Below are 144179 nucleotides of genomic sequence, written 5' to 3'. Positions count from 1 at the left end.
ACAGAACCTAAATACTTGGTAAGTGGTGTAATGCAGTGGTAAAATGATAAAACTCATATTCAGCTAAAATTGTTCTTTACTGCCCTCTTGTTTCTTTTGGCTCACGCAAGAAGAACAAAGAAAAAATGGAAAAGAAAGTCTTAATGAAAATAGAGAATGGTGGTGCCAGACAGAGGATGTGACCTGTCAGAGCACTGATCTCAGGAGATTGCTCTAGGAATCCCAGCCAGGTTGGCAGCTACTGTTCGTAGCTTCTTGCTCTAGCATCGCATAGAAATTCCTAAAGGCAAGCAGTCAGAGATTTTCTTCACTGAATTTTAACTGACGCAATCCTGATTCCTTTAAGAAAAGCATGTTTTCCTCCATTTCCAGACACGATCTTATTTTTTACTACAACATGCACTGCATCAGTGATGAAGACTGAAGGGATTTTGGTTCAATTTAAGTTAAGCAGTGTGTGTCTCTCTTTTATGTATTATTGTACTGATGCCTTAACTGTTTCAAACTGGATTGGGCAAAAGTTTTGAGGAAAACTTTAAAGCCTGGCAGTTGAATTTGGATTTAAGAACTGTTCCAAACTCTAATGAAGCCACAGAGAGTATGTTAGGTTGTTGTTCAGACCCTAAATAGCTAACCTGATCTTGTCTACCATTAGGTGAAGATTTATGAAAGAGAAGAGAGGCAAAGGAGAGAACACTTTCTGAAACATCCATACAGTAAAGAAAAACAGGAACAAGGAAATTTGGGGGGAAGATCTTATCAAAGAGATTTGATATTATTTTGATATTGATATTTTGATTTTATATTATTTTGAGTTATTGATATTATTTTAAAATAATCTCAAAACTGGTTTTCCACATTCAGTTAAGAATATCAAGAGCTGCCTCCTGATAGCTGATAATAACCTAGAAAGTATTGCCTTAGGTGCTGTAGAAAAATGTCCTTGAAATTCTCTTGTATTTCCATACAAGAACACAAGTCTCACAAGAATGGAGATCTTTATGTCTGAATACAAAGCAGCTTAAAAATTGAAAGAGTAATATGCATCTATCTATCCAGTGGCTTTAAAGGAGAACCATTTCCATAGAGGCTAAGGAGCAATAAACTGAACACTGAATGAATATGTATTTTCAAACCTCAGAAGTGGAAATATGATTCATCCAAAAAAAATATGCAACTTTATGGTGGTTTGAATTTAACTATTTTTTTCTTTAGCCTTTCTTTATCTTCTTTAGACTTACCATATATGGACAGGCTCAGGCTTATTAATTCATTGCACATAAAACAGACTGAAACCATACTCACTCATTTCTGACCTGATAAAAATGGACATTATTTAGTTTCAAGAAATGATATGTTTTGATGTGCCTTTTAATGTGTTAAGCATTAAAACAGATCAACATTAATTCTGACTACGGGGGAGAGAGGAGACACCTTAGGCTAACTTAGCTAGAAGCATGCATATGTAGGTGGGAGGTCAACATTTAAGCCTTTGCTTTGGCCCCCACCAATCTACCATGAGCCCTACAACTAAGCTGTCACTTTTCCTTTGTAAAAGAAACCCACTCAGTCTCTTAGCTTTGGAGAGGGGTCCTTTGACCAACCTTGTTTTTTTGATAGATTTTACTCTTTGGGGAGAGGGGAAAAAAAAAAAAAAGTAATTAAATTAGCAAGTTGGCCAGCTACAATGGAAAGGAAATAATGAAGGGCTGTGCCTAAGATAGAACGACACACCTATTTCATCTGCGCCTATTTCTGAACTGTCATTTACTTTGATTTATAGCCATGGTTTTGAAATATTTTAATGTCGAGAATGTAGTTTGCTCCAAGATTTGAAATAACACAGACGTCAAAGCCAATAAATATCACACCTTGAACTTGGACAATAAACCAAATGCATCAAGAAAAGGCCTGCATTTTTAATTAATTAATCACAAAAATGCTGTCCTCTGGCCCATGATGCAGGATGTCACTTAGAAGAAAAACATATGTTTCTGGACCCTGCCAGGAGAGATTCCCTGCTTGGTTTTGACTTGATACATCATATTCAGGTGCACTGTGGTATGCCTTGAAGTTCATACCAAAAACAGTTTCTGGATTTATTGTCCCATACAGTAAATTTAGATACAATGCACCAGTGCCAGATCCACTGTAAGCATCCGAAAGAATCATTTGCTAATTTTTGTTGAGTAAACAGATAACTATCAGTGATCTTTGAAGTCAGGAAAAGACTATAGTACACAGACCTAAGAGACTAAATGTCTTACTTGTCTGGTAAAGGGACTGAATATTTTTCATGCCTAGATCACTGGCTCAGATATATCTAATTCTAACATTACACAAAATTCGCTATCATCTCCCATTGTTTAAAGAGCAGCTGCTATGAAAAAAAATAGGTGATCACTATTTAAACTCTTACCAGACAAATAAACATATGTCGATTAACACTCAAATGGTAAAAAAAGAGAAAGACAACCTGAATAAAATAAGAGCCCAAATACATGCCCCTTTCATTACCACTCTTGAACCAAACCTCTCTTTGTATTACTGGAATGTTTGCATAAGCTTTATTACTTTCCCATTTCCAGACAGCACTCCAACTTGAGCTGAAGAAATACCACAAGAAAATCTGCTCTTACTGAATTTCCAGATGTTTGAAACCGGTTGGCCTAGGAATTGCAATGTATCCGTCAGAACTCTTTCCTCCTTTTCTCTTTACAGTCCTCGTGATCCTGGTAGATCACCACCTTCCAGATGTGGTAAGCAACACAGATATCACCTTTACAACGCTGCACTGTTCTTTGTCTATCACCTAGCATTGGAGAAGGATGGGGCACCCAAGGGCTGTGAGATGCAATAAGATGGTAGATATTGCCCTCTCTTTCATTTACCCCCACAAAAAAAAGTGGTTTCCAGGTTTAAGATTGAGTGGACACAGAGATGTTGCAGAAACAACCAAAGAGTGTGCTGACACACATTAGAGACAAAAAATGTAGCTCCCAGAGGAGGGGTCAGAACAGGTGATTGAAAGCATAGCTTAAACAGCAGGGTGGAATGACTTGTTTTAAGCTGATTAAGACAAGCAGTTTGGGAACCAGCTCTGGCTTCAGAAACCATGTACTTTAGCTCCTCCAGCTCAGTCTGTTTGGGGAAATATCTTTTTCAGAGGAACATTGTGTGATGATAACAAGTATCAGGCAAAAGCCCAGGTCACCGTGCAAGTTTGGTAAAACAGGTGATGAAACAGGGCCAAGGTGAGGTCAGGAAGATAGCCAGCAGGTTCAGGTCAGGAACAAACAGGAGCAAGACTGCAACACAACCCCAGGAAGACCAAGGGTGAGAGAAGCTTGAGAAGTCATCAAGGAAAGTGGTGTCAGCTGTGGCTGAGGGTTTCCCACAGCACAGTGCGGATGAGCTCCCTCAATATATTCAACTTGCTATACAAATATGTGAGAGAAAGCATATTTCATACACGCTGCAGAAAATAGTGGCAGAGTTTGCAGTGGTCTCTAATTTCATATGATAGTGATGGTTTCATGGTTTCTGGTGTCCCCCACCTATCCACCCCTGCCAAGAACCACACCACCTATGGTTCTTCTGCCAAGCATTTTAGCCATCCTCAGAATAGATTTTGAATGCCTGAAAGACAGTGAGCAGGAGCCATTTCAAACATTTCATTTATGTGCTTGATTGAAGTATTTATTTCCATGGTCTGCATTGAGATCCAACCCTGTAACTACCCCAGAGTGTGGGTGGGCAGGATTGTTCCCTGCTCTTTCATTCTTAAATGCTATAATCCTTTACATTCTTCCTGGATATTTTGAAAATATAGGAATTCTGCTCATCAAAGTTCAATGTGGAGCACGCATAATCTATAGAACTTAAAGAAAAGCTGTGTTACACACTTATGGTCAACCTGTGGCTCATTTTTGGTGAGCAACTGTTGCAGAAACCTGATTCCAGCTACACCAAGACAGTTTCAGAGCAAGTAAATCCTCAGGTGGTGCAAATGTCTGCTCTCCTGAAGGCTGCAGTAAAAGCACTTGGGGCCTAACGCAGTCACACTTCACAGCCCTCCCAACTGCACTGAGTCAGTAGAGTGACTCAGAGCAGCCCGGTAAAGTGCCCTAAAACCTATCCTTTGCCCCCCTGCACAGCCTCCTCACGTTGTGTCATGCTTTTACAACCTGTCAACAAGTATTATTTAGAACTGTTGACAAATCACAATAGGAACTGCCTCCTGCCTTTAAAAAGTGATATTCATAAAGCACTTGGCACTTGCTCTGATGTAATTTCAGGAGTTCCACTTCTAGTTCCAACTTAAAACCAGGAAAAGCAGAAGTGGAAATATATTTTTAATAGTTGACCAAGAATTTTCAGACCTTGACATGGCCTCAGATTCAATGTTGCTTGCCAAATTTGGGATGTAATTTTGAACCTGTTTAAAGGTTTCACAGGAATGAAAGGCATCACAGAGTAGTAGTTAGAGTAGGCAATATGAAGTGAATGATCTGAATTATTTTTCAGATATGATTCTGGGATGGTTGTGTACCCACAGAAAAGTTCTGAATCTATCTCTATTTCTAAATAGGTACATGGGAAATAACATCTATAATTATATTTTGCAGAATAAATGTAGTATATTAAAATGATTACATAATACCGTTCCTAATAATACTACTCCAAAAGGCAATGTAAAGGTAATTGAACAACAAACAAAAGGCATGCTAAAGCTAAACTGCAATAAGGCCCAAATCCAGCTAAGCACTTAAACACATGCATAACTTCAAGCAGTAAGTATTAATGTCTCTCACATATATGATGTTCTGCATATGCTTAAGTGTTTAACTGGACTGGAGCCTAAATTCACAAAAGCAACACTAAATCTCAATCCTTAATTTTTGCACCTTTGCTAAATTCTCACTTTAATGCTCCTTATATTCACAATTTTATTTATATTTGCAGGAAAGAAATGTACTTCTGTACAGTATTTATGAGTACATCCATGTGCATGTGCATCTGTATGTCTGTAGTCTAGGCATAATTTTTAGAGTGTTCTCTGTCCTTTCTGATATATTTTCCTACTGATCAGACCAGTAATATGCTACTGTATTTGTTCAAGCAGCACCGAAAGATTTTTTTCATAGAACTTTCCTGCCAAAAGGAGTGCACTGGCACGAATATCACCATTTTATTCATAAGATATGACACAGCCCCACAGTATTTAAGTGACAAAAATAACACTAGTCAGCCTTGATTCAAAAGCTGTGCAAGTTTGTTAATGTGGTGCTGTGTTTTCAGCAGGGCTTATAGTCTTACTCACACATAACACAATCCGTAATGAAACAATCTAACTTTCAAATCACAAAATCACATCTGGATGATATTCAACCTTCTGGGAGTGTACATGGAAAGAAAATAAGTCTTTTGACGAAAGGTCATGGAGACATAGACACAGAGTGGCATTAATATTAGTTAAAACTTCTAAAATTCTTCATGTGAGAGCCATTGTCAGGGCTATTGTACACTGTATGCGTGGCATCTACCCAAACAAATTAAAATCAATTAAAAGAAATGTAATCTAACCTTATTTTCTATTTATTTATTTATTTGGACACAAACATGAAGTCATGTTTATTTACATGGCTTCTTACTTTCAAGGAAGAAATTTCTAAAAATGAAAGTAATGCCACCTTTTACCTGTTTTCTCAAGTTAAATGAAACTATTCCAGAAGTTTCCAATACAGATGGGTGTGTGCCAAATGGCATAGAATTCCAGTTTAATTTCACTCAGGGCACAACTCTTTAAATGTTTATCCAAAGCTCCTCTGAATGAATCAGATCTTCAGACAACCAGATTAAGAAGAATAATTATGCATCTATATTATTGTTGTGTTGGTGTAAAGCAGATGTTTTAGGATTACGGTGGTTAGAAAAGGATTAAATCATATGCTAAAAGGTTAGCTTTGTTCAATATTTTAAATCTGTGTTTCAGTTTCAAGTGTTCCTGTAGCAATAGCTACAGTGATTTGTGTATCCGGGTTAGTTTAAGTGTTGCAACTTGATAAGACCTCAATGGGCTTTGTGGCTCTGTTTTGAAGAATGGTCAGTTTAAGCTTATCCAAAGCTTGTGTGATAGCTCCAGTATTGAGAAATTGGACTGAAGTTTAACTTTGTATAATATGACTTTATATTTTGGGTTGAATCAGAGACAGTATTAACATCTGAACAAAGAAAAGAGTGACGCTCCTAAAAATTGGAGCTAATTTGTATCAACTGAAAGGTTGAACTATTTTGCTTACCATTGACGGTGATAACAACACACTCCCACAAAATGTTGGTATCATTGTATTTATTTTGGAAGGGAACAATGCAAAAATAGTGATTTGAACTAAGTCTGTAAAAAATGCAGTAATGCAAAATGTAGTATATTTGCAGTGTAACTCACATTATCAAAGAAACTGGTAAATGGATTACTCTAAAACAAAAATCCAAGCACAGAGTAATCTGAACCTGCTAAAGGTTGTTATTAGTTAATGCATACAAATACTTGAATTTCTTCATTCAAGCACTTTAACTAAAGATAATGTATAAAAACACTTTTCTTTGAAACAAAGAATATCTTCCTCGTTTTCACTGGCCAAACAGGTAAGCTTAAATGATACTTTATTTATTGAAACATTAGTGTTATTTGGGAACCCAATCATTTTTATTAAGGAGAAGCTCAGTGTGAATTAAGCTGATGTCCAGAATTTAGACAGTAAATAGGGTTTGAAATATCAAAAAGTCGAGACTACAAATGAATGCTGCTCCTGCTTTTCTTCCTTGTTTAAGACATTAAGACATATATTAGCTTCAAGTACCAGATCTTCTGAACAGACTTGGGTTTAAAAGATAAAAAAAAAAAAAAAAAAAAAAAAAAAAAAAGAGAGAAGGAAGAAAAAAAAGGAAAAGATTTAAATCTCCATGGGCAGCAGAGAGAAGCTTATATTCTTCATAATCTACTTCTTCCTTTAAAATAACTCCAGTGCATGCATGAAAATGAAATTTGATAAATTGACTATACCAAGTGGGAACGTCATATAAAACCTTACCTTTAGTTAAAGTAAACTGTTTTTCATAGGATTTATGATCTAACCAGAAATATCCTACAGGCCTGCATTATTGTATATCATAATTTTATGAAGGAAATGTTTACAGAAAAACATACAGATTTTAAAGTAAAGACTCTGTAAAGAACTAAGGTCAGAGGTAACTAACCTTATCTACAGATTTCTAAAATCCATCTGCTCCACCTAGGATGAACGGTCAACAAGACACAACATATAATACACTATTCCCCTTTATATATTGAAAGAGATACTTATGCTGTGTATTTTCTGTACTTTTGTTTGCCCATTCAGAAATGGCAGGAGAGCTGGAAGAGTTTGAGAAAGACCAGTGGGATGACCAAAGGTCCTCACTTCTGCATGGGCTTCATGGCCATGCACTTCTCTGCAATAGAGAAGGATTTGTATTTGTTTCTTTAATGAAGTCCTCCATTTACACATCACCATCACTATGAGTGGTAGCTGTTTATATTATCAGAACGTGTCTAGGGAGACAATATGGACCAGGATGCTTATGTGGCAAGTATCATGTCTATCTGGAATACAATGTAATTGTCAATACAAATGGTCACACTAATTTACAAACTCCTGACATTCCTTCTGGAAGAGAAGTATCTAAAACTGCAACCTCCAGCTCCTGGAAAATGATCATATTTTTAACACTTTCAACCTAAACAAAGCACAGCAGTATATTTCTTGTTCCAGTTTCCAGCTTCTAAGGTTCCTTTCTGTATTATTTGACATGCTGAATTAGCAACCTGGAAATATCTGGGTCTAGATTGACTAGATTGCAAAGTTTTCCTTGCTTTTATGTCTCTGTGTGTAAATAAGGTAACATTTGTAACTGGTTGCAAAACGTAATTTGAGTCCCTTTCAGACCTCTGGCTGAAATCTTCTTTCCTACTTTCTCCACCAGAGCTCTGAAAAGGTGTGTAAAACTACAACCAATAAATTGAAATAAATACATAAATAAATAAATAATAGTTTAAAAATCACTTTTATTTTCATTTGCATGCAGTTGTTTAATTTATATTAAAATGTAACACAATGATTATCCAAGATATGCTTGTGAGTAATCATTAACCTAGGGTTAATTCTTTGCAGTGTTATCAGGAGTACCAAGAAGTGTATATTTAGATATTGGTTCCAGAGCATTCACAGCAATTCTGCTATGCGTTGTTCTCTTGGTAATTGGCTTTAGAGGCACTTCATCCCTATCCATTTGGAGCAATTCTTTTAACTGGCACTAGAAACTTTCATTGCTGTGATTACAGTGAAAAACTTAATTGCCAATTGCTTTTGTTTAGAATTGTGAAACTAAAATTTTGAGTAAACTCCCACAGCATTGAAATAATAGTTTAAAATGCTGTAGGTTTACTAGAGATACATGATTTCCAGCAATAACAAAGGAATGAGTTCACTGACTCTGTCAGTCTTTTCCACTTCTATGTTCCTATATTAGAGACGTACACAATAAAAACAGTGTAGAGATTGTGAATTTAACCTTAGTATTATTATCAGGAATAATATAAGTGGAGAATTTATAAAATGTTACTTTCTCTAGAATGTTTTCCTGTTGTAATCTTTAAACAAAACTTGACTGATTTGAAATGTCCTGAATAGCTTTTGATTGCTTCCATGGTTTAAAAGAAAATAACCTTTAAAGTAAAAGGAAGTCATAAACCTATCACAAGAATTTAAAATATATACTGAGTATTCAAATATATTCAGTTCCATGGTCACATTTGCCCAAGAAATTACCATTACTGCAAGTAAAAACTACTTTACATTTACAAACTGAATTTACATCCAGACCAAGCAACAGCCTACTCAAACTACATGCATAAATGGATTTGAAAATTATTTCTCACATGGAAATACGAAACAATCAATATTTAATATACTTTAGAGATAATGACATGCTTTAAAAGTTTTGTTGTTGTTTTCCCTGTGTTTACTGAAATTCATTAGATTGAATTAAGGAGATAGCAGCCAATGGGTCATGTCCAGTCACGTAAGCTTTTATTTATCCATTGGTTGGCACGGGATAAGAAGTAGCACTGACAGTTAGAATCAATTCAATCACTCGCATTAGAAATCACAGCAAATTCATCACTGAACAGGAGTGAGTCCAAATCATAAGCTATTCTGTTTTTACATATCAATATGGTATTATTGGATTATTAAAATGTTAACTATATGTGTGAGTATATGTGTGTGTATATATATATATATGACGCAGACTTATCAACTGAGGAATGAATTCAAGACTTCAGTACTACTTTGTATTGCAAATGTAGTCTTGGGAAAGCACACTAATTGTTTCCTTCTTTAGCAAGGTTCTGCAGATACTGTTGAGTAACGAAACGTGTTCACTAAAAAAAAAAAAAAAAAGTCGGCTTCAAGATAACATCACATCGAACAAAAGAGTGGTGTGAGGAGATGGGGTGAGGCTGGAATTGGTTGTAGAGTTTAATTTCTTCTGCCTGGGCAACCATCTGTATCATTTGTTCACTTGTCGCATATAGGTTGTGAAAGAATGCAATATGTTGAAAAGTTGTTAACCACAAAGATGCTATCTGAGCAACTGTCAGCGTGCTTTCAAAAGTACTATAATCAACAAAGATTTGTTTTAGAGACTTGATAAGGGTGGGGTTGACTACAGCTTTTTGTTTAAAATGGTTAGAAGATTGCTATGGCAGTGACTAGGGCAACAGCAAAAACAAGGAATCAGCCAATACAGCATACACATATATTACATATACTGCCTCTTTTACATCAGCTGATATGGCAGAGCTTCAACTCCCCTAATAGCTTTTCCATTTGGCCCATAGAAACTTAGAAAACCTTAATTTCAGATGGAGTGAACACCCATTCAAGGCTTCAAGTCAACTACCACAAACAGCCTAATGCAAAGGAGATTTATAATATGTGTAAACTAGAAAATATTTCTGGAGATTCACATTAATGTCTTTAAGTAAATGAGTAATATTTAAGGTTTTTGACTATGATTTTCTGTTCAGCAGGTACCCGGAATTTTACACTTTCTCAGATTCGATCAATGTAGTGAAAAAACTGCTGAACTTCAGAATCTCTCTCTCTCGCCTTCTCCATTTCTTTTATTCCTTTGTTTATTTATCTGTTTTTGATGAAGGAAGCACAAAAGCTTGGAAAATAATTTCTAGAGAATAACAAAAAAATAACCTTTATAGCTGGCTTTTTAATGTTATCTGAATGTCCAACTCTACCAATTGATTTTGGTACTTATCAGACAAGAGTTTATAACTTTTTATTACCTTTTGTTTAGGGATCTAGAATTACATCCCTCTATCTACGTGCATTAGTTCTGAAGAATTATTCTATTATCCATTATTTTGGTGGAAAATAATACTTTCTACACAGTTTCTTTTAGAATGACTGCTTATTTTTGAGAGTTTCTCAGAAGAGAAGAAAAAAATGAATCAGATCACACATGCATTATGCAAAGTTCAGTTAAGTAAACATAAGGTGAGAAAAATGAGATCTGGGCACAGTGAGGACCAATGTCTTTCAAGAGCCTTTAATTTCAGCATATTTGCGTGTTGGCCTGTACATATTTACCAGAATGGATGTCTCTTATCTGGTGACGGGAAAACCTACAAGATAAGATTTGTGACAGATATCTATCCCAGTTTATGAACACGTAAAGAACAGCACTGGCTTTCTACTAACAAAACATAGTGCTATGGGAGAATACAGGGCCAGAAATCTCAAATGCCTTGTGCTTGCATTACTGTAACTGTGAAGTTCAAAGCCAGTATGTATATAGGTTCAGTAAGAAATGGAAATATTTTTCAGGTATCTTCCTTTATTTTTCACAAAAATTAGTAAGTTTGTAATTTGGAAACACTGCTTGCTTTCATCTCTCTACCACCCTTAAATGTAACTTTAAACATTTGTGGAAATGGTCACTGGCTGAAATGTAATGGTTTTGCCAAAGGTAGAAGTCAAAAAAGGAAGACAGATTAAGTGTAAATTCTTGAAAGCTGGCAGAATTAACTAGAATTCTGTTTAACAGCTCAATTCTGAAATTATTAATGATTTCTCCTTGCCAACCTTAAAAAAGTTTGTAACTGTGTATTTCTTCTAAAGCCATATATCTTATTAATTTTAATACATTTTCAGTGTAATCAGTCATAATACAATGGAAAACCCATTGAACATAAATTAATCCATAATATGCTTTTATATGGAGTTCATTTCTTGAAAGAGAAAATTCACAAGGAGGCTGCTCTTTCAAATTAACTATTCCATAAGGGTGAAATCATCAATTTAGAATATGGACAAAAATCAAGGCATGCCTTATTTTACAGACATACATATAGTAACTTGGGTTTAGTCCTTGCACCCACTGAAGTCAACAGTGAATTGTTAGTGACCTCAGCTAGAGCCTAATCAGTGCTTCAGTTTGGGACAATAAATTACAATCTCCTAATTGTCCCTACAGAACAATGGTTCTGGACTTGGACCTTCACCACATATTTTTCCTGGACTGAGATTCTTTGGCTTTGCAAGAACAGTTAACTGTTTAAATAATGCCAGATCTGTATGTTACATCTGAACATCATAAAAATTTGAATAATTAGTTTTGTGTAGGTGTTGACGAGTCTGGCAGCCCAGATCTTCAGATGCATTCAACAACCACAGTTTTTCAAGGGAGTGCTTTTAAGTGAGTATTTTGCACCTGCATTAAATTACTTAAGTACTGTGAATGTCATGAGTTGAGGGAGAATGTTGCCTTTGTATGTCTATGAATCCAGCTGTATCCCAATCTAGCATGCACTTTTCTTTGTGATATACAATTGTGTTTATGTTTTCATATAGCGATTCATCTTATACACATATTTATATAAAAATTCATCTTAGTCATATACACTTTCGGGATCTGAATCTGTAACACGAGGTTTTGTGCTGCACAGGGAACTAAAGAGGAAAGAGTGATACACCAAGTCATGATAATTTGCTATGTACACACTAATATTACTGAAACCTTAAATTACTGATAGCACAGATCAATGTATTTAATCTCATCTAATCAAATCGTTTGGTACCTTTCCCTGTCTAACAATCTACCAGAAGTATAGAGCTGAAGAGTCTCATGCTGGCCATTTAGATGTGGACTTTTTATACCAGTATCATCAAATGTTATTTCTTGACATACATTTTCTCTCAGACCATGCATAAAATAGTAATAAAATCATATAAAATCATAACAGTATAATCTCAAAATCTATGACCTGCATCACAGATTAATTCTAATTATTCAATGACAGTTAACTTTAAATATCTATTGAACTAATATTTTATTTAAAGCTTATAAATATTATTTTATGGCTTGCCTCTATGTTCATTTCTAATCCTGTTGTAATTTTCAAAGCTGTGTATAATTGTTTGAAGTTTAAAATGTTATTTACTAAAATGAGTTTTTCCTCTCAATAATAGCGTATTGTACAAAACAATAATGACCTGGAATGCTTCCTTAATTCAACAGTGTTTCATTAAATTAATAAATCACTGTGGAAAGAAGACTGAATTAATCTTTCTGAACTGAAAGACACTGCAAATGTCACTAGAATGTTTTTACATTCTTTTTCCAAAAGTTCTCTTAGGAAAAAAGTCACATATGAAACACAATTCTTCCAAATATTTTAAAAATGTTTGTTTCCTTGCACCTCATCTATGCTACCATATATAATCACTTCTGAAATGGATATTGTAGGATATTTTGGAATAACTCTTTCCAAAATTTCTTTTTATTACTGTCATTGTTTATGATGTCCAGGCTGTTTTTCCTTTTGTCTTCAGCAATGTTCATTGAAGACTCACTGAGAATGAAAAACTTTTATTATGATAGTATAGTAGTAATGTTGCTTCACTGGAGAATTCTTAACATTGTTTAGTTTAAAACTTGGGAGCCAGAGTGTGTTCTTTCTTAAAGTCATCATTGGCTTCTAACAATGAAAGGTTATAAAATTAAGATGCTTCGAAGAGAAAAGCCTAGGAAAAAAAGAGAAGGGGTAGGGGGATGGGAGGAAGAAAGAGCCAAAGTTCTGCTTTATGTATGAGAATTAATTTAACATTGAAAGTAAAGATAATATGTTAAAATGTGATCCAATAATACTAGATACCTGAAAGAATGATCCATAAAACATTTTTTCATAGGATTTTTTCCTATTCACACAGGTAATCTCTTACTCTTAGGCATTAATCTCTTAATGTTTTAGATAGCTAATTGTAAGAAAATCTAGAAGAAATATAGTTCTATTTTTCAATAGAAAAACTAACAATTATTTTCCTGATTAAAAAGCTGTAAGGACTACTTTTACATATATATAGCTTGAGTTTCTAAAAAAAAAACAACAATCTAACCAATGCTTTTATCTTTTTTTTTTTTTTTTTTTTTTTTTTTTTTGTAATACTTCTGCCATACCACCTGAATGCCAAACGTATCTTTTGCAAGAGCATCCATGCTCTGACTTACTACAAGCTCTTTCCTCTAACTTGGAAGATCTAGAGCCTTACAGAACTGAAGTTATGGGACAGTATGGGTCAAGTTATGGGATTTACAGAATAGGAAGTAGAAAATCAGGGTAGAACTTTGGTTTTATGCTCATATACCTTAGCAAGTGAATGGGTTGCACAAACCACTCAGTTAAGAAGTGAAGGAAGTGTTTCCCTACACAGAGGGAATTGGTTTTATATGGAGAAGTTAAATTATTTTGCAGACAGAAAAAAATGCCCCCTCATTTACATTCTATATGTTATTACTACCATACTTACAAAGCATATGTGATTTCTCTATTCATCCATCCATTGCATTCCCCCATTCACAGGAAGATTTTGGTTGGAAGGAGCCCCTGAAAGCCCCTATACATAGAAGCTAGCCTCTATCTATACTTGGACAGTTCTGAAGTTAGATCATATTGACAAGTTTCAAAGAAAAGTTGAAGATTTCACCACCTCACTGGACCTCTACTTCAGATCTGAACGGCTCATACTGTGAAAAAATTATTTCCTTACATCTGATCTGAATTTCTCAACTATAGCTTGGGACTATTGCTCCTTATGTTTTTAATGCACATTTCTGGGAAGAGTCTGTTTTCTTTTCTATCCTTTCTTCAGGTAGGATCATCACATGACATCAGAGCTTGTATGTTCTTAATCTTCTTAATTCCTAACCCTACTGCAGAAATCCCAAAGAGAATGTGCTCTCATTCTGTACTTTGTCTTTACTCTTCAAGGTCCCAATAGTGTTTTTTTTCCATTCACCTTGTTTTTCCATGCTTATACCTTGCCTCAGTGATTACCCAGCACTGTCCCATTTCAGTTCCAACATACAGTTCCAATAAACACAGGTGAAATTCTGAAGTGAAATCAATCAAAAGATTTTTTTTTCACTAGTTTGTCATCTTGTAACAATTTCAATACATGATTCACCACAGATACACGATCTCTGCTAATAATGGAAATAGAATTAGTCATCCACAGTCATAAATTATAAAGAACTTATTAAGAGTATGAGTACACTTGAGCAATTATTACTTCAAGTAATAAAAATATTACTTTTATTAGATGCATTACAAATGAATTTGTTGTCTGCACTTCTCATGAAGAAACTTTTGAATTTTGTGCATAAGTTGTCTAGCTCATCCAACAGCTAAAGGCAAATAGACCTACTACCCCTCTACATAAAATGTTTGTATGCGTATTAAAATTTCTCACCAAAAGTTTGTACTCCTTCCCGTCAAACATCCATGGACCAAATGACCTTGCAATGTAATAAAAATAAGTTTCTTGAAGTGGAAGGAGAGAGATTTCAGTTCTAGTCTTGGCTTTATTCTCCTCTTGCTGGCGTGAGTTGGGAGAACATCCACTCATCTACAAGGAAAAACAAAAGAAAACACAAAACAAACAAACAAAAAAATTTGAACTCCTGGTTACTGCTCTGGTTTTCTTGAAGTGTGCACTGACAATTATTTTTCTTATCCCAGAGTATTTCTGATGAAGCATAAACAATATTTAACTGGAGATAGGGGACTTTTTTTAGGCTAGTTTTATGGCATCCTAGCCATGAGACATCTCAATCTGGGGTGTGGAAAACAGAGATAAGATATTACATCTGTAATTACAACCAGGCTTTCACTATCACATCAAATGGAGCTTTCCCTGACTTGTTAAACCTATTTTCTTTTATATGAGAAAAACATCCTCACTTTGATCTCTTTCCGTTAGACTTTGCATCTCGATTCTTTTAATATTGGCAATTTCACCCCCTGCCCCCTTCAACCTCTGTGCCTTTACCTACTGTCATATTGTTGTTTCCCCTCTGTTCTCTTGCCCCATCCCAATGCATGCCTTCTATTCCCAATCTCATGCCAAGCCCTGCCGGAGGCAGGGGCAACCTGCTCAGCTCTACCTCTGGGGTAAGCAATGGAAACTGTTTTTCCCTTTGACCTGCCCACCATGCTGCAAGATGTGCTCAGGCAGCTGCAAAATTTGGAGCATGTAGTGAGAAGTGGCAAGGATGAAAGGGAGGTATGTTTTCTAGATAAGTTGTGTGGGATAGGTAGCAAATGGCTTTGTCTCTTTCTTTCTCAGTAAAGAGCCATAAGATTTTTATCCAAAAGGCTGATATCCAATAAAACATCCTACTGAGAAGCTACAAATTAAATATGGCACTGGGTCCAAATTACAGCCCAGGGTGCTACTAGGATTTATGAAGAGTTTTAGGTGCCATGAAAGACAGTGATAGTCACTGGATGTACTATCTAGTGGTTATTATGGGCTTATGAATTTTCCCCATACTGGATGTTATTATTTACATTACTGCTGTTTCTTCTGGTCATTAACATAGACCAGTGTGCTGGGGCTGTACAAATACAACCCCAAAAGATATGAATCAGGCCTTAAAGACTTCCCCTTAAGGAAAGTCATGGAGGAAGGATAAGCCTTGTAAACTTCAGACAATACAGAAAGCAAAACAAAACAAAATGCAGGAGACAATATTCTTTAGCATGGTATAACAATGCTCTCACCTGCTTAACCACTGTTGGTTCCAGGAAAGGATGTAGAATAGAATGGTCTTGCCCTCGTATAAGTACAGACATGATTTGTAAGGGAAGAAAGTATTTCCTGACTGTACCCACAGTGGCATGTATTGACACTGTAGCAGCCAATGTTAACTGAAAACCTAGAGCTCCCCAAATGCCTAGTAAATCTGTTCCCCTTCACTTTTTCAGCCAACATCTATAGCTCATTTTAAAGTGCTAGCTATGAAAACAAAATGTTTACTCAGCATCATCTGCTGCATGCACTTAGACCCCAGTCCAAGCATGAACATAGACATGCACTTCAAGCCAGCATAGCCCAAGTGGCTGACCAGCACAAATCAGCTCCTAGAGGTGATACCACTCTAAATGTGTAGGGTAGAACAGCAATGGCACAAGATTCTTCTCTCAGTTTTGCTTTATTGCAGCAGCAATAAAGAATGTAACTGCAAAATTTAGGGTATTATTGTTCATTTCAGATTTTATATAGAAATAATAATTCAAGCATTTTATGTTACAGAGCTCTATAATAGCTTAACTGTATATATAAGAAAAGCATGGAGCAATGGATACAAAAATATCTTTAATGTGCGTGTGAACACTACACACACACAAAAAAACAACTATGGAAAGTGGAGATCATGTGTATTTTTCCCTCTCCATTTCTTCATATTTTCTTCATATTTTTTAAAATAAAGATTTTTAAACACTTAACCAAGTTGTCTGCTGAAAATATTTATGCTGTTGGAAATTTATTACACATGCTTAATTGTATTTACTTCAAAATCTATTCATGGACTCTCTCCTTGTTTTCTGTTTCATCCTTTTTAAGTTATACCCTCATTTTTTAACTTGTCTGGATTAAGTCCATCCCAATTCCCCTCAGAATTCCAAAACCTCCTTTTATTTTATTTTATTTTATTTTATTTTATTTTATTTTATTTTATTTTATTTTATTTTATTTTATTTTATTATTTTATTTTATTTTATTTTATTTTATTTTATTTTATTTATATATATATTTTTTCCATTTAGCCATCTTCTCCTCTTTGTTGTATTCCTTTGCCTTACAGATCAGGATCCTGTATCTTCTTTTAAAAAAATGTTCATTCCATTTTGCTCAACTCTGTGTTCTGAAAACTCATGGCACATTAAAAAATTAGGATGTGGAGAATCCCTTTTGACTGAAAAGTCAATTTGGAAAGAGAACTGCTGCAAACCACTTAGTCTCATATCAGGGAAAAAGGGAAAACTATTGCTCCTTTCAGTATAGCCTGGGAAAAATCACTGAACAGGTACTGACCTCTCTACTTTTGATTATGCTATTTTCTGGGGAGAATATTAATAATTCAGGTTTCATAGCTACAGATTTCAACAGTGCTGAGACCAAGGCATGTGATAACACATCCCTTCCCTTCCCTTCCCTTCCCTTCCCTTCCCTTCCCTTCCCTTCCCTTCCCTTCCCTTCCCTTCCCTTCCCTTCCCTTCCCTTCCCTTCCCTTCCCTTCCCTTCCCTTCCCTTCCCTTCCCTTCCCTTCCCTTCCCTTCCCTTCCCTTCCCTTCCCTTCCCTTCCCTTCCCTTCCCTTCCCTTCCCTTCCCTTCCCTCCCTCCCTGAAACACAGGTGAGAAAACAGGTTGTTGTGAATCTGTAGATAAATAGAGCTCCAAGAACTAAAATATTTAGTTATCTCTTCTGGAAAAGCCAGTAATTCATTGGCTTCAGAAGTAACAGCCTTTGTGGTACAATGTGGTGAAGTGGATAGGTATCTCTTAAATGCCTTAAAAATATTGGGCCACAACAACAGAAAAATAATGTAAGACAGGATTCATTTAAGTTCAGTATAATTTATTACTGAAACTGTATCTTTGCATTTTTGACAAATATTTAAACTGTCACCTTCAGCTGGATTTTAAATGAGTAAACATCCCTCTTCAGCAGAAAAATTTTACTGCAAAACACACACTACTGCTAACCTACTGCCTCTTGCTCCAAGATAATTTAGAATGACTGTTATATGTGACTGATAGTTGCAAACTACATTGAAAGGGATAAAATTCTGGCATACAGCTTTCTGTTACTGAGCTCAAGTACAACAGAATTTCACCAGCAACCTCAGTTCAGTTCCCAGAAGAACTAGAAAAATATTCATTAGGACTTGTCATGAGAGATTAGATGTGACCCTCTTGTTGGCAAATTAGCAAGGAAGGTTAAAGCTGTAATGGCCAGCATAAATGAAATTCCCTTTCCCCGGCTTCCTGTGTTAGAATAGGAACAATCTAGTACCAAGATCATCACCACTAAGATGCTACTATTATCTGTTTTAAAACTATACTGCAGAATCAAACACACCCGTCTGAATAACATGTTAAAAACAAACAAACAAGCAACACCAAAAGAAACAACAACATGACAAATCATGCAAACAAACAAACAAAAAAGCACATCAAAAAACAAAACCAAAGTGCTATTTGAGAAGTCATATTATATCTTCCACAGTGTAGAATAAAAAGTGAGTTAAATAATAAACAGAAGTATTGATTTCCAGAGATATAATCGCTTCCAGAAAAACTACGTAGTGTCATTCCTGTCATTCATGCAGTATCTTTTGCTACTTCTAAGTGTAGAATTTATGAAATTAAATAAAACTCAAACACAAACTCTTTTGGATTTTATCCTATCTTTATTGTCCCAGAAAATGGGACAATAACACTGATTTCTCAATGTCTGTGATTTCATAAGTTTTATCATTATGTGAGAGAAAGAATAACATATTTTAGAAATTAAAGCTACGTGATTTAGTTATTCCAATATATATTTATTAAAAAACAAACAAACAGACAAAAAAACACAACAACAACATTATGTTATTTACCATATGTGGTTAATACAAGCCCACAGCATAGGAAATTTCAGTGAACTTAGAAAGATTGAATCCATGTAACTTTGATTACTTAAAAAACTTTAGAAGTTTAACATTTTTGTCCATATAACAGAGACTTTTTGACATGACTATGCAACTACTGTCAGATCTTTTCAAAACTTTTATCTGAAAAAAATAATTATTTGAATAAAAATACATTAACAGAATAGAAAAAATCTATAAATAAATCTATAAATATTTCATTGTGGATATCTGCATTGAAATTCACTTTTATAGTCTAATTTCTTCAATGAAATCTGTCTTATTTCAGGAGAAAAATATTAGGGACTGTGTTAATTGGTAACTGTGAGATGACTGTGTCATTGTTAAAAACAGGCTAAAAATGGTTTGTGAGAAAATATAACTTGTCTGGAGAGAAACATTGTCTAGACTGATACGTGACTAATCAGACTTATCCCCACACAACACTGACATAACAGCAAGATGCACTGAGTTTCAGACCTATGTTCATAGTCCTCTGAGGGAGAATATATAAGTAAACTTTAGTCAGAACTTTTATGTTTTCATGTCTTCCTTCCTTCCTTCCTTCCTTCCTTCCTTCCTTCCTTCCTTCCTTCCTTTTCTCTCTCTCTCTCTTTCTCTCTCTTTCTCTCTCTTTTTCTCTCTCTCTTTTATTTAGAGATTGTTATCTGGGTTGTTGGTGTGGAAACATCTCACATCTCTTAGCCTTTTCTACATATACTTTACTAACTAGAGGAAATGGGGTAGAGGAGGGTCTGTAGGTCAAAAAGGGTGACAGGACTCAAGATACAACCAGAAATACTTATTTGGATAAAGCAAATTATTAGAAAGAACGTGTCTTTGTTGCTGTCACAATTGTGAGCCACTTTCAGAACTTGCCTGCTGAGTGACAGCTGCTTCTCCATGCTCTTGTATTTCATCTATGGTCCTCGTTTCTTCCTCTTTGTTCAGTTGTATTTTGGCACAGTGAATACATTGTTGGACATCTTCTGTGCAAATTAATTTTTTACAAAGTCAAATCATATGAGGCATGGCCAAAGACAGTCTGCAGAAACAGCTTGTAAATGTCTTATTTAACACAGTTTGATCAGAAGCATCTTCAAATTTGTATGTCTATTATAAGATCATAGTATCTAACTTTTAACTAGAAATATTTTGAGTAGATGGCAGTCAATACTATCTTTATTAAAATAATTTCTGAAAATCTTTCAATTATAATGGTCTGAAGACCTCTCTGTGGCTTTCTTTGAATGTAAGAAAGCACATATTTATTACATTTGCTATTTTAAGATCTGAATTATTGAAAATCAATGTTACAATAAGAATTTAGAATTACAAGTATCATAATAAGAAAAGGAGAAACTGTTGGATTTCTTGATGTAATGAAGATGATTTTTATTTCAGAAATGGTTATCAAAAACACAATGTCACATTCATTATAATGTTTCAACAAAAACCAATTACAAAAGGAAAAAAATAAAATTAAAATTAAAACCAAAGTTTAGTCCATTGAAAATGAGGACAAAAAAAAAAAAAAAAAAAAAAAAAAGTCTTCAAGATCAAAGAAATGGAACAATAAGCACATGAAGGAGATACTGATTTTTTTTTTATTTATTATTTTTCCCCTCAAATTTTTCTGTCAGCTCAGCATTTGAATTGGATAGAAATTTTAGTACTAACCCAGTATTTATATTGGATTAGAACATTCCTGACTTTTAGAGAGTCCAAGGTAAATATTTTCAACAGAGCCTTATCAGAATCAATTTTCTTGATGGTGTTGTTTGTACTTTTCTGCTGGTCAAAATGCATCTGATTATTTCTAATCCATCCTGGGAGGAACAAACCATTTTTTAAATTTGTGTCAAGGTAAATATTACTTTTTCAAAGACATTTTAGCCTTATTTCCTGTGCTTGTGTGGCAACTTAATTCAGAAGGAACTTCATGTTTAGCTGACTGAGCATGAAAAGAGTCAGGCCTCTTTATTTTGTTAAAGTGAATTGAATTTAGCCATGAATTAATTTCATATGAGTACATTTACACACACACACAAATAAACAAATAGAAGGAAAAAAAAAAAAAAAGACTTGTGAAAAGGGCCAAGCATCTCTTGTTCTCTTGCTGAACACATCTTTACGCTGGGCTGACCACCATTATGGTTGATTCTAGTTAACAATATGCAGAACACAGCAGAAATATTTTCTGAATAATGGTAAAAGCCTGATTTCCATTAAGCTAACTGTTATTATTTTTATTGAAGGAATGACCTCATGGAGGCTTGTGACAGGGGAGCAGACTCACTCTGGTATCCAGGAATGCAGCTTTATGTCTTATCTGAAAGCCTGTGTTGTCTTCCTTTTCTATAGCATATGGGTTATTTGGCAAAAAGTCTCTTTTTTTTAAGGCCCCAAAGGGTGAGCATTTAAAGCAGCTCTGAAATGTACCATTGATCTCCTTACCCAGAGTGTTTCAGAGACTGAAAAATGTTGTTTGGAAATGTTTCAGAAAACAAAGGTAAGCTTTCAGATTCACCAGTTCCACAGAAGGTATACATGATGTAATCCAGATGTGTCTCATATTGGAACTTTTATATGAAAAGCCTTTCTTTCCTTGTCAGAAAGGAAAAATAATTCCCACAGAAATCTGAGAAGTGCTTAGTTCCTCTCCTCTCCTCTCCTCTCCTCTCCTCTCCTCTCCTCTCCTCTCCTCTCCTCTCCTCTCCTCTCCTCTCCTCTCCTCTCCTCTCCTCTCCTCTCCTCTCCTCTCCTCTCCTCTCCTCTCCTCTCCTCTCCTCTCCTCTCCTCTCCTCTCCTCTCCTCTCCTCTCCTCTCCTCTCCTCTCCTCTCCTCTCCTCCCCTCTCCTCCCCTTTCCTCCCCTCTCCTCCCCTCTCCTCCCCTCTCCTCCCTTCCCTTCTCATGAATTTTATTAATAATAATAATAATAATAATAATAATAATAATAATAATAATAATAATAATTTAAACCTCATGTGGTGTAAAGCCAATGTAATGGTTCCCTGTAAATGGGGGAAGACAGAATCACTCCATGTTTCTGAGTAATTTGCATTTATTGGGATCTTCTCATACACTGCAAGATATTATTTTGGTCCTGCCATAAGCATTTTCCTTTAAACAATTTCAAAAGAAGGTGATAGAGAAAAGGCTGAAGAACAGTAATGAAGACAAGTAAGAGGTGAAAATAAACTTCTTGGTCTTTGCCATGGTGAATTCAAACTGGTGGTTTAACATCTGGCATACATATTTTAAGGCAGGGCACAGTACAGAACTAAAGAAGAGGCATGTCTGGAGAGGCAGATTTGTGAGTTACCTGTTTCAAGATGTTATTTGATATATATGGAGAAGAGAGTTTCACCACAAAGAAAATATGTGTGCAAAATCCTTTGTATCTTGAATTTCATCCATGACTCAGTCATATATAGATAAAAACCTTAAATGATTTTTGTATTTTCATTCTAACCAAAAAGCATGTTACTGAAAAAAAAACTTAAAATATAATAAAAATGAAGTTGGTCTACAACTTCAAGTTCGTACAGTCTACTAGAAGGCTATTATTACTATTTTCATATGAATTCTATGTTAATGATTTCATTCTTTTCATACTATAAAATATAAATTTTCCCATCTTTTTTTCTAAAGGCATTTTAATTATCTAACAGTTACTTGCCTTTAAAGCATGAGTACTAAGAAACAAACACACAAGCAACAACAACAAAACAACAACAAAAATAAAAGCAACCTGGCTCTTCATTACTTTGTTTGTTGCATTAAAAAAAATGGACAAAAAGTATTAGTGGTTCAATCTTCTTTCAGCTTGTACTACTATACTTCATTAGAAAATGTACTGACCAGTACATGAGACTTATTGTTTGATAGGGGCTGCCCAAACAGTCTTGTTTGACAATGCACATTCCTATCCTGTGTTATAAATAATTGATACACCATAGTCAGTGAACAGAACAACACTGATCACTCTGTACAAATCTTCTTATAGTCAGAAGTATTTTTACAGAACAGAACTTAACGCTTGGCTGATATCACCTTTCGTGTAGGCCACTTCTTCTCCATTGACTTGGGCAGTTAGACTGGAACAAACTCTTAAATGAGGAGAAATAATGAGGAGAAATACTGACTGAACAGAGAAAGAAGGAAGGTCGTGTTATTACTACTGCAGAAATTCCTCACTTGTAACCACAGCACTGCCCATAGTCCAGTAAAATTATAAAGAGGTGGACTAGATATGAAGGGTTACATAACCAGCTGTCAACTCTCTTTTTTCAACACACGAGGAAATAACACACTTTTTGTGACCTTAGCCATCTTTTTGTAAACAGGTGTATGCAAAGTCTGACATGTTCTAGAATAAACAGTGGGAAGTGTCAAATGAGTGTTACACTAGATTTTTTATTTTTTTTTAATTGAACTAATCTCCTATCCTGCTACATGACATAGAAACAGTCTAATGCATATCGTATTTGGATGTGGGTTTGTCTTTAACATAGATGTAGGCATCAAGCTTGAAAAATGCCAGCTGCCAGGAACTTAATGGAGAGGTTAAGTTCATAGAGGGAGCTAAAATCTTTCCTTAGTTTGAGTGATAGCTGGAAAGAACAGTTGAGTTCTTATGTTTAGAATCACTGGTTTATACAGATATGATGGTATTGGTTCATAAGAAGCTTCTTCATTATATACAACACTGTATGTAAACTACATACTGACACAAAGTTGATTTATAGTGCCTTGTTTTTCTTTTTACACTCTGACTGAAGTTTTTGGAGACTCTGTAAGAGCTGTAGGAGTTAAAATTTGAATGTCATACAAAGAATAATATATGTCTAATACCTCCTCAATAGCAGACTGATATGTCTATAGTATCCTGCCATGCCAAGTATATTTTTAAGTAGTATTCCTGTTGTTGTTTTTTTTTTTCTTTCTGCTAGTTATATCATTAGATGAAAAGTAAAGCACTACTTGACAACAGCATATGTTTTCAAAAGAAATGTATATAAAGATTATCTTCATTTGTACTAGTGCAGACCTAACATAATTATTCACAGAGATACTACTTGGTTATGCTTGCATGACTTTTTTATTTCATTTTAGCAGAACTTTTACTTTCATGTCTTTTGTCAGAGTCTAAAGAATAACCAATCAGTGGCCTGTGAAAAGTAGATTTGATAGACTTAGTTGGTTCCTATATGACAGGAATCAATGTCACAAAAATCATCTTACTTTTGACATTTTGGGCCAAATAATAATAATACCAAATTTTACGTTGATGCATGGATATGGAAAAATAAGTTACAATATATCTCACTGATTGCCTTCCAGAAAGTTTAAAGGTGTGTTTGAAGAAAAATATCATGAGACTTATATAGCTGACTTTCCTCAGTCTTTTCTGGGGAAAAATAATGAATTTTGTCTGTAAAACTGGCACATCTCTTGAGCAGTAATTTGATTTAAAAAAACTCCTAATGTAGATTTTTTCATAATATACAAAAGTTTTATTTTTTCCTTGTCAGAAATTTTCTAACGGAAACTTCCTACTTTCATTTCTCTGTCCTTTTTCTTTACCTACACTATTACACAAAACAATATAGACAACTTTGTGTACAGCTTGCATCACATCCCTTTAGGCTTGCTTTCCCATCATAAATCGTTGAGATTCTCAGTAAAGCAACCCTGTTGGAGGGGAAAAAACGGTCAGCCTAACACTCATAACTGTGGAGACAGAGCAAGAAACCTTACCCAAACTGTTTGTGCACCTTGTAAAGTTTTTGTATGCACTCAAAATGCTTGAAATTCAACATACTCAGTGTAAAGATCAAAATATAACCACAGTAAAGCAGAAGAGATATGAGCATACCCACTTATTCTTAATACTTGAGAGTGTCCATGCTGAGCAGCAGTTGGAAGAGATAAGCTTTATCATTAGTGTTTCCAACACATCCGCTTGATTTTCCTAAATAAATATTGGTTTTGTTTTGCCACTCAAATACCTAATTCAGTATATACAATATATCCAGTAGACACAGTTCTCTTGATTTGTGTCTTTGCAAATAATTCCACTGATTTCCAGGGAAGTGATGCGTATGAGTGATAGAACAAAAATAACTCATCACAGTCTCTAACAGATTTACTTATTTATTTATTTTTAACATTCATTCCTCCTAACTCATTGAAAATTCTTCATTGTTTTTGATAATTTACAACAGAAACAATGTGAATCACCACATTTTCGTTTTTTTCAAAATGTGGTAAATAACATTGCTGAAACAATGTAATAGGACCATTCAAAGACACCCAGGGAGTGTAAGGAAAATAAACCTTCAGCCAGTCTCAAGTCTCACAGCATTCCAGCATGTCTCATGTGGGTACATTACCACTACAATGTCATGCTACATGTGATAGTGCGAGTCAGGGGTTATCCATTATTTCAGCTTGAGCAATAAACCACAACTACCACACCTAATGATAAGTAAATTAACTGAATCACACTGAGAATAGGAGTAATGTTTGAGGCCATAGAGAAAAGGAAATTTTCAGGTTCGTTCAAAACTCGCATTTTGTTAAAGAACTTCACCCAGATGCTCACCACTAATGTGCAGCACTTAACAAATGTGTCTGTGGTTTCTGGGTCTGGTCTGTCTCACGGAAAGACCACACAATCTCTTCCCTCTGAACTTGCTCATGTTTCTGGAGCTGGGCTGATCTTGTGAGGACTAGATGTTGGTCTCTTGTGATGTTGCATAGATTATGCACAGCAGTGACACCCATGTCTGTAACAGCTGCCTATAGTAGCAGTGCCCCTGGCCACAGTGGCTTGAAGGCTGGTATAGGGACAGCTCTGGTAATATTTCTGTAATAATACCATGTGTGAATTGCTCTCAGAAAACATTTGAGGGTGCATCTATTGCCCAGTTACAGGATGATCTGTCAGCCTGTGTGACCACCAGACCTTTTAACATATAACATAAAGAATGACCTACCTGTTGAGCCAAACACCATGTGGATATTCCTTGCACCCAGCATTCTGTGCTCAGCGAAGAGCTTTGAGAACTAAGACATCTAGAAGCAAGGTTTTATTTTTTCCCCACACATTATATTAGAAATTACATTAAATTTGCATTAATTTACATTAAATTATAATAGAGTCACAGAACAGTTCAAGTTGTGGAAGGACCTTGAAAGATCACGTGGGCCAATCTTTCATGGAAAAGGGTGCATGGATGAGATTATCTATCACTTCGCACCTTGTCCAGTCAAGTCTTGAAAAGGACACTTCTGTACTGAAGGTAACCCTTCAAACTGAATTGGAGTGTACACATAGCGAAATAGCAGACCTGCTTTCCCCCATAGTGGTATTTTTAATTACCGAAATACCTCTCATGAGAGAATTCATTGGTAGCACTAATCTTATAATAATAGTATAATTTTTTAGAAAATAATTTAGCTGAAAAGTAGCTGAAAAAAAAAAAAGAAAAAAAAGACACCTCTCAAACACATAAAGCTTTCTTAGATCATTTACTGATTAATTAATTAATTAATTAATATATTTGTAGTTACAGAGGTTAATTACACAGTTAATACATTTTGTCTTCAGATGCCAAGATATTAGCTGTATTAGAGGAATGACATTGTCAAAATCATATTTTATTACAAAAAATAAAAATAAAAATCTTGTATTTGAGAAACGTTTTCTTTTTGCTTTCTAGAAGCTTGCATACTCCTTAATCCCAATACTTTGCTCAAGATCCAGAGCTAAATGTCAGTGATGCTGCACAAATGCAACTATATTATTACCCATTTCTCAATTATTATATTAATTTAGAAGCAGGAATTTGTTGCCCAGGGCTACCCAGAAAGCAAGTCAAATAATATACAGCGGAAAAAAAAAAAAAAAAACAAAAACAAAAATCACGGAGGCATATGCTACAAGCCACAACTAAGTCTAATAATACACAATCCTCTTGTTTAAATAAATAAATAAATAAATAAATGAAGAAATAGAAGAGGAAGAGGAAGAGAAAGAGGAAGAGGAAGCATTAAAAAAGCCATGTTTGCTTGAAGGAAAATGCAGTAACTTTTTAAGGTCATAAAAATAGATATGATCCAAGCTGAGTAAACCAGTGGAAAAGTCTGAAAAACAGACTAGAATGCTTTTAGTGGTATTTCTTTCAACTTTTTCTTTTTGTGAGTGCTGAAAAAGTGAAAGCTTGTTCCATGTGTTACAGTTTAAATGGGGTTACCTGTGATGTCTGGAAAAAAATATTTGGCCATGGAAAATCTATGAGCTGAAAAGGCATATTCGAGCTACCAATGTTAGCATTGGACATGTTATCTCTGATTTCTATCACACCTATTTAAGGTTTTCAAAGGCAGATGTTCAGTTTTTTAAAAGGGCTAGGACCAGAAACCTAATAAAGTAGACCCCAGAAAGGTTGAATTTTTTCTTGAATTCAATTGAGCTAATGTCATGGAGTTCAAAGGGAGCTGACTCAAGTTTTGTAGAATGCTGCATTTTTACAATGTGTAAAAAAAATAATTGTTGCATAACATGGATTTTGAAAAAAACATTAAATCAGGTATAACCTAATATGATAAAGTATCTTTTGACATCTGTCCCTATATTTTTCAATCTAGTTATATTCTAACCTGTCCCAACCTTTTAGTAATCAAGATTGAGATGAGGAGAGTTTTAACAAAAATACAGTTTCAATAGAGACTATGCTGTTAGTAGTTTGGGAATTATTTTGCTCTACAGTTTTAAATCAGTAAAAAAAAATAAAAGTATTATGCAAAGGCCTAATAGAAGAAGCATCCTAGGGATGTCAAAATTAATCACTTTAAAATTCTTCAGTTCTTTCAAACTTTTGGTAACTGAAAGAAAAGCCAATGAAATGAAGGACAAACAAACAAACATGACAAAACCAAACCAAAAGCAAACACAAAACCAAAGCAAAACAACAACAACAAAAAACACCCCACAATTTTTCTTTTGTCTAGACCACCATTGACACATGTAATTCTGAAAAGAAAGATATTTACAGCTTAATTATCTTACTAAAACAACTTTTAACCTACCTGGCAGAGTACTTAAAGATTACTTTTTTTCCTGAAAGTGAGGTTGAGAAAGTTATAACTTGACTAAATTTTTTGAGTCAGCCCTCTTTTCATATGGTATTCCACAATACCTAAAACATCACACTTTATTGCACAGCTTCCCATTCCCATTTCAACTCCACACTGTGTTCTGTTTTGTCCCTGACCTGTTGAATGTGAGTTAAAGTATTCACCCACAACCTATGTTAAACATCTACACTGCAGGTGTGAGGTGGACCATGGCAAATGGGGAAAAGTGAATAATTCTGCAATAGTTTTGCAATATTTGACATATAGTCAATATCTCTATCAAAACGAGATTAATTTCAACTAACAAATATAAAGTTTACTCTACTGAGTATAAAATGAATCCCCAAAGCTGGTTCAGAAATAACTATCTATACTAATAATTAATGTATGAAACGAGGAACTTCAGCCTTGATACTTTTGAGAGTTTGTATTTCATTTTAGAAGGGACCTAGTCAGTCAGTGTGGTGAAAACTGGTTGTCTAGACAAATATTCTAACTGGTCTAGAAACACCTGAGGAAGTAAACAAAGTAAAGAAGCACAAGAAAATAAAAGTTAAAAATAAAAATAAAAATAAAAAAGTTAAAAATAAAATAAAGTTTTTAAAAAAAAAAAAAAAAAAAAAAAAACAAACACCACAAATGAATATATTAGCAACCTTGTTTTGTATTTCTGAATGACCTAGAACATGAAGTGAAAACATACATGCTTGTGTGTATATCAGTGTATAAAGCTGGCACTGGAAAGAGTGGAATAAGAACAGTGAAATCCCTAAATCACTGTGGTTAATATCAGTCATTCCAGTGGATTTGTCAGTATTGCTTGGAATTTTATTAAGAGACACTTACTTATTTTTCAGTACTGGTATATTGCTTCAGCTAGCAAGAGTCATCATGTTCTGCTCTAACTGAAAACTAATACATCTCATACTAAGATGGTTATAAGCATTTTTGTGAGACTACAGGGCACAAGCTACATGTTCGGCGACCTGCATACACATGGTCATACAGAAGTTAAAACACCTCCCTTCTGCTGGTTCAAACCAGCAGAACTCAGGCCTTTTTGAATTTTGAACATTCTGGAAAGAAAAGGATAGCAACAGAGATCTCTGAAACACTTGGAGATTACCTAGGGGAGAGTAGAGATGAGAGAGGAGTGTTTTCATGATATATCTTGTTTGATGCAAGGGCACTATTGTACCCAACCATTCTTTCTCTTTGTACTTCAACTTGACACAGCTCTGACATGGAGACCAGATGGAAAACCTGTTTTATCTCTAGACTTGGGAGATGTTCATCGACAATAATCCTTGCAATGCAAACACTTCCACTCAATGGGTCTTGATTTCATATTAGGCTAAGCAGAGCACTACTGAGCAATTTGTTGCAAGTGGTTACACTGCAATGTCAGACCTATTGTGCTTCTACTCTTGTTTTAATGGCACTGTACCTGAATGTTTTGAACTAGGGAAGAAAAAGGAAGCAAATTAATAAAACATATCCAAAATACTTCTGTCTTTGAGAAGGAAAGTGTTTCTGGAACTAAACTTCTTTGAGGACTTTGTTTGAAAATTACATATGAAAGAATTCAGCAGAACACCCTGGTCTAAGTCCCTTCTTTACAGAAAACCCAATCAGAGCTGTTGTTTAGTTCAGCTATGAAAAGCTGGAGTTAAACCTGTCCATAGACTTTAGGCTTCTGATGATCCCAGTTGCTCATGAGTGCTGGGACTGACACACTGCTGTTTGCACTGTACAGTGAATGCACTATGTCTACAAGTATTTTGGAAGGAGACAGTATTTGCAATTATGTTGTATGTTTGTTGGCATATGCCTATTCTACCCAAGAAGTTTTGAATCTTTTCTTCTTATGGAAAATCTTTTTTTTTTTTTTTCTTAGGAAAACCCCTTGAAGATCTAATGTTCCAAAAATATTTTGTGTAACTGGTGTCAGGGGAGAGGAGAAAATCCTCTCAAGAGAAAGTCTACAGCATCAGATCAACCCTTATTGAGCTGACAAGAGAAAGAGTTGTTACAGATATCCTACTCAATGAAGTCTCTTCAGGTAGAATTTATGACCTATTTGACAACACGAGACAAATCCATGGAAGTCAGGCTCCATTTGCTCCACTGCTAAAGAGATTCCTTGTTCTAATGCCAGCAGTGAGGATTTGGCACTTTGCAACTAGTAACCAGAGACCACAGAGCAAATGCAGTGGCCATTGAGGAAAAACCTGGAAAGTATTAGGAAATGATGAGCTGTACTCCTGAGAAATGGCGATTCCCTACATTCATTGGTATCAAGCTTCTCAATAGCTTGCTAGAAAATTTCCCATCCTCAAATGAGAATATCAAAAGCAAAAATTTCATCTGTAGCTCTTTAAAACCAAGATGTATCATTATATAAATAAATGAGATTCATTTTCACATTTTTTGTTTTTTCATCCTGGACAAAGACTGCAGATATTTATGGGAAACCATGCTCGCTTATATGTTTCATGTAAGAAGTCTAATTTATAGAAGTAATCCTATTGCTCTGTGACTCCTCAAACACACACACACACATATATATATAATAATATCTGAATTATCTTATCATTAGCCTGGAAAAGATAAGACTAAGGGGAGACCTCATTAATGTGTATAAATATCTGAAGGGGGAGGGTGTCAAGAGAATGGAGCCAGTTTCTTTGCAGTTGTGTCCAGCGACAGGATGAGATGCAACGGGCACAAACTGAAGCACATGAGGTTCTGGCTGAATATGAAAGGGCATTTATTTACTGTGATGGTGAGAGAGCACTGGAACAGGTTGCCCTTAGAGGCTGTGGAGTCTCCTCCTCTGGAGATATTCAAAACACGCCTAGATGCCATCCTGCACAATGTGCTCTAGGTGACCATCACTTTTTATAAATGTTAACTCTAGTGATGTCTCCTCTGTTAATAACATTTAACTCAAAGTTTTACTATAAAATGAGTGAAAATTGCTTCCTTCACCTCTGAATTCCAGTACTTTCTGTTAGTGCATTCACCCATGGCATCTCCTGTACAAGTCCAATACTGAGTTTTTATTGTCACAGATATATCTGCTTTTTAAAGGCTACCCCAGACTGTCTCTCAATCTCTGCATTGTCCACCAGTTAGTCCATTAGGCATTTACATAGTTCTAGCCCAGGAAAAAAAAAAAAAAAATCTGGAAAATGTATCAGTGCCTTTTAACATTCACTAGCTCTCTTCTGATATCTCTACTGAATTTATGGTATATTTTTAATAATCTGCAAATGGATCGGCTAGCAATATTCTTCCCGTGTTTGCTGTTACAGCTGCACCTAATTTGAGAATGTAAAGCAAGCCAAAAATCTCAGCAAACCTTGTATAGACATGTAAATGCATCATCATCCTATGCCATTGATCATAGAATCATAGAATCATAGAATATCCTGAGTTGGAAGGGACCCTTAAGGATCATCAAGTCCAACTCTTGACACCGCACAGGTCTACCCAAGTTCAGACCATGTGACTAAGTGCACAGTCCAATCTCTTCTTAAATTCAGTCAGGCTCGGTGCAGTGACCACTTCCCTGGGGAGCCTGTTCCAGTGTGCAACCACTCTCTCTGTGAAGAACCCTTTCCTGATGTCCAGCCTAAACTTCCCCTGCCTCAGCTTAACTCCATTCCCGCGGGTCCTGTCGCTGGTGTTAATGGAGAAAAGGTCTCCTGCCTCTCGACACCCCCTTACGAGGAAGTTGTAGACTGCGATGAGGTCTCCCCTCAGCCTCCTCTTCTCCAGGCTGAACAGGCCCAGTGCCCTCAGCCGTTCCTCGTACGTCTTCCCCTCCAGGCCTTTCACCATCTTCGTAGCCCTCCTCTGGACACTCTCCAACAGTTTCATGTCCTTTTTATACTGTGGTGCCCAGAACTGCACACAGTACTCGAGGTGAGGCCGCACCAGCGCAGAGTAGAGCGGGACAATCACCTCCCTCGACCTACTAGCGATGCCGTGCTTGATGCACCCCAGGACACGGTTGGCCCTCCTGGCTGCCAGGGCACACTGCCGGCTCATATTCAACTTGTTGTCTACCACGACCCCCAGATCCCTCTCTTCTAGGCTGCTCTCCAGCGTCTCATCGCCCAGTCTGTACGTGCAGCCAGGGTTTCCCCGTCCCAGGTGCAGGACCCGGCACTTGCTCTTATTGAACTTCATGCGGTTGGCGATCGCCCAGCTCTCCAACCTATCCAGATCCCTCTGCAAGGCCTTTCCACCCTCATTCGAGTCCACAACTCCTCCAAGTTTGGTGTCATCAGCAAACTTGCTCAAAATGCCTTCTATTCCTACATCCAGATCGTTTATAAAAATATTGAAAAGTACCGGCCCTAAAATGGAGCCTTGAGGGACCCCACTGGTGACCGCCCGCCAGCCTGACGCAGCCCCATTCACCATAACCCTTTGGGCCCTGCCCGTTAGCCAATTGCTCACCCATCGTATGATGTTTTTATTTAGCTGTATGCTGGACATTTTGTCCAGTAGGATCCTATGGGAAACCGTGTCAAAAGCCTTGCTGAAGTCCAAAAAAATCACATCAGCTGGTTTCCCTTGGTCCACCATACGGGTGATCTTATCATAAAAGGAAATCAGGTTAGTTAGGCAGGACCTACCCTTCACAAACCCATGCTGGCTGGGACCAATGACTGCTTTGTCCCCCAGACAAAGCAGAGCTGAATAAAAACAAAGGTAATCTTTAAATCTTCAATGACCAATTTCTCTTGTCAGGGGGAAAAAAAAGGATTTTCTCAGGACAACTAATTGAAAGAAACTTTTTTTTTTTTTTTCCATCTCAGTATATATACGTAATTTTTGTGTTACATTCATAAACACTTAGTATTTGCTCAAACTTATTCTCAATAAGACTGGATAACAGTCTTTCAGGTAACACATATCCACAATACGATGGGGAGATTCACATGGCCAATAATTCCATTCACCCGACTTTTGTGGCCCAGCTGACGTGGTAGAGCTTGGACAACTTGCAACAGAGTCAGACTCTCAGCTTCTACAAGCCTTCCTTATACTGCCAGTCTCTTGAAGGCAACAGACTTACATTAAGGGACTGATTTGAAATAGGCTCCCTTCTGTGCTCTCTCAACAGTCTGCTGAAAACACCCAGCACTGACTGAACCCTCTACAGACATGAGGTATCCTGCAAACTCAGTGCAAATTTCCATCATAAAAAGTTATTGCAGAGGCAAAGGTCTTGCTGACTTCAGTCATTTTTATAATTATCTTCCATCCCGTCATGTATGCAGATGTTTTTCTGACACAAACCTACAAGAGTTGACTAATAATGATGTTCTAGACATGACACTTTTAGCTTTCTCAGCAAACCCTAACAGTCACAACTGATCCTTCCTGTTGTGTCCTGGAGATACTTAAAGGAAATACAAAAATATTAAAAATAAAATAAAAATAAAAATAAAAAATAAAGAAAGAAAAAGTGCAAGGACTATTTATAACAGGATATGCCAGCTTGAGGATATGCCAGCTTGTCTCAAAAAATATTGGGGTTGTATTGAGGTTTCCTACAGTGATCATAGCAAATATATTGTAGTGTTTTTTTATTTCTCTGAAAACAAAAAGTCTTGAAGCAATATAAAAGAATATAAGTTCTACTGGAAATAAACGTATAGAAACATTTCCAGAATACTTTACAAATCTGAATAAATGAGCAATTCCATTGTATCGTGTTGAGGTCTTTGTATTGTGTCTGTGAGTTTATCACTTTGCATTAACCAAGATTCATCTCTCCTAAAAGTGGCACTGAAAGCAGTGTCAAGCCCAAGTTGTTTTTTCTAAGATCCCGTTCAGTAGCCAGTAAGGCTTGAAAAGCATTGCATAATTTACTGTTTTAATGGTAAATATAGGATTATAAGTACCCCAGGATTGTCTCCCCATTGATTATAAAGGGGTGAATGAATTTAGACTGAAGAGATAGCTTTTAGTTAGCAAAGTAAGTTAATGTCAACAATGTTGGAAGAGAGAATTCTTCTATCTTCTTAACAAATGAAGGAATATCACAGAATCACAGAATTGTCTAGGTTGGAAGAGACCTCAAGATCACTGAGTCCAACCTCTGACCTAACACTAACAAGTCCTCCACTAAACCATATCACTACATTCAATATCACTAAGTTCAACGTCTAAACGTCTTTTAAAGACTTCCAGAGATGGTGACTCCACCACTTCCCTGGGCAGCCCATTCCAATGCCTAACAACCCTCTCAGTAAAGTTCTTCCTAATATCCAACCTAAAACACCCCTGGCGCAAATTTAGACCATTCCCCCTCGTCCTGTCACCAGCCATGTGAGAGAATAGACCAACTCCCACCTCTCTACAGCCTCCTTTAATTTTATAAAGAGCGATAAGGTCACCCCTTAGCCTTCTCTTCTCCAGGCTGAACAAACCCAGCTCCCTCAGACGCTCCTCGTAAGACTTGTTCTCCAGACCCCTCACCAGCTTGGTCACCCTTCTCTGGACTCTTTCAAGCACCTCGATGTCCTTCTTGTAGCGAAGGGCCCAAAACTGAATACAGTACTTGAGGTGAATATATAACATGGCATACATGTATATTCTGCCACTTATTATTATCATTATTATTATTATTATTATTATTATTATTATTATTATTATTATTATTATTATCATCATCATCATCATCATCATTATACTAATAATTGATATTAATCACATCATATTAATTATTTTTATTATTTCTGCTCTTTTTTTGGTATCTTAATTTTTAAGTCAAAACTCTGAATCTGTACTCATGATTTTTGGATGCTGGAGGTAACTACAGACAACCATTGCACTTCTGGTACCCACAGGATATGGCTAAAAACCCTAACTGGCAGCAGGATTCCTGTTAGAAACAAAAGAACAGATGTAAATTCATAATCTTTTTATACTAGTATACTCCATGTACAACAAGTGCATTTCACTTCTTAATTAATAGTAAGCAGAGATGGGAAACATAAATACACCTTAGTTTTTCTTTGCCTGTGACAAATGATGTACTATTTCTTAGAACTATGTGCTGTCTTCAAAGCATGTCATCTGTGTTGCTGTACATTGCTCTAACAAAGACTTTACTACTTTTAAATTCTATCACACTCAACAATGTATTTCTGTTTTGGCTACGGCTTTAGATACTTGCTGCCTGCAGCTAGAATTTGCAATAAGGCTGAGCATTTATGTACAAATTTCCTATGTAAATTAAGATCTTCCCCTGGGCCCACAAGAAGATCATTACAAGTGTTAAACACTCCACATAACCCCAACCCACACCAAGGGAGAACCTGATTGGTTAAGTTGTTGCTTAACCTGCTGCCCAGTTGTGAGTGATCTGCAGCTGTATGGGACTGTAAGAGCTAGCACTGCATGCAGGAACTCAAACCCAGGCAATATGGGGTCAGTTCCCTTCACCCGCACGTAACCGGCAGTGAGAACTGGAATAGCCTCACTACTCTCTGTTCACACAGCTGGCTAAACTCACAGGCTGGAGAAGACCACACAGGAAATGTTAGACAAAGAGTTGGACACTGTCACTGGTAGAGTAAGGCTGTTTAACTGTCTCTTGTGGAAGCTATGCCTAAATAGATCCCAAAGCTAGTGGGACTTGGCAAAGAATTAAAAAATGAATAAAAAGTGGTGAGGTTCTTTTGTTTTGTTTTGTTTTAAACGTTTCAAAGGAAAGCTTTGTAATTCTGATCTCTCCCTGATGGTGTGTATGCACATAAGCACAAGCAGGCGATGAAACATGAATCAAAAGGCAATTTTACAGCAAATGCCCTCTTCACTGCATTCATTGGCCATGGTCCTATCATCTGTCCCTTGTATTTTGAAAGGTGATCTGCTTTAAATAGAATAGGCAAGGAACAGGAAGGAAAGAAGATTAAATTGTTCAGGTAGACTTTATTTTAGAAACAACAAATCAAACTAACAGATAATGAAGCCCACCTGCTTAGGCAGAGCTTTCCTGAAGCTCTTTCAGAAAAGGACTAAGAAAAAACATCACATTTTTCTCCAATAACCATGAAGTGTTTGGCTATTCTCTAGTGTCAGCTATCAGCTGACAATGTAAGCTGTCAGCACCTGGGAGAAAAAGCCAGAATCAAATGCAATATACAAATATCAGTTGTGTGGTTTGAATTTGATTCTCAGCAAACAGCTGTGTGTTTGGGAGTTTTCCATGAGAGACAGAGAGGACCTCTTTCTTAAGTGCCAGCATTTCCATTCAGTATGTCACAAGACAGACCATGATGTCACCATTTGAATATTTTTTTAGAGCTTAAACTGTAATTTCATTGCTACACATTGCTTACCTTTAGCTAGGTGATAAGCAGTTATTTCCTCCCATAAAAGTTGATAATAATTTAAGTAATATACAATTCAGTAGAGATTTGCTTTGAAAATATTGACATTTTATTAAGAAAACTGAAAAAGTTCTGACCTGCGAGAATGCAGCTTGGCTGCAAACATCATTGAAAATTTGCCCCTGCTGGAGAAATTAGTCATATAAGTTGTTGGAGACCACTTTGTGCTGTGAGGTTTTTAATTATAGCTACCCATTCAGTATAAAACACAGAGAAATAACATAGTTATTCATTTTCTTGATGTTCTGCAAATACATGCATCCAGGTAATGCCTAGCTAATTACCTGTGGTTTGAACATGAAAAGTGTTCCATTCAAGAGCAAAAATTACTGTTTTCACTGCCAGCTGGGAGGAAAAGAAACTGAAAGGAGACCCTGCAAACAAAACCTGTTATTCACATGACTGAATTTTTAGAGATTTGTGTTCAAAAGATGATAGTGATGAACTGCTCAGGGAACAATCCATTGTTTCCTGAAACTTTTTTTTTTTTTTTTTTTTTTTTTTGGCTAGGACAAGATCTTTATCTTCCACAAGCCAATAGGACAATGACAACATTCATAAGAATATCATGTGAAGAGAATGGATCCTGGTAGTCAGTAAATTTTATCACTGCTAAATTTTATAACACTGCTATCATAGTACAGTTATAGCAGAATAATGGCAATTTGCATGTAGTCTTCTTTATTCTACCATTATAAGGCCTTCAATTACAAGCCTCAAATACTAACCAAGAGGAAAAGAAATGCCTTCTTTAGGCTTATTCCATATGATCAATGTCAGGACATTCCTCATTCCCTTCATCATACCCCTGTGGTCCAGCAATCACTCATGGAAAGAAATGTCCATGAGTTTCACAAGATATAAGACAGCATGCACTCAGCCCTCAGCCCTGCATGTCAGTATAGAACAAGTGGGCAGTTATTGTTAGTGAGAAATCTGGAGAAATGTTTAATCTAGTTTTCAAGGGAATATACATGTTGAAAGTAAGATTTCATTTTAACTTTTTTTTTTTTTCAATTAAAAAAAAAGTTTTTATTACTCTTGATGTATCTCAAATGTGAATATTTTACTTGGTATCTTACGAGATGGAATTTTAAGCTAGTCTTAAATAAAATAACATGATGTATACAGTGAAGACAAATTCAAATTAAATAGATTCATTAGAAGAAAAGAAAAGAAAAGGAAAGAAAAGGAAAGAAAAGGAAAGAAAAGGAAAGAAAAGGAAAGAAAAGGAAAGAAAAGAAAAGAAAAGAAAAGAAAAGAAAAGAAAAGAAAAGAAAAGAAAAGAAAAGAAAAGAAAAGAAAAGAAAAGAAAAGAAAAGAAAAGAAAAGAAAAGAAAAGAAAAGAAAAAAAGAAAAGAAAAGAAAAGAAAAGAAAAGAAAAGAAAAGAAAAGAAAAGAAAAGAAAAGAAAAGAAAAGAAAAGAAAAGAAAAGAAAAGAAAAGAAAAGAAAAGAAAAGAAAAGAAAAGAAAAGAAAAGAAAAGAAAAGAAAAGAAAATGAAAGGGGAAGGGGAAGTGGAAGGGGAAGGGGAAGGGGAAGAAAGAATAATAGTAGAAAAACCTTTCTTTCAAGACATTGCTCGTGACTCAAAAGCTAATGTTTGTTGTTTTTTTTTTTTGTTTGTTTGTTTTTTTGCTAGAGTTAGCCTTTATATTCACCAGCTGTGTACTGCATCATTATTCAGAAGAGCTGCTATCCACAACTTTATTGCAGTCAAAACCAGTTGATGAATACATCTAATATTTACCTGCCATACTTCCTAAAGTGTTCATTTGGTTTTATCTGCAATAATGTCAGAAGAGAGTTCTTCCTGTCACCACTCTAGAGTTTTCTGTTTTTCTTGTAATTTTTAAATGCAAATGAAAGAAATTGACATAGATATTTGCTTCACACTGTACACTCTTAGTTTCACTGCAACAATTATGGTTTTGCAAAAAAAAAAATCTTTTACTTTGTGTGTGTAGATAAACAGCTCACATAGACATGAATTCAGACTGCTTAATAGCTATAGTTTTTTGGATACACCTTCTTCTATCTCCATAATATACAGTGCCTTCATGCAATTTCAGAAATAACAGTAGTGCAAGATTTTAACCACTCAGCCATATGTGATAGATTTAAAAATATATACAGGGCATCTTACACTGAGAGAACATGAAATAAGTTCTAGTAGTTTCACCACCTATAGGTAGAGGAGACATTAGACTTACAAGGTACAGCATCAGAGTCAGGATATGCAACTGACATTATTTAGGAGACATAGGATTTAATTGATTACTCTGACCTGTAATACTTGTCTATGCTCTGAGATTAAATGCCAAGGTTTTTCTCAGTGCTTCTGTTATAGCAAAGCTTTTTTTTTTTTTTTTTCCTAAAAGTAAAGTACAAGAAGTAATTAGAATTTATAAATGTGAAAATAAAGCCATAGAAACAAACAAACAAACAAACAAGTTCTCGCTTTCTTGCTATTTTACTATATAGCAACAGTCATAGTCTTATCAGCTCTCACAATCTTACTGCAAGTTTAATAGTTTTGGTGCCAGTCTTGTATTGTCAAAGAATCATAAAGCAGTTTGGGTTAGAAGATGCCCTTAAAGATCACCTAGTATAACTCCAATATCATGAGCAGGGACATCTTTTACTAGATTAGACTACTCAAAGCCCCAGACAGATTGACTTTCAACTCTTCTAGTGATGGGCCATCTACAACTACTCTGGCTGGCCTGTTCCAGTGTCACTAGACAAATGACAGCGTATATGACAGCATGCACCATAAACCCAAGAGCACTCCAAACAAAATTGTGAATTAAAATGATATGAAGAAAATAATCTTTTTGCCTTCATTAGCGTTTTCAGTTTATGTTGCACTCAATAAAGACAACTAATGATTAACTTGTCCCATTTGAAGAATATTCCTTTAGAAATATTTTGATATTTTCACTGCACTGTAAAACATGTAATTGCGTTTTTCTATAAAATCTGCACAAAATCTAGCCATTGTATAAGACTATGTTTACATTTCCTGGCTTCATTTCTTTGTGTTAAGTGACTTTGGAGAAATTTTTCAAATCAAATTACAGAAAAATATGCATGGCCAATCAAAACCTAAAGGGAAGAAAAAAAAAGAAAGAAAAAAAAAAAAAAGAGAGAGAGAGAGAGAGAGAGAGAGAAATTAAGGGTATTGGTGAATATCAAGAAAAAATTGCAGGTATCAGAATAAATAAATAAATAAATAAAGGTACCTTCCATCTCAAGCCATTCTATCCTAAATTAGTAGGTGTCACTACATCAACAATCGCTATTAATTTTACCTGGCAGTTCTTTTCAGTTGGTTCCAGGAGTTACAGATTGTCTTGTGAGGAAAATGTGTTGTCTTGATAAAAATCAAAAGGAAAATGAGGTTTTGGAAGAAGTTGAAAACTCTGCCATTCCTTTGTGCATATATTGAATATTCCTTCTAATGATGTTGTGATGTCCTTATGTAAGTGGGTATTCCAATTACTCAATATTCCACTGATATGTTCTGAGCACTTGCTTTGCCCCTGCCCCCAGAAACATACACTTAAGCACTTCTTCTACATACACTTAAGCACTACAAAAACAAATCAACTTCTTAATTTGCTTCTGGAATGACAATTATTGCTCTGATTGATAGGCAACATGAACTTATGGGTGTTAGGTGATTTACCAAACAGTTCTCAGGCTTTTTATAACACATTAGCTTTTAAAACTAACAAATCAAAATATAATCTCTGAAGAATGGATGAATGGATGGGTGGTGCTGCGTCTTGAAATTCCTTCAGTCATCCACATGAATCTCAAAACTTTCCTTTTCATCATTATGTTTAAAGTCTTAAGAGACTAGAACAAATACAAGGGATATTTGGTTTCCCAACAAATGAAAAGACCCAAGAGTGTACAAACTTCCATTTGAGAACCAAATACTGACCTTGTTGAATATAATGTTAAAATTCCCATTGATTTAAATGAGATCAGAATTAAGCCCTAGAGGCTTAAAAAAAAAAAAAAAAAAAAAAAAGGAGGGAAGCTTAATCTCTCCTTTCGCTTGGAAGACAAGGTGTTTATACGATTCCACAAAGCACTGATCTAACTGCACCTTATCCCCTTATCCCACAGTAGAGCTTATGTCAGTCAGTGCAGCTGTACAAAGACTTTGAGTCAAATGCCAGGAAGTAGCTGGAAATGAAGTGTCACTCAAGTAACTGTGTCACTTAAAAAAATATTCCAATGCTGTTCACAGAAGGGGAATAATATTTTGCACACGGTTCACATTTTGTTCTCTTCCTTGTCACAACAGCTGAATTTGAATGACTTCTTGTTTAATTGTTCTATGAAATCTCTGAACATCTGAAATTGTTTAGTTCTTGTCCCTATGTATCACTACAGTGAGTTTTAGAGAACAAACAAATATTTGGGTGGAGTCTGTACTGATGTAGTTAAATTTCAAGTAAAGAAAGCATGTTTTCAACCACAATCAATTCCTAACCATCTGGCTTCATTTCACTGTCATCTGTGGTATGCTTTGATACGTTTAACAAGCTGTCTCTGTCATAACCACAATACCTTGGAATATTACAATTTTTATATTTATCAGCACATTGAGCTTAACTCAATATTTTTCCTGTAGGTGTAAGAATGGACATACTTTCTCTACGTAACACAAACAGCTGTCAGCTTGCAGTGCTTCAGAACACTGTGTTTGTTTGTTATAAAAAAAAAAATAATTAAAAAGTAATGATAGGAATTGTGGAAAATGAGCTCAAAGAGGCATTTCATTCATAGAAGATGCTATATGAATTATATGACAATAAAATCTATTTTAATCTAAGGCAGGAAGGCAGGAAGGAAGGCAGGCAGGCAAGCAGGTAGGCAGGAAGGAAAACAAACAAAACCTATGCTTTTAAAACAAGCAAAACCTATGTTGATGCTAGGGGAAGAAGGACAAGAACAATGAGAAGTTAAGGTGCTGAACTAACTTAAAACCAGTTCCACTCATACAACTATCCATAAGATAGGACTGGCATCAACAAGATGTCTAAGGTCCATTTGCTAACAGCCAGGAAGGAAGGAAGGAAGGGAAGGAGGGAGGCAGGAAGGCAGGAAGGCAGGGAGGCAGGAAGGCAGGAAGGCAGGAAGGCAGGAAGGCAGGAAGGAAGGAAGGAAGGAAGGAAGGAAGGAAAAAGAAAAAATACCTATCATTATTTGTATACAAGAGCAATTGAAAATGAGCACCACAGGGCCCAGCAAACTGGGACATATTAAATTGGTCTCCAAACAATTTAAATAATCTGATACTTTGCCTGCTGGACAGCTATCAGTTTTTGAACTGGAACAAAAAGAGAGAAAATCAGAAAAATCTAATTTTCCTCAGTCTAGTCTACTTGCCAATCTTCTGCACTTGCCAAATGTAAATAAAGAAACTCTTCACTCTATTTTTATTTTTTTTATCTCTCTCTCCAGCATACTCCCAAATAGCCATGTAGATGCCTATTGAAATATAATTTATTTGAAAATATTTTAGACCATTGATTCGGAGAATGGTGTCTTGGGTAAACTGACAATGAGTATATAGAGATGCAGAGGACTTGCTCTTTAAGTAATCAAGAGAAGCATATGCTGATGCTTGGAACGTAAGTGTTCTTGCTGTGTGGGAAAGGTGCAAGATGCTTTTACTCAGCAAACATAATAAAACAATGTTAATGATTTTGATTTACTTGCTTTTGATTTTCATTTAGTTTATATTATGCTAGATATAATTCCTGTTATGAAGTATTTAAATTGTAAAACACTATTAATATTTATGTGCTGTCTTTACAGATACTTTTTTTTCCTTTTAATACTGGAATTAGACAGTTTATTGTCTAGAATATTCTGTTAAAATATGCAAACAATATTTCTTCTGTCTTGCCACAGCATCTCCTTGTAGCAATAACACATTGAGTAAATTGTTAAAATAACATTGAGATATTTGTATGTGAAGTTAATTAATTACTATCATAAAATATTTAATTTAGGGGAATGAGAATCCAATTTGAAACAAAAATGGAATCTTTCTATTCAAAAAAAGTTATTAATTTTTTTTTTTTGGGGGGGGGGGCAGTCTCAAGAATTTTCTTTCTTTTTCTTTTTCTTTCAAAATCAGAAGTTTTTTGAAAGCAATCCATTCCTAAAAAGCTTCAGTTTCAACAACTTGCCCTTTTCCAAAGGAAAGTGTTTCATACCAACATTCTCAAACAGTTCTAAACATTTCTCTAGTGTTGGGCCAGCACACATGGGAAGTGTCCATTTCCACTGGCTGTATGAAAAATTGGTTTCAGGACACAGATGTTTGCAGTACAATAAAACTACTAATTTGCATTTGAGTATTAACTTATTTTCAGATATTCCACTGTGGAAAAGTGTGCTTTCTCACATTTTCCATCTTCCCTCTTTATAACAACACTGGTTTACTTACTGGTTTTACTTTTACATTTACTTTACAATAAACTGTCTAATTCCAGTAGAGTTGTAGAGATATTAAGAACCCAAGTTAAACAAATCCTGAGGATTTTTGTTTGTTTGTTTGTTTGTTTTTGAGTTTTATCGAAAAGCCTACTATTTCCATATAGCCAAAAATATAAAATTCATGATTCCATCCATTCAGAAAATTACATTGTACTTTATTAGTACCTGTTAAGGAATAAATTTAAAGAGAAGTTTTATCATAGAACAAGTTAATCCTGCAGTCCATGTAGTTAATAACATTCCTGGGTATTTCACATTTCATTCTACTAATTGCCTGTGTTCTCAGTTATTTAAATAATGATCCCAACTTCAGTAGTAGTTTCTTTATTCTTAGGGAATATGTTGATTTTTTCTTCTCTGTCTCCTGCATGGTGCAGACTTTGAGACTATGATTTAGCATTTCTTTCAATTATTCTTAATGTATTTGAACTGTTTGTTTGTTTTCCTGTTTGTTCTAAATGTCATTCAATTTTGGCATTCAGTGCTTAAAAGTATGTACTTAGGTTGAAACCCTTGATGCACAGATGCCACTAGAAGTTTTGCCACAGATATAGTGAAGTTGGGCAGGTCTCCAGGACTCCCAGGTGGGAGGAAGGGCTTCTTCAATCTGCACTTGGAAGACATCATAGAAGCAGGTAGTTTGTCTAAGCTGAGCAGGGCACCATATGGAAGAGACATTTCTTATTGCTTTTCCCTGGCAAAGAGGTCAAAAAAGGAGCTCAACAGGTGGAAAAGGCTTTCCTCCATTTCCCTCTCTGTTTCTCTACACATGAGAATGGTTATGCATCACAAGGTGAGGGACAGGCATAAATATCCTTTAAAGAAGAAAATTTCATTTTTTCACAACCTTACTATGTGTCCTTCCTAATCTATTGACAGGTAAATTTCCCGTTTCCTTGAGGGATGAAGTTTCATGAAGCTATGCAACTGCTTTTGAACTTCTAATAATTTGAGCTTTTTTTGTTCTTCAAGAACTTTCAAAGAAAAAAATATAACTGAGAATTCTAATTTCTGTGTATTTTTTTTTTTTCTTGTTTGTTTGTTTTCCTAATTTTTCTATAGGGTAGAATATCAGAGGTTCCAAGTGAGTTCAGAAGTCAGGCTTTTTACTCTGGTCTCTCATACAAAGGTAACATTTCATCCACCATCATTTCTGAGGAAGTTCAGTGACTGGAACAGATTTTATTGCTCTGCTGACTTCTCTAAGACCATTTCAGACCCATTTCTGCAGTGAAAAATTCTGATCTTAAGCATAATTTTCAATACGAAAACACCCTTTGGTGTTTTCACAGAACTACCAGTTTCTAGAATATGTCTCTCTGCACCTTACTTATAGGTAGAGAAGGTCTTACAAGGTAGTCCAGTGTCTCACACAGAAAATGCATCAACACTCTCACAATAATTAAACTTTTTGGGAGATTCCTGATTCTGTGAGTTGCTGCAGGATTCATCTCTCTTTCTGACAGATCAAGTCTGTTCAGGTTTTAGGGATAAATCTCAAGCAAAACCAAAATCTCTGCTAGTCAGGCTCAATTAAGTCCTTTCATCAGTGTCAATATGTTTTGCCAGGCATTTTTCTGCCTGCTTCATCATTAACAAATACTGTGGATACTTCCAAGACCAGAAAGTAGAATTTTGGATTATTTAAATTCTGAAAGGGTTTTTGAGCTTTCCCATGCAGTCATAATGCAGCTGAAATTTGTAATCCATCTGAGGAGCTGGATTATTTCTACATTACTTTCAGAGCAAGTCGATGCCAAATTATACAAACACCTCATAGTTTTTTAATACCCTAATTAACATGGAGGAAATCTAATGGTCAAATATTAGAATCTGTGAATGTTCCGCAAAACTGTTCTCAGTGTTTTATAATCACAGAATCACAGAATTTCTAGGTTGGAAGAGACCTCAAGATCATCGAGCCCAACCTCTGACCTAACACTAACAAGTCTTCACTAAACCATATCCCTAAGCTCTACATCTAAACGTCTTTTAAAGACTTCCAGGGATGGTGACTCCACCACTTCCCTGCACAGCCTGTTCCAGTGTCTAACAACCCTTTCGGTAGAGAAATTCTTCCTAACATCTAACCTAAAACTCCCCTGGCGTAACTTTAGCCCATTCCCCCTCGTCCTGTCACCAGGCACATGGGAGAACAGGCCAACCCCCACCTCTCTACAGCCTCCTTTAATGTACTTATACAGAGCAATAAGGTCACCCCTGAGCCTCCTCTTCTCTAGGCTGAACAAGCCCAGCTCTTTCAGCCGCTCCTCATAGGACTTGCTCTCCAGGCCCCTCACCAGCTTCGTCGCCCTTCTTTGGACCCGCTCAAGCACCTCCATGTCCTTCTTGTAGCGAGGGGCCCAAAACTGAACACAGTACTCGAGGTGCGGCCTCACCAGAGCCGAGTACAGGGGGACGATCACCTCCCTAGCCCTGCTGGTCACACTGTTTCTGATACAGGCCAGGTGTCGTGGTTTAACCCGGCCAGTAGCTGGTGGATTGTGCTCCATCTGCAATTGCTTTGTCAATGCCGGCGTCTCGAGCAAGGGATCCCAGCCGCTTGGCTTCCCTGCCGTCTAATTCCACACAATTGGCTCCAGAGTCCCAGCACCGGAGCAGCCAGGTGACAAGCTGCTCACCTATACAGTGACCAAAATCTTTTCGCACATCTCATAGCTCGCGCTCGTTTAGGCTTCGGGTAGTTACTGTTGATTTTTCGGCATCCTCATCTTCCTCCTCCTGAATCCTTGATGGCCCAGCGTCGTCATCATCTTCGTCATCTCTATACCTAGTTTTGGCAGAAGCCTTACCTGGATTGGCAGAAGACTCTCTGCGTTCTAAACGACCTGAATCTCTGTACCATTTTTTCACCTTCTCTACAGGGGCAGCTTGCACTGCTACTGCTCGTTTCTCTGACACAGTCACAGGAGCTGGAGCGGCTGCAGGAGCTGGAGTTGGAGCAGTTGCAGGAGCTGGGACTGGAGCGACTGCAGGAGCTGGGACTGGAGTGACTGCAGGAGCTGGGACTGGAGCGACTGCAGGAGCTGGAACTGGAGCGGCTGCAGGAACCAGAGCTGGAGCGGCTGCAGAATCCACCGTAGGGGTCACAGTGGCCGTTGGATCTGTCACAGGGCTTGGAGTGGCCGCAGGGTCTGTCACTAAGTTGATAGCAGTATCAATGGCAGCTCAATAGGCATGAGCCAGGCCCCAGCACATTACAATGATTTGTGTTACTTTGGAACTGCCAGAATCATGACACCTTTTTTTCAAGCATTCTGCCAGTTTTTGAGGATTTTGCCATTGTTCAGGGGTGAATTTCCAAAACACTGGGGGTGCCAACTGCTCTAGATGCCTGCCCATATCCACCCATACTCCCTGCCACCCACAACTATACTGCCTCCGGGCAGATCTCCGGATGAGCTTCCCAAGTAGTTGTTTAACTTTAAGCAGAATCTGAAGTGCATTCAGGAGGCAGAACAACAAGACTATGGTATTCTGAGTATCCCAAGAATATTCAATATCTTGGAGAGCTATTGTGACAAGCTCAGGGGATAAGAGGGTGGTGAAGGAGGAAGGCAAAGTGATCCAGGAGGATACAGGGGTGGTGAAGGAGAAAGGGAGAGTAATCAAGTAAGAAAAAATATCTTCCCCTTTCCCCTCCACAGATTGACTCTCTAACGGAGAAAAACAATAGGTATAATTGCTAATAGTTCCCAAGATACTGTTTCCAAAGTACAGAGTCCACAATGTTACTGAGTATAAATACCAAGTTAGAGTCATGACCAGATATCTTATCGTCTCATAAGCCATTGATATAACACTCAGTACCATAATGATCTGAAACCAGGGCCCAGAGAGGATAGACAACACGACAGAGAGCAAATACGGAAAATAATGTACTATAATACTCAATTTGGAAAACAGGCGCAGCAGAGTTGAGATTAAAGCAATCAGCATCATGACAAGTGACTATTAAGCAGGTCTAATCTTTACACCAATTTTAGTTTAACACACTCTGGTCAGATCTGCCGTTATCTCAACCTTTCGGGCCCCACATTGGGCGCCAAAAAGACTGTCGTGGTTTAACCCGGCCGGCAGCTAAACACCACGCAGCCGTTCGCTCACCCTCCCCCCTCCCTCTCTGGGACGGGGGAGAGAAATGGAAAGTGAAGCCCGTGAGTTGAGATAAAGACAGTTTAACAAGACAGGAAAATAATAATAACAAAAAAAATAATAACAATAATAATAATAATGATACAATGGTGATAATAGGAAAGTAATAATAATATGTACAAACAAGTGATGCACAATGCAATTGCTCACCACCCGCTGACCAATGCCCAGCCTAACCCCGAGCAGTCCGGCCCCCTCCCCCCGGCTAGCCACCCCTATATATTGTTTAGCATGACGTCAGATGGTATGGAATACCCCTTTGGCTAGTTTGGGTCACCTGTCCTGGGTCTGTCCCCTCCCAGCTCTTACTGCACCCCCAGCCTGCCCATTGGCAGGACAGAGCAAAAGGCTGAGATGTCCTTGGCTTAGTATAAGCACTGCTCTGCAACAATTAAAGCATCGGGGTGTTATCAGCACTCTTCTCATCCTAAGCCAAAACACAGCATTCCACCAGCTACTAGGAAGAAAATTAATTCTGTTCTAACTGAAACCAAGACACCAGGATGCTGTTGGCCTTCTTGGCCACCTGAGCACACTGCTGGCTCATATTCAGCCGACTGTCCACCATCACTCCCAGGTCCTTCTCTGCCTGGCAGCTCTCCAACCACTCGTCTCCCAGCCTGTAACTCTGCTTGGGGTTATTGCGCCCCAGGTGCAGGACCCGGCACTTGGCCTTGTTGAACTTCATGCAGTTGACCTCAGCCCATCGGTGCAGCCTATCCAGATCCTCCTGCAGAACTTTCCCACCCTCAAGCAGATCGACACATGCGCATAGCTTGGTGTCATCTGCAAACTTACTGAGGGTGCACTCAATCCCCTCGTCCAGATCATCGATGAAGATATTAAAGAGGACTGGCCCCAGCACTGAGCCCTGGGGGACGCCACTAGTGACTGGCCTCCAACTGGACTTGACTCCATTTACCACGACTATATAGTGAATCAGCTTAGCAAAAGTTGATTGCTAGATACAAATCTCTTTACCATCAGGCAGAACACAATAGGCAAGATCAATGCTTTCTAATAAAGTGTGTATTTAAATGAGTCACCAAGATTTCTTTGGCAGCCAATAGAAAGAGATAGGAACTTCCAAAAGATGATCCTTGCTATCTGACACATTGTCCTTCAGAAGTGACCATTGACTAGAGTAAAAAAAACAGAAGATAGATTAGATAGCTGAGATTAGATATCCAACTTTGATAACCAAATTCTGAAAAGTCAGTATGTACAATGTTACTTCCTTCTTACATACAGTTGTAAAATAAAGACAACGTCCTGTAGACAAGATTGTTTTTGTCATGTCTGTTATGCATATAGAAATGCATTTTATTCACTTCTGCTTTAAGACCATCTAATTCAACCCCTCCCGCTATGGGATGAGGGCGCTGTGGAGGTGGGGTTGGAATTCTCCAAATGAACCTATAAATATTTCCTGGTGAAACCAGCTACCTGTAGTGGTGTACACATTAGGACTTTAACAGTCATTAACAGAGTGGTAGCTCTGCTGAATTCACTTTAGTGTATACATTTTGATAGAATTTCATCCTCTGCACAGACAGTTTTCCCCAATAAAAGCAGGGAGTTTTACAGTTAACTGTAGAACAGATCTATTTATTCTTAAAGACCAGAACAGTTTCTGTCTGTGAATTTCCATGGGGAAATGACTCTCCAGTTGTTGGGAATTATTCCTGAAAGCTGTAGCTGTAATTACTTCAGAATGGTATTGAGAACATATAAAATAATCCTGACGTTTAAGCTGTAGTGAGAAATCATAAGAACAAATTAGAAAATTTTCTAAGAGATATGCAATGTAGGGCAAATTTTCCTTCTTAAGTCTTCTGCACACATTCCATTATTGTTGAAGGAGGCAATTTTCCCTTGCATTTCAAGGACACAAAGAAATCCCAGATGGAAATAAGCTAATTGTAAATGAAATCCAAATATAAACTGGTGGGAAAGCTGCAATCACAAAACAATCAGACATGATTCCATTACAATCCCTCAGTTAATGCTTCACTGATTCATCACATCCTGACTAGGGATATTTCCACAGATGTTTTGAACAACGGAGAAAACTCCCCTGAGACTCAATGGGCTAATGGCCCAGGGTATGGGGTTGGCGGGAGTTATAGCAGTGCCGTGTTGACACCTCCAACGTATGGGTGGTTATTCAGAGGCTTTATCCCCCTCCCTGTTATTTTGGCCACTTCATCTACTCATTTGTGAACTTCTTTCCACTTTTGCTCCCTACAGTTCTACCATTATTAACAGAAGCTTTTGTACCATTTTGAAAAAAATAAAAATAAAAAATAAAAAAACTTTTAAAGGTTCTGAATTATTGGTTTTAGTTAGTTTGTTTGATTGTTTAAATTCATTTTGTTTTGTTTTGCTTTGCTTATAGGTCATGTAAAATAAGTTCTCACACCATTGTAAAAGATGGTAAGTCTCTGAAGTGATGATCACCATTGGTCTTGTTACATTGTAGAACCTGTATGTATCTTTACTTTTACAAACAGTAATTTCTGTTGACTGCTTTTACAGATGAATTATAATCCTTAATTCTAATCGCATTCCATGTAGTCATCACAGATCTAAATTGGTCCCATTCAGCTTTTCCAAACATTGACTCTAATACACAACGGTTCTTTTCCAACTCACAGTACTTATGAATCATCTAATGAAATTACTGTAAATAAAAATATATATATATATTTCTTATAAAAAGTTATTTCCAAAAGTCTTTGTCCAGGGCATCTATAAAAGATTTAGAAGATATTGTTATTATTAGATACATATATATCTTTTTCATATGCCAGATCTTACCATCACCACTCACATGGGTCTTTGTCTGTTAAAAGCCATACTAAACACCATAGGTTCTTTAGAAAATGTCCTGAAGCATCAACTTCTTTCAAATTGGCTGTGAAAGTTAATACATTATTTAACTCCAGTCCTCAGATTTAATGTGAATTACTGAAAATTCATAATCTCTCATGCTCTGTCACCTGTTAAGTAGGACTTTAACAGCATTCCAGACATTTTAATTGAAATACCTCTCTTGAATGTCTGATTTTCTCTGTTACATTTTTCTGCTTTAAAATATTTGACTTTTCCAAGATCAATCTGGTAGTGAGAACTAGACAACTGTTCAGATATAAATTAACAATATGCTTTCATGTCATATAGATTTTACAATCAATGACAAAAAATATAGATTTATAGATATTTATAATAGATATTATCTATAGAATTATAGATACTATTTATCTCAAACCAAACAAACAAATAATGAAAAGAAAAACACCAGAACACTATAAAAAAAATGTGGCAAATGCTGAAAAAATAAGCAGAGCTCATCGTGTTCAAATATCCTATTGGGAAGTGGTTTAGTTCTATAATTCAATAAAAGAACATTATAAATCCATATACACATGAATGTGCAAATAACTTCTAACTATACAGTCTGTTTCATCTGTCGTGCATTTATCTTCTAATACAGTAATGACTAGATTCATAAAGGCATTAGACACTGAGGCTTCATTTTTAGTGAAATGGGTATGAAATGTTAACTCACCAAATAAGAAACACCCTCCCTATGCACCAACTAAGTACCATACTTCCCAATATATGCAGTAAACTGAGAGTTAATTTCAGGTTACTTCTTATTTTCTTATTAAAAAAAATCTTGAGTATATTGTCCCTTTACATCACCTTCGTGAAACCTGGTCACTGAAAAATAGTTTAAAAAATAAATAAGGAAAAAGAAAACTTATAGCTAGCCAGATATGCTTACACTTTCCAGTTCATTATCCATGGATATTTTTTGTTGTTGCATACAAATCTCTAATAGAAAACAGACAGATATATTGTTAAAGCTTTTCACATGCTAACAAACATAACTCAAGCTGCCATTACATCACTTCCCAACAATATAAACATTTCTTATTTCAAGGATTAGATTCTGGCACACTTTTTACACTAAATAATACTGATTCTGCTAGTGAGCTCATTCAGTTAATGCAGTAAGATATAAATCAGAATTAGTAGTGTCTGAATCAGTACCTGAGTGACATGGGCTTAAGACTGACAATGTTGTTTAAAAGGTAAACTATTCTGCTGTAAAGTTTTGTCTAATAGGTCTACTTCTGGACAACATCTAAGCAAAAGTTTGCATGACACTTGAAAAAAAATCCTGAGTCTTTGCAGAACAGGTAGGTTCCTTGGGAAATCACCACCTGAGAAGAGAGAAAGGCTTTGCAGACTCAAAATATATAGAAAACCACATTTGTTTGGGGATTGCCTATTGATTCAGTCAAACTACTGCAATAGATGGCCTATGAATAATTCACCCCATCTAAACACAGAAAATGAGACATGGATCATAATCATTCTTCAACAGCAGCTTTCATCCACCAGTGGGAATGGCTACTGTATGTTTGACAGAAGGCCAGCCCATGTCAAACTGCTAGAGCAGGCTTTTACGCTGGCAGTCCAGTATTATAATAGGAACCTTGTGATTTATTTATTTTTTATCCAATAAAAATGAAATCAGCAATTTTGTGACCACTGAAACTCTTCACAAATTCATATCTAATTTGGTAATAAGCTCTAAATAATTGTAAGTGAAGGAAAGAAGGGTTTCACTGCTTGTTTCCAATTGGGGTATTGAGAACACATGTAATTTGTTTAATTTTAAAATATTATTAGAAGTTTAAAAGAAAAAAAAAAAAAGGCCAAATGAACAATTTCATTTCAGCCAAAGAGTATGTTTCATTAAGCTGGAACAAAAGTGTTGAGGTCTCTGCTTTCAAAAGTAATTGGAAACTTTTTCATTCTGGATCAGCATAAATTACATGCTGTATGTATGGGTTTATGCACCTACTTGAAAAATCTGTTTGCACAGCTGTATACTAGGAGGTCTGAAAGAGCTCTAGGCCAATTCAAAGGGAGTCTCTACACCCTTCATCCTGCACCATTTCTTACGTCTCTGCCACTGAGACATCAGTCTTTGTTCAAAATCTAGGTCTTGCTGTAGGTTGTTGCATTTGAGCTACACCTAAATATTGCAAATCCTTTCTGCCCGTGTGAATTCTGAGTGGAGACTTTCTTTATCCTCTAAAACACTGAGTTGTTCTTGCTCTTGATCATCATTGTTCTTGAAGAGCTCTCTTGGTTATCCCAAATACTCCATGAACGGAGTTCTGAAAATCCGTAGTGTCAGAAAGTTTTTCTCAGTTTTCTTCCCAAATGGAAGCAAATTCCACCAAGTCAGTTTGACTTTGCCTCAAGGGAACATGCAAATGAGTACACAGAAGCATAGTAAGTGTCGATGAATAACAATACAGGGATGGTCTTGTAGCACTAAGAGAATTTAAATTTAAGAAACTAAAATTAACTAAGAAAATTTATATATTGATGTTAAAAATACAGAAATTCTATGGATATGTTAAACATTAAATAATATTAAAGAAAAATAACAATAAATTAATATTAACAAAATCAATATTAATTAATTATTAATATTAATTAATATTAATAATAGATTAATATTAAAGAAAGTTTCCTATATGTAGAAATGCCCCTCTGAGATGCCCATGGTTAGGCTCTGATAGGGATGTATGATTTATGAAGCCACATACAAGAATAATAGAAAAGCTAAACAACCAATCTCAGGTCTGACTGGAAATTAATTTTCAGGTTGTTATTTCTGCATTATAAGAGAAAATTAGGCAGAAGCTAAACAGTTGATTTATTCCTCCAGAGAAACCAGTGATTATAAAATGCATAGATCAAACAATGTTATCCTTACCAAGGCAGACAAAAATTTATTACAAACCCATATGGTCCATATGAGAGCAAATAATGGTAATGTGATTCTGGTAATGTGTATTCTTCTAAAATTACATTTTGATAAGAGTTCAGACTACAAATATTCTAGAGTAAACCCAAGAAAGTAAGAAAAATAAATCAGTAAACAGATTTATTTTGAATTCATTTAACACTACCAAGAAAAGAAAACAGATTAACTCTGTCAACTTAAATCCTCCATCCTCATGCATTAAGGCAGTCACACATCCAAATTCCTGACACTTAAAGCAGTCATTGACATCAGAATTGTATATATGCATGAAATCAGAAAGGTACACACCACTCAGAATATTTTAGCTCTGCTTATAACACTGCCCAAGAGTCCACCTTGTTTTGATCGTGGATTGTAAATTTGAGGTATGATCAAGTACGAAAACAGAAAAATCTAGATAAATTTTGATTTAAGGGATTAAAGGGTATGAAGTCACAAACTTCTGTAAGTAAAAATCACTTAACACTTTGCTGACTGGACATCTCTAAAATCACTAATTCTTCATATCTACTTACCATGAGGAAAGAAAAAGGCAGTAGAAAATGTAAAATGGTAATCTAAGATACTGTAATCTATCAGTTTTACGAAATCAAGAAGTTAAATCTTCTCAATCACTTATTTCAGCAGCTACTAATTTGCCATGAGGTACAGTGGATATTAATCTATCAATTTCTCTTCCTATACTGAAGAAGGAGAATATGCATTTACTTACTCCAACTGACTTTGGGTGAGACAAGCCTCTGAACTATTTTCTGTCTTTTTCTTCATTGGTCAGGTTAAGACAACTTTCAGGAAGGAAAAGTATTGTAAAAATAGAATTTCACTGGATTTTACAAAAGGTCTAGTAATATGATTTTTCCCATTATTCCCTCATAACACTGCTGAGTATTTTTGTATAAGAAAATGTGCAGTACCATGGACTTAAGTCAGTAAAAGACAAATTAATCTCTACCATAAAAAAGTGTATAATCTTAAAGCACAGTCTCTGTGGTTTCTGAAATATGAGTATGTGCTTGCATACCTGGTTGGACTGCTGAGTCAGGGCTTTTGGGAGCATTGTGATGTAATGTAATGTGCATAATTACAGGACTACCCTGGTTTATCTCACTGGTTTCAAGTATCTACTAGTAATGTTTTGTTGTAGTGCTTGGAAAAGATAAGTAACCTAAGAGTGAAAAGGCAGAAATCAATATGGAACTGGAAAATACTACTTCTTTCTAATCCACACTTAAAATGCAAAAGCCAGACTATCCAACAAACAAATAACAAATCTTTTAAGAAATGTTTTTGTTCATCAATTATGAAGGATCAGTTAGAGTCAAATATATAAACAGATTTTTTTTATCATTATTGACAATAAATGTTTATATATATATGTGTGTGTGTATGTGTATATATTCAATTTATAATTTGTTTATTTATTTTTCTCAAAATACTTAAATCATGAGGATGAATGACTGGTAATTGTTTTGAAAGTCAGATTCTAGTGATAACTGAAATACCTAGTCATTGTATTTAAAAAGTGATCTTAGTTTCTATGGATAGGTTTTGAAATACAGAAAAAAAGCAAAAGTGGGAGAAACAGATGTTTACACATATTGATATCTGAATGCATGTAAGAGGCCATTACCATTCAATGTTGCCTTTCCTTCCCTTGGTCTGAAGTCACAAACATACAGCAAATACCAGATAACCTAAATTTCTAACGTATCTCCATCAAAACTTGCTTCTTATATCTTGCAAAAATTAACTTATCAAATTAATCACAGTCTCAAAAACACTCAAAAAATTAATGTTTCAACACAGTATTTTTCATCTTACTCAACTATTGTATTCTTATTAGCCCCACTGCATGTGGGTTTGCTGACAGCTAACTTAATATTGTCAGTTCTGTTTCTGTACAATCTATTAACCTCATCTACTGAAAACATTCAGATAAAAAATTTCCCAGGCATTCCCTGAAGATCTAATGTTGATTATTACAGTTAACAAGAAGACCAGTAAGCCACTTTGCATTAAATTCTCTTCTTGGTAACATAACATCCTTATGAATAAATGTATTAGAAATACACTGACAAACATTTTGCAATCATTTTGCAGGACCATAAGGAGGTAATGAGGCTGTGCAGGAACACAATTAGAAAGGCCAGAGCTCAACTGGAGCTCAATCTGGCTACTGCCATTAAAGTCAACAAAAAATCTTTTTACAAATACATCAACGCAAAATGGAGGACTAAGGAGAATCTCCATCCTTTACTGGATGCGGGGGGAAACCTTGTTACAAAAGATGAGGAAAAGGAGGAGGTGCTTAACGCCTTCTTTGTCTCAGTCTTTAGCGGCAATACCGGTTGTTCTCTGGATACCCAGTACCCTGAGCTGGCAGAAGGGGATGGGGAGCAGAATGTGACCCTCACTATCCACGAAGAACTGGTTGGCGACCTGCTACAGCACTTGGATGTGCGCAAGTTGATGGGGCCAGATGGGATCCACCTGAGGGTACTGAGAGAACTGGCAGAGGAGCTGGCCAAGCTGCTTTCCATCACTTATCAGCAGTCCTGGCTATCGGGGGCGGTCCCAGTTGACTGGCGGCTAGCAAACGTGACACCCATCTACAAGAAGGGCAGACCCGGGGAACTATAGTCCTGTCAGTCTGACCTCAGTGCCAGGGAAGCTCATGGAGAAGATTATCTTGAGAGTCATCACATGGCACTTGCAGGGCAAGCAGGTGATCAGGCCCAGTCAGCATGGGTTTATGAAAGGCAGGTCCTGCTTGATGAACCTGATCTCCTTCTATGACAAAGTGAAGCGCTTGGTGGATGAGGAAAAGGCTCTGGATGTGGTCTACCTTGACTTCAGCAAGGCTTTTGACACCGTTTCCCACAGCATTCTCCTCAAGAAACTGGCTGCTCTTGGCTTGGACTGGCACACACTTCATTGGGTTAGAAACTGGTTGGATAGCCGGGCCCAAAGAGTTGTGGTAAATGGAGTCAAATACAGTTGGAGGCCAGTTACTAGTGGCGTTCCCCAGGGCTCAGCACTGGGGCCGGTCCTCTTTAATATCTTTATTGATGATCTGGATGAGGGGATTGAGTGCACCCTCAGTAAGTTTGCAGATGACACCAAGCTAGGTACGTGTGTCAATCTGTTCGAGGGTAGGAAGGCTCTGCAAGAGGATTTGGATAGGCTGGACTTATGGGCTGAGGTCAGCTGTATGAAGTTCAGTGAGGCCAAGTGCCAGGTCCTACACCTGGGGCACAACAACCCCAAGCAGAGCTATAGGCTGGGAGAGGAGTGGTTGGAAATCTACCTGGCAGAGAAGGACCTGGGAGGGATGGTTGATAGTCAGCTGAATATGAGCCAGCAGTGTGCTCAGGTGGCCAAGAAGGCCAACAGCATCCTGGCTTGCATAAGAAGCAGTGTGGCCAGCAGGGCTAGGGAGGTGATCATCCCCCTGTACTCGGCTCTGGTGAGGCCGCACCTCGAGTACTGTGTTCAGTTTTGGGCCCCTCGCTACAAGAAGGACATGGAGGTGCTTGAGAGAGTCCAGAGAAGGTCAATGAAGCTGGCGAGGGCTCTGGAGAACAAGTCCTACGAGGAGCGGCTGAGGGAGCTGGGCTTGTTCAGACTGGAGAAAAGGAGGCTCAGGGGCGACCTTATTGCTCTTTACAGATACCTTAAAGGAGGCTGTAGTGAGGTGGGGGTTGGTCTGTTCTCCCACATGCCTGGTGACAGGATGAGGGGAAATGGGCTAAAGTTGCGCCAGGGGAGTTTTAGGTTGGATATTAGGAAGAACTTCTTTACCGAAAGGGTTGTTAGGCATTGGAATGGGCTGCTCAGGGAAGTGGTGGAGTCTCCATCCCTGGAAGTCTTTAAAAGACGTTTAGATGTAGAGCTTAGGGATATGGTTTAGTGAAGACTTGTTAGTGTTAGGTCAGAGGTTGGACTCGATGGTCTTGAAGTCTCTTCCAACCTAGAAATTCTGTGAAATTCTGTGATTCTGTGATTTTCTCCTCAATAAGGGTCCTCAAATGTTCCTTACCCTACTTGGGAGACAAACACTTAAAGAAATGGTTACTGAGATGTCATTCTCTGAGAGCAACAATATGTCTAAAAAGAGATCTTACCAGCCAGTAACCTGAACATTTATTTATGAGACAGTACATACGTAATATCATAGTCCACTGTTCTATACACCAATTTTCTAAGGGTTTTGATTTAGTTTTTATTCTTCTAAACACAAAGCTGGTTTAAAAGAATCAAAATTTGGCTACATATATGCAGATCATATGATCCAGAAATTTTTTGGAATGTGGGAAGCAAGTGGTCCAAGGATGGAATGGACGCTGAGGGGCTTCCTGGGGGATGATTTTCCAACACGAGGATGTAGCAGCTCTTAGCTGTGAAAGAAGCAACTAAATGACCCCCTAAACAGACTTGTAAAACTCTCCAAGCTTTGATGCAATATGTCTTCCATACTTGGTATTTTGAAACATTTGTTTCAGTTTCTAGCTTTGAGGTCTGTACACCAAATATCACTCTGTGCTCTGGAAAATATAAAATGTAAAAGCATTAAGAATAATTGGATAAGTAAGTTACTGGAAGATTCTGAATGTGGAAAAAGAGACAATATGTATGTAATTGTCTCGAAGTACTATGTAATTAGAGTACACTGAGTAGCTGTAATTACTTGTCAGTGCAAAGTAGAAACATTTTCTATAATGCTGTCTGCTTTTCAAAACAAGGAACTTATTTCAGCAAGAGCAACTTTTCCGAAGTGCAAATTTCTGAATTATAGAAAACGAACAAACAAACAAAAGGATTAGATATCTGCATTTTAATTAGCCATTTTCCATGATTTTTTTCTAATTGGCTATCTTCAAGTTAAGAACAAATAAATGTTTAATTTTTACACTAAAATGGTCACTTCAGATACAATACTGGAATGTTTCACTTCAGGTGAACTAAAGGAAATGTTCCTTATTCTTGCGCTTAACTTAAAATATTGCCTCAGGAAGGTAAAGCAACTTCTTACTGAGAACCAGTAGACACCTACTTCTATGTGATTTTTTTGTTTGTTTTTATTTAGGAAAAAAAAAAAAAGTGTTTTTCAGTTAGCAACAAAGCACAAAGAGACTGAGTAGAATTGAGTCTAGATGTCTGTAGCTGGAAGCAATCACAAATTTCCCTAGGTCAACAAGAACAAAAAATGTGTCAAAATACTGTTTTTCTCCATTATTCTTGCTAGTATCTTGGGCCTGCAGGACTGGAAATTCCTTTAACTGTGAAATGGAGAAAATTTATATTAGCTTTAAAGTATACAAAAACTAAGTAAAAGATAAAACAAGGACCTGTGGAAGATGAAACAGAAGAAACTTCAAAAGTAGAATATTAAACGAAATGTACACAAAGACTGGGTTGCAGAAAGCTTTTTCTTGTGTGAGGTGAGTCCAGACAGGGTTTTGCATGCATCCTAAAAGCCACAAAGTACCATTTTCAAAATGAACTGCTACAAGTCAAGACAAGCAGGTGTGCCAAAAACTCCAACATAAGAGACAATGCTGGAGTCCTTGCTGGAAAATTTTAAGAACAGCTGAATTTGACCTAATAACACCATAACACAGAGCATCCAGTTGTGAAATGTTTACCAATACATATACTCTAAAACTAATCAAAAGAGTTTTTTGATAATACCATTTTTAACAATGAGCATTTCCAGAATACATGATGTACCCATAAGAGCATAGTTAAGACCCTGTCCCATTCAAGTTTCATTCCAGAGCACAGATGTGGGATGGGCTGTTGTCATAAGGCATCAGACTGAGGCTTGAACTTGAAAGGAAATACATGATATGTATAGTCTATTCTGCCAGACTCTACAAAAGGAATGTTCTTAATTCAGTACTGAAGGATTATCCAGTTCTAAAAGCTAATATATATTAATTAGAATTTTCTTGCCAACATATTTTCCCTATCACCAATTTTATCTTACTTGAGAAAAAATGCAAATCTTTGGGGAAAATGTATGAGCCTGAGAATATTGGGACTGTTTGTTTACATTACTTTGTTGGAAACCATTGGGATATATTTTGCCATTTTTTTATTGTTTCAAGATGGGGTAGTATCATATGGTTTGTGAGCAGCAAGCTTTGTACATTTATTGAAAAGGCCTGTATTCATAACTCATCATGGGATATCAGGTTTAGAGACAATTTTTTCAAGAAATAAGTAAATATTAGGAGACAGAAGAGGTTAAAAACATGGTTTTATTGGAGATAAAACACATAATAACATATTGATGTCTTTCTTTTGATGAAAACCAACTTAATTAAAAAAAAGGCAATAATATAGATATTTATCTGGACTACTATAAAGCATCTGATATGGTTTAATATGACAATTTATTAATTAAACTGGATATTATTAGGTTATCTGGTGAAAAATGGACTAATGAGGGGAACATGAAATGAGCTGAATACAAGACCTGAGCACAAGAGTAACGGAAATTGAATTAAATGGCATTGCAAACAAGGAAGGTTAATGTAATAAAGAGAAAATTTTAATTTCTCCTGTAAATAAAATGAACATAAACTGAAGGCAAATATTCTTGAAAACTGAACAAGGACCTGGCAGTACTGGCTGCATAGTGAGAAAAGCTTTTAACTGATGCTATAGCACAACTGCAGATGGGAAACCAGCAAGAGCACAGATTCATTGCCACAGGAATACACCTTCTAACAAAGCTGTTTTACTATTTTACCATGACCAAGTATTTGTCTAACTTTTCATAGGTCAGTCAGCAACTTGTTCTCCTAATCTGTACAGACTCATTTTTAATACACAACTATCTATTTCTAGCTAAGGAAAGTTAAAATAACTGCTACTCAAAATCAAGCTAACTTTCTGAACTTTGCCTATGAAATGTCACTGTTCTTCATTGTTGGTTATCTTAATGTCATCAACATGAAAAAAAAAAAAAAAAAAAAAAAAAGCCAAATTAATACCGTATTGTTCAAAAATTTACTAACACTGACAAAATATTATGCTTTTTTAAGGTTATGCTACCGATTATGCCAAAGCAAAGTAAATAAAAGGATAAATCTATGTTGTGTAAGTGTTGAAATAAGGAAACTCAGAAGTCATTAGCTTACATAGTCTGTCAGAACAAAGGCTAAGTATGGTATGATTCCTCTCTGCAGACTTTTGGGGAAAGACAGGAATGTGACACAGCAGTAAAAAGATGTTGCAAAAAAGGCAACTAGAGCATGTAGTCAGGCATTAGCAATGAAGGCATTTCCACCACAAATTAGGAGTGTCATTTTCCATAAGCACAGTTCTGAAACAACTTTCCAGTGTCTGTAGTAGAGATAGGAAACCTAATTTGTTTTAAAGATGAAACTCCTTAAATTTTTGAAAGGAACTACTGGAAAATTTTGTCTGCAATTATAGAGAGCATATGATTTGATATGTGGTGTCTGATAGCTTTTTGCTCTTGTATTGCTTGTTAAATGTATTTTAAATTCAAGTTTTTTGCCTCTGTTTAGACTTGTAGGAAACAGGGTTTACTGAAGACAATAGAGGTCAGAGATCACACTGAACAGCATGACAAGCATGGTGTGTGGGGATGTTTGTGTGTGTACAGAAAAAAAAGAAATCTGGATATATGCACAAGTTATGATTTAAGCACCATTACTTGGCTTAAATCAATTATTTCTGTATTTATACTAATACGAACTTGGCAAATTAAATGATACTAAGAACATGTCTTATTCTTTCACTGTGGTATTTCTGGGTATAAGAACTATTATCCATGATATAAAGTGCCTTATACTTCTGTTACTCACATAGATACCAGGTTCAATGGCTACAGAGTTGTCTGGGCATCAAATCCAGTAGCATGTTTGTTGTGTTACTAAACTATGGGAAACCATTGGGCACATAAACATATAATTATAGATGAAAGATTTCTTAGGTCATCTTGTCCCATCCTGGCCAATGTATGACTCTTCCTTATAATATATCCCTCAATATTTAAATGGGGTGAAATTTTACATTAAGTAATGGGTCTTCTACTACTTCCCTTAAAAGATTGTTCTATATTTTTTATGTCAATGTGAAGTTTAAACCATATATTTGAAAGCAAAAGTATTTTGTATAGTTAACTGTTTTCCAATTACTGGGATGTTGGTATTCCTCATTCTGTTACAGAATATTTCTGGCTGTGCAGACTAAGTAATACTAAACGATACACAAATGAGAAAAGCAGAGGAAAACAAAACAAAACAAAACAAAACAAAAAAATGTTACTTATTTAGACATATTGATTCTGAAGAACCTTGGATTTTAAGCCCAATCCCCTGTAATCAAGGGCAACCAGGCATGTCAATGTTCAGTTCCTGAAAGCCACCCCATAGTTCTGCATTTTTCTATATACACCCTAAGCCTCAATACATGTCTCTGCAGACTACAACAATTTTACAGGCTGCAATGAAAGCACTATGAATAAATGCTGAATGAATGATTAAATGCTACAACAAGTGACAGGTGTGACAAGGATATCCTCGGTGTCCTAGGTTATAGTAGTAAGCATTATGTTAACAGAAATTCACAGGTCTCATAAATTAGACCTGTTCTCATGCAGCAAATAGGGTAGACTCCAGTACTCTCTTCCACAATTCTCAATGATTTTTTCCAGTCTAGTGAAAGGAAAAAAATAACTCCTGACCCTAAATTTAATAAGCACTTTAACCATGCAAATGCATCCAAGATTGTCCAGCTAAGTCTAGTAGAGGTTTTCAATGCCGGTAAAATAGCATGACCTCTCTACCTATTGTGATTACACTGGCACAGAGGACAGAAAAGGCAGAACAACCCAGAATCAAAGTATGTAAGAGGATCTGGAAGGAAGCCTGCCTGTGCACTTCTCAATTTCAGTGGTAGCCCCAAAGAACAGCATCTAGAAAGTACAAAAATATATTTCAATTGCATTTCAATTCTCCATCAATTTATCAGTCCTCCAGTTCTGTTATATAAATCCTTTCCCAAAACTTATTAAATTCCATATTAAGAGTATCTTTGTTCCTTGCCCCCAGAACAGGAGTCCAGGCCCTCTTCAGAAGCTGGAAACCTGCCACTAATTTCCAGGATAAATGTGGTAATGATCCATATAGAATTTTTTAGTGGCATTCCTGCCACTAAGTCCATCTAATACCTCTACATTTGATTGAAACTGTTGGCTTTCTCAGAACAGTGTTAGCTGCAACATCCACACTTGTTTTCTGCACACACCTTGCTACTTTTTCCTTTTCCCAGAGGGAAATCAAATCCTCAAAAGTGATGGAAGCACATACTTCCTTAGAAAAGAGGACCAAGAAATTTGGTCAAACAGGAAGTATCTGAACAAAAGACATCCTAGGAAAAGATCCTATCCTGCACCAGCATGGTGGAGAGGGGGAAGGTTTGTTTGCATCACTTTCTATTTTTTCTCTACCTCTTGAACATTTGAATTGTCTGATTTTAAAATAATTTCTGGTCATCTTTGAATTTTGAGTTATAATAAGCTTTAGAAGTGAAAGGCTGTTGGGTTTAGCATGTTCATTTATACATGAATAGTCAGTGCAATTATACTTAAAAACTCTGGTCTGTTCAGGATCCTGTCACGCTTTGGGTGATGAAAATTTGTCTTTCTAAATTTCCCAGCCTTAATAATAAAAGTTTCTTATGGTGTTACATGGAGGAGATCAGATCATGATCACCTTATCCAGATCAAACTTCTATGATACTTTTTTTCTATTTTTTTTTTTTCTTCAGAAACAGTGCTCTTCATCAGTGCTAGGTCCTAAGTAGCATCATCTTTTGACTTTAGAAAAGTCACCTATACATATTATTATTATCTTTTTCTCTTTTAATTACCACAAAGATACATCATCATCCCTACATTTTTTTTTGATTCCTTATAATTTTTATTCACCTTTCCACTCTGTTGAGGTAGCACATTTTCTTCAGGACTTCAGCCTAAAGAAAAGACAGGTATATAGACATCACAGTTGCAAACATTTTGGGAAATGACTGTTAAATCACTTGGTTATATCAACTCTAGGACAGCTGGACATACTTAACCATAGGATGGCTTACCAATGTTTTTAATACGTGTTCCAATCTGAGAACTAGAAGGCATCAAAAAAGATTATCTGGAAAATACTCAAAAGAAAAACATTCTACTTTAAATAATACATAGTTTAAACATGTAACTTTTTACCACAGAACTTTTAAAATGCTTTAAGTTTATGTGTGTTCAAAAAGTAAGTGAGTGGAAGACATACATAAGACAACTAACAATCTTTCCTAGCTTAACGAGTCCTACTGCTGCAAATCACTTCAACAGCTTGACAAATAGAAGTCTGAATACTGGATAATGGAACAGGTTGCCCAGAAAAGTTGTGGATGTACCATCCCTGGAAGTGTGGCCCACCATGCTGAGGGAGGTGATTCTCAACCTCCCTTTGAGGGAGGGATCACAGCCAGGCTGGATGTGGTTTTGAGCAACCTGGTGTAATGTACAGTGTCCCTGCCCATGACAAGGAGGTTGGAACTTGGTGGTCTTTAAAGTCCAACCCAAATCATTCAGTGATTTTATGATTCTATGGATAAGCTGTACAGAAAGCTGAAATCTACAGATATAGGAATCAACTTAAAAACTGAAACTAGCAAGAAGATTAATCAGTATGTTCATAAATGATTTCTGAATAGACAGACAGACATACCAATGATTAGTCGGTGTTTACTTCTTAATAACAACAGCACTTAAATCAGTCCAGGAGAACTTTCTCAGTAGAAGACAAGTCTGATAGATATTAATGCTCAGAGAATCTCTTCTCTATACAGAACACAATAAGAATTCACAGAACTGTGTACAAAGTAAGTGGTACCATTATCTGTGTGCAGTAAATGTTTATCTTGACAAAAAAGGAAGAGGTTCTTGAATTGTTTACATCGTGTTTATCTAGACAGTCTAACTTGTCCAAGTAAAGACTGAGCACTGGGTGAGTAAACCTCTTGGTCTGAGATGATATTGTTATGTTCTTACTAGTATAAGAATTAATCTTTAATTTGCTTAGGACTTCCATGAAGTTGTTCCAAAGATACTAAAATTCTACCTGTGAATAGAAGTGCACTGAGTAAGAAGTAAATGGGAAGATTACCAGCAAGTGATTGGTCTACCCTTTAGGACTTCAGTAGTGTGTATGTTTAAATATTGTGCAGATAGGAATCCAGTGTGGTTTCCAATTCACTAATAAAAGTAATAGACAATTCTACACCTCTTTTTAGAGGTTGTTTTGCTACAGTCACCCTCTTTCATCATAGTCACAGTAATTTCCCCAGAAGTGAGGTGGTATTCCTACACTGCATGTGATTGATAGGACTTGTTCTACATTGTCTGCCAGACTCCTGAGATAAAGTATTTCTTTCTTTTTTCCTGATACAGGCAGTCTTTGTAACTATCTCAAAGTTGAATCAACATTTAAGGAAAAGGACTTCCCGTGTCCTGCAAAGGAATGGTGTTTCCTGGCCATTCTGTGAGGCAGCAGAGCATGTGTTATCCAGCACACATCAAAAAAAAAAAAAAAAAAAAAAAAAAAGGACATCAATTAGAGTGAGCAGTTAGCTAAGCTCCTGGGGATGTTCCAAATGTAATGTGAATAGTGAGTGATTTCACAGAACATTTTGGTAAGAACTAAGTGCACTGGTGGACCAGTTTATGGAATCTTGTATTGCCATTATTGTGACTATAATTTCTGGTGGTTCAAAAAATGCTGGTTGGGTACAGTTCTTTAACCCTATGAACTCTTTAACTTTCACAGGAAAGTCAGTATTTCAATGGACATAAAACCTCTTCAAAGTTAATGACACTATGTAATGCAGGGACGATGATTTATTTTATAAAATGATTCATGTTTATTAATTTTATATTAATATTTATTATTATATTAGAAAGAATCCCCAAAATGCAGTAGATTCTACCGCTTCAGTTCCAAATTAATAATGATTTGCTTATAATTTTATCATCAAAATCATGTATTATTAATGAATGTCTTAGGTGCTCATAGTAAGCTGAAAGTCAATCACTGTTATAAAGAAGTTCAGGTAAGCACATTTTCCAGGAATTCAAGAGACCTCACATTTCCCATGGCAGATCGAAGCTGTAAAGTTCATTAAGCCAGAGTTCCATGGGAATGTGTGTGGTTGTGTGTGTCTGCTGGCACTGGCAATTCTAGCTTGACATGCTTCTGACTTTGACAGAAGAGTCTCAAGTTGATACATTGACTTTTTTCTAATATAGAGCCAAATCAAAACTACATCAAGCTTTGTGGGAGCGATACAAGTCTAGCATTCCATTGCAGGCTTCTGTGCAATCACTCACCCTGAACTATATACCGTCTCGAGTAATTAAAATATAATTTTCATACCCATAGCCACTGTGGTCTTCGTATTACTTAATTACAAAAGTCCAGCCAGACCCATGCCATGATTAATGGAGCTTCTTAAGCACCACACATTTCAGAGGGAACCAGACAGAAAGGTCATGCTGGTCTTCTCTCTTCTTCCATTCTCTCAGACCTTGTGAGAACCAGCAAGACAAATCTTCTGCCCCCCAGCCCCTTGTATTAAATGTGGACCTCCTGGTGGAAAATCCTAAATGCTGATAAACAAAGCAGCCTTCAGCACGTCACAACTGTATTAGAGAAAAAATATAAACAAACAAATAAATAACTATATGCCATATATTATCAAATGCAGTATACTCAGGCCTAGCAATAAATATAAGCATTAGGAATAATTTAAAGCAATTATGAGTATGAAGCAGACCTTAACATTTTGAACCTACACTTTTTATAACTACAAAATGTGGAGCAATAAAGAGAACGAGTAGTTGTCACACAAAAATCACAGGGTGTCATATATATACATATATATATATACTACAATCTAAAAAGAGCAATTTCCATCTTGGAACTTAGACCAACAAAACAGAGCCCAATAAACACTTTGAGTCCTTTCAGACAGTTCATGATGTGCTAGATCCTGCTGAGATGAGCACTGAAGGCACAGTCAGTAGTGCAAACTTGTTTATTATGACAAGGAGGATGCCTGCTAGATACATGCAATATGAAAACTTGGAGCGGGGGAGAGGGGGTGGTCAGCACTTACATAGTGTTTCAGGAGCGACCAGAGCAGCTCATATTTTAAGTACAATGAATTTCTAAAATGAGATTAGCTTCAGGCAGATTACTTGGATTACTGAATGTTAACTCAGTGATAGCACTGAGCATGTTTAATGGTAGGATGCAGTCGTTTAACTCGGTGTTGGGATGTATAGACAGAATATAATGATTATGTTGTTTTACCACATGAAAAAGAATTGAAGATGTGGAAGGGAGTGGTCTTCACCCTTCTTAGTTTCAAGGGCCTAATTTAGGATTTAATCACCTTAGATTCTTTGGTCAAAAGGAAGACACAGATTCAGAGTTAGGTTAAGAGATGTGCTGTGGAGTATCTCCTTCACATGCATAATGGAGGGAGTTTCTAGAGTCTAGCTTCCAATCTTTAGTGTAATCACAGATGGCATTTTGGAAAAAGTAATTGGCTTATGATTCTTACCAGACAAATGTAAGCTCCTGAGTGGATGCAGCAGCACAGACATCCTGGGACAGTGGAACAGGAGAGGGGGAGCCTGTGCCACAGTGCTGAACTTGCACCTGAGGTGGCAGCCCCTGTGATAGTATGTCTACTCTCAGAACCATAGTTCAAGAAGGATATTTTCACATTTTCGCAAGTACAAAGAGCTTGAGAAAGGCACATAAATGATGACAAGCAGGTGCCTTTGGCCTGAAAACAGCTATTTGGTTGTAACTAAAAGTTACTGATATTGAAGTTGGACAGACTAAACAGTGAAACTTTAGAGAAGTGTCATAAGAATGACTAAATTACTGAATAATGTTCCTTCCAAGGAAAGAAAAAATGATATTACGCCTTCTAGTCAAGGGATTCTGAAAGCATATTTATTCCAATTGCCATCAAACATTAGGAATTGATTTGATCACAGCCTGTAAAAAAACACCTCCAAGGCAGCAAAATTTCAACAATGAGCTTGGTCATCAGCCTAGCAGACAAAAGTATAGCTAAATCCAATAGCTGGAAGATGATGCATGACTAATTCAGACAAAAAAGAAGGCACATATTTTTAACAGTGAAATATTTTTTTTCACTGGAACAAATTACCTCAATTTGCCATGGATTATATCTCTCTCTGCCAGTTTCAAAATAAAGATTGAATTTTGAGTGAGAGGAGGGCAGAGAGAAAGGGAGAGACACAGATACACTTCAGTTTAATCACACTTTATTTTAGAGAAACTTTATGGTGTGTATTATAAAGAAGATCAAACAAGATGTTATCAAATATTTACTTGTAGCTTCAGGACCTAGGGCTTTATGAAGTAGACAAATTATGAATTATTATTTTTCTTATTAGAATTTAAAAAAAAATCCATTGAAAATATAACAATGAATTCTTCGTACACTGAATGAATTGTAACATCAATTCTGCATTATGCAGATAGCTAATTTTGCCAAAATAGTCTTTTCATAATAATAAATTTTTGCAAGTACAAAGAGCTTGAGAAAGGCACATAAATGATGACAAGCAGGTGCCTTTGGCCTGAAAACAGCTATTTTGGTTGTAACTAAAAGTTACTGATATTGAAGTTGGACAGACTAAATATTTTGCTACTGCAAAATCAGACAAAAATAAATAAATAAATAAATAAATAAATAAATAAATAAATAAATAACTTTTAAAGGAAAGAAAAGCCTTCACAGGCATACTAGTGGTCCGGAACACTTTTTAAGCAGTTATGTTCTTGACACATTAGAGCTGACAGAGATTTCTGTTTCATGTACGCTACATTTTCACCATTTTTTTACACCTCATGAAGATATTCATTACTAATGATATGGAAAATTGTCAGAAGGAAGATGTTCACAGAAAGAGATGGCCTTTGTGGTTAAATGGACCACAGTAGGTGTGCATGTGCACATATGTATGGAAGAACTCCCAGAGTTATTTCCTGGGCAGCAAGGCCCAGGAAAGCACTTCACACAGGTAATTATTGGGTACCCATTCCACTTTTGTGGGAATGAATTAGGTTCATCTCTGATGCCCTAACTTCATGCCTTGCTGATCACAGCTAAACTTACCTGCTAACCTAGATGAAGTTCAGAGGCACCCTCTCTGGTGGTGATCCCTTGCCTTGCACTGAACTCAGAGGCATCTGATAGATATTTCCCAGGTGATGCTCAGCCACCAAGGTAGCAAACTCCTCCCCTTTTTTTCCAGAGAAAAGCCCTGGCATTTATTCCCTCATTTTTCCTATACTAGAGGTTTTTTAAAATTATTTAATTTAATTGAATTTAATTTTATTTTCCCTCCTCCAAAGTGTACTACAAGGCATTTTCTGTTCTGGAGCATGAGTTATTTCAGAACTAGAAATATTTGGTCTGTCCCAACAGATATCTAGATTCCCAGCTTTGCAGCAAGAAGTACCAATGTTTATCCCAGGAAAACTGCAAAGTACGAGTGTTTAATACCACAAAATAAAATTTTGTATGTGATGTGAGAGGTGGGGGAGGGAAGTGGAGAGAAAGGGGAGGGAAACAGAAGCCAGAATTTAGAGGGAGAAGAATTCTGGAAAATAAAACCAACACAAATTTAAAACCCTACAGTGTGTTCTGAAATATCTCTAAAATAGAGTCTAATGTAAATACATGATAGGCCATGTTGTAAAAAAGGTTTTATTATATTCATAACAAGGTGCTGCTAAGCACATTTTTGGCACTATATAAATAATAAATAGTGATAACAACGCACATTCATGACTTCACCACATGTGAGTAATGGACCCAATGCAACCTAATGCCAATAAAATCTTTATATCTCCACATGCCATCATGTATTCTTTCTACATATTATGTCAACATTTTTAAACTACTACTAAAACATTGATCAGATCACTATACAACTGGATGTTTTTAAATCTCTGACATCTGGAAAATTTAAGTTCCTAAGAAAAGAGATCTTTAAAAGGCTCCAGAAAGTCAGAGGGAACTTTCTTACTGAAAAGATGGTCTGGAAAAGGATAGACAGAAAGCACAGGGTGTCAGTGGAAAGTAAAATGATTTCACTTGGTTTAATGTGAAAACCATAGAGAAAGCACTTAGGTTTCTTAAAAAAATGGGAATTCTGTGATCACATTGAAAAAATTTGCAAACAGTAGGCAAAGGACAAAACCCACATGATTTTAATTTTGTAAATTATACAATGACTCAGTCAAATAATGTTCATTAGACTTATAACAGCTTCTGTTACTCTCTTGCTTTCCCTCATCTTTTCTATGTTCTTGCCTTCCAGGAAAGAGCTGAGGTATTTTAATCTATCCAAAACCAAGAGCTCTTTAGAAAATGAAAGCTGTTGGCTTTCTGTATCCTCTATTTTTCAGAGCACTTATAATATTGTTTCAGGTTTTAGATTTCAGATTTCTCTGTCTTTAGCAGATACTTTCTGTGGTCTGGGTTAGATTGATGAAATGTCCTGTTTTCTTCAGGCTTTGCTAGCTCTTGCCAGCTGAAAGTATTACCATATATGATGGCACTTTCCAAAGCAGAGTTTCTTCTCCACCTGCTAAGCATATCTTAAAAGACAGTAGCAGGTTAGAAGTATTGCTAACAAAGCAGCAGCACCACTTTCTTTGATTTCTATTCTAGCCTCATTGACAAGGAAATGCACAGCCATGTTCTCCATTGTACGTTTCAGTGATAACAGATCAGCTGGTTGAACAAACTATTTCTGAAGGAAGAAAAGAAGGGAAATTAAACATGGGGTTGAAATGGGACAATCCACAAGTTCAAATAATATCCTTCAAAATATTACCTAAGGATAAAGAATTTATTAAACAAGACTAGATAAGCTTCCATTATGTCTGGAACTAGGCCTCTGACGTTAGCTAATATTTGCTACTTAGTGGAAGAGAAAAATCCTCATTGAAGAACCTCTTTCCTTCAGGCTGACTCATCTGTGGTTTACCCATGCTTACAGACTGTAGGGTCTTCAAAGCATCTTTGCCAACTAAGTGCTGGACTTGTAATAACTGGGCAAAATTATTGCATAATTTTTGCAGCAAAGAATAGTTCTCCATTAGATATGCAGGATGCTATAACATCACTGCTCTCCCAAATATCCAACCCTGTTAGAAATTTCTATCACTTTGCCAACAATTCCTCTGATAAGCAAAGGAAATTAGCACTTCATCTGGCACCTGGCTTCTAAAGACAAACAACCTGATTTTGCTCAGAAAGGAACCTCTTCCCTTTGTGTACCCAATGCTGATTTTTATGAAGAATTTTACAGAAAAAAAAAAAAAAAAGGCTATGAGGGTTGTACGTAAAAACTAAACCTATCTAGGGAGTGTTACTGGGCTGTGAAACACAGACTTCTGATCTGTTAAAACAGCCCCTGGCATGGGGCCAGTTCGCATTCTCCCCAGTCCTTATGATGTGGGGATTGCCCTTGGTATTGCCAAGTTTGGATGCAGCCACCCAATTTTGAATTTGAAGAGTTTTCCTGTAAGGATGTGGCCAGACTGTGTCACTTGGCCACAAGGCCAGAGAACATTTCCCAACACTATTCAATTTACTGGCATGGACACCATTAAGGTAAGATTTTAAAGAGATATAAGGGCTAGTAACACAATTGTCTGAGCACTTCAAAATGCTAATGGTACTAAACTCCCACTGAAACCAGTGGTAAATGGCTAATTTGCTCAGTCCAGGAATCATGTGTACAGCTTTAAGCATATGCTCAAATCTCATAAATTCAGATCAAATGTGAGCATAAATGCATTTTCAGTAGTAGATTAGAGCTGTATAAGTTATTTCCCTATAGTTACTTTTAATATACTAGGTGACAAACACCAAGAGCATATTCACTATTCTTTCTTCACCTGCTTTCAGTTACTTTTTATCTTTGCAAACATCAGCCATTCTGGTAAAAGAAGATGCAGGCTTCCAGCTAGACCAGCTGTGAGTGTTAATTTTCTTGCTTCTAACCTAAGTGCTTGTCCAAAAAATGCCAAAGTCAATCATTTATCTAGATAGAAAACACTGTCTAAAAGTGAAAACAAATAAATGTGTGACACATCCCCCTAAAGATAAACTTTAAGCTTTATCAGTATCTCCAGGGTGTTTCTGTGGTGAAGGGCACTTGTCCTTCTTTCTAATTCTGGACCATCTTGGTTCAAGTCTTCAGAGGTTCCAAACTCTTCATGGTTCTGGTGAATCTCTGAACGTGGCCCAGTGTTTGCATTGTTATTCAATAGATGTTGCATCTCCCAGCTGCAGTATTCAGTTTCCGGGGTAGTATGCTTAATGGAATAATAAAACAAACTATCACCAGTTCGGTTTTGTCTTGCAGATTACAAAACTTGCTTATCTCATGAGGAAACCTGGCTCACTCACACGCTGCAGTCATGAAAATTACAGGCACTCCATTTACTTTGTTCTCAATAAGTCATAAATGAGTTAATTACCAAAGAGATGTAAGTGTTTTTGCCATCTCCTGTCAACAGGATATAGAAATATTTAGTACATATGCCATACGTAGTTAGATGTGTGATTCCTTCTTGTTTGTTTTTCTTAACAGCCAGAAGATTTTTTATTTTTTGTTTGTCTGTTTGTTTCTTATGTTCTCCCTTAATCCTGTAGTGTGTGCAACTGTCATGGTCAGAAGAGAAAAAATCTCAGATAGAAGGGATTTATTTATGTATTTATTTAATGGTTCTAGAGCTTACAGAGCCAGGGAGAGAGATGAAGAATTTTCAGAGAAACAAAGCTAGGGATTGCTTGTACCATTAGTGAGCCATCTTAATTGTAGAAAGAGTTGCAATATATCCATAAAGAGTTGAGGTATTGTCACTATCTTGTCTTATTGTTTTTTATTATGTGCTTACTTTTCCAGCAGCATGGCTTACAGATCATATACAAGATAAAATAGTAAAATTTCTTTAAATAGCTCTAATGAAACTGCCAACATCTATTTTATGTATACGGATTTAGGAAGAAAAATAGGGTAGATATTAACTTGCTGTGTTGCAGGAGTGTGTTGTCTATCAGGATAATGAAAAACAAAACTTTTCTGTTGTGCAATTAAGTTCTTTTATACTGGGTATGAGTTAATTATTCCTTTGCATGCTAATTTATGTAATGAGTGCTAAGGCATCTTAAAAAATAAAAAATAAAAATTAAAAAAAATAAAAGGGCCAAGAAAATAACTTCTAAAATGTGTAAAATGTGGGTAATATATATTTACTGGGGAAAATTAACTGCAAATCAGTTAATTGTGTGTATCTCTTTTTTTTTTTTCTTTTTTTTACTGTTAACCTGCTAAAAGAGACAAACCTAGCACAGTTAATGAAAAAGATATCAAACTTCTCAAATTCCCAACATGAAAAAAGTTGAAAATTTACCTTGAAAATTTAAGTATTATATTTTAGTTGAGGTTAAATTTTAGAAGCAGGTACTGATCATGATTAGAAAATAGATTTTTCATGAAAAACAAACAACAAAGAAAAACTAATATCAAAATATTAGAGAAAAAGTCCTCATCTAGAGATGAGCTACATATGAAAGCGTCTTAAGGATGAAAGCCATTAATCATGGCCACTCAAAAGCAAAGCAAGGAGAGGGGAAAGATAATGGGAGTAGTACACAGGCAGAAGACAACATAATATTAGAAATTTATATGAACCAAATGTCTGAATTAGATTTGGTGAGCTATTTTATTTTATTTTCTTTGGCTAATTTTCATACATTTATATCTGAATGTCAACCTTTCTAAGTGTTTTCAGACTACATTATTATACAAAAACATTTTGAATTGGAACATTAGAACATATTCTTTAAAAAGGTCAAAATAGTCTGACAGCTTGTAATATATACTGAGTGTCAAAATTAACCTTTCTGCATGTTTCTGTTTCAAGTAAGTCATGTTTTCTCAGGTCAAAAACAAAACAAAACAAACAGACAAAAAAAAAATGTATAAGGCACATTTAAGTACTCTGAATAATTCTTGCCCAGTTAGTGCTGTGCCTATACGAAATACCAGATAAAAATCCACATCTAAATCTGATTTAGCCAAATGTCTTGACCATGAATATATACACATATATATATACGTGTATGTATATATATACGTGTATATATATATGTACATATATATATATATATATATATATATACGTATATATATATGTGTGTGTGTATATATATATATATATATATATATATATAAGTGGATGTCACAGGCTATTAGTCCTGCAGACACCCTCTCAGAAAGGTGACGGGGGCACTCTGGACATCCCATGGCTCAGTTGCAGGCCAGCACTCAGCAGCCCACTGAGCCAGTTTGCTTCTTCCTCTGCTGGAGATTTGTAGACCAGGCCCCAGGCCCCAGGGAGGTAAGGGAAGGGTGCAGCCCCTGCTAGTGTCTTGGGGTGTGTGTGTGGGGGAGGAGGTGCAGCGCTTAGCCCCCACGCCTCTGTGTGCTTGGGTGAATTACCAGCCCATCATTGGACCACTGTACCTTCTTGTCGTTAAAACCATAGTTCACATAGTTCACAGAGTTTTTTGCTGATTTATGTTACCTGTCTTCTTTTAAAAATTACTAGAAAAAGGATGCCAGAGAGTAACAGCAAAAGGTAGTCACTTTATACATATCTTTCTCCCCTCTCTTTCTCTTTTCTGTAGATTTCTTCCATTTTTTTCCAACTCTTCACTCTCTTTTCTGAGTCCACAATCAAACTCTTCCAACCCCCCTTCCTTTACTGAAACAGCTTTCTTTAGCTTTTTCTCTGGATAGAGGTTAAATGCTACTGTGGAGAAAGGTTGATTGGATTTCTGAAAAAAAAGGCTGGTTAAGGTATGCCTATTTTCCATTCCCTTCTCCTTCAGTCTATAATTGCCTCGTCCCCAATATGTTTTTATTTTCTCCACCTCTCAATAATGCACTTAATCAAGTTTCATTGTATTATTCTCTGTATTCCCTATATCACTGGGCAGAATATGTATATGATCCTTTCCGATATATCTTTCTTTAGAGATCATAAGTAGTTTGAGCCCTGGGTGATCGTCCTTGGGAGTTGGCATGTCACATGGACAGAAAGCCCTTTGCTATTTGAGTGGTATGCCAAGTAACCATGTATTCCTGATCAGTATGTCTACAGTCATTACTAGGCTATAAAAGTCAGCTTTCCCCACGGTGCAGTATGCCTTTGGAAACAGCCAGCCCTGCAAACCCAAGCATAGATTAGGTGCACACTTCAAGACATATGGGTGGAAAACTTGACACTGCACTCTATACATACATATAATGTGTGTGATATTATTTATGTATGTAGGAAATACATATACATACATAAGCCAGAAAGAGAAGAAACCTGGCAAAAACACTAGGGGTCCTTCTCAGCAGCAAAGCTTTCAGAGTGTTGAAAAGAATGGAGCCAATTTCTGAGACAATTTTAGCTTTTACTGGAAATGCCTTCTCTTAGAAGGGGGAAGGAATGGAAAAAAGGGGGGTAAAGGGATAATTTATGGCTTGCTGTTTAAAACCTTCCTGGACCAAATTCACTTTTGCACTTTTTGTCACCTTTCAGCTCTGAAATGGATCCTGGCCTAAGCAGTGTTAGGGCTCATCTATCCTCTCTTGAACTTCACTGCTGAATTTGCAGTCATCAGCAGAAAAGAACCCAAATACAGCTTGAACCCGGACCTTAGAGGGGGGTGGGGACTTGCCAAGCCTGAACTCAGTGCTCAGGCTTCAAGAGCCCTGCAAGAATGTGGTAAAGAAAAGGCAAGGAGATTCATTCCTAATGAATGTGGCTTGAAATATATACTTCAAAACTTAAATGAATAGGTTTTTAGTTACAGTGTGGTGCAGAGAAAAGTAGATGTGGAACAACTGCTTACACAGACATAAAACAGTCTCTCATTCTCTCACTCTCTGGGTCCCTTAGGATGTGGTTGGGCAGATGGATACACACATGTGCAAAAGAATCCTCAAAAACAAAACAAAACAAAAATATCTAGGAAGACAGAGGGAAGGCTCTTATGTAACATAAATGTAATGAAGTCCTCTGTTAATGAGGCTGAGATTGTGACTGAACTTCTGCTGGGCACATCATTTACAATTAAAGGTTTGTAGTTTAAAAAAATATATATTTTTTTCAGGGACTTCTTTCTAGCTGTATTCTTACAGCAATTAGTAGGTTTATCATTTTATACAAAATTAGCTAGGAGTAAAATGCTAAAGGCTTTTAAATTCATTTTAAATGCAGTAAATCTCATTAAGTTTGCAGCAGATTGTTTTCAAAGAAAGCATTTGGCAGCAACTATTGTGACAACTTTTTTCCAGTACTCTTACCATTACACTCTGTATGTTGTGTTTCCCATAAATGTTTGTGACAAAAGAAACAAACAGCTAAGAAATACTATACTAGATAGCAGTTTATGGTCTTCACAGAATACACAGGATCTATGCAGTGAAATGATACTGTGTTTGCAACTATAAAACATCGTATACAAGGCTATAAAAAGCTAAGATTATTGCATTTTCTTCTTGAGGTAAGTTAAATGCTTGTCATTTTTCCAGTGGTTTTAAATGGGAATCAGGAGTCTAGTTCCTTTCAGTATTTTAGGAAATTTAATCTAAGAGACATTTAGTGAGTTTAGTTATGAACTGTGTCACAGTTATGCTGCATCTGATTAGGTTTCCTAATGAGAAAAAGGTACCATATATGAGTACCATATATTTTGCATAAGGTCTCTGAAATCTCAGTAAATTCCCACTAACAGGCCTGGACTACCAACTGTCACGATTGTCTCAAGTCTCCTGGCATATCCATTTTCTCTCATTTCTATGATTCTGAGGTATCAATAGATCAGGAGGGAAGCAAAGACACCTGAACCTCCCTCACTGTGTGGTGGCATCAAAAACTTGCATTTATCACAGTTCTGTTTCCACCTAGAGATGCTATTGACTGGGTAAAACAAACATGAAATTCATAAATTTGGCCTTTTGCTGGGGAATAGTAGACATTTGGCTCCTTGAGACACAGCACACATGCAAAGAATCTATGCTTATAGTACATTTCAAACCAGTCATATAAGTGTTATGTGTGGGTACATCTTACTACACCTATGCAGCTTGTGTAACAAATCTGCACACTCTGCATCTGCTCAGCAAAAGCACATGGTCCATGTGTATCCTGGATACAGCAGATGCATAATCAGTATTCATGCACACTAATTGCATGTATCGAGGCTATGCAAGACTGACTGAGCACTCTGCTCAGATCACTCTGCAGCTCCAGCAGATGTGTGGCATATCTGCTGCACTGGACACTGAGGCTACATCTATGCTAATAAATTAAATATGCTATTCTCTGGCACCATGACAACTGATATGGAGTGGCCCACATCCATATTGCTAAACTATCTTATCATCCCAAATAAAGCAGTGGCATCCAAAGTAATCAGTGGGAACAGTGCATGTCCAACTCATCGCCAGGTCCTGAACCGTGTCTGGGAGTTATTGGGAGATGGTTAATTCCACTGAATCAATCCATAACAAGGATTTTTCCAATATTTAACCAATATAGATGAACGAGTTCCCATGTCCTTGGTTCTTTTTAATTTATGGTACAGTCTAAATATACTAAATGGTGTGCATGCATACATGTGTATGTTTTGGAAATCCCTCAAAATAACCTGACAGTTAATAAAGATGAATTAACATAGCAATAACAAATCCCAATAATCTCCAGAAGTACATGGTGGGCAGCAGCTAAACTAAGAATTAACAGCTGCAGAAATAAGGTCCAAATCTCCCTTTTTAACCTGTAGATGACATAACCCTTTAGCTCTCCCCGTCTTCTTAGATGAATGTGAAAATCAAGATTCATTTCGATCTCATGTTATTCAGAGTTACAGTAATTAAGAAAGAGGCCAGGTAATCCCCCTTAATATTGTGCCTGAACAAAATGCAGTTTCTTAAATGTTTTTTAAGTAAAAAGCATACTGAAAATTAACAGCTACTCAGACAAATATTCCCTGTTGTCCTTCAATTTGGCCTCAAAAAATATCGCAATGGGCTACTACAAAGAGAATGACACACAGCTGAACACCTGATTTTGGTAATCGGCCACTAAATTCACCCTTCCAAAAGCGATCCTTGGAAATGGAACTATAGGTAAATTAATGTTTTCATATTGGACTGTGGATAGATTTCAACTCCATGTGGAAAATGCTGAAATATCCTACAAGTGGATTATGCCAACTCAGATGTATGCATACAGACTGCTACCAACCAGAGCAAACATTGTGAAGTATAGAGGTGTTTACAAAACTGAGGCTCTCTGTGGAATTGTTTACAAAGAATTGTTTACAAAGAGACTTCAAATCAGTAAGATCCATACAGAAAACCTACTTTTTTATTATTATCTATTTATTTAGTCTGCTGATTATTCATGTGTCTGACTATGTCCATCTATCTGCAAAATTTTTGAGTTGGTGGGCCATCACTGAATACATTTGAAATAGATTTCAGAAGCAATTGAATATTTCAAATATTTGATGCTGGGAAATGAAAAACTGCAATCTGTGGTTTGCCGTAATGCATTTGTTTAGCAGCAGTTGACTGGCCAATGGTTATGCATGCTGTGGCCAATGTAAGGACTACTGAGCAGCTACAGTATGTTCTGTCTCTCTTCCTTCTCTTTCTTATGATTCTGACCCAAATAATATTTTTTATATATATTTATTTATTTATATTATATAACATTATACTGCCCACCCACGCTGGGGACTCATGGAGCACAACAAGGCCATAGGTGTGAAGCAGCAACTGACTTGCTGTATGGATTGTAGTCTGACAGAAATAGCCACAACCTGCCTCATGTAGGCAAGAAGCAGCACTTAGGCAGAGGCGCTCTGACTTCAAAGATGGTACACTGGCTTTTACCTGGAGGACCAGGCAGGACCAGGCAGGACACACCTGCGCTGCTGTCGTAGCACCTGTACCAGGAGACATAACCTTGAACAAGATGACATGCTGGAAAACACCCTTTGCCTTGCCTGAGCAGGGCCTTATTAGTAGTCTGCTTCTATGCATCATAGAGCAGGACCTAGAAGGATAGAACATAACTTCAGCTGTCAGTTTCTGGGGCTGCAGTCACCATCATGAGATACCATTTATCAAATGAGTCAACATCCGGAGTTATCACTTAGGCCCTGAGGAGACTTTAACATTAAAAAGATTTATTCCAGAGAACATATGATTTGGTTTACAATACACTGTTTTATCTGATAATAATGAGTGCAGAGAAGTTGCCAAGGAAAGAGCAACAAGGAGCAAAAACAATGCAACAGCACTGCTTTCATTTAGCTCACCTTTCAGTCTGTTAAATATCTGGAAAGAATTCCCACATACATTTATCCCAAGCATGTAAAATCCTCCTTTGTCAACACTACAGAGCCCTTACAGGATTTACCCTGGGTTTCTTAGAGTGCTTTTCTGTCCATGAAATGTCAAGACTTCAAGTTCTTCTAAAAAGTTTTGAATTCCAAACAATTAACTGAACAACGAAGCCATCTCTAATCTCATTTGTTCATGTTGTAACTCAACCAAGGAGAGTAAAATACAGTCATATTTCTAAGCCAAGCCGTCTGTGAGATATCACAGAGCAAAGCATCAGAAGATTTTTTTGGGGAAAAAAAAAAAAAAAAGTTGAAAACTCCTTTATATTTAAGATCATATTTTAAGACAAAAGGACTTCCTGAATAAATTTAACATATTAAATAGAGAGAGAGTTTCAACTTCAACTATTGAAAGAATATAACTTTTCTGCTTGCATTTTGGACAAATAACCAAAAGGAGATACAAATCTCCCTTAGGAGTTGATCAATATGAAAAGAAAAGACACCCTGCTTGCAGCAGGAAATTTCCCAGCTGAGAACAGCTGAAGTGAGCATGCCTATGTGAACCATGAATGTAGCAATTACTGACTAATACAGATTGTCAACAGCTGACAGTGATAATGCTATTCAAAGGTTTTATTTATAATTCCTGCATCTGATATTGACCAGTGTTCTCCCAACAACAATAAGGAGAGGTTTTGTAAACAGCTGCACTAGCAATTAATGTTCTACTGCAATGGTTTATTTTCCTTGCTTTTTGTTTCTGATCCATTTTCTACAGTTTTATTTCATTTCCTCTTTAAGAATATGCCCTTCTCAAAGAAAATCCTATAGAAAAGAGAAATCTCATTAACTTACTATCAGTTGCTGTTTACAGCTCACATGGACTAACATGAAAGTTAGTTTGCCTCTGGCATGTATGCTGCCAATAAAAAGTAAGGCATTGGTATAGATGTAATATGTCCATTATTCTTAAAATTTTTGGCTTAATGTAAAATATTTTTCCAGATTTGCACATCACATGGCACATGAAACTAAAACTTATGACTGCTGCATTCATTATTCTGTAGGGTTAGAACTGAGTAAAATATGAATCATTTCCCCTAACAGATGCTGTTTTGAAGTTAATTTAATAGAATTAATGATTATAAAACCTTATGTTATAATTAATGGTTATATAAGTTCCTGCATCATAAAATAGGAAAATACAACGGTCTGGTCCTGGTTTGTCACATTGTAAAGAAGCAGTAAAGTTCAGATTTACGTTAAGTATGAATTGCTATAATAGGTTTCCAAATCTAGTTATCTATTTGAGCTTCTCCATTTGGAACACTATAAATCAGGCCTGTTTGCAGAGAACATTTCTGTTATTTTTTTTCTTCTAAGGAATCAGAATCCATAAGCAGTCATTAGCATAGATTATTGCAGTGAAGTGAAAATTCATTTAATTAAATCACTGAATTGCCTGTGTTAAAATGCAGGTAATAATAATATCAGAGAGTATCAGAAAAGTACATAGGAAGCTACTGAAATTTGGATGTAAGCAAAGACCTGAGATACATGAATGTATGCCTGAAAAACGGAGAGCAAAGAAATAAAGGAATAGGATCAGATCAATATAGTCCAGAACATTACGGATGACAAATTTTATGGTGAATATTACATTTTTGGACCATGTCAATAGAAAAATGTATTTAGGCCGGAACAGCACACAGAGATAATTATAAATTTTGGAGTATGGGACAAATGTTGAAATTGTTCACAATAGAGACTAGTGCAGAAAATTTAACATTTATGCAAACAGTTCACCAAATTAACAAGTTCACCAAAATTCACTACTTGGGCAGGCTTTGGAGTCCTAGCTTTGCATTGCCACAAATGCACTTACACAGAAGTATGTTGATAAAAGTGGACTGTTTCACAGACAGCAGTATGAGTCCAGAACTTCAAGGACAATTGTCCCACCTTCTCTGTAAGCTTAGCATACCAAAGCCACCAAAAGTATTTGCAGTCTCTAGAATGAAAAAAAAGAAATCTTTTCAAAAATAAAGCACTTAAATCTACTGAGTGAAACAGATTAAAATCAAATGTTTGAAAACAAAGCCCTCCTCTAACCCAGCATATTTTCGCAGCATGATTCCTTTCCATCAGCTTTGCTATCCAGTCCAGCAACTTTCCATAGCTTCTTCCATTGCCACAACTTTTGCAGGAGCTCCCTGGGAGTTCTGGGTGGGCTCCCTCATGCAAGCTGGCATGCAGCTGCCCCAAGGAATACTGTGGGCTTTGGCAGTGCTGCAGACTTGCTGCCTGCTGTGCCCCCGCTTTTGCAGCTTGGACTCTGGACGTCTCCCTCAGCTCTCTGTTCATTGTCAGAAAAGAGGCAATTGCCCCGTTTCTCATGCCCGGTGAATTATGCATGAAGCCCTCTGCATCATAAGCAGATAGACTTATATGGCAGTCCAAAGTCATGTTACTTTATCAAAATACAGTAAACTGTGAGCAGACAAATAAAGCAACCCATCCATGAGAATCAGATTTACAACACAGTTTTTTTGTTTGTTTGTTTGTTTTTTTCTGTGCACAAGTAGTAAATCTGATGTGCACAGGAGGCATATAACTTCAGATGCATGTGCAGGCCACATGAGCAGAAGATGTTCAAGGAGTTTAGCCAATGTTTCCTGGTACCTGGGCAGTCGCACAGTGCTGGGCTGGCTGTGTAGGGCCACCATAGTGCATGCAGTTGCCTGGAGTCTTGAACGTATGACTAATAGTACATCTAGTGTCTCCACATGAACTGATAAATGTCTCCACATGTCTGATAAAATCATCTGCCCTACATAAGCTACCAGTCAGCCTAGACATGTATTACCTTTCCTCAAACCGCACCTTTAGAAAAATCCAAGGTGAAAAATATATGTACCTGGGAAAACCTAGAGACGTGGTAGGCATGCCCAAGCTGAGTTCTGTGGTATCACATCTCTGTTGTGAGCAGTACCCAGGTTAGCTCACTGAAATCTTAGAGCCATGTCTACGTGAGGTTCAAACACAGGAATGACTGCAGTGTAGAGAGACATTTGATAAATGCTATGCAAGGAACAATAGAAATTGGTGTGTTCCCAAACACAGTTTTCAGTTGTAAAGGGAAATTATGGAAACATGAGGTAAAATATTGTTTTTGGATATTGGCAATGCAGCGTATGGATTTTTGGGGGTATTCATTTGTATTTTTTTGGCAGCTTGTTTAATTAGGACAGATAGCATTTGGCTTTTGCTTGTATTTTTTCTTATCACATTTTTTGGCTTTCAAACATAAAGCAGCAAGAAAATACAATTAGCAGGGAAAAATATTTCTGTATTCTAAGTATTCTTTGCTTCTTACTTCTCTACCTTTCATCCTAAAATATTGCAGCATACCTGGATTAAAAGCTCAGCTCTATTTGTGAAAGAAAAATCTCTGTCATGTCTCTTCTGTCTGCACAGGACAGAATATCATTTGGATATAATTTCTGTCTCTTTTTGGATACATAGGAAGAAGATGAATGACATGATGAACTTCAAAAGAAAACCTTCAAAAAAAATGACTGAACAGAAGAAAAAAGGAAATAAAGAAAAAAAATAAAGAAAAACAACAACAACAAACAGTTTCTCTGGGGCTTGCTGCTGTGCCTCTGGTGCCTGAAGAACCTTCCAGGGTGATAATCATCCCATTCCTCCAGGGGACCCAAACAGGCCAGTAAAATGAGTGCTACAAATCTGTAGTACTAGCTGTATATCAGATGCTTAACTTCAAATCCAGGCTCTGAAATGGATCGTCATGGTGCATATGAACAAGGATCTCTTTCTCTGAAAAACAAAAGTCAAGCTGTATGAGTAGTTAACATGCTCTGAAAATAAATAAATAAATAAATACTATGCTTTTCACAACACTTTTCTGCTTATTTCTCCAAGAAAGTGATTCCTGGTCTCTGTTTTGTAAAGCAGGGTAAAATTTGTACCCTCAAAATTACTGTATCTGGTACTGGAGAAGAAAATAACTTGTTTTTCTCTTAGAATATAGATTGTGACCATATGTAGTGCAGCTCTTTCTGTTGTTCCTGCTTTGATTTCTGTCCTCTAGAAAGTTCCCATACTGGAGAGCTCCTGGAAATCATTTTGGAGTCAGAAATTCTTTCTGTGTAAAAAATTTGAGACTTCCTGCAGCTGTGGGATATGAGCCAGCAGACAGGAGATTTGACCTTTCTTGCCAACTCCTGCACAGTGCATGGCAGCAGAAAGACCCATAATACCATCAAAGCTTGATGTGGAGCTTTTCCACTTGAGAAACAAGTCAGCAATGAGTGTTAACCACAAGAACAGAAAGAGGAATAAAAATATCATCTGGCTATTCAGAACAGCTACGTACATAGATTTTTCACACTAATTTCCATGAAGAGGAAACGGTATCAGACATGGCACCAAGCCCACTTACTCCTCAGTCTGGCACATCTCTTCTCCTTAAGCACCACGTAGCTTGGATCTGGACCACGCATAAGGGCTTCATCATACTGGTGGTACCAGATGAGCATCCCAAGCCTTTGTTCCAGACACAAGGGAGAGGTGGTCCTAGAATGGCTCCTCCCAGAACAACTTCACAGAAAGATTCTCTGTTCTAGAGATGGAAAAATATGCTAACTGGGTCATAATGGGATACCACTTTTGCCAGCAAGACAGGAATAAAACAAACTTGTTATAATGAGTGAAATTCTGTCCCTGGGAAAAGTCAAGAAGAGGTTGTCATTAGCTTTAGTACTGACAGGATTTAATTTAGTATCTTTATTGTCAATTTTAAAATCTTTTCAGGTAAATACACTAAAAGCATTACAGAGAGAATATGAGCCATTTGAATCCAAATAATCTCTCATACAAGTTATGAACATTTACTCTTCAGTTTCTGAAATACTAATTTAAAGGTTGGGAAACCTGCATTTCTGTTGCTAGAACTCCCCTTAGCAGACAACCATGAACTGAAAAATTGGCACCATGCTATTCTGCTTCATCTGGAAATCTTATCTGGTCATTGTTAGTTCAGGTATCTCTTCACTATACGTTGCTTTACGGTAGGAGACACATTCTAGTTTTCCCTAAGATGTAGATCTTAAATACCATTTAAAATACAGATCCAAATTGGACAAAGCCAAGGTCAAGAGTAGTGGTATCCAAGTTGGGCATATGTGGAAAGCAAGTGTATGAGGAGAAGAGCATTTATGATTTACAAGTACAAAAAGATCCATGTACAAGGAAAACAAATCATTATTTACTGGTTTGATCGTGGACTTCTGACTATAGACCTCAGTGCAGGGCTATAGTAAGGTAAGGAAGGACTAAATTTCAGTGTCAGGCTGGATTGGACAAGCAGCTGGACCTTTTCGTTCCTTTAATGGGACCTGCTCCAGCCACACTACACCACAGCTCTTCCGTGCTGTTGCTGTGCCACGTCCCACTCAGCCTACCAAATTCCGTGACAGCAACAAGCAGAAGCAAACATAAATATTTGTTCTTTGCCTCCTAACAAATTTACAGTGTTTAGCTAAGGTTAAAATGCTTAGCCATATGTTTGTCTTTTTTTTTTTTTTTTTTTTTTTTTTTTTTAACTGTGGCTTTGTTTTGTCATAAATAATGTCTTTGCCCAGCTAGAAATTTAGAAGTTGATTAAGGGAAGGAAGGAGGGAAAAAAGGCAGCTCGTAAGGGACAAACTTCACAGTTCTTCAAGGAAGGAGAAAATGCACTGAAATAATAAAATTCCTTGCTTTATAGTACAGAAGCTACCACAGGATGGGCCTGCTGGGTATCAGAAGTACCAGTGAGTCTTAGCTCTTAATATTTAGCCCTTACTTAAGCACTTTCCTAATACATCCTGTTCAGCACACTGCTTTCTGAAGTGAGGTGGGTGCTAACCAAACTAGCATCCAAAGACAGCACAAGAATGTTTTAGTTAATAGCTGTCTACTGTTTTCTACATCTACTCAACATGTTCTACTCCTTGTTGTGTTTAGATATAGTCAACAGTGGTCTAGTCAATACAATCAATAAGGTTTTCTTCTGCTGCCACAGAAAGGCTTTTTCATTCGATATGTCCTGTGGCATTCAAGGGATCTACATGGGGTTGGCAAATACATCACAGGACCTGCAAGGACCTTACTGGAGCAGCCACTGGAAGCCAGACAGCATACCTGGGAGCATTAAATGCCCATGCATATGCAGGTGTATGGATATTGATGGAGTCTACAGATATTCAGCTGACCATTGCGAAGTACCTGCAGTAGTGCCAAATCAATGGGGCGATATTGGCCCCCTTGACTTTATTATTCAGTGTGTCAGTGAGTCCTCAGACACCAGTTCACGTACTGACACCTGAACAAAGCTGGAGCTGAAGCCCACCCTCATACAGAATGATTTACTTAGATCTTTCTTGATTTTAGCCATGCTGTAGTGCCAGGAGGAAAGCATATCCTCTCTTCTAAAAATAGAAAGAAAAGAAAAAAAAAAAAAAGCAATATTTCAGTTTTGCAGTCCTGCACTTTTGGACGCTTCAATATTGAGTATCTGAGTATTTGTTTGCACTTTAGAATGACTAAAAGCAGAGCTAGCCTTAATGCCAAATGCCAGATCCAACCTCTTTCATTTGGCACATGTCAGGTCTCTAAATAGCCACAACTGCTCTGTGCACATGCCCACAGACTCCATGCCCACATGCCACAGGCTGGATTCCTCCAGCCAGGACATTTGCCCAGGCTGTGCATGCAAGCTCAGCACATCTTTGCCGAGGGAATGCTGACTGCCATGTCCAAACCTCTGCTCCAGTCCCGCTTGTTGTCTGAGCTATATCCTGACATCTTCTTGTATGTAATTAACTTTCTCAGCTACAGTGTTAGCCAGCTGCAGGATTCTTACCCAATGACATATTTACTCTCTCTCCTGCCAAAAAGGCTTTTTTTTTTCCTTTTTTTTTTATTGTTGTTTTGTTTTGTTTCTGTGTAACAAAGACAGCCAAACACGTTAGCCTTTCTCTAGGGATTCCTGTACTCCGGGTAACTGTACCATCTGCAGATCTTTCTCAGAAGGAATTCTCAAGACCCAGCTATCTCAATTACACACGTTTTTGCTTCATAGATGGGCAAGGCAAATTTTGAAGCTTTTGATGTTACTGGACCATGGCCATGGTCCACATATTTCTAAAAGTGCTCTCCTAAGCCGTGGGTCATACAGCTAGTTTAGATGGGCTCACACTTCCCCTGCCACAGGCAATTTCCCCAGCATTGTTTAAAAAGCTCCCTAGCATAGACATTAATAATGCAAACAGCTGGGAATCAAATGCATAGTTTTACAGAGAAGCATCAAGGCATATGATCCTATTGGCAGAGCTGTGCAGCACTCTCTTTTTATTTAGATTTCAGGCTTCAGTTGCCTCAGATGAACTAACTGCTAGTCAGTTCATCCCCCAAAGTGACATGTATGTATGAACAAAGCAGTCTAAGGTACTTCAGTGTATTGTTCTTTGAGAGATGCTGATACACACACAGGTAGGCAGAGAAGCAAGGACCTATAAGTGGGACCTGTGATGAAACCAGGTCTGATGAACAAGGAAGCTGTGCTCACTGTCCTCCATGGCATCTTTCACGTGGAACACACCCACAGGTAAAATTTGTCAAAAGGCTCTGACTTCAAACCTGCAAAATACTCAGTTACAAATATTTGATACAAACACCATTTTCCAAAGAACATTTTAAAATTAAATATAATATCTCATTAGAGAAGATACATGTTCACTCTTCTGTTCTTTGCCAGCTACTTGCAAGATAAACCTACACAACATGTGCAGCATTTAAAAATACCAGTTGTACTTTAGTGATTTCTGGTATCTTGCATATATATTGCAAACCATAAAAATAGAAAACTCCAAGAAAAAGGCATAGTGTACATGACAGAATTTTTGCAGTGTCGGGAGGATAGAACTTCTATGACCAAAAGCAATTTGTTTAGCCTGTAACAACAAGCATTTCAAAGGAAACATAATGTGTCCTAGAATGTTTCTTTCACAGGAATTAGAACCAGAAAAAGGCGCAACATAGCAGAAATGTGGTACAATTTTGAATATGGAAATTCCTGTTGTGAATCTGAAGGGTGGCAGATCCAAATGTAGGCTTCTTCAGTTCTTTCACATGGAGCAGTCTCTGTGGGTGAAATCATCAAAAGTTTTTAGCAGCTCTGAGCATTTCACACACACCAGGACAGAACATTTTTGAGACAGGGTATTTTTGCTGTCGTCATTATTGCATGTTTGTTTGTTTTATTGTCTTCAAGGGCCAATACAGAGATTCTGAAATGACAGAGATAGCTGCACTTTACATGATGAAACTTGATTTATTCCTGAAGTCATTTTTTCCCCCTACAACCTCTACAAGAGGCTATCACTGATTGGCAATTATGCGCTGTGATTTAACACAGCACATAATTGACTGTACTGTTGGGCACTACAACATTCTTTCTGTTTTTGCAGACTTGCCAGGAAAAAGTATTTTAAAATTGTCTGACAATTCATCTTTTACTCTGAAGTTCAACCATGTAAGTTTTCTACTCATTAGATCTACTCTTTCCCTCTAGAATCTGATGTCTCTACTCATTAGATATCCTCTTTCCCTCTTAGAATCTGATGTCCTAAGCTCATTGCTTAAAAAAATAAAATAAAAATACAAAAATAAAAATTAAAAAGTTTCTTTTCTCTGTTCCTGCCCATGCTATACATTCTCTTCAGTAGGATTTCACCTGAATTGTGATTCCAGAATCTTTACTGCTAAACCTGGAGCCTGAAAGATCCTGGTCAGTCTTTTAGATTTTGTGATGAGTTTTCCAAGGATCTTAGCTAGTTAGGAGACACCCTTCTACTTGTGATCTGAAAAGATTTCATCTGGAACTCATGAAAGACAATAAACACATCTACAATTTAGAGGCTCTCAAACAGAATATTCAATCAATTCTAAAGTCCTGCTGCTAAAAAATTCTTAATCATTCTGGAAGGACATGTCTGGTCATTTAATGGACATGCAGAACCTTTGTCAGGATATAACACTATCTTTTCCCTGATGAATATTAAAAAAAAAAAAAAAAAAAAGTATGAAACCCGCAATACACTTAACCTTTCTTTACTTGAAATGACATTTGGTGTTACAATGTCAGAGAATGCTTATAGTATTCATGTAATCACCTCTGTGAAGTTAGCAGCAGTCCTGATCAAAAGGCATAAGATAGCTTAATGTTCCTTCAGAAAATTTATACATCTGAATAAATCTGGTCACCCAGATTATAGTCTAGTAGAGTTAATGCAATTTACCCACATATTTCCAAAGTTCCTAGTATGTCTTTATTAAGACCTCCCCAGGCTTGTCTCTCTTCTAGCCTTTCATTTTGAACTTTCAAGCCCCAGCTATTTTTAGAAGACTCTCAGTGGAATGTGGCTTTCTTTTCGTTATTTAGAAGGCCTTATTTACATGGCTTCCCTCTTACAGAATTGATAATTCTCAGTCTTAATGCAGTGCAGAGATAATAACTGAGGAGATAATATTCTGTTGATAGATTTATGGTAACTGAAGAAAACCATACATTGTCCACTGCAAAGCCACCCACACAACTCCAGATGCTTAATCCTTTCTTTAGAACAACAAAGGAAAGCCAGGTGAACTGATGTTTTTCTCAAGCAGTTCATCTGCTTTTTAACATCTCTAAGGGGAAAGCCACCCTGGTAGAATGGGTTATATACATCAGGCCTATACAATACTTAGTCCGGTTTAAGTCTCATATGTGGGAACATAAGTAACTCCCTAGTTGTTGCACGTTTCTTGTGTAGTCCATGTGCACACAGAGTATAATTCCTTCCTAGTGACTAAATCAAATCCTTTTTAAGACACTCCTCTTTTTCATAACCATGCTACAGCCTATAAGACTAAGTAGGAAAATTATGACTATTAGAGAGATTGCCCAAAGCCAATTAAGTCCCGGGGCCTAACCTACTTACTTATCCCTTTTGGTAATGATGAATAAATACCCTTGCACAGTGGCACAATGACTTACACCAGCTGGGCTTCCCCCAGCTTACTTTAGTACCACAAAGCAAAACTAGCACAGTCGCTTTTCCATGATGCTGCAAAGAGGTGAATTATCCTATAGTATCCTCTCTGACACACTGATCCCCACATTTTGGGACCCAGATTACTCACCTTGTTAAAAGCAGTCTGGGAGGTCCATGCAGCTCACTCTAATTTGTTAGGTAAGGCTGATGGTGCTGGCAGAGACAAGGAGCTGTGGAACAGTGTTAAGGAACAATTGTTCTGCAGTGCAACCCTAATTTCACATTTAATTCACACTCCACTCCAAATTCAAGAAAAACTATAGTATCACAGTCATAGTATCATAGGATCATAGAATCATTAAGGTTGGAAAAGACCTCCAAGATCATCAGGTCTAACCGTCCCCCTTCCACCAATGTCACCCACTAAACCATGTCCCTAAGCACTAGGTCCAACCTTTACTTGAACACCCCCAGGGACGGTGACTCCATCACCTCCCTGGGCAACCCATTCCAATGCCTGACCACTCTTTCTGCAAAGAAATTTCTCCTAATTTCCAACCTAAACCTTCCCTGGCACAACTTGAGGCCATTCCCTCTAGTGTTATCACTAGCTACCTGCGAGAAGAGGCTGACCCCCAGCTCCCCACACCTTCCTTTCAGGCAGTTGTAGAGAGCAATAAGGACTCCCCTGAGCCTCCTCTTCTCCAGACTAAACAGCCCCAGTTCCCTTAGCTGCTTTTCATAGAACTTTTGTTCCAGGCCCTTCACCAACTTCGTAGTCATCAGATGTAAGGAATAATTATGGATTATAGACAAGGATATCTGCCCTAATTGAGGAAAAAATAAATCCCAGGGTAGATGCTATTGTTTTTTTGTTTTGTTTTGTTTTTCTTGTTCTGAAATTCATGGTTCCACCCTATGCCTGATCCATTTACACCACGTTATTTCAGGCTTCAGACAAGCTCTTCTTCCTCTCCTTTTTCAGTTTTACCTGGTTTAGAAATTGTGCTTATTCTATATAAAGGCATAGGAGCAGTCACTATTAGTAAAATCACTCTAGACCCTAATCATCACTACATCACGAAGAACTGTGTAATGCCATCAAAAAGCAAAGCAATAATGCACAGAAAGAGAAGAATGAGTTCATCAGACAGGAGGACCTAGTTCTTCTATCACTGTTGCATAAACTTAGTCAGACTTGAACAAATTTTTCATTTGAGTCTTCATGGCCAAGGAAACTTTGATAGATCATTTTGACCTAGACAAAACATTAACAGAATTGTCTGAACTATAAATATTCTTGTTTTTTTTTTCAGCCTTGGCTTGCATTTCTTTTTCTTCTACTTAAGCAATATCATTTCATTCTGAAGAGTTCAAAGGGAATGAATTAAAAAATTAGTAAATAAAACAAATATAAGATAGATACATAACAGAACCCTATTATGGTTTATCTAACTCTCACTAGTCATGAGAAAAAAGTTTTCGAGTCTTACAAAGGTTATACTCCCTGGGTAGATTTCCAAAGATTATGAAAATTGAGACTAGTCAGCCTTGACATGAATTCAAGGATAGTGTTGTGCAATCCTCTTGCATTATGATGTGTTTGTATGCTTTTGAAGCAACTTGGGAGGTTACTGAGTAAAAGTGCATAATACGTTCTCCACATAATTTTAATCCCCTTGAGACAAGAAGATGATGCAAAAACGCTCTCAGCATGCCCCAATAAATGATAGCAGAGATTTTTAAAGGAGGATAACATACTGCTCCAGGGCTACCCAGAAACCCAGACATGCCATTCTTCTCTACCCAGTGCTGAAGATTAGTTAAGTTACAAGACGTATCTACAGAAGGTAGACATTCCCCTCATTTCCAGAAAGTTTGTTAAATACTTCTGTAGTGGTTGCTCCAGCTGTCAAATCCTCAAGGGCATCTTCTTGTGATAACCCTCAGTCTAGCTATCCAAGTCTTACTGCTCTTGGAAGCAAGTCTGGTTTCATGATCAAGCTCTCCAAGAGCTAACTTCTGCTCTGGTGCAGAAGAGAATACCTCAGGCTAAACACTATAGAGTAAGCAAGGTGATTTTTCAATTGATAAGAAAATGAGACCTAGGCTAAAAAGTATGCTAAATCCAACCATAGATCTATGTCAAACAACCATTTTCCTGTCTGTGTGGTATAGAACACAGCTTAAACTGTGTATATAAACTCAAAAGTATCATTTATTTGTACTACATCTGTTGCTGTTGTGTTTTTATACACCTTCTCAGAAACTTAATTAACCTGTGGAGAACGTTGAGCAAACTACATTGATTCCAATATATATATGCATATATATATGTATATATATCCATATATACACTTCCAGTGTCCTAACTTCTATACACATTCTCTTAACTTAAATAATTTAAAATTGCACTAATTTTTATGGAATGTGATAAAATAACATGGGTACATCTATGTGTATGTGTCCCAGAAAGTTCATGAATGTATGAAATACCTGAAAATACATCTATTGGTATGAAAATTAAAACCATGTGTGGCTGTGCATCTGTAATTTTTGCAAGCATGTGTAACTGACTCCACTTTCCATTTAAACTTAACTTTATTTGAATAAATAAAAACCATGGTGTTTTTTCCCCAATCTGTGACATATGGGCATCTAGAAAAATATTTAAAATATTTTCTAATTACTATTATTCATATATTTCACTCCCCAGAGGAGGACCACAAAGGGATCAGAGGGCTGGAGCACCTGTCCTATAAAGACAGGCTGAGATAGTTGGGCTTGTTCAGCCTGGGGAAGAGAAGGCTCCAGGGAGACCTTACACTGGCCTTTCCAGTGCTTAAAGGGGGCCAACAAGGAAGATGGAATGAGAATTTTTATCATGGATAAAGTATAGCAATAAGACAAAAGGTAATAGTTTTAAATTAAAGGAAGGTAGATTTAGATTAGACATTAGGTAGAAATTCTCAACCTTGAGGGTGGTGAGGCCCTGGAACAAGCTGCCCAGAGAAGTTGCAGACGTCCCTTCCTGGAAGTGCTCAAGACCAAGTTGGATGAGGCTTTGAGCAACCTGGTCTGGTGGGAGATGTCTCTGCCCATGGCAGAGGGCTTGGAACTAGATAATATTCAAGGTCTTTTCCAGCTCAAACCATCCTGTGATTCAATGATTCTGATTTCTAAATGTTATAAAAAAAACTACACATAGCAGATATTTGATTACGTTTTTCTCTAATTTCTCCTGTTATCCTTGTTAGGCTTATTCCCCTAACTAATTCTTCAGTCCCTATAACCACAACTCCACCCCGACGTGCAAAGCTCTGTAGTTACAAATTTATCATCTAAGGCCATGCTATTTATCTGCCAATGCTCATGTTAAGCACTTTTTCTTGCCATATTAAAAGGAAACTATAAGCAATGAGGTTGAAAAACCATGTTAAACTGCAAGTATCATTGATAAGTGGTGACTGGCTCACAGAGATTAGTCATGGCAAAAGTCTCCCATGCCACATTCTACAAGATCATTCACTTAATATGTATTAATTTAACAATGTAAATATATGCCTTCAAAATTAACCATATTTTGCACTGGGAAGAACCTATTACAAATATGCTGGACACCATGGTGGGAACACTGTTCCACACCTGCACTCATTTTCTGGGTAGTCCTTGTTTCACACGCAAGCCTTTGAAAGGATAAGCAGGGGTGCAGAGTGGTGCCTCCATTCATGCAAACATAGCAGAAGGAATGAGATTTTATTTCCAAACTCACACCAGTAAGCACAGAGATGACTGACATGCAAATGGGAAAACATTTTTATGACTTCATCAAAAATAAAACTGGTGTTTCTTCTTGACAGAACTGCTTACAAGGAAAGGATGAAGTCTCCACCAGAGCAGCCTGTGTCTGTCATTATCATAACATGCCTGTAAAAGCTGAAGACCATTTGTAGTGGGATATCAGCAAAGCTGAAGTTTCATTTAAAAACAGCCTGCCCCAGTTTACCCCCCAGCAAAGAAGTAGCTGAAATTCATGCAGTAGGACAATTGCTGTCCTGCTAGAAGGCAAAGTGTGGTATTGGATCAGTACAGGGAAAAAGGCAGCTCAAGAGAACAGATACAGCTTCTGGCTCTAGTTCCTATGCGGGATTATGCATCTGATTCTGGTTTCTAATAAAATAAGCACGAATACATTTTTAACTGACTGCTATGGTTTACAGCATTCACAGAAATCTTCCACATGGTCTTTGCAGCTCTAAACAACCTGGCGCAATACTGTTTACATGTTACTCTGGAAGACCACCAAACTCATAACCTGGTATGAACCACAGAGTATCTAAAATCTTAGGAGGGATTGAGCCCTGCCAAGACCAGAGAAATCTGGCCAGCAGGAGCTGCTGCAAGGGAAGAGAAGGAAAATGCCTAACAGGAGCTACACCCCTGCCCTTGGGGCTGCTGCAGCTGAGGCTTCTACCCTCGGCCATGCTGGTAAGATTTTATTACCAGAAGGCATAAGGACATGATAAATACTGGTGACTGTGGAGCAACTGAAGGCTGATTACCTAAATCCTCTGTGCTAATACACAATGCTTTTCCTGTCAAAATGCAGAACATTCTTCAGTTCACCACACAAACACACACACAAACCAACAACATAACACCAGAAGGAAACCAACCCCCCACCTTCACAATTTAAAAAAAAAATAAAAAAAAAAAATAAAAAAGGAAAAAGGGCAGTGGTCAATTGCAAGTAATCTCTAGGTTTGCTAGAGATTAAAAGGAGAACCAGGAAAATCTGCTCTTTTTTAATGATGTGTCTTTTGAGTGTTTCACATGTAACTTTTGTTTGCTTAACATCATAATAACTTTCAAAATCACCATACAGTCAGAGAGAAGTTGAATATCTCAACCAAAATCATTAGGACTGCAAGACAATTATGAATTTTATAGTGCAGGACTTAGCTTTCAAATAGTGTCACTTTTCTGAATAAATCTATTTCAGCAGATTTTGAGGAGAGTATCATTAAAAACAAACAAACAAACAAAAAATCCGTTTCATCATGTTGCACAACAGCTTAGATAATAGTAAAAATGAAAGTAATGCATTGCATATAGTGGCATTGTTTATGGGATGTAGGACACTGAAAGTAATTCCATTATCATAACTATGGTCTTAGTAAAGGTTTGCTGTGTATTGGAAAAACAAAAACAGTCAATCAAACCACCACCAACAGCAAAAACCACAAAACACAAAGCATTCAATATCAACATACATCCAGAAAGAACACTCATCTTAAAGCATTGTTTACTATAGGTAAATTTGACACATAATTTGTTTTTTCAGACTTCTGGGCCAGGATTTCTGAAGCTACTTTTTGTCTGCTTTTAAAGTGAGATTTAAGAATATGGACCATCCTTTCTGCTAGGCTCCCCTGTTTCTCAAGACCTCATCACCTTACACTTGTACATAGTACAGCTGTTTAGCTGTGGCAGTAGGTGGTCTAATGAAATATTACCATGCTATTTCTTCAAGGACTCCTTTGGCTCCTTGTGTCATTTATCCCTCTCAAAATCACGGTGTTTACTTTGGACTGTTTTGCTGGAATTGCTCCTTGGTGCCTGATTGATTTGATGAAAAGAAGGACAGGCCGCCAGTGCCCCTTGGCCCCCTTTAATAACAGAAATGCTTCTCAGAGGGCTGGCAGCATGCACTCGCTCTAGGCATTGCTCCAGGTTTCCTCTGAGGAGCCGCTCTTTGATGACACATTGCCTGCTTGGAGGAGCCATGTTGACATCACCAGAGTTGGCTTCCCCTGCATGCTGGCGGTAGGAGATGCAATTCAAGGAGACATGAAAGGCACGGGAGGATGGGGGAAGGAGTCGTCTTCCACGAGTTGCAGATCAAATGCCTGGTTTGTCTTCCAGAGTCAGAAACAGATTTTGCTGATGCCAAGCTTGGAAATTGAAGCTGTCGGCCCAAGCACAGCTGGAATGCCAGCTGAGCTGCTATTGTTTGTTTAGTGACAACAGTTCTCAATGAGAACCTCCAGAAAACAGCACGGGTCTGAAGAGGAAGGATGTTGCCACTGCTGTGAAGTACCAACTATCAGCATCTCCCTGCTCCGACTGAAGCAGTTGCTGAGAGCTCTCAGCACTTTGTAGGCAGTGATCATCACCTCATGATTAGGCCAGTGGGCAATTAAGGCTTTCAGATATTCCCACACAGAACTGATGAAGGTTTACAAACATGAGGTTCTGATTCTCACTACTGCTATGAAGTATGACTACTGAAACATTTATTTTCACTTCAAGTATTTGTTCATATGTGTACTCCACTGTTGGTATGCATACACAGTATGGGGCTGAAATCTAAACCCTTTGGCTAGCAGTCCACTGGGGACATTCCTGCTTTTTGCACTTTCACCTGCTTTGATGCTGTAAGTATAAAGGGCTGTTCAGGTATAATAGGGCAATTTCTGCTCAGCATTCACGTTCTCCCACTAGAATAACATATGGCATAGTCAGTATATGCAGTAGTGTTAGCTTGACAGTGTTGATTAGGTAGTTGTTTCCTTGATTTTATTTTTTTTAATCAGTTTATAGGTAGATAGTGAATGAGCTTCCTTCTTTGTGATAAACTGTCCCACACTGGGATTGCTGGATTGAAACACAGCTCATCTTTTAAGACAGCACTACTGTACTGCATTTACTACTTAAATAAAGTACTTCTTTAGAAAGAAGGATGTCAAACTAGAACAAGTATCTAAAGATGTCATTTTACTATTTATTTTCCTACACTCTTCTCTATTCAGCATCATTTGAAACTCCATTTGAAAACCCATAGTTCAGAGTTCTTCTTAACTGTGTATTCTCAGTCCTCAGCCTCACTACTGCTGCTTCAGCAAGCTCTAGTCACACTAATTCTTTTTATCCTGCAGAGAATATTGCTTTTGAAGGGTGCGTTTTTTAGCACAGCAGTAATTGCACGTGCAGCATATGTGAAACATCTCTTTAGGCAACTTTTGTTAAAGAGATATAATTAGTTTATTCACTCTTGAAGCAAAGGGACTCTGCAAGCAGAAGCACGGACTTCATGAAGTGGAGACCCAGTCAGCATCTGTAGTCATGTCCTTACCTAATTATCCCTGTGGAGACTGGAATAACTTCTACCATTGTTTTCAGAGACCAGAGGCTTTCTTTAGTTCAGTAATAGAGAGGGTATCAACACTGTGCACATTTCCATCATTAACTGAATCCATGCTTGTCCAAAATGAAATCCACAGCACTGAGTAACTGAAAAGGAAGTATAAAGGTTTAGGCCAGGTGTAATCTACATTTCAGATGGGTAAATTTAATTTCTGTTCCCTCCTCCACTCCCCCCGTTTATTTACCAGAATATCATCTGTCTCACACATCTGGAAACACAGCATTTCTTACAGCTACAGCTGCAACTGGGACATTGTGATATACAGACCAAATACTCAATCTTTTATGACGAGTTTTCCTTTGGAAACTGTGATTTAACCATTGCCCTCAGCTAACCATTAAAGCTAACCATTAACAATATCAAATCATTTCTGTTTCCATCTTTAAGAGGCCTTGGTATTTCTCAGGTAAGAACATAGATCAGTGGTCTTGTTCTGTTCTGACAGGATGAAGAAAACAGAAAAAAGAAAAATCCCCAAACAAAAAATATGCTACCTCTGTAAGCTTATTCTGAGGAACCTAACTTCTATATTTTATGCATATGTCTAGTTCTTGAGCCTGCCTTTGCACAACTGAAGCAGGAATTTGGCTCCCTGGTTTTATCATCTATTTAAGAACAAATACACTACAACGAAGTCTAGCAGCTGGCTTCTGATGTAGACAGCACAGCAGCTCCCCAAGGGGGCCTGACAGGCATCTTAAGTGGTTCAGATACTGGCTGATGATCTCTGCAGACTAAATCCCACATTTCTGCAAACACCGATTATAACTCTGAGTTGAGTATTTTTCTCCTGCTGCCCACCTCTTTTGTGTGGTTTGTAAATTGCTGTAAAATTTTGTGCAATTTTACTGCTGTTGCTCTCCCTCTACTCATTCCTCTAAGCCACATCTGGTATGTTACATGTCTCCATCTGAGAGATTCCTGCTGGCTTTCCAATAGCTCCAGCAAAGCAATATTGCCATAGGTTGTTTAAAGAAGTGGAGGCCCCTTTGCAGCACAAATCATCACAATGTGTCTTTATCTGCCACTGAGCCAATAAATTTAGTACCGATATTTTTGTCTACGACTGTTTCAAATCAGCAGATATACTTTTGTTAACAGGAATTGTGCAATTGTTTTTATTTGTTTGTTTGTTTCCACTCCCCATTTTGATTTGCACGCAAGCACCTGTGAGTATGAGCTTTTACTTTTTATCTATCTATATACAGATTTGTCTACATGCAAATGTATTTGAAAAGGTATATGGGCACAAATGCTTTGTGATTGACCCTGGGTGAGAAAAATTAATATTGTTGACCCAGTTATCACAGAAAACCTATGTTAATATATTTTGTTAATAGAATTCCCCAGGCATTTGTGCCTCACAGCTGAGCCACAAATTGAGATACGTCCACACTTCCTACCTCCCCAATATTTCTATCTCATCACAAGCATCCAATTTCCCCTTCCTCCTATGGCAGCATCTCCAGCACCTGCAAGGCTCCTTGCCTGCAGCTGGCAAGGAGGCAGGGCACGGTGCACCTGGCCGGGGTGAGAAGTATGGCCTCCAGCTCATTCACAGTGGCTGAGCACTGCTGACTGCTACAGAGCTCCCCAATGAGGCTGATGGAAGAGAAAGAAAACAAACAAACCTTAGATAGATGAGGTGACAAATGCATCTGGCATTCATAGTTACTTATTAGACAAGTTTAAAAAATCCCTTTGGCTTAATACATTTCAGAAAATTAATACTGAGTTTGAAGAAAAAGTCACTCTTCAAGAGCTGCCTTTTTGGTATTGTGTCCAAGCAAATAACTGTACAGATTCCTCCTATTGGCCTTTTTGTCTCCATTCTTCTGTTTCCTTCTCAGCAGCTGCTCTTCTGTGATGCTGGGAGGCTCTGCTTCACACCACCTTGGCATTGTTGTGCATGGCTGAGTGCTATGGGGGATAAAAATGGGAAGATTTTCTATCCTTCCTATAGGTTATTCCTGGAAGAGGTAGAACAACTTTTCACATGATAAGGACACCACAGTGCAGAGCATAAACACATGTCAAAGCCCCACCTGATGGGGAACAAAAGTATGGATATAGCAGGAAATTAAAATGTTCTGTGATTGTTTCCTTTCGAACAAACAAATCTTTCCACAGCTTTTTTTTTTTTCTTTTTTTTTTTTTTTTTTCCTAATGCAAAACACTTGCAGCATAACAAGTGTCAGGCTTTTTGCTAAAAGATTGTCTACCAAAATTAGGAATGTGTGTATGAAAAAATGGTAGTCCTTAATAAGGCAAGCTGACAACATTGGCTTATCACATCTATGCAGAGTAATGATTGAGCAATAGAAGAGGAAAAGATGTCTCAGATAACTTGCCATTTCTAATTTTACTTAATAATCACTTCACAGTGAAGTGTTTACAGTTTCTTATAAAAATAATCTTTCTTCTTGAAAAATATCAGTTCTGTATCTTGAGTTATTTAGACATCACAGGTTTCATTTTCACATTACCTTTTAGTGTTAAAACCTGCCTAGAACATTACAGGAAAGGTGTACAAAAAGTATGTTCATAAAATCTTTTCCATTGACATTTGTGAGTGTCAACTTAAAATTCACACTGAATCTTGAATCAAAACTGGACTGAAAAGGAAACATCCTATTTATAAGAAGTCCATATGTGTACAGGGAGCATTAATTTCATTTGAAGCTGTAGAAATTAATACATATAGTTTTCCAAGCAATTCTTTGTTTTTGAAAATATAGTACTGAAAAAACTAGTGTCTTAACTCTGTTTTGGGAATTAGACAGGACCTAATCGAGGATATGAAGTAGTAGGTGGTATGAAATAGCCTGTGATTTACCAGTAACATTGTTAAATCACAATATTTCATGCTGTATTAGGAGAAATGGTACAGAGAAGAAGGTATGTATATAATACATGGAGCTAAACAGTGAGTCCATTTTGAGAAACAGCAGCCACCACACTGTGAATATGTTCTGGACAAGAATGAAGAGACAGAAACACCAGTCCTTTGCAGTATTACTACACCATGGTGGTTGCATGGAACATTTTTAAAGAATCCTTTCAAAACATTATTTCATTTTCTGGGGCATTATTAATCTCTAGTCCATAGAGGAAAACAAAGCAAACAAACAAACAAACAAAAACACTGACACAAATATTCCATAAACAAGTATGTAAAACTGACTATTTTTTGTCTATATGCTTCATTAAGGAAAGGAAAACAACACAAAACAAAACAAACAAACAAAAAGAACAATCTTAAGCACAACATTTAGGTGCTAAGTCTGGAACTATGCTGTAGACATATATATGTGGAGAGGGGAAAGCATTCAAAGTACAGGCAGAATAGCAGCCATAGAGCTGATCTGCAAACCTCAGTGTTTTAAGTAACTCTGTGGGCTGAACACGTTCCCTTTCTCCTCTGTAGGGGACTAAGCATGAGGATAGCTGCTTGCGGAATTTCTTACCTTGACCATTTCTTTGGCTGTTGAGAGGGTCAAGTGGAATCATACCACAGGTGCCATCTCCTGCTTTATGCAACTTAGATGTAATTTTCTCTCATCAGAAGGCTGTCAATCAATGCCTGCTGGTGGAGAACAATTTTTCCTCTCTGCAGAGGAGAAAAATAGTTCTGGTAGAACTTTCTTTCCCAAGACACAGGTTTTCAGAAAAAAATGTAACAAGGCATCAGGATTTTCTGCAAGGTTAAGCATGATTGCAACTGTTAATAACAAAAATCAGCTTCTCATTTTTATTCACAAAAAGTTACCAAAAAAAAAAAAAAAAGCTGAAAACATTTTACAAGGAATCACTGGAGAAAAGTGGAAATTATCCACCCATCTTCAAGTATAATATAGTAAATACTTCCTCTCTTTTGAAAATATTCCTATACATTTTTTTCAATTAATAATCCCCAATTATTTATTAAAGATGTGGGTCATTTGTTAAAATAACCATTAGTTTTTCTACGCTGAAAACTGGAGATATGTTTGAAAGTCTGGACCTTCCAGTGGCCAAATATAAAGTTTTAGAAGACTGTTTCATCTGCCTCTCCTGTGTAGTGTCCCATGGTTGAATGAATAATCAGATTTTTCAGATGATAATAAGGGAACCAAGAAGCATTTAAACAAGATGAATTTTGTGATTGTCTGTCATCAATTCACTTAAAGAGAGATGAACTAATTGTTACAGGAAGGCCTGAACATGAAACAACAGGAGCTGAATTTCTCATGTTATTGCATTACTGACTTGTGCCTGTTTATTTTGAAAAGGACGGTTTTGTGGTAAAGACACTGAGTGAGTGCTCAGGAGTCTTCTGCTCCTTTTTTGTTCAGCCACAGCTTCCCTCTGTCTCATGTCTCAGAAGGAGAGGATAATATCTTCTCTCATCACAGAGAAGGCCGATACTAGGCATGAGAACAATAGTTTCTTGATTTTGCAGTGATGGAAGACATAGTCCCTGTCTTTCTTCTGCACTTAAAGCTAAGAATTTCCCTTCTGTTTTGATGTGGTTTCTGCCAATTCACTGCCTCTGGATGTTCCATTTTTCTGAAAATTTTGGAAATCTTAAAAACTTGAACAAGTAACAATGTTCTGTTTTCCTCCCTGCTCCTGGTCTCCTTTGTAAAGGCATAGGCACTTCAGTCTTTAAATGGAGAGGTGCTGTGGTCTAGAACAGAGATCACCAATGTCTTTGTAACTGAGTCGCTCTTGAGAAAGCAAGAGATCTGCCATGCATCACTGTGTTCAGCTCTAGACATTTCCCCACTTCCTCAGCATCAAAGCTGAGCTACTGAGTATGGTTAAACCCACTGGATTAGATCCACCACCAGCTGGGTGGTCCACTACTTCTGACTGCAAAATTGCGGAGCAGATATTGCAGCTGAATCTTCAGTACTCAGGAAACGTTAATTTGCTTGGTCTCCATGCTTCAGCTCTACCATACTTACATCTCACCAGCAAGAAATGTCTTAATAACTGATAGCCACTGTTCTTGAATATTGTTTTCCTGAATACTGTGATTGGTTTTGCCATAATTTGAATCATTGTTCATTTATCATAGGCAGATCCTTCCCTAAACGTCTTTTCAATTTTCAAGTGGGCAGCAGCAGAGACTCTAGGAAGAGAACTAGACTGAACGATTAGAAGACATTATCTGAGAAAATCATGCCTTGCATGAAACTAAAAATTCTGGCTTTCATTTTCTTCATATATATAAAAAGGCATTTGCTGAAAATTATCCAATGCAGCAGCTGACAGTGCTTGTAGCTTTCCACCCTCTCTCTTCTTTTCATCAACATGATTTAAAGAAAGGAAATCAGATCACAAAGACAGTGTCAGCACTATATCTTATAAAAGTTACTGAATGACTACGTAATCTCAATGACTAAAAACAATTTCCAAGTTATCTTATTACAGATGTTGCTAAGATTTAAAGAGTGATTTGCAATGCATGCCTCCAGCAGCTAGAGGTTGGTGTATTCAGCAGTGCTGAAAGGAGTCCAGAAATGCTCAGCTGTCTTCTGAAAAGGAATTCACTTCCTTCTAAAGGAAGTACATGTTCATGTCTAGCTCTACAAATATCAAGATGACTGGATAATTACCAATGATCATTGACAGGTTAAAAGGTTTTAAAATGTCAGATCAAAGATCCAACTCACTCATTTGCCTGATTCCAGTGGTGGCCAGCAGCAGATGGCTAGGAAAAGCACTAAAACAAGACAAGCACAGAATGACACTTACCCTTTGCAAATATTTATATATATATATATATATATATATATATAACTTGTCTACACAAGAGCTAGACAAGAGAGACATGAAGGAGGTCACCTGAACAGAATTACAACACAGCAGCTCACATTTTCAGCAAGCAGAAGAAATTTTACCTTTGATGAACTGCATAATCCCATTACAAACACATGCACACAGACAGAGCAAAGCAGAATATTGTGTTGCTTTTTTCCTGACATCCAGATTTTTAATGAAAAGTATGCTTTTCACTCTTTCCCAAAGTCTGTGAGAATAGACTGGCAATGAAATTAAACAGTAACAGAGCTGAAAGTGGTAAAAGGAAACTTACGTGTATATCTTGTGTAATCAGCCTTGGGAACTCACAATAGATTTTACTAAGGTTAAGAAGTGGGATTAAAAAAAAAAGAAAAAAGTATGAATAACAAGAACATTTGCAGTTATAATATTATAAAATAAACCATACAGGCATGAGGGCAGAAACCACTTATTAACTGCCTGGGGGTAGGAACAATGTTTTCACTCTAGGCATGTTGATGTCTAATTTTTAATGATAAGGATTTTACACCTTCCTCTGGCACGTTTGGTACTGACTCCTTTCAAAAAGCAAGACAAGGGGTTAGACAGACCTTTGGTTTAATCAGTCCCAGGTTTCTTTTGCTTCAAAGTCCCCCTTCCTGATCTACAAGGGTGGTCTTCTCCACATTGGGAACAAGGCTGTGCCAAGTTATTACATAGTTATTTATTTTTCAAATCGCTTTAGAGAGCAGATGTTCCCATGCAACCATTAGACCTCTCTCTATGGAAGTCTGCAGCACAAGCCGAACCCTGAATCTCATCCAGATACTACTCAAGTCTAGTTTCTGTAGGAAAACTCCCATATCCCAAGATGAGGATTTGGCCCACTGTCTGCGACAGTCTGTTCGGCTTCTGCCTCCACTGCACAGCGAGCAAGCAGTAGACACAGATGTTAGCATTCATGATGCTAATATTTAGGCTGCCTGACATGAGAAATCACAGGTATAATCATTAGGCGGATTTTTCCCTTCCTTTCTGGAAGAAACCATTGTGTTATTATTATTATTATTATTATTATTATTATTATTATTATTATTATTATTACAATGGAGTATTAATAGTTTAGCTTTACTTTTCAGACTTCAGAGGCTTATCCAAAGCTTATCTGAAAAACTCATGTTTTAAAAGTGGACAAGAAGTCTCGTCAGAAGTGTATCTGAGGGGAGTTTCAGGATTTCAGTATTTCCTGTTCTTTTGGCTGACCCAGAAACAATGAGATACATAAAACTTATCAAAAGGATCTTAAAGGGGAGGAAATTTGATCATTGACTTTTAGTAGATGGAAGCCTGATGCTCAGGGAAATGAATAAAAAATCTGCCTAGTATCACACAGAAGTCAGTAACAGAACTGGAGTCCAGGTCTCTCAGTGTCTCTCATTGCAAGAAACCCAGCCTCCCTCCTGTGATTCCAGGCCTTCTTTCATACGAGTCACTCTGGGAACAAGAAGATCAGAGGCTGCCAACATTTTTAAATATGTATTTTTCACAAATTAGCCAAATGTTTTTGAACATTCTCAAAACCTTTTAGTAAGATCCATGGAAAGAGGTCAGAGGACATACTGTTTTATGTGAACTCGCCCATTCACAGTAGTATCTGTTTTTTCGTCCTTCCTTCTCTGTTTTTCTTAAAGACCCTGTACTACTATGGCAGCACTGTTTGTTATGGTTTCACTTGTTTCTAATGGTTTTATCTCCCTGCATCCGTTTTGCAGGGTTTTGTTTGGTTGCCACAAAGGGCATTTTTTTTTTTTTTTCCTTTGTTCTTTCCAAATCATTATGAAGTGTCTATGCTCAAAACTGTCCTCATGACAGCCTTTTCTCACAGATCCACACCAGACATTTAAAAGGTACTCTTGGAAACATGGATAACAAGATCTTGATCACTCTATTACCTGAACAATGTCAATCATTTCCATCCCTACAAAATAAATAAGACCCATCTCTCAATAAGCCTGGATATTTGTATTGGTTTAAAGGATTCATCAAGAGTTGACGCTGAGGAGTATGCGGCTTTCTGGTACAGTAGTCTGAGTACTCTGGCTCTGTCACACTGGAACCACCAAAGCCAAAGAAAGCAAGTAACTGGGGTGCTGGTCAGGCCAAGGAAAGTGAATAGTTGGGATATTTACAAGTGAGTATGACTTGAGTTCATACCTCAAAATCGGCATTTTGGCATGCTGGAAATTCTGACTTCCGTAATCCAATTCAAATTCCCCTGCCTGGGAACAGTTTATATTGGTGGCAAAGATCTCTCATGCTAATACTTTTTTCTTGTATCTTAATCCATTTGAATCAACACTAATCACTCATTCCTGAAACTCTCCAGCAGGAAGGCAATCCTTGCACACACAAACATATACCAACAACTGAATCGGGACTCACAGCAGAAGTGGTTGCAGAACACGATTGTGTATGTGTTGAAACACGTTGGCCAAGATCCAATACAGAGTATGTTTATACATGTCCAGGAAAAAAGAGAGAAGCAGGACCAACATTTCTCAGTCAGAATACCATAAATAAAACTTTGGCTAGTTTGCCCAGTAGTAAGGCTTTATATGGAATGATGTCATGTATAAGTCTCAATAAGTCTCAATGAGGCTAGAAAACCTGTCATTTACAACCTTAGAAGAAAGGCTGTGATTTGTAGCCTGGCAACAAATTTGTTGGTTTGTTTGAAATGCAAGGCAAGAAGTTTTTAAATTGAGGGCTTTTGGGAATGGAATATTACCTTCAAGAAACATTTTAACTATAAAAAAGGTAAAGAGAATTTTTTTTTATAAAACCTTTTTACAGTTTATTTCCTATCAATAATTTCTTAAAATATATATATATATATATATAAATGAGGATCTGACTAAATGAATGAGGACGTTAAATGATAAAGTTCCGTCCATGTAAACAAATAAATAATTATTTACAATTTTTGGCAAAACAATGTGAAATTTCATTGATCTCACTCTCTCACACACACACTTGCAAGGAAAAAAAAATGAGAAAAATAAAAAAAAAACATCATAAATAATTTACATAGAATAGGAAAATTATGATACAGTTCAAATATTAACATCTTCATCCCTACACTGATGTCTCTCTTCAACAAAACAAAAAACCCTACACAGCCATTACAATCATTACATTTAATGAAGTAACCCTCCCTTCTGCTTGGGACTTGGGGATACAATTTGAAACATCAAAAGAAAGAAACTGAAACACACTTAAAAACCTCATGAAGAGGATTTGGAAAAAAAAAAAAAAAAAGAAACAAAAACAAATAAACAAAAAAAAAAAGAATTGATAATATGACCAATATAAAATGTGCAATAAAGCCAGCAAATGTGGATTTCTTTCTATTGAATATAGCAATGAAATCTATTTCAAGGGAGAAAAAGTTGATTCAACATTTATCTCACTGTGCCCTGTAAGAAGGCAGAAATACTGTATTATTCCATTAGTAAACCCATCTATGAGTAAAATTATACCAGCAAGTGTTCTTTTCGTGAACAAAGCTCATACAACTTAAAGAAAACAAAAACGAAATGTTAAACATGTTTATACTATTGTATATCTGAATAACTGTTGTATCTGTTTAGAATAAACACTGGTATCCCTTCAGCATTATTTTAAGAAGTTCTATATACAGCAGACATAGGTAAAATACAAAATATTAAAGATAGGGTAACTGGATATATATATTAAGGTTCCATTTATAAATTCCTTATTATTATTTATTTAACTTTAAAGCATACTTGAATATAACCCTTACTTAAGTGTACACAATGGTTTGACAATATCTACATATCGTGATATGCTTTAAAAATAGCTTTAAAATATCATCCTTTGTAAATGTATTACTGATGCATTATATGACATGCTTTAAAATAAATAATCAGAGAAGGTAGCTTGGTGTGATAATCATAATAAATATTAACAAAATATTTATAAGTGGAACCTTAAGCTCTTACATTACCAAATTAAGTAATAGTGGCGTTGCCACCTTTTCAAAAACCCAGATCAGGATTCAAGATGTCAAAGTGCTTTTTGCAGCAGAGGTGGGAAAGTGGTTCAGGTTCATTTTGCTCCACATGTTCATGGAATATTTTTTAATATGAGGGAATGCAAAACATAATGGAAATGGAAAAACTAGCAAACATTTTATGAGTCAGATAATGGTGATAGTTTTGGACTTTTAAATTAATCACTCTTCCCTTTCCCATGGGAGTTTCTAGTTCAATTCTGTTTGGCCTGAATTAACTCTCTGATGTTAGTCAATGCTTTAGGTTGCAAATTTGACATTTCTACCAACTTTAATTTTAATGGGCATTATTAAGAGCATTCTCATCAGCAATAGGACATCTTTTTGGATCAAGAAATCTTCATAACTGACCTTCATTTTATTCTCCAAAAGCTTTTCCATTGTTAGTATAAACACTGTTGGTGTGGCCCTCTGTTACTTTGCTATGGTTGGACCCAGAGGTTTTGTCACTGAAATCCAGACCTGATCAGAGCAAGGAAGCATCAACCATACACCTAAAAAGTTATTTAAGCACTTTTTCCTCATTTGAAGATAATGACTAATAATCATTATCTCCCCCCTTTTTCCATATATATATATAAATACATTAAGTAATTACATTTTTGTATGTAAACGTCATTCCTTAAGAAAAGGCAAATAAACAAACAAATGCGGTTTGCTAAGTTTTCACTCTACAAAAGTGTTCTAATGTATCAATCTGCTTTTGCTTCAGTGGTGGGTCAGACGCTCGTGTTTAGGTTTCGTTAGTGCTGGCTGTGAGAAGGCACTTTGGTGGAGGGATGGCTGAGCCACTCCTGGCAGCAGGGAGGTACCTGGTCAGTGGAGCCCGTGGACAGAGAAGGAGGTACACAAAAACAGAAAATGGGAGTACCAGGATGTACTGAGGTGTCTAGGTTGCATTGCATTTACAGTACTTTGCTGGTAATGCAGCAACCATTGCTCAAGCATCTGAAAGAAATGGGGAAAAAATACGTTAATTGTTGTGGTTGATTTATTGGTTTAGAATTCAATCAGAATTGAATGATACACACACAAGGTTGCAGAGCTTCCCATTCTGTATTTTCCTACACGTGTAAACATTTACATAAAAATACATCTACCTATATGTGCACATGAATAAGCACTTATGTTTATACGAATATAAAAAAATCACATACAGGAAAACCTGGGAAAGCATTTTCTGTATTTCAAAACATTTTGGAAGCGGTACAATACACAGTCATGCTCATTAAGAATGTCTACTCTCTCCTTCATGTCTCCTGGAAAGAGGGGTGATCCCGAAGTAGCCCTCTTCCCGCAGGACACACTAAAATAGCCTACAAAGGAAAGCGGATATGCAGAGAGAATTCTAAGCGCATATCTCACTCAGATTTCTATCTCATTTTTTCCAGGTGGGTAATATTGAACATCTGGGTTTTATTATTCAAATTGAGATTACTATAGGGGCAAAGAGCATTCATGGTATTTCAACAAATCAAGGTTCACAACATGCTATGAGATTACAGATTGTTTTCAGTAACAAGAGGATACTCTGCATTTCCATATTTCATGCTTGCTCCATAGGTTACACCAAAGGCATCAGCATTTTCCAGACATTTTCTGTAACTAACCTCTGCATTCATATTTGAGATCAGAGAAATAAACCATCTCTTGAGAGAAGACAAAAAGACCCAATCGTCCACCAGCAAAGGTTGTATCATAGATTGGTCCAGAATCCACCATGACTTGCTTCCCTTCATAAACTAAAACTCTGTAAAGAACATAATATAAATTAGAAAAGGAGGATGATGGAGTGTCCAGTGCTAAGGGCTAGTAACAGCTTCCAAGAAGTGAATCAGAATTCATTTTAACAAGTCACCAGATAACACAGCTTCATTGTAAGGATCACTCCTCAACTCTCTCTCACACCCACATGGCTGGCAGCCATAATACATTAATCAAAAGTAGTGGAGCTGTTCTATAAGTAATTTTATGCACACCATCTGCAAAAGATTTCCCAATTCTTTATTTAGAACAGTCAAGTCTCCTGGAATGAACTATGTCATGTACTATCATTCATTGATAAGACTCTGTCCCTGTGAACTCAGAGGTTAACACAAGACCTAGCCACATAGCTTTGCAAAGTCTTCTGTATAGCCGTGTGAATGGCTGATTTACTTATCTCTAGGTGCAAGGGCCAAAATCAGAAACTGGAAAAACTTTCCCTTTAGATTCTAACAAAACATTCATTGGAAACATGCTAAATTTCAGTTTCAGACGGCTTAAGCTCCTAATGAAAGCTGGAAGGATTTGGACACAAACAACTAGATTTATAAACTAGAAAAGAAAGAGTTGGTTGGTTTTTTTTTTCTTTTTTCTTTTTTTTCCCTTGAGTGTCTCATGCTCCCACCCTGGAGCCAACAGACCTCTTCATTTTTCTTTTCTACCAGACAAGTTGCAGTTCCTTGCTCATAGATTCTCCACTTCTCATGGGAGACCTTACAACAGGAACTTTAAGAACCTAAGGTTCTTAGGCTCTCAGACTCTAAAAATAGCCAAATGTGAAGTGAGTCTACAGTCTTTTGATTACAGCAGAGACAAAATAACATAGTTCCATAACTATACTATTAAAATAATTGCTTTTGTTTCTTTATTTCCTTTTAAAACACCCTAAAGAATGAAGGAATCTAATGTCCCAGACCATAGTATTTGTCACAGTAGACTAATCTAACACGTTACCATATGAAATATGTTTTGTCTGATACTAAGTACCTTCTGCAAAGGAAAAGTTACAGGCAACAGCAACATGAATGAAAAACTTGTTTCTTTTTGACCTGTATCAGCCAGTGCCTTGCAATGCAATCCTTTGATGCATAAAGACTTATAACATACACAGAAACTTTTTTTTTCCCCAAAAGACAGACCAACTAGTTTAACCAAATTTGTCCTTTCGCCTTTCACAGCCAAACTCCCCTACTCTTACTAAACACTTACTAAACACAAACTAGCAAGACCTTAAGATGTCAGACTGCCCCATGAAAAACATACTTACCATACTTACAGTAGTTAGTACAAGATAAAATTGACATAAACAGTTAATGCTTATTCTTTTGAATATCAGATAAACAGCTGGGCTTTAAGGAAAATAATATGCCATAGCTCCTCCCTATGTGCATTGCAGATGTGCTTGTGGCTACTTCTGCAATATCTTGTATAAGCCACTATTGGAGACAGGATGCTGAAGCAGACAGGAGGCTGGCCTACTTCCCTGTGGCAATTTTGATGTTTCTAATTAATTTCATTCATTCATTCAAATTCCAGAGGCTATGGAAGAATCTCATGTTCTAATCTTGCTTTGAGTTTTGCTTAGGAATTTTTGGTCCCTTTACAGAAGAGCTATTGAGAAAGATTTTTTTTTAAATTTAAGAATATTTAACTGATGTAAATACTGAACCATCCCTACTAAATTAAATACACCTGAGTCATTCTAAATATAACAAAGTGATTCCCTAAATATTGAAACAAACTGTAATGTAAGTATGACCATTATGAAAACTAACAAAGAAACTGATGAAATAGCTGTTATATCAACAGTAACTGAAGTTATATTAATTCTAATATAGAGGCACAGAAATGTTTCTTACTTTATTAGTCCTGTTTTAGGCCTATGAACCAAATGCCACCTGTATGCAGTATAATCTTTCCAGCCAATGTTCTTGGGATCATGCCACAAAGTACGCACCTACGGTAGGAATACAAATGCTGTATTAGAAACACTGCTTCAGAAGTGTACATCCACTACAGTAACTGTACATGCAGCCGCAGATCATTTGCTGCAGAGCAGGAAACCAAAACCAGTGTTTAACAAATGATGAAACCAAAACCAGTGTTTAACATATGATCAGCATACTATTTCTTCACTCTGTTCCTTTCTAGGGAGAGTAATGAAAATTCCTGTCTGTAACTATAGATCAGTTACGTATTTGTCACTGAAGGCCATTACAGCATTGAATCTGACTTCCCTTATGCAGTCCTGCCCCTATTTGCATGTAGACACCCACGCTGAAAGATCTGATGCTGCTTTTCCTATCTGTATGAGTGGCTTCATTGAGTGAAAGGGACTGCAGCTTGCACAGATGTTACTACCTCTGGCTTATTCTTTGAAAACTCTTGCACTCAGTTGAGGCCTCACTCCTGCAAGAACTCCAAAGTGTGAAATTCCTATTTACGCACAAAGCCTCAATAACGCACTTTCCAAAAGGCACAAGATTCTTCTGTGGCTGGGCCCTACTTGGAACAGAATTGATTTTTTCTCTTTGTTTTCATTTCTTTTCTCTTTGGCTGTCACTGGTTGCTGAGGTCTAAACCAAGCATAATTCAAACAAGCTGGAATGCTGAAGGAATAAGTGCCAGTACAGAGGTCACAAAGGATTTGTGCAGAACTAAGATCTCTTACTCTTTTTTGGACCACACCACACCTTCCCTTTTATACATGTAATTTTTTCCATTCATGATTTTTATATGTGTAATGTTTTCTTTGAAACACAAGGCTACATTAATAATATGTGAACTGAAGAAAAGCTTGTAGTCTTCTGCAACAATTAAGGTGTGAAAGAAAACTCATTTCCAGACACCTCACTTCTTGTTAAAAGATTAATCAGACATCATCATGGCCCTGAAGTTTTAAATTTCTCACCTGTCCAGGGGTGTTTCCTGTATGCCAGAGAGCATTTCTCAAGTGTTCACCGGTACCAGTTGTTGAATTCACTACCTTGAGTGACACACCAGAATAGCCATAAGCCCTGGTGGGTTTGTCTTCCCAGTAGGTCTGAGTGACCTGCTTCCACATCAGAACATAAAACCTACTGCTGGACTGGTAGCCAAACACAAAGCCGGCATAGTCATCATCACGGTCTGTGTTAACATAAAACGTGCCACTGAAGTCAACAGAGCTGAACTCATCATAACCTGGGAGAGGATAAAAGACATAAACCACTGAATTACAGTGCTGGATCCAGCCACCAACACCCAAAAGCCCCAACTTTAATCTAAAACTTTGCTTTTTCAATTTCTTCACCTATAAGAACAGAGGTAATTACACTTGCCTACCTAACCTATCCTATGGATGTTTCTAGGGAGAAACATGTTATTTACGACTGGTAAAAGACAGCAGGCACTACACCTATGTAAGGTTCTTCTACAGAATATTTCACGTGTGTTACAGCCAGCGACAAACTGAATGGTCAACAAAGGCAAACAGCATTGAGCTATTTTTTGGGCATATAAAACCAGTGTTTCAGTCCCAACCTTGGAGCACCAAAAAGACACGTTTATCTACTTTTTTTTTTTTTTTCCCCTCTATCACTAGATCACAGGTTGTTTATGTAAAGATGCAGGCTAACATTTGATATTTACCTACGGCTATTCCAGGATCAGAGTTGGCAGTCTGCACCAGTTCCTTGCCTTGGTGGCGAATAACCCAATTGGGATCAATCTGAGCAGTTCCCTTGGGGTCCAGAGGGACCATCTGGAATTTTCTGAAATCAGTTTCACTGATGGCATTGTTTTCAGGGCATACATCATAAATATCCGGGACATTGTCATTGTCAAAGTCATCTTTGCAAATATCACCTCTGCCATCACCTATAAGCAATAGGAATAAGTGAATACAACTGTTAGCAAATTATTCATGCTACCTAATGGCTCTTGCACGAGTGGAAGAAATTTATGATGCATATGAGTACGTTATTTCTTGTTCCTCAAAGAATGCTCCAAATAAAGCTTCATTCTCTGAAAGTTCATTTGAAATGAACATTTGAAATGTTTTTAATAATGACTGGAAGAAACTATCAACTTAGATCAGGGCCAAAATTAATGCTAATAAAACTAACCAGTCAGTGTTTTATGACAGTCATCAATCTGACCCTTAGTCTATATGCTTCTTTAGAAACAGTGCTGGGGGACTTGGAAGTTTCCTATGCCGATGTAATTCACTAATGTTTGTATTAAATTTTCAGTATGATTTGTCCCAGATGTGGATATAAGGCCACATTTTAATACGTGCAGTGTAAATTAATTCAAGCAGTGTTAAAATCTTTACCCTACTGCAAATGACCAAATCCCTATATGCTATTGAAGATACTCAATGTTTGGTGGTTGTTTTGTTGGTGGTTGTTTTTTTTTAAGACCCTATCTGTGTCTCAAGATTCCTTCAGCAACGATCCATGCAGGGTGCTTTAGATTGCAGAAATGTCACCACTATGTCAAAAGAAAGTGGGGACAATATTATTGTAAAATATGTATACATGCTTGGTTATTCTTTCATTTGTGGGTAAAACAATTTGTCTTAAGATAAAACACAGCACTTCAAAACACGTAAGAAAATGGAAGAAAGGCTCTGATTTTTACAACAGAAGCCACTGGATACTATACTGGGTACTAATAATGTAAAAACAGACCCACCAGTTAATTTGTTTCTAACTTCACGTAACTGAGCATCTCCTTTTTAAAACTTGTTTGTGACTGTTCTAATAACATGGGAATTAACAAAATGGGAAATAGCAATGATCTAACTAATTAATTATTGAGCTACTACTAGATGTTTCAGACAAATGCAAAGCTATGTTACCATGCCTAACTGGCACAGAATTTTTCAGGAATAAAGCTTTCATAAATGGAGCATAAAAAGCAGAATGAGTCTTAGGCAACAACCAAAAAGGACAGTTAGAGTAAGCTAATGCATCTAATAACTCAAAGGCTTTAAAACGTTCAGCTATAGGTTGCCCAGAGAAGTTGTGGAGTCTCCTTCTGCGGAGATATTCAAAACCCGCCTGGAGATGATCCTGTGCAACGTGCTCTAAGTGAACCTGCCCAACCAGAGAGGTTGGACTAGAAGATCTCTAGAGGTCTCTTCCACTCTGAACCACTCTGACTGTGACTGTAAAGTAGTCCTATTTTGCTATCTGGCAATTGGCCACGGAAAACTCCAAATCCTGATCAGCTCTGTGTGCTCCTGCAACTGTTTATCTTAGCATTTAGAAGAAGAAAGTGAATTTCCAATTTTATTCCCCTTGCCAACACTGAAGAGGCAATATTCAAGTCATAGGAGAACTTAAGTTATCCACTGAAAGTCTTGATGACGTTCACTTGGTACTGAGCTGTTGCTGACAATGTTGACTCTGTGTCAAGAAAAGTTAGAAAGCATTTGTTTACCCAGCCATGTCCAACAGCTCTCTCAAGGGCCTCATCATTAAATACTATAGCTCACATCTTTAAGAGCGTGGGAGCATCTTTTGGCTTTATTTATCATTTTTCCACGATTTCTCTTGGGCCTGCCGCTGATGACAGTGATGAGCTGGCTAATTTTTTTTTTAAATTTACTCTTTCTGTGAATGCTTTCTCCATACATAACAGTACTCTCACTCACAAAATCCAGGTTACAGATGACTATACCTCAGTTTGGGGGCACCCTTATTTTGGAGTATTTCTGAAATTAAGAGGCTATTCTAGAGATTGACAAGTACAAAGACATTACCATTATATCATTGGACTTAAAGGTAAAGTACTACTACCAATCAGAAACTTCCTACAGCAGTTGTCTCACCAGGAAACAAGTTAGGTCTCTGGATTTTGTCTTTCTAAAAGTACATAAAACCATATTATGTAGGTATTAAATTCTGCTTTCAATTTCACCAACATAACCATGGAATGACTCCAGCAAGTTGTATAACTCGGAACAGAAATTGCTCACGTATTTATTGCAAGGGCCATTATTGTAGACATATTGTGTTGGTTTTCAAAGGATCAAATGTTTCTAAATTACATTTATGACTATGAAACTATCACTATTTCACTACTGAAATACAGCCAAACACAAAGAAGGATTGTTTGAGAGTGCCCAGCAGTATTTCAGGACAGGAACTGGAAAAAATAAGAATTACGTATCCATTTCTTAAAACATGACAGGTGCATTATCAAAATATATTTAAAGTTACTAACCTATAAAACAAATTTGAGAAAAGATGCTCAAAAATACTTTTTAGAAAAATAATTTAAAATCAAAAATGATTTTAGACTTAAGAGCTGCATAAATAGTCTCACTTTCAAAAGGAATCAGAGCAGTAAGCTGTATTTTCTCCATTTTAATTTTCAGAAGACATCTTGCCTGAAAACAAAAGCAAGTCATTTTTTCATTTAAGATGTGAAATTCAATCTGAAATATTTTCCCATTTTTTTTATATTTCAAAATTAAAACCAGAAATATATGTATTTTTAATTTCTGAAAGGTGTTTCTCTACAAATAATCATGTGTTTGTTTGAGCCCCTCTCAGAGGGGTTTCTTAATGCTCTAATTGTGGTCCAAATTGGCTAGAGCACTTCCACTGAAGTCCATGCTGCCTCAAATATAATACACAGCTCAGTTTGATTTCGAGAATATTTCTCTTCATCATATGCTTCTATTCCAAGATCAGAATTAGATACTAAGAACTAAGTTAAATTCAAGTCACATTGCTCTTACCATCAGAATCCTCCTGGTCAGGGTTGTATCTGAGGCGACAATTATCCCTGTCATCTGGAATACCATCATTGTCATCATCAGGATCACAGGCATCCCCTTTACCATCTTTATCATGGTCAGCTTGGTTAGCATTGGGGATGTAAGGGCAGTTATCTTGGTTGTTCTGGTGGCCATCTTCATCTATGTCTTCATTGTTGTCACACTGGTCACCAACAAGGTCATTATCTGCATCAGTCTACAAAAAAATAAAAAAATAAAAAATTTTTACTGAGCACAAAAATACTGATAGCCTGGTACTTAAATTTCTTAATATTTTTCCTCAGGAACTCCTCTGCAGGCAAGTGATATTGTGATGAAAAACATCCTTAATGCAGGAACATGATTTCAAAATAGGATAGGTACTTATGCAGTTGTCAGTGCATCAGACCTGGTCAGAATTTGTTTGGCAACAAAATATGTCAGGTTATCCAAGAGCACAGCTACAAACTCTTTTAAGTGATGTCATCCATTATGGTAGGGGCACACACATGAGATATTGGGTGCACATATGCAGTGCAGTTCCCTCAATATTATGCAATTGCAAGAGAAATAGCACCAGCTTCCTCATATGTTTTCCTACTTTTCTCTTCCTTTGTCATTAATGAAACTGTGCCTAACATTTACCTGGTCTGGATTATGCATCAATGGACAATTATCACACTGATCACCAACTCCATCACCATCTGTATCGCTCTGGTCTGTGTTATAGACGTAAGGACAATTATCTCGTTCATTAAAAATGTCTAGAAGGAAAGAAGAAAAAAAGACTGAAGAAATCAAAATGATATGTCATTCAGCACAGACGATCATAGACTGTAAGAGTCACCAGTAAAGAGGCAGCACTCATAAGGTGTTCATAGGCTGATTGATATATCATGAAGCAGTGACTAGTAGAAAAATAATAATAATGCAGTATCAATCCCACTTTTCTTGCTATGATAGACACTTCTATATGTACTTTCCTAAGAGATTTTCCTAAAGTAAGGGTTGATTAAGTCTTGTGTTTCTACCCTTTATGCACAGATTCTACATTTTTTTTTTAAAAATAGATGAAGAGGTGGGGTATTTTTAAATCATTTGATCTGTTCTTTCTTCACAGATGCTATATGGAATGGCATAGAATGCACAGATACATCATGGTGAAATGTCTGAATTGTTTTGTATAGAAATAACTGCATTAATGTGCAGCTGCCTCAGCAGCAAATGATTTCATTTTACCAGAACATATGTCATTTATTGTACAGCATGCCAAATTTCAAACAGAAATTGCTCCCCCCTCAGGAAAGTTCATTATGCAATGGACAACCTCCTTCAAAAAATATAATATGTAGAAAAGAAACAATCAATACATGTTAGCATAGCTGTCTGGAAAGGACAAAAGGACCCTTTCCTACATCATACAGTCCCTGGATATTTGTGCAATTTTTAAGCCAATATATTTTATTTTTTTTTCAAACATATGCAGACTCCCATGAGTACTACTAAGAACCTGATGATTTGAAGGACAAAAGGACTCAAAACATTTAGAAGTTTAATTCAGATAAGCATCCTGAAGTTTCTACATTTACTGAAGGAAATCCAAAATCAGATTTCTTCAACTAATACTTCTGGATTCACATAAATTTGAAATACTACAGAAGTAAGATTTTTGAGAGACATGTAACTGATTTTTCCCTCCTTATTCAGATCAAATCTGGGTCATATAGACATGTACAAGTAGATAAAATAAGCACCTTTAATAAAATTGTAAGACAAAAAAAATGTGTATTTGGATTATTATGGGCATTGCAGTGCTTTCATAAAAAAAAAAAGCACATTAATTTACTGCAGATATTGTCTTAATTACATGGATGTTCTGATGGTCTTTTCCCTCCCTAAACTTTAAAAAGGAGAAAAGAAGTCAACAACATTGTTACATTAGACACTGATTACTTTGGAACACAGAGGAAGGAAAGAATTTTTTCTAAGATTACACTAACAAAAGATCTGCTGTGATTTATTCTCCAACAGTATCCATTGTATTTACTTAGGGACATTATGGACAAGTTTACTACACAGGACAGATAGACCTCAGTCTTCTCTTTCTTCTGTTGCATTTTTGTGCAGATAAACTTGATTTTATTCCATGTATAAAAGCAGGTATTCCATCTTACTGGCCATAACTCATAGTGTAATTACAGCACAGCACCTAATACTCAAGACTGAAAACATACCGTCTCCATCAATATCCACAGCACACGAGTCACCCTCCCCATTATTATCTGTGTCAATCTGAGCAGGGTTGTGCACATAGGGGCAATTATCACAGCGGTCACCAACTTCATCTTTGTCATAATCAAACTGACGAGGGTTGAACAAAAGAGGGCAATTGTCCTAGTGAGAAGAAATAGAGATTTAAGAATATAAATCACAGCTTGAGCTGAGGTCATGAGACCATACTATGAAGTGGTCACTCTTCCTATTCATCTTGGATGGAGGCCAAAATCAAGACATGAATACATTATTTTTCCATTGGACAAACTGTGCCTAAACTGAAGATCTTGGTTGTAACAGCATTGCTTGGCTCACTGTGTATTTTACGTTTTTGTACAAGGTATGTAAAGCATATAGTATATCTCACTATGAGAGCAATAGACATTTTAAATTGGATCTGTACTCAGAAATATCAACAGAAGTGCAACCCACTGGTACCTGTGTTTTGTCAAAACCAGAATATGTTGTAAAATCTGTCCAATCTCAGCACATATTATTTTTTTTGGAACAAGCTGGAATCAATACTCTGATTTCTTTGGAACAAACTAGTATCAGTATTCTCACTTTTAAATCAAATATTTTCATTTTTCATTTTAAACAAGGACTGACTTTTTATGGGTTGTGTTATATTGCACATGATAATAAAGCACAAAAGATTTTAAAAATCAAAATTAATATGAAATACTCCCATTGACCCAACATATTTTTGCCCAAAACTGTTCCCTTTACTGGAACTTTTAGAAATTCATCTAATTCAATCCCTAGTCTGAAAGACTGTCAAAATAAAATTTCTTACACTTTATGCATCCCCAAATTACACAGGGACTTTTGTACAGGCATGAGAAAGTATTCTGTGTGGAAAGCAAAGAACCACCAAACCAAATCAAAGCAGTAGGAGTGAGGGGCAGATCAGCATTGTGGAATCTGAAGGGCGTAATTTGAAAATATTTTTAAATTAGTTTTCCTCTGCAAAAGCAAAAAAACATTCTTTACTAGGAAATGATTTTTAGCTTCACATTTTAGATTCCTCACATATACATTTTAAAGACATGATATAGGGCAAGTTAAAATTTTATACTGTACATAAAACTGAGCTACAATTTTTCCATATATATGTAGTAAGCCATATTATGTTATCAAGTGATTCTTTGACTTTTTAAATATGCCATACAGAAGCTTCATGAATACATTTCTAACTCAGTTTTAACCAGCTAAAGCTCTAGAGAATCTAGGCTCCCTGTGAAGGGAACAAAGAGGAACAGTAATCTTAAACTCATGCATCCTAAATATGTCCAGAAAAGGCAGAATGAATTCCACTCTTGATGATTCCACCTTTTGCTGACTGCAAAGGAATAACGTATTTAGACTAACTGCCTATCTTAAGTTCTTCCAGTTTATGAATCTCATTCTTGCAGGCAAATCTAAAAGAGCAAAGTATGAAACAGGCTAGTAACTTTCCTGCTGTCATTTCCCCTTGATGCTGTCTACATTTATAGTTACTATCACAATTTGCTTCTACCATACCTCAGATATAATGTCTATCAGATTTTAAAATACAATGGAACAATCATTCTCCCATTGCAAAATACAAAACTCAATCAAATTGTTTCCATGCACGCAACAGAACCCGGAACTGATATGGAGAACTTAGTTTAGCCCTGGACTCCGCAGGCTGTTTTGCTCTTCCCAGCGCTACTCTCATTTGATCCAACACAACTTTACACTGCAGCAGGCATCATTCATGGAAAGTAACTCAGAGTAACTCAGCTGAAGTTTTGAACAATAAAGCTCTCATCTGTTGTAATGGTCTTCCTTAAAAACAAATGTTTAGGTCAAATGTAATGGTAACAGAGAAATGCGTCTTACTTTGTCATCCTCAACACCGTCATTGTCATCATCCTCATCACAGGCATCTCCTTTGCCATCTTTATCAAAGTCCTCTTGGCCAGAGTTAGGCAAAAGGGGGCAGTTATCCTGGTGAAAAGCAAGAATTGAGGCATTAGGTTTACATTACATGTCAGAATGACTTGCCTGGGTAGAAGAACAGATATGTTGTACTGGAGGCTATAAAACAAGAAAATCATCCACAAATACTTTTTAAAGAGTCTGTGTTTGTTTGTTGCCAAAGATAGTAGTTCATTTGCTGCTTTCATATTGTACAGTAAGTGAAATGCATCTGCAAATCATTCTATTTCTCAGCTTTTCTTCTGGTAAAGGGATGTTTCCAGTAAATTTAAATGAAACTATATAGCAAAGAACAAACACACCACACGCACACATGCTTGCTTACATCAACTTCTTATAGACAGCTCATGAAGTATGTTTGAAGATTACATATAAAATGTCCAAGTTTTGTTGCCAAAAACATATACAAGCCAGGAGATATCTTCAGAAACAGTTGTTCATATGGAAATTTACTGCAATGAGGTAGTAGTACACAGCAGTAAGGGGAACCCTGTATGCAAGGGTTTTGAAAAATGGGCCTTTATACTGTTCTGCTGCACCTTTGCTCTCTCACAGCTCTGAAAATGAAAGGTGAATCTTATCTGTTTATTATGTTAGCAAAGCTTTGTAAAGAATGATTAAAGCTTAGATTAGACTGAAAAAGTAAAAGAAAAGTTCAAAGCTTTAACATGTATTCCCTTTTAAAGAAAGTACTAAAATCAGTTGAAAAAATGGGTTGCAATTCTACCACTTGCTAAGAATAAATACACCTACAAAAGAACACTTCGTTATTCTCACTTTTTCTCCCATGCCATATCTACCTCAGACCAAAACTGAAACTGCCAATGGACTGCAGAATTTTTTTATTTTTTTTTTTAGCATCTACCCTAAAAAAATAATATTCCAGTAATATTCCCAGCCCTTTTTTTAACCTCAGCAGTTCCAGTATTGACATTTTAAGAAAGAGAGAACTGGAAAACTTGTGATAAGTATCAAAACCATAATGTAACTGCAAACTCTTTACGGCACATTTTTACAAAATACTTGTGAACAGCCTTTATTCTCCAATTCTGTATTGCCTACCAGTGTTACAAAATAATTTTGTGTTTTAATTTTGTTGTTGTTGTTTTGTTTTTGTTTTTGTTTTTACAATTAAAAAGAAATAGTCAAAGCTTACTCAATCATTTTGTATGTTTGCAACTGTATGTTTGTCTGTATTCTCTATAGATTTTAGTCCAATTTCATACAAACCCAGTAGCGAGGCAGCCGTTTCGTATAAGCTCCCTCAAGGGCAGCCAGTTCCCATAAGCTTTACAAAAAGTAAAGAATGAAGACGAGATAGATCTAACGAGTGTACTCAAAAAACTTTTTATTAGGTATTAGAAAAAAGACTTACATAGAGTCATAGAACAATTTAGGATGGAAAATAACTTTAAGATCATGAACTACAAACACTAACCTAGCACTGCCAAGTCTACCATTCAGCCACGTCCCTGAGCACCATCTACACGTCTTTTAAATATCATCATGGATGATGACTCAACCACTTCCCTGAGCAGCCAGTTCCAATGCCGAAATTCCAGAAATCTTTCCTGATATCCAACTTAACACACACCCCCGGGGTTTGTTTTGCTTCTGGTATTGTTAAGGTGTTTTTCTTTCTTTCCTCTCAAATGAAATACTTGTGTCTGTTAGACTAACACGTATCTTATAGAAAGCATGAATCAATCCTCGGAAACAGTTGGTTTTTTTTTTGAATAGGTACAGCATGTTAGGATTTTAGTGAAAACTAATCATTTGTCTAACATCTTGGGTCAACATGTTGCAGATCCTGATGATGGGAACCAAAAATGAATATATGAACTGCAACTGTTGAACTGCCTGGAACCACAATGAACACACATCAGATAGAGTGAAGAAATTGGTATCTGAGAGGCTCTGAAACTCTCTTGTGCTGATAAAGCCTAGATTCACAACTTCAACTGGATTACACCTGGGTAACTTCTGATTCTCTCAAACTGCCTTATTTGAAGCTTTCCTAGCTTCTTGATCTGTATTCCTTTTTTATAACAACATCGAAACAGGTCCCAGGGAACACACCATGGGAAGCAATCACTGGTAAACCAATATACAGCCACTTTTAGGCTCCCTGATGCTTACTTCCCTCCTTTGTGTAGTGATCTTTCATTTTTCACTACGATGGCTCAGCCACAGCAGCAAGGGTAAACAGTCCCATGCCAGGTCTAGAGCCAATGTGGCAGGCAGGTCATTCCATCTGGTAGAGGCAGTAAGAGCTGTGACTCCACATTCTGAAAGGTAAGAGAGGCTGCACTTCCCATCTTCTCCCACCAAGTGTTATAAGGACAACTCTGTCTGATTACTCATATTCATCTCTGTTTCCCATTGCTAGAAATTTTCCCAGGCTCTGAATCCAGTTTCACAGTGTAACTCTTTAAAAGGAAAGGATAGTCCACAAAAGATTCAGAACTATAGACCTTACTTGACCACTATGGTCTGGTTACAGGCCTTACGGGTGAGATTTCCTACTCAGCTGCACCCAGAGATGCTGTTTAGTTCTAACTAGCTGTGCGCTCTACACATGCTTTAGGTAGCTCCTATTCAGTACGCTACCTCTGCCTTCAACATATGTCGAGCAGAAAGAAATCCAAAGCAGAGGGCTCTGGATTTCATTTTGAGAATCCTTACTGAATCTAGTGTTAAGTGAATACACATTCAATGGAATCTCCCAGAAAATAAGAATGCTACAAACATTCAAAGCTTAAATGAAAGCAAACGCCAGCTTGATGTTGAAAAAAATTACTTACAACTGTTTGTGAAAAAAAAAAGGAGAGAAAATCTGGTTATGGTGTAACTTTTTATCAACAGTATTTTACCTACCTTCACACAGTGGTATGTAGCATTAGCAGCACAGACCAAGTTGTTATTTGGCCAGCCATCCAAATCAGAATCCTCACCACAAATGCGTCCATCACCAGCATAACCTGTCCTACATTCACATTTGTACATAGGATCACTGAAATGGCCTAGATAGATGCACTCCGCAGACTTATGGCAGCTGTGTGTCTTGTCCTTGCATGGATTCTCAGGTTCACAGACCTGTAACAAATAAAGTATACTCACTGAAGCATGCCAATCATCACAGCCAGATGTGTGTGCCTTAACTTGGTCAAAAGCAGGCCAGTTATTTAGATGCCTAAAGACAGGAACTTCGTTTTAATTGTGGTTAGTAAGCCACATTGCTCTGTCAGTTCACATCTCTAGAAAATGTGTACAATGAAAATAATTAAAACAACTTTAGACATATGTCTGATGATATCCACATTCAGCAATATACTTATATGGATAACTATACTAATCCTTCAGTTCCCAATCCTCTGAGTTGGTATATACACCCAAAAGAAATAATTGCAAACTAAGGGAATGCCTACTTCTTGCATTTTACATTCATTTGGTCCTAGGCAGATGCCTAGAGAAAATATAAACCTTTAAAAGAAACCAATAAATTCATTTTTTTTGTCACTCAAACCAAAAACCACCCTGGAGCAGCAGTTATCCATTTCAAGTTATCTTTGTTTTGCACCCAAGTTTATCACGTTTTCATCCACAGACACTTTCAGTGAGAATTACTCTGAGACATCAAATTCTCTTCAACATCACTTACTTGCTTCTCTGTTTTGGCAACTTCCAGTCCTACCCCATAGGGCTGACTTCCTTTATAGCGTGGAGGACATGGTAAGCAGTGGAAACCCGGGTTCGTGTTCACACAGCGATGAACCTGATTCACCTTAAAGCAAACATCTGACACAGCTATACACTGTAGGAAAGGAAAGAAAGAAACCAATTAGATGGCCACATAATTCCCAAATAATGAAAACTTCACAGTAATTTCCTGATGTTAACGAAAATGAAGTCAATACCTCATCAAGATCTTCACAGACTGTACCATTGCCAAGGAAACCTGCTGGACATGGCCCGCATGACCAAGACCCATCTGGGTAGCTGTTGCATTCTGCTCCAGGAAAGCAGGGGTTTGACAAACACCCATCTGGAAAAGACACATAAAAGCATCTATTAAGTTATGAGCATGAATGGCACATAAGACCATTTAAAAAACAGCTATTCTCTGTTCATAAGCATAGGTCACATCTGATACAACCAAGTCTCATAAAAACCTTCAAAATTAGGGTTATTAAGTGTATTTAACATTGATTAACTATTGTTTTAATATGAAACTATTACAGGTTGCTAAATCCAGTTGAATACCTTACAGTATTTTAGGCCCTGATTGAGAAGGGCATCTCTTTTCAGGAAGAGTCAGTATCAAGAAAATATATAAAATCCCAGTGATCTAATCAGCACCCAAAAAAAAAGTTAAAAGTGCTTTTCTGTAACCAAGGTGTCATTAGCAGATTTCTGTAGTGTCAATTCCAATTTTTTTCCATTAAAGAAACAAAAGCAAAAATAACTACACAAACAGAATAACGAATGATTAAATACCAACCAATTGGGCAATCCTTCTTATTGCACATATCATGTTGTTTGGTGTCTCCCACACACGGCTTTCCTCCGTACTGTGGCTCTGGACTGTTACAGAGGCGAGACCTCTCACGGATTCCTCCTCCACAGGTAACAGTACAAGCAGACCATGGAGACCAAGGACCCCACTGGCCATTCACTAAAATATGCAGGAAAGAAGGGAAAAGAAATGTACCGGGGACAACATTTCGTGCCAGTTACAACAATCATTTGCTTAGATCCCTGACAGTTTTTCACTACACACACAGAGGAAGAAAGACGCTGGCAAAGCCTTCTACTGAGATAGCAATATTTCAGAAACAAACAAGCATATAAAAAATACCCAACTGCTTTATGGGCCTTTTTGGCCAATAATTCAAAATAACATGCAGTGCCCACTGGCTTGGTGCGTTTCCACTTAAACTGACCAGAGCAAGTAGGGCAGCTTCAAAGCTCCCTGCTAAGATTCCATTTCATACAGACAGCAGCAGGTAACTACAGGATACAAAATTCTGCTGAGCCAGACCTGTGCTCAGACCTGTGGATTTTGAGGTTAACAGTGTGTTCAGCATTTATATTTTGTTGAAGCTAGTTCTCTTGTTTGTTAATCTATTCACCAGTTTATCTTCAATGGCATTGCTTAACTCAGAATAAATGACTTATTTGAATGATTCTTCAGCATAATTTATATTGGTACAATCCCACCAATTCTGTTGTCATCATTCCTGATTTTTCATGAAATATAAACGTCTTTGAACCAAACTGTTTGTTCTTAGTGCTGTAAAAAACAAAAGGGCAATAGTGTGTGTCCATAAATAAATCATCTTTGTCAATGTTGCTAACTTTGCGTGCACAAGCAGGTAAAAAAAATAGCTCTTTAAGTAATATTGGGTTAATATTAGCATGAAATTCAAGCTCATATCCCATAAGTAGAATGGAAAGCATGGAAAGAGGAGGGAGTGAAGAAATACATTCAAAGTGGAAAAAAGTGGAAAAAATCATATGAAAGGAAAGAAAAAGATAGGCATGAAAAGCAATCTCTAAAGAGGTTAGAACATGAGGAACAAAGAATTGTAATATGAAATAAATCTGTTGCATACATATAAAAATGCATTTGAATGCATGCATTCAAAGAAACCTGGCTACTGGGTATTATATGTCTATTCCTAATATGTACAGTATGAGCTTCCTTTGAGATAGAAAACATTTATACTTTTGTTATGCATCAATAAATTAATAAACTATTAAAAGAACTCAAACTGTTACTGTTTAAAGCCAAATAATAACTTGGGAGGCTTATAAAACCTCAGACTGCATTGCTGTGTTCACTCTAAAAACATTGTGAGGCAGATTAATAAAATGGTAACTACAGCCGTGGAGAACTGTTGTGAGTATCAAGAGGTTAAACAGCAAGTCAGTGGCAAGCCTGTAACAGTAATCTCCACTTCTTGACTCCTGATTCCTCCAGAACCTCTGTGACCACTGCCTCCTGAAAATGATGTTAAAACTCAAAACTCAGAGCAAATAAAAGTTATTTCACCCCTAAACTACATATTTTATTATCTGTCATAGAAATTCACTATAATCTAGAACTGTATTAAGAGAAGAATTCCAACTTCTTGAACAACACTATTGAGTCATCTTTGATTTAAGGCCACAGACTTACCTGGGCATGGAACCTTCTCACATTTCTCTGTTTCACGCCCATTACCCACACAGTTTTTCCCACCCATCTGAGGAATAGGGGAATTGCAGAGGCGGATGCGGGTGATATTTCCTACTCCACAGGTAACTGAACAGGAAGACCAGGGTGACCAGTGACTCCAGCCACCATCTTGACGTACTGCCAGAGAAAAGATCAAAATTCAAGGATATAGCCCACCTGCAGCAGTAACGCAAACTCACTTGTAAACTTAACCTCCTAACAAGCCCCTCACCACATCTGATGCTCCTGTCTCTTTCCTACCACTGTCGCTTACAAAGTCCAGTATTTCAGATTGGTCATTCATGTACAGCTTTCTTAAGAGTCCCAGTGACCAGTATAGCATTAAAGAGAATGCTAAACATTTTACCTAAAAATAAACTTGTTCTAATGGAACAAATATTTAAAATGCATATTTGAACAATTAGCTGCTTCAGCAACAGCCTCAGGTACTCTAGTAGCTTGGATAAACTACAGTTCTGGGGAAAGAGTATGATCCTTTTAATACTGAATTCCTAAACAGTGCAAAGCTATTGAATGGGCCAATAATCATGAATGAATGGCAGATCAAACCTAGGACCCCAGGTATTGCAAATATGAACTGAGTGCTATCTCCACTTCAAAGAAGAGACTCCAGTTTATAATGTGTAAGAAAAGATGATGTACTATCTTTTTAATTAATAGAATGCCCAGAATGCACTTAGATACTACATTGATAGTAAAAGAAGGAATATTTGAAAGGGGAGAGATAAAGAATCTAACGATAGCTACTTTAATTATGCATATGAGTGTTCATATGCCAACTGTGAATAAGTGTTCACAGAAAATCCAGGCTAAGCTTATTTTTCCTTAGAGAAGTCAAAAGAAGCTTTAAAAAAAAGGGAGAAATTTTATTACTTACTGCGATGGTCGCATTTCTTGAAGCTACACATCCTTGTTTGGATGTGTGGACCTGTACAAGCACTCCTGGTGACATCACACGATCTTCCTCGCATCTGAGTCCCAGAGCCGCAGGTAACCGAGCACTTTGTCCAGTCTGACCAGGGTGACCAGCCTTCCTCACTGTCATCAGCTGGCAAGCAAAAGATACAAAAAAGTACTTAGCATGACATGTTGCTTCTATTATCTTACTGGAAAGATTTTCACTTCCCTTTCTCTGTATAATATATGCTTTCTCCTTTAGATCTCTCTTTCTAATTTGAGCTACCATTGAAGTTAGGGAAATGTGATTTAGGAAAATGAGTGGTTAGCCCAGATTAGATCCTGAACCTCCCTGTGTGCGGTGTGCTTGCACAAGGCACTGACCCCTGAAGGAAGAAGGAAATCTTACCTCTAGAATGCACTGAGACACTCAATTCCCATATACCTTTGAGCATATATATCAGTATGATGACACATGGCCCCACCTCTGAACACAACATTACCATGAACATTATCAAGAGCACATTGCAAGAATGTGCTCTGTGCTCTGAACAGGTAAAAACACTGAGTTTATTCCAATGCATTTTTATTTAGAACATCTAAGCAACTGAAGTAGAGCTGTTTCCTTCTGTAATAGATCTGGTCTGTACAGAGTGAAGAGTACTTAACTGAGTGTTAAGTACTCTTAACTGAAGTCCTTACAAAAAAGTGAAGTCCTTAGCAAAAGACTTAGTAAAGATATAGTAAGTAAAGAAGACTTAGTAAAATTACCAGAACTATCACTCCAAAGCCTAGGCCACAGCCTGCAATTCTGTCTTAAATTAACATGTCAACCTGTTCCATGTAAGAAAAGCAGGCAAAAAGATGTCCTAACTTATGCTAGTCTGTTTTAATTAGGCAGAATGGAATAGGAACAACACTGCATACTGTTGCAAACAAATAAGAAGCAGAATGTCTAGCCTTTGAAAATATGACTGGGGAGGGGTATGCATCTAACCTTTAGCATCCAACTTAGCTATGCAAGTTACCAGCTTACTTCTAAGCAACCAATTTAATTAATGAAGAAAGCACAACTCTTCCAGAAGGTAACTTTGAGCTGCAAAGTTATTTCATGTGATCCTTTCACACAAATATTTATTTTTTTTAATTTATTCTTACTTGTTTTACTTCTTGTTTTGACCTCTCCAAACACTACTAGTGGCTTTGAAAACCACTCTTTCTTTTTCTTTGGCTAAATACTTACAGTGTGAGCAGACCGGACAGCATTCACCTTCTATAAAAGATGGATCAGCACATGAGACTGCTGGGCAGGTTATTTGATGGCATACAATTTTAGAATCCTACAGGCGAAGAAAACAACATACTGACTTACATTCACATAGAGAAGCAAATAAAGGTGCTTGTTTTTTTTTTTTTTCTGGAGAAGGTTTTGTGTATAGAAATTCTTTGATTTGTTCTGAATGCCACGAACATTGGGACTTTTTTTCTTTAAAAAGTTTCATAAGTCTAGGTCAAGGTCTCTGTAAATGTGACTAGACCTGGACAGTCGATATGGATTAAACCTGCTGTTTGTTTCTGCAGAGAATATCCCCAAAACCATACCTGGCAGGTGCACTTCGTGCAACTATCTACAATCCAGCTTTCATTATCTGCAAAGACACGGCCATCCTGCCAGCAAACAGACTGGTTCTTGAGTGTTTTGTTAGGCCCAATCAATTCCCACATAATTTGGTTCTCTTCAGACTAGAAGATGAAGCAAATGAAAAAGTTAATGCATTTTCAAGCAAATAATTTTAAACAAGGCAAAACTGAGAATCACTACTGGATTTAAATTTTCCAGTAAAAAATTTACACTTTTACATATGTACATGAAGATGATGACCTCGTGTACTGCAATACTGTGTATTAATTCTTCACTAATAGCACAACTACACTCATCCAGTACCAAGGGAAAGCGGTTCTTAGGAGTTTTTCTTCCTTTACGTGGGAAGATTTTACTCTTGAGACATACAGAATATTAATAAACTTCCTTCAGAAAAGATCAATTTATCCAGAACAAGATTTGAACACTTCAGTAAAACATTACCAGCCCACTTACTACATATATCTCATATACTTACAGTTTTGGTACCTTGTGCATACTTGCTGATGCATTCAGAAATGTATAAGCATGGTAACATTGCTTTAACGGTATACAGGTAAGGTATAGTTTGCTAGCTTTCAATTTCCAAACTTGCAGTATCTTCTAAAGGTTTGATTTCTTCTGTGTGTGAGTGCATGTGCATGTGTTCTTTTAAACCCAGTCAGTGAAAACCAAGCCTTCATTAAAGAGCCATACTCAAGAACTACCTTACCAGTCACTTTGAAAATGTGGGTCACAGAAACCTCTATTAGCCTTGTCATCTATCAACCAAAGTGCCACGGAGAAGAGAAAGGAAAGAGCCCCAAACAGCAGACCTCTTCCAGTTCTTCAGGCTTGGAGGTACTTACCACTTTTTGGAGGTTATCAGCTAAGTTATTCACCACAATGCGCAGGCCAGTGAGCTCAGTGAACATTGTTCCCAGCTCTTCACAGGAGCGGTCACAGAACTCAGCCTTCTTCTCTGGTTTTTCACCCACATACTCGGTTGTGACAGCAGGGCTTAAGTGAAGTATTTCAGTGCTCTCGTTGATGGTGTTCACTTCAGCTGGTAGCAAGAGAGGGAAAAAGAAGAGTTGTATATAACAAGCTCTTCCACAGATTACAGATTCCTGCTGAAATCACAGATTGGCACCCATAGGTAGAGTTTAAACACAGCTCTTTTGGAACAGCTTCATGTTATATTATACCCTGAATAAGAGAAGGGTGGGATGTCAGCTGGTTCCAATAATAGTCTTTCCCTTTTCAAAATTAAGAGCCAGGCTCTGTCTCACACAGTGCTCACTTTAAAACACTGTGGGCACTGCACCACATTTATTTATGAAGAAATCAAAAAGGACATAGTAACAGAAAATCAAACCTATTTCATCCACTCAGAGCCATGAAAGATTTTTCTTTTTTTTTTTTTCATGACCTATTGTGTTTTCTCAATGATGGAAAAAGACACAAGAAAAGACTCCTCACAGAAGCTCATTGGCATTGTTCTGCCCACATATCCCATGTTTACTTGAACCAATATGCAATATATAACCAACTTCTGGGGTGCTCTGTGTTGCACTGCCTGGTGTCAAACTCAGAGGAGCTGTTATATTGTTAGTTTAATTCTGAACTGAAACGGAGATCAAGCTAAGATGAGATTGATTTGTCACTCCAGCCACTCCTCCATCAGGCAAACCGTAATTAAAACGGAACTTCACATGCATTAGAGAGGGAGAACTGAACATGTTCTAATATCAGAGTTTAAAAGACCTCCCTGTCTATAGCAAACTCTTGAAAATGAATGTAACAGAAAGCATCAGCAGTAATTAAAAAATAAAAGAAATAAAACACTCACAACTAAATAAAACAATCTGTCTTCTATTAAGCATTTAAATCTTCACCAGGTAAATATTCTATGGCTTCCATGTATAGGCTTTCCGTCAGGACTCAATGGCATGTTCAACTTCATTACCAGTTATATAGAAATCCATACTGTCCCATCATTCAATAAAGATTTGTTTACCAGATAAAGAAATGCTGTAATAACTTGAGGTTACCAAGCAAAAGAGAGAAGTAAAGGATATAGAAATTTAAAAAGAAGAAATTAGCAGAGGAATGTGAGTTGTAAAACATATCCTTCTGAACACCCCAATACCATTCACTGTTGACAAGCCACGGAAGGTGGCAATGCTAAAAAATAGTTATGGCTTGATTTCATGCTTGATCGTATATGAAGTACTAGGGGTAAACGTACAGGCAATGAAAATGGGAGCAGCATTATTCTCTATTCATTTAGAAGTCTAAAAAAAAAAAGAACAAAGAACCAACCCAAAAGATGACATTAAATAATTGCTTCTCAACTGTATTTAAGATGTTTGGTTTGATGTGATTTTCTATTACTAGCTATGGAGTATCTGCTGCTAGCCACTGTCTACAATAAATTATTTGCAGTGTTCCAGCATTTATATAATTGTCTATCTTCACTTACAGGATGGAAGAAAACTGATATACCACATAACGGATCAGACTTCTCTGTGTCATAACTGTTTACTTCAACTGCTTTTTGATTCCCTGGAAAGAATGCAATTTTCCTACCACACTGAAACACCAGGTTTCTCAGATTCCCCCATAGCACTTCTCAGGTCATTAATTTCATATTTTTCAAGCCAACATGGAGTGTGCCTTGACCGGAACATTCTAAGGACATTAATAAAGCTGCAATCTCAGCAGGAAACATAAACCAAAACTATGTTAGAAGAGCTAAATCCACACTTCCTACTGGTACTTGGCAGCAACTGAAAGAAGATGCCTGGGGATCACTGCAAAATCAGTTCTCTGCTGCTGGCTTCCTGCTAATTTCCTAAGGAGCACATGATTATCTTAAAATGAGAAACCAGAACAGCAGAATGTGCATCCCTTCACATATGCAAATCTCATTCTGTTGATCTAGCTGGAGAAAGGATTTTACTGATGTGTCTATTTAGGCATGTTTTTGTCATCTCTCCTACTCAGCACTGTGCGTAAGAACTGCTTAAAATATTTGCAGCCACCATACTACAGAGATACTTTCCTACCCTCAATTCAACTGCAGTCTCAAGCTACCCTTTCATTATACCTCACCTTCTCATTCTGCAGTAAGATACATAAGGGAAACACAGTCCTGGTTCTGAAAAAAGCAGCAGGATTTTTGTGCCCTCATTGCTGAGGGCAATTCGCTGATAATGTCTGCCATGTGGAACACTCTCATTGGCATCTTAGCACCTGTACCTCAGCTCAATAGGCGGGTGAGGAAAATGGGAAAATATTTATATATTCTGTGCTCAGTAGCATATCACCCATGGCTTTTCATCTCTGGTAATTAAGCTGGATAGGCAATGCCAGAAAATCTCAGTCATGCATGTAAGAAACTTCTCAAACTTCTCAAGTCATTCTGATGGCCTCAAACCACAGCATGCCATTAGAGCTCTTCTGCCATTAGACAAGTAATTTCCATCTTGCAGTGTTCTCTCGGTATTGTAAAACAAAAGTGAAAATACTGTGTGTGAAATTATTTGCTAAGTATTTCCCAGGAAGGATAAAACCAATACCTGTATAATTTATCAGACCTGAGAATTTGGAAGGTCACAAACATGATAAAATATGCATTAAAAAATGCTGCTGGATATGGTGGCTAAGGTAGGTACATAACAGTATGCAAAACTCAGTTATCCCGTTAGGCTCCCATTGGCTTCCTCTTTATAGAAGAAATACTGTACTAAAATATTCCATTTTTACTTGGTGATATTTCAAAACATTTGGTCCAACTACTTTCCATTGTGGTAATCAACCAATAGTAATATAAATGATGTGAAGACACCATCTTTCATTTGTTTTGCTGGTTAAATACATTTACACCTAGGAAGCCCAGCATCTTGAATAATGACACAGTTCTGCCTCTGACCGCTGAATATGCCTTCTGCATTCTACCTCAGTTACTAGGAATATTGCTTCCCCTGGCAAATGAAGCAGGGTAGCTGAACTGAATCCTTCCTGAAACCATCTCTTATTTAGATTACAGTTGGACCGAAATAAATGTTCTATTCTCCCACAACAGATCAGATCTCAAGCATTTTCTTCCACCAACAAGGCTGAAAACCCGTAATCAGTAGTTCTGTGCAGTTTGTAGTTTCTGAGTACAGAAAACAGCGTGGCTGGGATAGATGATAACCAACAAATGAGGGCTTGTTTTCTTCCTTGTGCCATCTAAGGCCACTTCCATGGTAGCCCACAAGACACATTTCTAACACATCATCACACTTGTGCCTGAGGTCGCACAGCAAGGCGCCTGAGGTCCCACAGAAAGGCACAGCTCTGGAATGTACGGAATAACCAAACAATATGTTTTATCAAGATTTAAAAAACAACTAGCAAGCTCAGGTAATTTTTGAACACATACATACATATATACATGCATATTTATACGTCTTAGAGACTTCTCATTGCAAAATCTCAGAACTCTGTCTCCCTTTGAAGAAGTTAAGACCTGCTACTGCTTAACTTTCAGGGTATGTACAAGCAAGGAAAAAAGTAGAGCATAGTCTGCTTAACTGACTTGCTCAGTGTCGTATGTCTTGGCAAAATGACAGAAATAATGGCATTTCAGATGATAAGAGTTTCAAATAAAATCCCAAGTCCTGACTGCCTTGTGCAAACACCGTGTTCTTATGGAATCAATTGTCTTTGAGTCTTGACTGAGCTCCTGCCAGTTACAAACGCTGGAAAGTAAAATAGCACCTCCCATGAGCTCTACTGCAAAACCTTAGTGCATACTTGACAAATTTTCATTACTCTGTCATGAGGAATCCAATCTACTCCCACGCACAGAGGGCTCCCCTCCTGGTGAGGTCAGCACGTACAGGACTAACAAGAATACATGGCAGCCTTTTACACACATGCCTTCCATAGTTTCTTATTTTGCTTTCGTTGTTTTGGTTAACACCCTTCTGGGATTCAAACCCAAAGCCTATTTCATTTGAGAAACTCATTGTTGAATAACTCAGTGTCTTAAAAACGGATGCTTGAGACTTGCTCATGGACCCATTGAGAATCAGGAGCAGAATTCAGAAAATGTTCTTAGTCTTGTGCTCAAGGCATCAGAGAGGTATCTATCTTCTCATGGAAGAAGATAGATACTTTCATACATATGCATTTTTCCTTCTATTTCTATTTTTTTTTTCTTCACAGCTTTTCTCCCGACTTCAAAACAGAGACTCAGAGTTATAAACCAATGCAGAATGAACTAAAGTTGTAGGCTGGAGAGAAGGAAGATAACTAACAAGCATGTTCCTTTCACCACCAAAAAGCAACTTGCTTTCTTTTTCATCATCAAATAAGAATCAAATAAGAATCCTCTAAAATTTCAAAGAGATCTGTTGTACAGTTTTAATATAATAAGTCAGTATTGGCGATTCTCATTTTCAAAGTCAACGGAATATAAATAGGGAAAAAAAAAAAGCCTTACTTGACTGGCTCCTCTGGCATCCTTTTTTACGCAGAACATCCTCTACTGAAGTATCAAAGATTAACTGAATATTTTGCAAAAGACCCTGTAGTAATAATAAAGAAAATTAAATATATATATATATATAATCAGTTAGATCGACTTGGGATTAACCAATAACTAATCTGTCTCAACCATTTGCTACTGACTGGATGTAGCTGACTGGTTAATATGAAAATAAAACAATCTACAAGGCATTAAAAAAAATATTGATGGTTCTTTTATATATAATTTCAATACTTTAAGCAACAAAATTAGCCATTTTCTGAAATAGGTCATAATAAAACAGTAATAGGTTGTAGTTCTATGATGCATTGGCCATGAGGTCAAAGCCAGCTTTGAAAGCTCCTGTCCCGTCACACCTCCATCCTTAGCCAGCCATTCCCATGCACTCTCTTCAATTGTGCTGACACTACCCTGAGATGACACTATAAAAATAGACCAGTATATTTCATTTAATCTATTTTTAAACTAATTCCTTTCTTTTTTGAGACTACTTGTTATTTCAGTGGTCCACTGAACTGTACAGTTCCAGAACTAGTTCCATCAGCACAACTTAGTCATGGAGGCAGGAATGGAGAGGCTGTGAGCAACAACTTCTGACCCTCCTGCCAAAACTACTCAACACATGGAACCACTCTCCAGCATGTCATGCTCTGACTGACTACTAGATGGCATAATAGGATGGGAAAATAAAGGGCTTTACAAATTTTTGAAGCCACAAGTTCAAGTTTGATTTCAACTGTAAGTGAAAAGAAGCTATCCTTAGAGTACATGGACCAAATCACATCATTTTATGGACAGGAAGTCATTTTCATTTCATAGGAAATTGTAATTGCTTTGTTTTAAAACAAAAGAGAAGCAAAATGCTTTCCACAAGAAAGAAAAAAAAATCTTTAACAGGACTGATCAAAACATTTTGTTCTGATTTTTTTTTTTTAATTGAAATGAAAGGTTACTTATTCAAATTGGCAAATCAAGATATTCTGTTAGGGTATGGTCCACCACCACACCCTTCAACTCCATTAAAAATTATTTTCTTCCTCTATCTTTTTCAAATAAAATTGAACAAATATCAACAGGTTCTATGAACTGAACAGAAATACTTCAACCAAAAAATAGGTCTTCAAGCTATTTCCAAAGAGTTCTGCAAAATCAACACAAAAAAAAATGTGACATTCAGAAGTCTTACATTTGGAAAACAAAGAGGATTTGTGTGCTCATCTCCTGGCCTTAGACTTTATCAGTCCTTTTCAAGAACTCCCAAATTCATGCAATGTGTATCCACCAATGCAGTTACGTAACTGCAATTGCAGTTACCATACCTCACCAGAGACCTCCAGGTTACCTACCCTGAAGTGATTCTCCCGAATGGACCCTTTTGCCACATACATTCTGCTGTTCTCTGCTTTCAGCTGTTCATAGAAAGGCTCCTCCAGAATGAAACTGTCAATAAGGTCACAGCCAACATAGAGGTTGTAGTTCTCCCCTGTTATTTGCACAGTGAGGTTCTTCCACTGCGAGTCAGCAAGGTCCACGTCTTCCAGGGAAATCACGTTCTGGAAGCCATCCACCCAATAGATGAGGTCCAGGGTGTTGGCTCGGCCATTGGAAATTATCTCAAACTGCCTCTCACTGATGCCAGGACCCTCTAAGGCAAGGATGGTGCCTCTAGATTGCCTGTCCTGTCTCAGGGTGGCTGAAAGGATAAAGCCCTCATTTTGCCGTATGAGTTTGACAATCTTTTTTAACTTCTCTGGTTTAAATGGAGGTATATGGTCAAACCGAATGAAACGGTATGCTGGGATAGTGGGATCTGGACCCCGAAACAATTTTGCTCCGACTGTCTTTCGGTTTATGTTACTGATTTGAAGTAAATCAAAGGTATTCTCCTCTTCCTTGTCACCATCTGAAAAAGTGTGTGACAATGTTACTACAAAAAGTGTCTTAAGAAACAATTCTGCACACTATACTTAGTAACTGCAATTACAGGATGCACATGAAGATCAGCAGAGCAGATTTGGTACTCTCCTACCTCCACAAACATAGTTGCTTTACTACTATGCAAGTGAATAGTATTTTCTATCTGTCAGTTTCATTTACATGACACCTCTGTTCTTTTATGTCTGTAGGTATCAGTATTCCATCATATAACTAAACATATGACTATACAATTTATATCACTATATAATACACAATTGTACATAATGTTCATGAACTGTATGTTCATGTATGTGTCTATGCATAGATGCATGTAATGATGTAATCAGTAGATATTTTTACATATATGAACAGATAAGGAAGCTGAGACAATTTCTATATTTTGACTATCAGCTAACAAAAATCAAATGATGAGAAGTCATGTGGCCATGTGACAACAGGAAGCAAGAGATGTGCATTTTAAAGTTTCAGGACAAGAAATCAGATGTAAATGATGGCCTGGCACTGTGCCAAATTACATTCTAGTTATACTTGGTCTGTAGAGGTTTATTTCTTTAATTCCATCTTTTTAAAAAGTTCATCCCAAGTGATTCTGTTTATTGCACAATACATTTATACTGCAGAGAAGAGTATAATAACAATTACTTCTGAGATTATATACATTTCAATTAATGATTTCTAAAGAGAAAATTTTAAGTATTTATTAGGAAATCTTCATTTAGCAGTAACTAGATACATCTAAAAAAAAAAAAAAGCCTCAGTAACTACAATTCCAGACACTTAAAAGTCATATATGTTTACTGTGCCTAATGTATGTCAGATAGGACTATTTCTACACCAAGTTTTAGCTTTGTGAGTTAACTATATCTAGCTAAGAACTTACCCTGAGCATCTGAGGAAACCCACAGGGTTATCAAGACAGCAAGCCACAACAGCCCACTCCTCTGCACCATAACTCCTATGAATAAATCAAAAAGAAGTATTAGGGAAATAACCTTTATCAACTACAAATATTTTAATTTGCCTTAGGAACGTAAGCAGAATTCTCATTATATACCCCAACTACACATAGGAAATTAAATTCCTATCTTTTTTGATTATTGTCGTGCTTATTCATTACTGATGCCAGAAGTAAAGTGGCATCAGTCGAAAGGATGAAGAACTCTTGACAGTAAGGCTCCTTTTCATGTAAATGACCCTACCAGAAAAAAATAAAAAAATAAATAATAAAAAAAAAGAAAAGAAAAACAAGAAAAAGAAGAAAGCCACACAGAAACTACATTTTTTCTGCACAATCTTTTTATCAGGTGGCATAGGGACCACATGATACTGTTTGATATACAGCATATTAGTAGCTGCAACTTTACATTGGATCATAAGGCTGAAATTTCTCATTCAGATGAAAACCCTTGCAGGACAATGGGACCTCACTAAACGCTAGTTTTAATCACTAGGGATAGTTTTCATTCAGTGCCTTTTCCAGTGTCTTCACACAATCGCCTATCCCCTTCTCACACACATATCATTTACCCATTCCTACCGCCCTCTGTACGCAATCATAGCTGGAGAAAGTGACTTCCAACGCGATGCTATTTTCGCCCCGCGGCGCTGTACGGCGCAAAGCCATGAAACTGCATCTCCACACGCGTGTGCTCTCACTCGCTTGGACAGGCAGACGCTCACTTCGCACACACCTCCGGCTCCAACACTCCCAGCGCTCCACACGTTTTTGGAAGCACTCGGGGACACCACCTTTAGCTGTCAGCGATTTTTTTTTTTTTTTTCCCTGCAGCTCCTCTTATTTCTCGCGTCTGTTGATACGGACGGGGCTGCGCTCACCGGGGATGCGCGTTACCTGCAGCACCCCGCACACCCAGCACCTCCCCGTGGGGCAATGCCCAGACCAAATCCCCCTGTCCCTGTCCCAGATCGGGTCGCCTCATCTCATCCCCAACCTCCAGGCTCCGTAGCCCAGGGCGAAGCCCAGCGGAGCAGCCCCCCGGGGATGCACCTCGGAGGGGCACGGCGCCCAGCGCCTCACCTGGCATGGGGGGAGCCGCCGGGGCGAGGAGGCTCTGCCTGCTCCGGGGGCGACGCGGGGTGCGGAGCGGGGGGCGCAGCGGAGCGGATCGCGGTTCCCAGCCGCCGTCGCACGTCCCTCCGCGGCCCCGCGCCCCGCGCCGCCGCCTTTATGGGCTGCGGGCCGGGCCCCGCTGTCAATCAGCGGCGCCGGGGCGCGCCCCCGGCTCGCTGCTCGGCGGCGGTGACACGGCCCCCCCTCGCCCCCTATCCGCCCCCCGCCGCCCCCTCCCCGCCGGGCCGCCCGCTCTCGCCTACCTGCGAGGCGGCGGCGAGCCCGGCCCCCTGCCCCGCACCGCCCCGCGACCGCCCTGCGGAGGGGCGGTGCGGGAGGCGGGACGGGCCCCCCGGGGCGAGAGGGGAGAGGGAGAGGCGGAGGGGCAGCTGCGGAGCCCCCGAGAGCCGCCGCCGGGTCCCGAGAGCGGCCGGGAGCCGCCGCCGGGGCCTCCCGAGCCCCGTCCCCTCGGGCGGCGGGCGGGGAGAGCGACTGCGGCCCCTCCGGCCCGGCCCGGCCCGGCCGGCGCTCCCCGGCACCTCAGTGGCTCAGGGCTCGGCTCAGCCGTCCCCAGCACCGAATCCTCTCGTTTTCATCCCATTTGTTAAAATATTTTTACGTTACGGCGGCAGCGCACAGGCTGCCTTGGGCGCTGTCCCCATGCCGTTTGTCAGGCAGTGGTTTCTCAAGTGAGCCCCAGCACCCCGGCCCCTCTTGGCTCCCCGTGGAGCACTGGTCCCTGCTGACCCCAAGGAATTGGGGCTTTCTTCATGTTTTATGGAGGGAGCCATCCCTCAGGCTAACGTGAGCACATGAGAAATCCCACTCAGGTGTTGTGGAAAACTGAACTGGAAAGTGCCTCCACAACAAGGTCTCATGGACCAGCAGGTCACCCTGCTGATGAGCAGCCATCACGCTGCAGGCATCAGTGGAGCAGGAGAAGGAATCCCTGCAGTGTGTCCACAGAACCTGCCCTGAAGCATGGAAAAGTTTCAGAAGTCAAACGAGAAGACCAGGACCCCCACTGCAGAGGCCCGATCTGGGCTTGCACAATATCTGTGGAAGGATCTTGTAGCTGATGAGAAGAGGCATGGATTTGGGCTCTGAGAGGTGTGACGAATCCAGAGAGTGGAGCCCCATCAAATGTATACGTGGATAAACACCACAAATACTTTAAAAAAAAAAATACAGAGAAAGAAATAATAGAAAGCCATCAACTTTTTAAACACAATTTGAAATTCCAGTAGAAAAACATGTTGCTCTTTCAAAACTCAGAAGACTTCAAAAGGCTCAGTCTGTCACTAGAGCAGAAAACGCCAACGCAAGCATCACTGTCTTGCTTTCTGCCATGGAAGCTCCTTCCAACTTGGCTGGCCTGGGCCTTGCAGGGTAGTGGGAGCCAAGGAACTTTCCCCTTTCTCACAGGGTCCAGGGGACTGAGCCAAGCTAGGAGGGAGAGGGCTTTTTTGTCTTCCTAAGACATTTGGTTTTCAGTTTTGCGAAACCTCAAGAATTTAAAAAACTAGCTAATGAAGTTCACAAAACCTCAAATTCTACTGCGTTTACTCATTTCCCCCCCCCCCCATATTAAGAGTTAGTCTTTATATATGTAGCTGTGCAATATGTTTTCCACAGGACTTTGAACAGCACTGGCACAACTGTAGTCTGGGTTCACAGTTGGAGAAGAGAGGGCAGCAAATAATTTAAGAGACTAGAAGATATCTGAGATAATTCAGTTTACTATGGGTACATTCATATAAGAACACTTTTTACAGTGGAAATTTTCAAGTCAGTAAAAAAGTGCAAACTTAAGAGATAAATTTTATCCTGATTGCTTTTAACCAGCTACCACATAATAAAACTCTTCTTTCCATCTCTGTGGGCGTTGAAGGAATGAAAGATTGATAGCATATTGTTTCAAGCTGAGTGATTTATATATAGGATGATGACCTTTGAGACGACAGATTTGCTTCTGTTCTTTCCACGACTGTGAAAATGCTCACTGCTTACTTTTCCCTGGCCACCTTTAAAGAGGTAAACATCATCTTCAGTCCAGGATTCCTGACAGAAAGGCTCACAGCAATGAATGCGCATGCTTCTTTCCCCTGCTAGACAAGGTATACATGCAAACGGAGTTGTGTTCATGTTTCTCAATCTACCTGCTCTATAAGTAGAGTCTGAAAATGAGCAGTGATAATTACAGAGATCATAAAGTCAGATTTGCTTACAGTTAGGAACACTAGTGAAGTAACATTCTCATATGAATGGTTTCATTCAGTGTTTTACCTTTCTTGTGTTTTGCTTCAGACTGGCCCATCATACATAAGCACAGGCACTTAAATTCTCATTTCTTTGACACCTCTTTCTGTCTTCTGTTTTTTTGTTTGTTTGTTTGTGTTGTTTGTTGTTGTTTTGTTCTCTTTGTTTTGTTTTTTTCTTATTTTCTTTTTTATTATTATTGTTTTTTCCTTCTGCACCAGTCTTAAGGACTGCCATTTTGGATCATGTGAGCATCATGTAAGCATGCATTACTGAAAATCACTGGGGAATGGCAGGACCCCAGTCAGTCTGGTTCCGCACTGTCTCAGAAAGAACTGTGATGGATCTCTATCAAATAATTCTAGTTTTTGCCAAAAAGTTTATTGCTGACATTCTGTCTTAGCTTACAGTAGGGCAAGACTTGTGCTCTCCTGCATTAGAAGAAATCCCACTGAAGAAAGTGGAATATGCTATACATACTAGAAATTTTTGGACTACTTTTCTGACAACATTGAAGATGTTGTGGAACAGTGCCAGAAGACGAATTCCATGACTTTTGCTGGGTGAAGTCCTGATCAACGTTTCACCCCACACACAAAAGCAATCCCACTCATTGAAATGAAGCTAATTGCACAAATATGTTGTAAGAGTCCTTCAAGTCTTATCCTGCAGTCCTGGATTTTCATCTGATGCTGATAAAAATTCTGGAACACTGTCCGACTGGCATGATGAATTTTTCCCAGTAGCTTCAGCAGAGTGAAACATCTGAAGAGAGAGATTACTTTGATGAATGCCACAAGAGCTTCTTAATTACATCACTGATTGTGTAAAAACTTTAAGTTATTTTTACTGTAGACTACACATATGCAAAATAGTGGATTAATGCTTTTTTTTTCTTTTTAATGTTTATAAATGAAGATAAATGAATAATTCCTATTTTTAATTTCTGAAAGTATTAGATAGAGGTTTCATGTTTCACAGGAAGTACTTGAGGTTAGATAGTTGCGCTCTACTTCCATCATCCTGCTTGATTCATAGAAATAACAAAAATTAATAAGATCAAGCAAAGATACATTGTCATCATTATCATGAGTAATGGCGTGGATTAGCTCTTTTAGAGCCTTTTTAAATCTATCTGTACATATTTACATAAGCCAGAAAAGCAGAAAGGAAGAAGGTTGCAAGGCTCATTCAACAAACTAATGATAAACTTAGTACTGTTACTTCTGTGTCTGCACATAGTCTTTTGTTCATTAAGGCAGTGTCTGCCCATGTCTTACAGTCTCCAACATCAGTGAATATCAGATGCCATATGATACACTAATAAGTCCTAATAAGTATGATAGCTACATTATTCCCAAAAAGGTAATTTCAAAGACCCTATACATGTGTAAGATCATCATTTTGTTGAAAACCACTTATTACTGCAGTTCCATTGAGAATAGCAATACTACTGGCTGTTGATTTAGGCTGTACAGAATGCTTCTTCACGACTATATTTAGTGTCATATAGACATACCAGAATGAGAAGACAGCAATATGAGCACTCAGATAGATGTTTGTCAGCACTGGTTCTCCAGTGTTGATTGTACAGGAAATGAGCTTCCTTTTATAGAAAACATCAACTTCTTTCTGTACTCCAGATTAAAAATTATAGCAATAATTGCAGCATAATTTGTTGATTGCTTGTATCATTTCTACACAAGTGAATTAATCTCATAAATGTAATCATTTTCACATGCTCAAAGGTGAAGTATTGCCCCTGGAACTGCTGACCATTTCTGAGCAGCTTGTTAGTGATAGCAATACAAGAGTAGTGGGGTAAGACTCCATGCCTCTGCTATGTAGGTTAGATTGAATGCTTCAACAACCCCTGAACTCTGTGAATCCCTGGGCTTTCTTTGCAAGTGCTGCTGGAGCTGCTGTGGTTTAAAGTTCTGTATTTCTATTAATGTAAGATCCTTGAAATTCAGCGTTAAAATGGAGATTACACTTTTTTTTCCCCAAATACATGAGATACAGCAATAAGGGTTTTTTTTGTTTGTTTGTTTGTTTGTTTGTTTGTTTTGTGGCAAGGCTTGATTTTCATAATTCACTTATAACGGGGTTATAAAATGAAAACAGATGACTTCAGATTAGCATGTGACTCAGCCATTCAGTTTTCTGAATGAGCTTTTACTGATAGGGAGAAAGACCTGGGTGGTTCCTCAGACCAGGGTGTTGCTGGAAGTACTCCAGATAAATGAAGATTTTTAACACCAGAATAAATTACACAGGGGAGAGTGAATTCATCTAGGATGAGGAAGAAATTTATTCTTGATAAACCATTACATATGGTTTAGTTTAAGTTCTGATGCAAAAGTGGTCAGAATAAGTGGACATCATCACCAGATACTTAGTTTTCCATTTTTTAAATTATTATTATTTTATTATTATTATTATTATTCAGATAGAGAAGTATTCCATTTCCAACCTTCTTTAAATAATTTCCAGGTATAAAACGTATCCAGATAAAAGTGCTAACACCTTCTGTCAGAGGAAATGGCCTTGGGCTTTACAAGTACCAGCTAGTATACTTTTGCAATAATCTTGTCAAAGAGGGAAATCTTATTACCACCCATTTACAAACCTAGTCTCTACACAATGAAGGGCTTATATATAAAAGCATGCTCAGTGCTGTTAGCCAAACAACTTTGAGTTTAAAACTAAGCACACGTATGAGCTTTTTGCTAAATTGGTTCCTATATTACTTAACTAATATCCCACAATAACTTATGGAATGAGCAGGAAGTGGAGCCCTAGACTTCTAACTCACAGTCAGAAATTTAAAACGGGAAACCTTTTTTTTTTCTCCTATCCTTACAGTGCATAAGACAAAATGAGTGTTTTTCTACAAAGAGTTAAATGTGTCCTTAACCTTTTTTACAGAATGTTGGTATTCTTTCCCCTAATATGAGCTGCTGAACATGGTAGGGTTGCCAAATATTTCAGTCTCCAAAAAAGAACATTCCCCTCCCAAGTGCAATGCAAATGAGCACTGAAAATGCTCAGTAAATCCCACTCTGCTGATCTGGGTTCTAAATAAATAAATAAATATTTTTACCGGTTTCAGAACAGATTTGTTACCCAAAGATTTGTCTTTACTATAACTTTGTTATAGAGCAAAGGTATTGCTATTTTCAGTTATAACAGGAATAGGATACATCATTGAAGCATTGACTTTTAAACAACTATGACTGACTAGCCTTATTATCTGGGCTGTAATATTATCATTCTTATTTTATTTGCTGTCTTTTGCTTTCTGTATATCAAATGGAATTCATTCTGACATATTTACTTATGTTTAAAGATAGCCCAAATCTCAAAGCTTTTAGCCAATGTGATTTAATCCATATTTAGAAGTAAAACACACTGAACTTAGTAGTAGTTTAGCTTCGGAGCAAATGAATACAACTAAAATGATAACTTCAGTGGTTCAGCCCAGATATAAGAAGTGTCCAGGTGACCAGATGACATTAATTTCAGTAGGAGGTGAGAGAGGGGGAGTCTTTGAAGTCCAAGTGCCTTTCCACATATTTAAGTGAAATAAAATACTAAATACTTCCTGAGGTCTTAACAGGTTATAGCAAACATTCGTACAATCTCACTCTGAAAAGGATTTTTATTGGAGACTCATGTTTATGTTTCATCAGAATCATGTCAGCTCCTTGCTTACCCACACAACTGTCCCATGATGTTCAGGTTATTCCCACTCTTGCATGTGGTGACTGTTGGGAACCATTCTGTGGGGACTTTAGGTAGGAACACAGGATGGGAGCCCCTCTCCTGGGCAGACCTGAAGCCCCCGAGCCCAAGGGTGTTGCCTCTGCCACACTCCCTCCCTCCTCCTGGCAAGGCACCTGGCATCTGCACCCTTCCCCTTGCCCTCCATTTTTCTGTAAGTGCTGCAGTGTGGCCAGCATGAAAGTGTGGTCTGAGCAGGTACAGTGCATTCCTGAAACAAGGGGCTCACAGATTCTGAAAAGATCAAGAGGCAAAACAAGGAAGAGAAACTGAATGGATGAAAGCCCCAACAGGGCAAGAAAAAACATACTTAAAGAATTGAAATTGATTGCAAAAATAATTTGAAAGGCCACAGAGAACAGTCTGGAGGTTCAATATCTCTCCATATGTGCAAAACTCCCACAGATAGAGACATGGGTCCCACAGGATAAAGTGAAGAGATGAAAGAAAGCAATTCATGAAAATACTACAGCTGGCTGTGGGACTAACCAGGAGAAAGAGCTTCATTCATCTGTGGCCTGATAATGATTATGATAATTAAAGCTGAGCAAATAATTCCCATATATATAAATATATATATATTTACTATGAGTTTTGCCTCTCTAAAGAACATCTCCACACAGAACGCATCTTCCCTTAAACACATTAATTATTTGAGTGTGTTTGTATGTATACACACTTCTTGCGTTGCCAATGAATATCTAAAATACAAATTACCTTGCTTAGCTGTGAATGGTCAGAGGAGTCAGATGGCAGCATTTCATCTCCCCAGGAAGCACACCATCACTTCCCTAACAATACGTTGGCATACATTTTTAAAGTGTGGACTCTTATAGTACTCATGCTTATAAGCATCCAGTTTCTTTTCAGTGGCTCCAAAAGCCATTGTCTAAATAGAATTAAATCAGTTAAAAACAAACAAACAAACAAACAAACAAACAAAAAAACTTTGAAGTAGTTCAAAGAAGAAAAAAATCAGTTTTGCTGTTATGTTATGTTCCTTGTTCCACTGTGTCTGTCTCTGGTACTCTTAAAAAAGTGAACAGGGAGAAATTTGCTCTGATTATAAGCATAGCCTACTCAATCTGACATAGTTGTA

General features: G+C 37.3%; 2 protein-coding genes across 2 annotated transcripts; both read right to left on the bottom strand.

The window, feature by feature from the left end:
• Positions 1–72682: 72682 nt before the first annotated feature.
• Positions 72683–103714, bottom strand: LOC106017302 (uncharacterized). Its single transcript, XM_072035805.1, has 4 exons — positions 102195–103714; positions 89054–101822; positions 80691–87013; positions 72683–78510 (listed from the first exon to the last, which is right to left on the bottom strand). Exons 3-4 carry the CDS (start codon positions 81269–81271, stop codon positions 78144–78146), a joined length of 948 nt encoding a protein of 315 aa, XP_071891906.1. The 5' UTR covers positions 81272–87013; positions 89054–101822; positions 102195–103714; the 3' UTR covers positions 72683–78143.
• A 994-nt stretch (positions 103715–104708) lies between these two features.
• On the bottom strand, positions 104709–137222 carry THBS2 (thrombospondin 2). Its single transcript, XM_027454222.3, has 22 exons — positions 137006–137222; positions 135848–135922; positions 134376–134932; positions 132985–133069; positions 128357–128553; positions 127469–127609; positions 127110–127206; positions 125847–126017; positions 124910–125086; positions 123230–123403; positions 122646–122773; positions 122390–122542; positions 121606–121824; positions 118630–118737; positions 116724–116883; positions 115135–115253; positions 114472–114706; positions 111369–111596; positions 110650–110921; positions 109598–109695; positions 107585–107724; positions 104709–106922 (listed from the first exon to the last, which is right to left on the bottom strand). Exons 1-22 carry the CDS (start codon positions 137010–137012, stop codon positions 106915–106917), a joined length of 3549 nt encoding a protein of 1182 aa, XP_027310023.1. The 5' UTR covers positions 137013–137222; the 3' UTR covers positions 104709–106914.
• Positions 137223–144179: the final 6957 nt, after the last annotated feature.

Source organism: Anas platyrhynchos, chromosome 3, assembly GCF_047663525.1.
Source record: "Anas platyrhynchos isolate ZD024472 breed Pekin duck chromosome 3, IASCAAS_PekinDuck_T2T, whole genome shotgun sequence".
NCBI lineage: Eukaryota > Metazoa > Chordata > Aves > Anseriformes > Anatidae > Anas > Anas platyrhynchos.
The sequence above is the reverse complement of the archived record's forward strand: the minus strand, read 5'-3'. Positions and strand labels throughout refer to the sequence as shown.

Coding starts and splice junctions, on each gene's coding strand:
- LOC106017302 (XM_072035805.1), bottom strand. CDS start 81,271: ATGACTTTGGACTGCCATATAAGTCTATCTGCTTATGATGCAGAGGGC. Junction 78,511..80,690: donor TTTTATCAACATACTTCTGT/GTAAGTGCATTT, acceptor CTATCCTTCTAG/GTCCTGCTCTATGATGCATA.
- THBS2 (XM_027454222.3), bottom strand. Junction 127,207..127,468: donor GCACGAAGTGCACCTGCCAG/GTATGGTTTTGG, acceptor CTTCGCCTGTAG/GATTCTAAAATTGTATGCCA. Junction 115,254..116,723: donor TGTGGATATTGATGGAGACG/GTATGTTTTCAG, acceptor CTTTCCTTCTAG/ACATTTTTAATGAACGAGAT.